This window comes from Orcinus orca, chromosome 5, assembly GCF_937001465.1.
Source record: "Orcinus orca chromosome 5, mOrcOrc1.1, whole genome shotgun sequence".
In the NCBI taxonomy this organism is placed as follows: domain Eukaryota; kingdom Metazoa; phylum Chordata; class Mammalia; order Artiodactyla; family Delphinidae; genus Orcinus; species Orcinus orca.
The window spans coordinates 19,653,274-19,797,452 of NC_064563.1; the positions used below are offsets into that span (position 1 = coordinate 19,653,274).

General features: G+C 38.0%; 1 protein-coding gene and 1 long non-coding RNA gene across 5 annotated transcripts; one reads left to right on the forward strand and one right to left on the reverse strand.

Moving 5' to 3' along the window:
* Positions 1–28,246: 28,246 nt before the first annotated feature.
* On the reverse strand, positions 28,247–79,657 carry TSC22D2 (TSC22 domain family member 2). 3 transcript variants are annotated; one of them, XM_004278178.4, is made up of 4 exons: positions 76,254–79,631; positions 62,910–62,981; positions 31,012–31,063; positions 28,247–29,986 (listed from the first exon to the last, which is right to left on the reverse strand). In XM_004278178.4, the coding sequence occupies exons 1-4, from the start codon at positions 78,200–78,202 to the stop codon at positions 29,726–29,728; spliced, it is 2,334 nt and encodes a 777-aa protein (XP_004278226.1). In that variant the 5' UTR covers positions 78,203–79,631; the 3' UTR covers positions 28,247–29,725. The 3 variants fall into 3 exon arrangements, 2 of the variants coding, with proteins under 2 accessions (XP_004278226.1, XP_012391605.1); XM_012536151.3 differs by lacking the exon at positions 62,910–62,981 and having other exon boundaries at positions 76,254–79,299; XR_007477539.1 differs by lacking the exons at positions 28,247–29,986; positions 62,910–62,981 and adding an exon at positions 51,184–51,342 and having other exon boundaries at positions 31,014–31,063; positions 76,254–79,657.
* On the forward strand, positions 78,066–99,719 carry LOC117195961 (uncharacterized). Of its 2 annotated transcripts, XR_004475895.2 has the most exons (3): positions 78,066–78,203; positions 95,607–95,933; positions 98,663–99,719. It is a non-coding gene; the product is annotated as an uncharacterized LOC117195961 (long non-coding RNA). The 2 variants fall into 2 exon arrangements; XR_007477549.1 differs by lacking the exon at positions 95,607–95,933 and having other exon boundaries at positions 78,068–78,203.
* Positions 99,720–144,179: the final 44,460 nt, after the last annotated feature.

Genomic DNA, 144,179 nt, shown 5'->3' on the forward strand with positions numbered 1-144,179 from the left:
ATCCCTATCAAACTAAAACTGGCATTTTTCACAGGACTAGAACAAAAAATTTCACAATTTGTATGGAAACACAAAAGACCCTGAATAGCCAAAGCAATCTTGAGAACAAAAAACGGAGCTGGAGGAATCAGGCTCCCTGACTTCAGACTATACTACAAAGCTACAGTAATCAAGACAGTATGGTACTGGCACAAAAACAGAAATATAGATCAATGGAACAGGATAGAAAGCCCAGAGATAAACCCACGCACATATGGTCACCTTATTTTTGATAAAGGAGGCAGGAATGTACAGTGGAGAAAGGACAGCCTCTTCAATAAGTGGTGCTGGGAAAACTGGACAGGTACATGTAAAAGTATGAGATTAGATCACTCCCTAACACCATACACAAATATAAGCTAAAAATGGATTAAAGACCTAAAGGTAAGGCCAGAAACTATCAAACTCTCAGAGGAAAACATAGGCAGAACACTCTATGACATAAATCACAGCAAGATCCTTTTTGACCCACCTCCCAGAGAAATGGAAATAAAAACAAAAATAAACAAATGGGACCTAATGAAACTTCAAAGCTTTTGCACAGCAAAGGAAACCATAAATAAGACCAAAAGACAACCCTCAGAATGGGAGAAAATATTTGCAAATGAAGCAACTGACAAAGGATTAATCTCCAAACTTTACAAGCAGCTCATGCAGCTCAATAACAAAGAAACAAACAACCCAATCCAAAACTGGTCAGAAGACCTAAATAGACATTTCTCCAAAGAAGATATACAGACTGCCAACAAACACATGAAAGAATGCTCAACATCATTAATCATTAGAGAAATGCAAATCAAAAGTAAAATGAGATATCATCTCACACCAGTCAGAATGGCCATCATCAAAAAATCTAGAAACAATAAATGCTGGAGAGGGTGTGGAGAAAAGGGAACCCTCTTGCACTGCTGGTGGGAATGTGAATTGGTTCAGCCACTATGGAGAACAGTACGGAGGTTCCTTAAAAAACTACAAATAGAACTACCATATGACCCAGCAGTCCCAATACTGGGCATATACCCTGAGAAAACCATAGTTCAAAAAGAGTCATGTACCAAAATGTTCATTGCAGCTCTATGTACAATAGCCTGGAAATGGAAACAACCTAAGTGTCCATCATCATATGAATGGATAAAGAAGATGTGGCACATATATACAATGGAATATTACTCAGCCATAAAAAGAAACAAAATTGAGCTATTTGTAATGAGGTGGATAGACCTAGAGTCTGTCATACAGAGTGAAGTAAGTCAGAAAGAGAAAGACAAATACTGTATGCTAACACATATATATGGAATTTAAGAAAAAAAAATTTCATGAAGAACCTAGGGGTAAGACAGGAATAAAGACACAGACCTACTAGAGAATGGACTTGAGGATATGGGGAGGGCGAAGGGTAACCTGTGACAAAGTGAGAGAGTGGCATGGACATATATACACTACCAAACGTAAAATAGATAGCTAGTGGGAAGCAGCCGCATAGCACAGGTAGATCAGCTCGGTGCTTTGCGACCACCTAGAGGGGTGGGATAGGGAGGGTGGGAGGGAGGGAGACGCAAGAGGGAAGAGAGATGGGAACATATGTATATGTATAACTGATTCACTTTGTTATAAAGCAGAAATTATCACACCATTGTAAAGCAATTATACTCCAATAAAGATGTAAAAAAAAAAAAAGAAATTATCGGCCATATTCATCTTGTTAAGATGTGTTTTTTTCAATTCAGCTTCTCTTTTTAAGTTTGAAATTCATCATGAATTTTAACATATTTAGGTTTTTTGATCAATGTGTACTGATATAATTATAACTTAACTGAGGAAAAAAAAGTTTAACACGTAGAACTTTATGGTCATGGGTAATGAAAATCGCTGTAGTCTGTTCAGGCTGCTATAACAAAAATAGATTAGACGGCTTACAAACAACAGAAATTTATTTCCCACAGTTCTGGAGACTGGGAAGTCCAAGATCAATGTGCTGGCAGATTCAGAATCTGCGGAAGACCCACTTCCTGGTTCACAGAGGGCCATCTTCTTGCTGTGTCCTTACATGGTGGAAGGTGCGAGGGATCTCCCTGAAGTCTCTTTTATAAGAACATGAGGCTCCACTCTCATGACCTTAATCACTTCCCAAAGCCTTCACCCCCTAATAGCATCACATCGGAAATTAGGATTTCAACATAGAAATTTTGGGGTGATTAAAAACATTCCGTCTATAGCAAAAACGTATGTTCGTTCTTTTTTTTTTTTAACAGTATTATTATTTTTAAAAATTAATTAATTAGTTTATTTTTGGCTGCGTTGGGTCTTTGTTGCTGCGCACAGGCTTTTCTCTAGTTGCGGTGAGTGGGGGCTACTCTTCGTTGTGGTGAGCGGGCTTCTCATGGCAGTGGCTTCTCTTGTTGCAGAGCAGGGGCTCTAGGCGCATGGGCTTCAGTAGTTGTGGCACGCAGGCTCAGTAGTTGTGGCTCTCAGGCTCTAGAGCACAGGCTCAGTAGTTGCAGCACATGGGCTTAGTTGCTCTGCGGCATGTGGGATCTTCCCGGACTAGGGCTCGAACCCGTGTCCCCTGCATTGGCAGGTGGATTCTCAACCACTGCATCACCAGGGAAGCCCTGTATGTTGGTTCTTATAAACATATTTTTATTGCAGTAGGTAGAATAAGGTTATAAAGGCTTTTAGGCTTAAGAATGTATTATATGGGGTCAGGGTTTCTTAACCACAATACATTATGGGGCAGTTAATTCTCTGTTGTTGGTTCGGGGAGTGCTTTCCTGTGTTCTTAAGAATAATTAGCAGCATTCCTGACTTCTACCAACTAGATACCAGTAGCACACTTCCCCCACGGCCCCAAGTTATGACAACCAAAAATGATCTAGATTTTGCCAAAAGTCTCTTGTGGCGCAAAATCACCTGCAGTTGAGAACCACTACATTAGGCTATAATTCTGTGGGGGAGTTAATAGAAAATGGAAATTCAAGGAGAAAAGGAATTGTGCAATTTCCGCTTGTTAAAGAAGAGCCTGTTCATTTTTAGTTGTAGTCACTAAGGGATTTTGATTCTACTGCTCTGTATCACCATACAAATAGAAACGAAATTTTCTTTGCCGTTATGGGTTGAATTGTGTCCCCCTCCCAAAAGATATATTGAAATTCTAGTTCCTGCCACCCCAAAATATGACACTAATTGGAAATAGAGTCATTACAGAGATTATCAAGTTAAAATGGGGGTTATTAGGGTGCATCCTAATCCAGTCTGGCTGGTGTCCTTATAAAAAGGGGGAACTTGGACACAGACACAGACATGCACAAAAGGCAGACAGCGTGGACATGGCCACGTGTTGATGAAGACAGAGATTGCACTGATGCTGCTGCAAATCAGGGAATGTCAGGGATTGCTGGTCAGCACAGGAAGCTAGGAAGAGGCAAGGAAGGATTCTATCCAGAGTCCCAGAGGGACACAGCCCTGCCAACACCTTGATTTTGGACTTTTAGCCTCCAAAACCATAAGGTAATAATTTTTTTTTAAGTCATCCAGCTTGTTATAGCACCCCTTGTAAACTAGTATTCTTGCCATAAATATAAAACCATAGAAACAAATACAGTAAAAACAAGACGATGCTCTTAAATGTTATTAAATTCCAGCTAAAGGCTTAGGAATCTACTAAAGACAGGCTTGAGCCTTATCATCTTTTTATTAAAAGGAAGAATAGTCAATGTTACACCCATGTTCACAGCAGCATTTTTGGCGATAAACAAAAGGTGGAAGCAACCTGAGTGTCCATTGATCAATGAATGAACAAACAAAATATGGTGCTAACACACAATGGAATATTATTCATACTTTAAAAGGAAGGAAATTCTGACACATGCTACAACACTGATGAACCCTGACGGCATTATGCTAAGTGAAATAAGCCAGACACAAAGAGACAAATACTGTAAATGATTTCAATTATATTATGTACTTAGAGTAGTCAAATTCATAGAGATAGACAGTAGAATGGTGGTTGCCAGGGGCTGGGGGGAAGGCAGAATGTGGACTTACTCTTCCGTGGGTATGGAGGTTTAGTCTTTCAATATGAAAAGAATTCTCTGGATGGATGGTGGCGATGGTGGCACGACAATGTGAATGTATTTAATGCAACTGAAACATACACTTAAAAAACAGTTAAAATGGCCCATTTTATAATGTGTATTTTACCACAATTAAAAAGAAAAAAAGAATAGCTAATGTTAAAAGAGGTCGCAAAGGCACAATAACACAATCACACAAATTGGACATTAATTGAAATTTGAATAACTTTCTATGTGAGTCAATATAATTTTTTTGCTGGATAAATGTCTGCCCAAGGTCATCTCACAGGGTGGGAAACTCTATCCTACAACATGTTAACTTCCCTAAAAAGATTTAAGACATACAGAGCCAGTGCCGGATCCAGGGCTTGAACTCAGCCCTTTGACTCAGTCCAGCACACTTTCCTTGTAACACAAAGGATGTTTATTTTGAAATAATAACACCTGGTCCTTGGGTGTTGGACCAGGGGATAAACTGTGAGCCTGGTGCCCTCTGTTAGGTTGGTGGTTGGCAGGGAAGCATTCTGAGGTGAAGGAGAGAGAAAGAAGAAACTCTTGGATGGCTGAGTTTCCAGGGGGAGGTCAGGGAGCTTTGAAGCAAAAGTAAAGAGCTGAGGAGAGAGAGACAGTGACCAGAAAAAATAAATACAGTCTTATTACCGTGCAATTGAGGGGAAAAAGTGAAGATCCATACTGGAAAATTGCATAATGTAGGCCTCTTGGAAAACTGCAGTTATTTGATAGTTGTCTATTTTATTTCTGTTTTGTTTGATCGTTCTGGGGAACTGCAGCATGGGTGATTCAGTGATAACTGGAGACAGAAGCTTAGAGGCGTTTAATCCAGAGTTAGAAGCAAGAAAGGTGAGAACAATTTTGTTAAGTGTGAAGGGGAATAGTGGAATATTTTCAGACCAAATATTATTTGAAACACTGTTTTTATGGGTGGATTGGAAGACATTTTAAATGTGGGTTTAAAATTAGTTTGGAAATTGTCTTTAAGCAGGGATTGCATAAGTTATTTTAAAAGCTGGGCCTCATTAAAAATGCATTAAGGAACAATCAGATACTGTGTGTCTGCCAATGTGATGCAGTCTGAGGCACAGAGCACCTCCTAGGAAGCTTCTAGCCAGTAACGAGGACTTGAGTCTAAGGAGGCCTCTGGAGGTGCACTCCTATTTGCAGGAAATGGGGGAGGGGGGAGAAAAGAAAAGGTTAAATGATAACATTTGAGCTGAGATTTGCTGTAAAATACTACAGTAAGGAAAAAAAAAGTGAAAGAAATGTGCATTAGTTTCCTGTTGCTGCTATAACAAATTATCACAAACTTGGTGGCTTTAAATAACAGAGATGATTTCTCTGTAAGTTTGGAGGCCAAAAGTCCAAAATCAAGGTGTTGGGAAAGCTGCACTCCCCCCAAAGGCTCCCGGGGAGGAGTCATTCCCTGCCCCTTCCAGCTTCCACTGACTCCAGCTTTTCCTTGGCCTTGTGGCTGCATCACTCCAATCTCGGCCTCCACGGTCATATTGCCTCCCCTTCTTCTATGTCAAAACTCCCTATATCTCTTTCTTATAAGGATACATGCAGTTGCATTTAGACCCGCCCGGATAATTCAGGATAAGTACCTCCTCTCAATATCCTTAACTTAATTACATCTTTTGCCATATAAGATAACATCCACTCCTTTGCCATGTAAGGCAATATTATCTTTTATGGCAAAAGATGTGATTAGGGCTTCCCTGGTGGCGCAGTGGGTAAGAATCTGCCTGCCAATGCAGGGGACATGAGTTCTAGCCCTGGTCCGGGAAGATCCCACATGCCGTGGAGCAACTAAGCCCGTGCGCCGCGACTACTGAGCCTGCACTCTAGAGCCTGTGAGCCACAACTACTGAGCCTGCGTGCCACAACTACTGAACCCACGTGCCACAACTACTGAAGCTCGCGTGCCTAGAGCCTGTGCTCCACAACAAGAGAAGCCACTGCAATGAGAAGCCCGCGCAACATGACGAAGAGTAGTCCCTGCTTGCCACAACTACAGAAAGTCTGCGTGCAGCAACAAAGACCCAATGCAGCCAAAAATAAATTAATTAAATAAATAAATTTAAGATGCATGCTTTTTCTTCTCTAGCTCAACAGACCAAAGACAAAGTAGTTCTCTGAAAGTAGAATCAGAGGACTTTAGAATTAGTTAAAAACAACAAAAAAAGATGTGATTAAGTTAAGGATATTAGAATGCGGGCATATCTTTTGCAGGTCCACCATTCAGCCCACAAAATCTTGACAATCACTAAAATTTATTTATTTATTTATCCAATGTTATTGAGGAAAATTTAACAAATATAATTATACATATTTAAAGTGTAGAACATGATGATTTGATATACCTGTATGTTGTGGAATCATTACAAGATCAAGAAAATGAACACATCCAATGCTTCGCATAGTTAACTTTTTCTTTTTTTTGTGGAGAGAACGCTAAAGATCTACTCTCATCAATTTTCAGGTTTTTTGTTTGTTTTTTCTGCTTTATAACAAAATGAATCAGTTATATATATACATATGTTCCCATATCTCTTCCCTCTTACGTCTCCCTCAATCCCAACGTCCCTATCCCACCCCTCCAGGCGGTCACAAAGCACCGAGCTGATCTCCCTGTGCTATGCGGCTGCTTCCCACTAGCTATCTACCTTACGTTCGGTAGTGTATCTATGTCCATGCCTCTCTCTCGCTTTGTCACAGCTTACCCTTCCCCCTCCCCATATCCTCAAGTCCATTCTCTAGTAGGTCTGTGTATTTATTCCTGTTTTACCACTAGGTTCTTCATGACATTTTTTTTTCTTAAATTCCATATATATGCGTTAGCATACGGTATTTGTCTCTCTCCTTCTGACGTACTTCACTCTGTATGACAGACTCTAGGTCTATCCACCTCATTACAAATAGCTCAATTTCATTTCTTTTTAGGGCTGCGTAATATTCTGTTGTATATATGTGCCACATCTTCTTTATCCATTCATCCGATGATGGACACTTAGGTTGTTTCCATCTCCAGGCTATTGTAAATAGAGCTGAAATGAACATTTTGGTACATGACTCTTTTTGAATTATGGTTTTCTCAGGGTATATGCCCAGTATTGGGACTGCTGGGTCATATGGTAGTTCTATTTGTAGTTTTTTAAGGAACCTCCATACTGTTCTCCATAGTGGCTGCATAAATTTACATTCCCACCAACAGTGCAAGAGGATTCCCTTTTCTCCACACCCTCTCCAGCATTTATTGTTTCTAGATTTTTTGATGATGGCCATTCTGACTGGTGTGAGATGATATCTCATTGTACTTTTGATTTGCATTTCTCTAATGATTAGTGATGTTGAACATTCTTTCATGTGTTTATTGGCAGTCTGTACATCTTCTTTGGAGAAATGTCTATTTAGGTCTTCTGACCATTTTTGGATTTGGTTGTTTGTTTTTTTGTTATTAAGCTGCATGAGCTGCTTGTAAATTTTGGAGATTAATCCTTTGTCAGTTGCTTCATTTGCAAATATTTTCTCCCATTCTGAGGGTTGTCTTTTGGTCTTATTTATGGTTTCCTTTGCTGTGCAAAAGCTTTGAAGTTTCATTAGGTCCCATTTGTTTATTTTTGTTTTTATTTCCATTTCTCTGGGAGGTGGGTCAAAAAGGATCTTGCTGTGATTTATGTCATAGAGTGTTCTGCCTATGTTTTCCTCTAAGAGTTTTATAGTGTCTGGCCTTACATTTAGGTCTTTAATCCATTTTCAGTTTATTTTTGTGTATGGTGTTAGGGAGTGATCTAATCTCATACTTTTAAATGTACCTGTCCAGTTTTCCCAGCACTACTTATTGAAGAGGCTGTCCTTTCTCCACTGTACATTCCTGCCTCCTTTATCAAAAATAAGGTGACCATATGTGCGTGGGTTTATCTCTGGGCTTTCTATCCTGTTCCATTGATCTATCTTTCTGTTTTTGTGCCAGTACCATACTGTCTTGATTACTGTAGCTTTGTAGTATAGTCTGAAGTCAGGGAGCCTGATTCCTCCAGCTCCGTTTTTTGTTCTCAAGATTGCTTTGGCTATTCAGGGTCTTTTGTGTTTCCATACAAATTATGAAATTTTTTGTTCTAGTCCTGTGAAAAATGCCAGTTTTAGTTTGATAGGGATTGCATTGAATCTGTAGATTGCTTTGGGTAGTAGGGTCATTTTCACAATGTTGATTCTTCCAATCCAAGAATATGGTATATCTCTCCATCTATTTGTATCATCTTTAATTTCTTTCATCAGTGTCTTATAATTTTCTGCATACAGGTTTTTTGTCTCCTTAGGTAGGTTTATTCCTAGATATTTTATTCTTTTTGTTGCAATGGTAAATGGGAGTGTTTTCTTGATTTCACTTTCAGATTTTTCATCATTAGTGTATAGGAATGCCAGAGATTTCTGTGCATTAATTTTGTATCCTGGTACTTTCCCGAATTCATTGATTAGCTCTAGTAGTTTTCTGGTAGCATCTTTAGGATTCTCTATGTATAGTATCATGTCATCTGCAAATAGTGACAGCTTTACTTCTTCTCTTCCGATTTGGATTCCTTTTATTTCCTTTTCTTCTCTGATTGCTGTGGCTAAAACTTCCAAAACTATGTTGAATAAGAGTGGTGAGAGTGGGCAACATTGTCTTTTTCCTGATCTTAGTGGAAATGCTTTCAGTTTTTCACCATTGAGGACGATGTTGGCTGTGGGTTTGTCATATATGGCCTTTATTATGTTGAGGAAAGTTCCCTCTATGCCTTTTTTTTAAAAATCATAAATGGGTGTTGAATTTTGTCAAAAGATTTCTCTGCATCTATTGAGATGATCATATGGTTTTTCTCCTTCAATTTGTTAATATGGTGTATCACGTTGATTGATTTGTGTATATTGAAGAAACCTTGTATTCCTGGAATAAACCTCACTTGATCATGGTGTATGATCCGTTTAATGTGCTGTTGGATTCTGTTTGCTAGTATTTTGTTGAGGATTTTTGCATCTATGTTCATCAATGATACTGGCCTGTAGTTTTCTTGCTTTGTGACATCTTTGTCTGGTTTTGGTATCAGGGTGATGGTGGCCTCGTAGAATGAGTTTGGGAGTGTTCCTCCCTCTGCTATATTTTGCAAGAGTTTGAGAAGGATAGGTGTTAACTCTTCTCTAAATGTTTGATAGAATTCGCCTGTGAAGCCATCTGGTCCTGGGCTTTTGTTTGTTGGAAGATTTTTAATCAGTTTCAATTTCAGTGCTTGTGATTGGTCTGTTCATATTTTCTATTTCTTCCTGATTCAGTCTTGGCAGGTTGTGCCTTTCTAAGAATTTGTCCATTTCTTCCAGGTTGTCCATTTTATTGGCATAGAGTTGCTTGTAGTAATCTCTCATGATCTTTTGTATTTCTGCAGTGTCAGTTGTTACCTCTTCTCTTTCATTTCTAATTCTATTGATTTGAGTCTTCTCCCTTTTTTTTTCTTGATGAGTCTGGCTAATGGTTTATCAATTTTGTTTATCTTCTCAAAGAACCAGATTTTAGTTTTATTGATCTTTGTTATCGTTTCCTTCATTTCTTTTTCATTTATTTCTGATCTGATTTTTATGATTTCTTTCCTTCTGCTAACTTTGGGTTTTTTTTGTTCTTCTTTCTCTAATTGCTTTAGGTGCAAGGCTAGGTTGTTTATTTGAGATGTTTCCTGTTTCTTAAGGTAGGATTGTATTGCTATAAACTTCCCCCTTAGAACTGCTTTTGTTGCATTCCATAGATTTTGGGTCATCGTGTCTACATTGTCATTTGTTTCTAGGTATTTTTTTATTTCCCCTTTGATTTCTTCAGTGATCACTTCGTTATTAAGTAGTGTATTGTTTAGCCTCCATGTGTTTGTATTTTTTACAGATCTTCCTGTAATTGATATCTAGTCTCATAGTGTTGTGTTCGGAAAAGATACTTGATACAATTTCAATTTTCTTAAATTTACCAAGGCTTGATTTGTGACCCAAGATATGATCTATCCTGGAAAATGTTCCATGAGCACTAGAGCAAAATGTGTATTCTGTTGTTTTTGGATGGAATGTCCTATAAATATCAATTAAGTCCATCTTGTTTAATGTATCATTTAAAGCTTGTGTTTCCTTATTTATTTTCATTTTGGATGATCTTTCCATTGGTGAAAGTGGGGTGTTAAAGTCCCCTACTATGATTCTGTTACTGTCAATTTCCCCTTTTATGGCTGTTAATATTTGCCTTATGTATTGAGGTGCTCTTATGTTGGGTGCATAAATATTTACAATTGTTATATCTTCTTGGATCAATCCCTTGATCATTATGTAGTGTCCTTCTTTGTCTCTTGTAATAGTCTTTATTTTAAAGTCTATTTTGTCTGATATGAGAATTGTTACTCCAGCTTTCTTTTGGTTTCCATTTGCATGAAATATCTTTTTCTATCCCCTTACTTTCAGTCTGTATATGTCTCTAGGTCTGAAGTGGGTCTCTTGTAGACAGCAAATATATGGGTCTTGTCTTTGTATCCATTCAGCCAATCTGTGTCTTTTGGTGGGAGCATTTAGTCCATTTACATTTAAGGTAATTATCGATATGTGTGTTCCTATTCCCATTTTCTTAATTGTTTTGGGTTCGTTATTGTAGGTCTTTTCCTTCTTTTGTGTTTCTTGCCTAGAGAAGTTCCTTTAGCAGTTGTTGTAGAGCTGGTTTGGTGGTGCTGAACTCTCTCAGCTTTTGCTTGTCTGTAAAGGTTTTAATTTATCCATAAAATCTGAATGACATCCTTGCCGGGTAGAGTAATCTTGGTTGCAGGTTTTTCTCCTTCATCACTTTAAATATGTCCTGCCAGTCCCTTCTGGCTTGCAGAGTTTCTGCTGAAAGATCAGCTGTTAACCTTATGGGGATTCCCTTTTGTGTTATTGGTTGTTTTTCCCTTGCTGCTTTTAATATGTTTTCTTTGTATTTAATTTTTGACAGTTTGATTAATATGTGTCTTGGCATATTTCTCATTGGATTTATCCTGTATGGGACTCTCTGTGCTTCCTGGACTTCCTTTCCCATATTAGGGAAGTTTTCAACTATAATCTCTTCAAATATTTTCTCAGTCCCTTTCTTTTTCTCTTCTTCTTCTGGGACCCCTATAATTCGAATGTTGGTGCATTTAATGTTGTCCCAGAGGTCTCTGAGACTGTCCTCAGTTCTTTTCATTCTTTTTTCTTTATTCTGCTCTGCAGTAGTTATTTCCACTATTTTATCTTCCAGGTCACATATCCGTTCTTCTGCCTCAGTTATTCTGCTATTGATCCCATCTAGAGTATTTTTCACTTCATTTATTGTGTTGTTCATCATTGTTTGTTTCATCTTTAGTTCTTCTAGGTCCTTGTTAAATGTTTCTTGCATTTTGTCTATTCTATTTCCAAGATTTTGGATCATCTTTACTATCATTATTCTGAATTCTTTTTCTGGTAGACTGCCTACCTATTTCCTCTTCATTTGTTAGGTCTGGTCGGTTTTTATCTTGCTCCTTCATCTGCTGTGTGTTTTTCTGTCTTCTCATTTTGCTTATCTTACTGTGTTTGGGGTGTCCTTTTTGCAGGCTGCAGGTTCATAGTTCCCGTTGTTTTTGGTGTCTGTCCCCAGTGGCTAAGGTTGGTTCAGTGGGTTGTGTAGGCTTCCTGGTGGAGGGGACTAGTGCCTGTGTTCTGGTGGATGAGGCTGGATCTTGTCTTTCTGGTGGGCAGGTCCACGTCTGGTGGTGTGTTTTGGGGTGTCTGTGGACGTAGTATGATTTGGGGCAGCCTCTCTGCTAATGGGTGGGGTTGTGTTCCTGTCTTGCTAGTTGTTTGGCATAGGATGTCCAGCACTGTAGCTTGCTGGTCGTTGAGTGAAGCTGGGTGCTGGTGTTGATATTGAGATCTCTGGGAGATTTTCGCTGTTTGATATTATGTGGAGCTGGGAGGTCTCTTGTGGTCCAGTGTCCTGAAGTTGGCTCTCCCACCTCAGAGGCACAGCACTATCTCCTGGCTGCAGCACCAAGAGCCTTTCATCCACACAGCTCAGAAGAAAAGGGAGAAAAAGTAGAAAGAAAGAATTAGTAGAAGTAGAAAGAAAGAAAGAAAGAAAGAAGGAAAGAAAGAAAGAAAGAAAGAAAGAAAGAAAGAAAGAAGGGAGGGAGGGAGGGAGGAAGGAAGGAAAAAAAGAAAGAAGATAAAGTAAAATAAAATAAAGTAAGATATAATAAAGTTATTAAAATAAAAAAATAATTATAGAGAAAAAACCCCAAAAAAACAAAAAACAATAAAACGGACGGATAGAACCCTGGGACAAATGGTGGAAGCAAAGCTATACAGACAAACTCTCACACAGAAGCATACACATACACACAAAAAGAGGAAAAGGGGAAAAAAGCATAAATCTTGCTGTCAAAGTCCACCTTCTTAATTTGGGATGATTCGTTGTCTATTCATGTATTCCACAGATGCAGGGTACATCAAGTTGATTGTGGAGTTTTAATCCGCTGCTTCTGAGGCTGCTGGGAGAGATTTCCCTTTCTCTTCTTTGTTCTCACAGCTCCCAGGGGCTCAGCTTTGGATTTGGCCCCGCCTCTGCGTGTAGGTCGCTGGAGGGCATCTGTTCTTCGCTCAGACAGGACGGGGTTAAAGGAGCCGCTGATCCGGGGCCTCTGGCTCACTCAGGCCGCGGGGGAGGGAGGGGCAAGGAGTGTAGGGCGGGCCTGCGGCGGCAGAGGCCGGCGTGACGTTGCACCAGCCTGAGGCGCGCAGTGAGCTCTCCCGGGGATGTTGTCCCTGTATCCCGGGAACCTGGCAGTGGCGGGCTGCACAGGCTCCCCGGAAGTGGGGTGTGGATAGTGACCTGTGCTCGCACACAGGCTTCTTGGTGGCGGCAGCAGCAGCCTTAGCGTCTCATGCCCGTCTCTGGGGTCCGCGCTTTTAGCCGCGGCTCGCGCCCGTCTCTGGAGCTCCTTTAAGCAGCGCTCTTAATCCCCTCTCCTCGCGCACCAGGAAACAAAGAGGGAAGAAAAAGTCTCTTGCCTCTTCCGCAGGTCCAGACTTTTCCCTGACTCCCTCCCGGCTAGCTGTGGCGCACTAACCCCCTCAGGCTGTGTTCACGCCGCCAGCCCCAGTCCTCTCCCGGTGCTCCGACCGAAGCCCAAGCCTCAACTCCCAGCCCCGCCCGCCCCGGCGGGTGAGCAGACAAGCCTCTCGGGCTGGTGAGTGCTGGTCGGCCCTGACCCTCTGTGCGGGAATCTCTCCGCTTTGCCGTCCGCACCCCTGTGGCTGCGCTCTCCCCCTCCGCCAGCCGCAGTCTCCGCCCGCGAAGGGGCTTCCTAGTGTGTGGAAACATTTCCTCCTTCACAGCCCCCTCCCACTGGTGCAGGTCCCGTCCCTATCCTTTTGTCTCTGTTTATTATTTTTTCTTTTGCCCTACCCAGGTACGTGGGGGGGTTTCTTGCCTTTTGGGAGGTCTGAGGTCTTCTGCCAGCGTTCAGTAGGTGTTCTGTACGAGTTGTTCCACATGTAGATGTATTTCTGGTGTATCTGTGCGGAGGAAGGTGATTTCCGCGTTTTACTCTTCCGCTGTCTTCCCGGAAGTCCTCTAAGATCAATTTTCAGTTTTAAGGTATATCATACTGTATTGTTAACTATAGTCACCATGCTGTACATTAGATTCTCTGAACTTATTCATCTTGACAATTGAGAAATTTGAGTAATGGGCCTATACAGATTTTTAGTTTTGGATAAACTTGTAAATTTTCAAAATTAAAAAAAATTGGATTTCTACCAATGGCAATGATGGAGTAACAGACCGGATTATGAAACAACTGTTTCCAAACACTGGACAAAAAACAATGCAAAACTGTGATCCCTGACAAAAGGAAAACAAATGAGATGAGCCCTACAGTCACCCTAGATTTCTGTATAGAGGTAATTTCTAGTTCACTGCACAGGGAGGGAAAACTCAAATAGGGCACAGTAGTGTCACTGAATTGAGAATACTGAGATGGGAGTTTGGGAAAGCCGAGGAGGTTGGAATTTACAGGGCAGAGTGCTGCAGAGGAAGGAGCTGAATGGAGACATAGCTCCAGAAAATTGCATAGGGTTCCCAGTGAGTATATTGCTCAATACCCAATTGTACATGTATGTGTAGGGCAAAATTATATGGGACTAGACAAAGAACCACCAGAGGGTTGAAAGATGGACGTCTCAGAGCTTATTTGAATTTCCATCAGCCAGAGTGTGAAATCCTCAGTGAACACCCAGGCCTTCTGTAGAGTCCACACAGGAGTCACACGTTAAAAGCAGGGGCTAAACTAGCTCCAGAGGAACAGCTACTCTTGGGCTGCCCTTTCAAAAGGTTAAAAATCAGCCTCAGAAAGATTAAGCTTATCCTCAGCTTGCTTAACTAACTGTCAGAACAAAGTCTGACACTCTTTTAAGGAAGTCAACAAAATTCAGTAATCAAGAATGTAAAATTTACAATGTCTAGCATCTAGTCAAATATTACTAGATGTGAAAAAGGAGGAAAATGTGACCCTTAATTAGGAGAAAAATAAGTAAATAGAAACAAACCCAGGGCTTCCCTGGTGGCACAGTGGTTAAGAATCCGCCTGCCAATGCAGGGGACATGAGTTCGAGCCCTGGTCCGGGAAGATCCCACTAAGCCCGAGCGCCACAACTACTGAGCCTGCGCTCTAGAGCCCACGAGCCACAACTACTGAGCCCGTGTGCCACAATTACTGAAGCCTGTGCACCTAGAGCCCATGCTCCACAAGAGAAGCCACTGCAATGAGAAGCCCGCGCACCGCAACGAAGAGTAGCCCCGCTTGCACAACTAGAGAAAGCCCGCGCGCAGCAACGAAGACCCAACACAGCCAAAACTAAATAAATTAATTAATTAAAAAAAAAGTGAATTAAAAAAAAAAAGAATCAAACCCAGAAAGGATGAACAATGGAAAATAGCAGGTAAGCACTTTAGCTATTACAAATATACACAAGGATTGCCGAGAATGTTAATATAATGAAGAGGGAAATAGAAAATATAAAGGGCTCTTTTTTTTTTTAAGAAAAAAGGACGTCTACAAAAAAAGTCACAGCTAACAATATACTTAATCATGAAAGACTGAAAGTTTCTCCCCTATGATCAGAAATAAGACAAAGATATCCTCTTCTCTTCAACATTTTACTAGATGTTCTGGTCAGTGCAATAAATAAAATAATTAATTAATGGCATTCAGACTGTAAAAGAAGAAGTAAAACTGTCTGTATTTGCAGATGACATAGGCCTGTATGTAGAAAATCCTAAGAAACCCACCCACCTCCCAAACACATGCACACACACTGCTAAAACTAATAAATGAGTTCAACAAGGTTACAAGGTATAAGATCAATAAACAAAAATTAATTATATTTCTATAATTTCTATAATTATATTTCTATAATTTCTATAATTCAGAGAGCAATCTGAAATTGATCTTGAAAAAAATTCCATTCACAAAAGCCTCAGAAAGAGTAATTAGGAATAAATTTTTCAAGAGAAGCATAAGAACTGTACACTGAGAAGTACAAAATATTGGTAAGATGAAGATTTAAATAAATGGAGAGGAATTCCATGTTCATAGATGGTATTTCTCCCTAACTTGGTCTACATGTTTAATAAAGCCCATCAAAATCTCATCAGACTTGTTTTTTGGGTAGAAATTGACAAACTGATTCTGAATTTTAAATGGAAGTGTAAAGAACTCAGAATAGCCAAAATGATTTTTTTTAAAAAAAGAAGAAATTTGAGAACTTAAATTATCCTATTTTAAAACTTGCAAACAACAAGGTCCTATTGTATAGCACAGAGAACTATATTTAATATCCTATGATAAACCATAATGGAAAAGAATATATATGTAAAAAGAATGTATACATATGCATAATTGAATCATTTTGCTATACAGAGCAATTAACACATTATAAATCAACAATACAAGGATGGCCTTTGGAAAAAAAAAACTTGCTATAAAGCTACAGAAATCGAGAGTACAGTACTTGCAAAAAGATAGACACATAGGTCGATGGAACAGAATTAAGGGTTATATTTACATTGTAAGGGTTTTACATCTATAGTCAACCAATTTTTGACTAAGATGCTGAGATTCTACAGGGAAAGGATAATGTTTTCAATTGGAATCCATATGCAAAAGGGTAAATTCAAGCTCTTACCTCTTACTATATACAAAAATTAAATCAAAATGGATCACTGACCTAAATATAAAAGCTAAATATATAAAAATTCTAGAAGAGAACAAAGGAGAAAATCTTCATGACTATGGGGTAGGCAAAGATTTCTTAGCCTAGACTGAAAGAACATGAACCATAAAAGAAAATTTTGATAAACTGTACTTCATCAAATTAAAATATTCTGCTCAAAATGAAAAGACAAGTCACAGGCTGGGAGAAAATATTTGCAATACCTATATCTAACAAAAGATTGTATACAGAATATACAAAGATATCTTACAACTTAAATGATAAGAAATCAAACAAGCTAGTAAAAATGGGCAAAAGATTTGCAGAGATACTTCACAAAAGATATATTCATGGCCAATAAACACATGAAAAGATGCTCAGCATCATTAGTTATAAGGGAAATGCAAATTAAAATCACAATGAAATACCACTACATACTTCTTTGAAGTCTAAAATTAAAGAGTGACAGTACTAAGTCCTCTCAAGGATGTGGAGAACTGGAACGCTCAGTGAGAAAGTAAAACATGTAAACACTTTGGAAAACACTTTGCCGTTTTAAAAATCAAGAGAACTATATATTCACCATATGAAACATTCCTGGGTATTTATCCAAGAGAAATGGAAACAATATATCCATACGAAGACTTGGACACAAATGTTCATGCAGCTTTATTCATAACAGCTCCAAATAGGAAGCAGCCCAATTACTCATTATCACTGAATGGATGCACTGTGTTGTATGCACTCAGTGATGCAAAGGAATGAATTACTGACAGAGCAACACATATGAATTTCCAAAAATATTGCAATGAGCAAAAGAAACCAGGTTCAAAAGATTAATTCTGCATAACTCCATTTATATGAAGTTTAACATAAGGGAAATCTAAAATTTCAAAAAACCAAAACCAAACCAAAACAACAATAAAAACAACCTTCCTAAAACCCAAACAACAAGAAACAGCTCAGGGGCAGGGGATGGGTAGGACTCAACTGCAAAGGGACAGGAAGGAATTTTTATGGTGAGAGAACCACTCTTCATCTTGACTGTGGTTGTGGTTACATGACGATGTATACTTGTCAAAACTCATCAAACGCTTTATTTAAAAGGGTGTATTTTATTGTACAGGTTACACTTCAGTATAGTTGGTTAAAAGGTGTTAAAGTTAGAACTATTTTAAATGCTTTGAGTAGTCTCCCGGGAGCACCGACATTCTCGCTATTTTTGCTTTTTTATCCACTCAGTTTTTCACCTGGAGGCAGGTGGTTGTGTAGCTAAGTGGAATAGAGGGGAAGGGGTTGAAATAAAAGAAATATAGCCTTTTGATATCTTATCATTAGAATATCAATATATTTGGAGCCTAAAGGAAATCTGGGCTTTGGTGTTAGGGAACTGAGTTTCTGTTCTAATAACACATCAAATAGCTATAGTTAATAATACTGTAATGCATATTTGCAAGTTACTAAGAGAGTAGTAGATCTTAAAAGTCATCATCACAAGAATAAAAATTTTGTAACTATGTATGGTGATGGGTGTTAACTAGACTTATTATGGTGGTAACTTTGCAATATATACAAATACTGAATCAGTGAAATATAATGTTATATATCAATTACAGCTCAATTAAAAATAAATAAATAAAAAGAATCACATAAAAAGGTATTTTATGATGTTTGACTCCCATCATAAATAAATGAAGGTGATTATTTACCATATCTGTGCTAGGTTTGATAGTTACTACTTATAAAATGCTTCTTTGTTGAAGAAGAGTATATTTAGTATGATCCCATTTATGTTTAAAAAACCCCACAAAATGTGTGTACGCATATGTAGCTTAATTATATGCAGAGAAAACTGTTAGCAAAGATTAACTCTGCAGAGTGGGGTTGAGGATGAGGAGGGAGAGGGTATTTTGACTTTTTTTTTTTTTAAAGGTAAGCTTCTTCATTGGAATTTTTTTAATGAGTATGTGCTACTTAAGAAAATTCACACTTCAAACAAATAAACAATAGTCAGTACCCCTCTGCTGCACTGAGGCTGAACAAATCAGCTATCAGTAAGCCGATTGCAGAGTGGTTGGTATTCTATGGATGGTGACTTACCTTTCTTCATCTAAGGAGGATATATCGTCATATATTGTTCATTTTACCCATCCCACGTGGCCATCTTTTGAATCACAGATGTGATCACAGAGCTGCCTCAATGAAATCAAATAGATGAATCAATGAATAGGAATAATTTGTGTAAATCTTCAACATAATTCGTTCTAGAAAAGTTTTTTCTTCCTGTGACCTCTAACTCACTTGAGTACAACGGGGAGAAAAACATGGGATATGGTTTTGCTCCAGAGCCTGGAATCTAGTTCTACCACTAACCAGATCTGAGATCTTGGGCAGATTACAAGCTCTCTGGATTCTCTAAACCTGTTTCCCTATCTGTCAAATGAGAAAAATATTTGCTTTCCCCAAACTTACAAGGATAGTTGTGAGGATCTAATGAGATAAACGGGGGAAAAGATTTTGGAGGAGATGGTTTAACTTATCTAGGTGACCTCTATTATCATAGGTGCTATTCCCAGGTCCTAAAAATCACCCAATCTTTTCCTAGAGCTGTTGGTCAAGAAGTGATGAGGAAAGACAGCATGGCCTAGGAAGAGGAAAAAATGAAAACGAGAGTAAGCATTTACTGCTTGCTCACTATGGGCCAGGTCCCAGTTAAGCAATGTGCATATTTCATCTTGTTTTATCCTCACAACACACCTATGACTTGGTATCTCAGGCTACATTTACAGATCAGAAAACTCAAGAAGAAAGAATGTGTAACCTAAGTGCGAACCCTCATTCATTCATCCATTTAGTAATAGTATTAGGTACCAGGAGTACAACTGTGGATAAAAAAGCAGAAGACCCTGCTCTCACAGATCTTACCTTTGAGGGCAACCGGGTTTGAAGGTCCCCAGCTATCAAAGGCAAAGGAGGGATTCTCATTCAGTTATATACCAGTCAGCTTCTGGCTCTAAGCAATGGTACCCTCCTGCCCCACGTTTTTTGGAGTATTTACTTTATGTCCCATATGCTGGTCCCAGAACCCTGATGTCCTTTCTCCTCCTCCCCTGAGACTCCTCCCCCTGTGCCAACATTCTTGAATATCCAGCGGTAGAAGACTCTGTTAACCAGTTTTTTTCTCCCAAGGTGTGATTATCTGAGCAGAGGAAACCTCCAGGAAAACTGCATTCCCAGATGAGTCAGCTGTCATCACAGCCATTACCTAATGCTGAACTGGATGGGTTCAGGAAGCTGCAGGCAGGGAAAAAGCCAAGACTCACAGGTTTGGAACTCAAGGCCGCTGGAAGCCAGGGGCTGGCCATGTTTCTGCAGCTGCTGCTGTTTTCACTTGTTCATTCTCTCTGGAGAGCAGGACAGGGTAGACTTCAAGAGCCCAATTTTAAAAACGGCTGATATTCCTGGGAAGAGGTTCCTTCTCAATCTTTCCCAATGAGTGTTTACCAAGGACAGTCAACAGGGGGCAAGGTGGGGTGGGGAGAGGGGAGAGGAAGGTGGGCTGAAGAAAGGTAGATGGGAGGAGTGGTTACTAGGAGGTTCTTAAGCTCATGTCTCAACACTGAAGAAGCCTTTTCTTATGTCGGGGGCAAGACCATAAAAATGATAAAGAAGCTGATCTTCGAGGAGAGTCAAGACACGGTTAACAAAGGCGATAAATAGAACACTTGGGTACCAGTGTTTTGGATCTTCATTGCCTTGCTTAGAAGTAGTGCTGCATAAGCTAAGTGTTACCCATCCCATGCTGTGTTTCTTAGGAAACTTCCTGGCTTGTTGTCAGCTTGTAAGAGGAGTATCTCCAGTCTCCATTTGGCAGAGACTAAGCACACAATAATCCATTGCTCGTTTGTGTAACTCTTTACTCCCTGGATCCTCAGGGCACCCTGACCTGCTTTTTCTGGTCGCTGTTGCTGCTTCTGAACCAGCCCCGACTCTGCCCAGATACAGGCTTCCTTCCCGCATTCCCTCAAGGTACTCTTGACTCAGAAGTTACTTCCAGACTCAGCTGTAAACAGACAAGTCTTCAGGTTGCCATTTCCCATCCTCAACTTTTTGGGGTTATTATTTCCTGGTTTCTCCCTACCAACACCTGAAATATACCATCCCAAATCAACTCACTTTATTTTCCCTTCCTTCTTCTCAGAATAAAATATCTGAGGAAGTCTTCCTCAATCACTCCTTATTTATTTTTATTCCTTTCTAGACACTCAGCTTATTATTTTGAAAACTGAGAAATAAAAGGAAAGAATTAAGTCCCTGTATTCCTTATACGAACTGTACCTCAGGGTCACTGAATAACTGAAAAGGGCAATTTTCTCTTTAGAGAAGTGTTTTGCTAATGAGTGAGAAGGAATGAGAGAATTAATAGGCTAATGGGTCTAGGTACTGCTTATCAAGGCTGCCGAAATCACAAAATAGAGACAGCCAGACTTTATGTGATGGAAGTATACACCACCACTGATGAATTAATCTTGACAAAATATGAACCCAAATCTGATTAAGCTCCTAGATCTTACTAATTTATTGGAAATACAGGGGTAGATGTCTCTACAAGAACGCAATCAGGAAAACTTGGACTTGGGGAAAGCTGCTGGACAAAAAACTCTGATTTTTAAAGAATTTCAAGAGAAAAAGAGGGGAGTGAGGAGTCTGTAGGTTAAAAGAGACTTAAAAGGCATACAAACCAATTGCAATGTATGGACATTATTTTGATTAGAATTCAAACAAATGCACTATGAAAAAATTTAAGACAAGTGGGGAAAACAGACATTAACTCTATTTTTAATGCTATTAATGAATTATTGTCAATTTTGTAGTGGGATAATACTATTATGGTTATTTCTTTTTAAAAAGAAACCTTATGTTTTAGAAATGTTATATTTTAGAAATATGTTAAGTGTTACGATATCTTGAATTTCTTTCAATATAATCCAGAGGATCATGGGGGAAATGGGTGCAAGTGTAAATAATACAAGATTAGATAACTGTTTAAGCTGGGTGATAGGTATGTAGGAATTCATTATACTCTTTACTTTTGTACATAATTGAAAATTTCCACAAAACAATGATAAAAAAATGTAAGATAAACCACCGGAAGAATGGACATAGAATGTATAACTCCCAACCATTAGAGGAGATAAAAAATGAATAAGAAAACAATCAATTAAAAGACAGGAAAAGGGAAAAAAGGAGGGGGGGGGGAATCTAAAAAGCATTTCAAGGAGAAAACACAAAACAAGATGGCAGAAATATATCCAAATGTACCAGTAATGATAATAGATGGGATCAGATAATTAATCTATTAAAAGACGGATTGGGGACTTCCCTGGTGGTCCAGTGGTTAGGACTCCACACTTCCACTGCAGGGGGCCCCGGTTTGATCCCTGGTCAGGGAACCAAGATCCTGCAAGCTGTGCAGAGCGGGCCCCACCTCCCCCGCCAAAAAAAAACCAAAAACAAAGACAGATTGGGTTAAAAAAAATTCAGCCATATATATATACAAGAGAAACCCCTACAAAAATGCAAAGGAGGAAAACAAAGAGGTAGAAAATATCTACTAGACTAAACAAGTGATAAGAAACTGAAATTAGGTCAAACAGTTCAATAAGATAAGAATGAAACGTATTGAATGGAATGACTGTAGTAGAAAAGTGACCATTGGTGACCATGACAAGAATGGTTGGGGTCACAATGGGGACCCCAACCAGATTGCATGTGACATGTGGTGAGCAGAAGAGAACGAAGTAGAAAGGCAGAAGGAACAGAAAAAGCAAGTGGAGGGGGCACATTCCCAGCCTCTGTGCGCACTGATGTGATGAAGCCAGAAGAGAGCCAAGTAGAAGGAATGGGAGAGAGTGGGATAAACAATCGTGGGGAGGAGAGAAGGCTGAAGATGATAAGATCCAGAGTACCACGGGAGACTTTAGCAGCGACAAGAAGAGAACACCTTCTATTTGATTTTATTTCTAATTTATTAATTTGTCATTACACAAACAATACATGAATGCATACTCAAAAACATCAGACATTACAGGTAAAGCTAATGCACTCCACCAAACTACTGTGAACAGTTTGGTTAGTACCCTTCCAGAGCTTCTCTGTACATTTTTATAATACACAATTAGGTACTTAAGATGTACACTATACAGTATTTGTGTATGTGAATGGATGTGGTATGTTTTTTAACATCAATGGTATCTTGTGGATTTCATGTATTGTCCTTCCATTGTCCCCTAAACTTTAAAAAAATTTAACATTGTATCTTAGAGATCATCTCATGTCAGTGCATGTAGGACTCTCCTTTTTCATTGATGCCTAGTATTTTATAACATGTACCATGCTCCGTCCCCTTGAGGCGTATTTTGGTTTTTCCAATTTTATATTATTACAACCAAAGGTACAACAGTCATCATTATACAAGCCACCTTGTGAACAAAAATGTGTAAAGTGTGTTTCATTAAAAATTGGAATTATTGGGTCACAGGGCATGTGAATTTACAATTGTAATGGATACCACTCAGCTGCCTTTAAAAGTGGCCATGCTAATTTATATGCTCACCAGCAATGTAGGATTCCTGTTTCCCCACACTCTTGATTCATATTTATCTTAAATACTTGCCAATTGGATCTGAGACAGTTTCTTGTGTTTCAATGTGCATTTCCCTTATTTTGCTAAAGTTGGGCATCTCTTCATAACCTATTTGTAAAACTTTTTGCTCACGTGCGTTTTCACAAGGATATTTCTAAAAGGAGTATGTGACCAAAAAGCATAAGGCTCACTGCTAGTCTGGCTGGAATTTAATTTTTGTGAGTTAGAGATCTAAAATTGTTTTTCCCAAGTGGTTATGTGGTCTTAATACTAGTTGTTGAATAATCCATTCTTCCCTTATTGATTTGAAATGTCACTTTCATCATTTACTCAATATATATTTGTGTTCGTTTCTGGATTCTCAGCTTTATCAGATTTAATTTTGGCATCAGGTACCTGAGTTATTCTTAACTTGGTTCATTGAATGGTAGCTGATTTTATCAGCCAAGATAATGAATGTATTCCTCATGAGACAGTCGATGATGTAATTCATAACACACAAATTCTATTCAATTAAATCAGTTCTGTTATCTACAAACAGAGTATTAAGAAATGTGTAAACTTCTCTTTAAGATTAGTTCTTTTTTTTTTAGGGGACACCTCACAGGCTAAATATAGAGATGGAATCCTTTTTACCAGCTCCCCTCTTTCTAGAAGTATTTGATGTTAAAGCTTTTTGGTGATTTAAAGTTTTTTCCTGGCAATGTCAAATGGTATCACGTGGCACGGCAATATTACTGTTCATTTATAAGAACCTTTCATTCAACAAATGATCTGAGGTCCACAAACGGTGACATATACTTTGAAAAAAACAATGTGACACTCTAGCTTTTACTTTTACATTGGACCATGAGCCCCTGGAGTGCACAAATCATGTCTCATTCATCTTTCTATCCCCAAACATCCAGTACAGGGTGCACACCCTGAACTGAAATAGAATTGAACTGCATTTCAACAATGTTTCTATAAAATAAAAAATAAAACTCAAGCTTCTCAAAAACAAAACCTTTACTTCAGGGGCATCACGAAATTATACATATTTATTTTTTTCTGCCCATCTGATTAAATTTTATATATATATATATTTTTTTCTTTTTTAAAAGTAGGAACGCTAGATTTAGACACTGACCTGATAATCCATGCCCAAGTGTGAGAAAAATGTTCCTTTGCTGTTCGTGGACTTCCTCAGGTATGATCTATGTATAGGTATGTTGCTTGCCTGTTAAATGACAGTAAGAACTGTGATCTGGAAAACATTCTGGATTGCAGTGGGCAAGCATACTTTACAGTTGTTATACAGAAATATCTCAGACATGCAAAAGAAGGAAATAAAGAAGGTAAACTTTTTTTATAGGAAAGTAGAAGTGTGACATTTGCCGCATTTTAAAATTCAGTTATTTTTATGATGTGAGTTAGCACACCTTTTCCTTCCTTCTTTCAAAGGGGTAGCTTTGGCTTTCATGGGTAATGCCTTAGCCCATAAACTTCCTGCTCTGTTTTACAGCTCAACACAAGACATTAGACTATGGGAAAATTCCCCAAACTACTTAAACTCTCAGTTCCCCTGGTGAGGAGAAGGAAAAATAAAGCTAGCTCACCACCCAAGTGTGGTGAACAAATTCTGTGACCAAGTAAATTGTGCCAGTGCAAAATACCAGCTCCTTACCTTACCATTATCAATCCTGAAAGACTGTCTTGCTTTTATTTTTGATGATTCTCTTAAAAAAAAAGGATGTCTCTGACCTTTAACTTACTTTGTATAGTGCCTCACTTAGCATTTTTATTTGTGAACACAGCACGTCAGCCTAATTGTAGACCACTAAGGAAATCGTTAAACTACACTTTACAGTAATCTCTCTACTGACGAAAGGAATACTTGCATTTAAAGAACAGATTTTACCATTAAAAATTCTGTGAACTGGTAGAGAAATATATGAAACAAGAATGCATACTGGAACTTCAAAAAGGGAAAAATAGGATGCAAATACACATCACTAAATAATACACTATTAGTATTGCTAGAAAATAAAAACATGGATTACCAGGCAGGAGGAGGTGGGAGAAAAGGTCCAGTTTTGCTTACGCAGGGGGCTTATAGGGCAGAAAGAAACCTTCTGAATTGTGTCAAAGAATGAAAGGTTAAAGCCTAGCAAAACCTGTTCTGACGGGCTGTCAATATCTGCAGCGGGGCTAGAACCCGTATTATCCTTTCTTGGGAGGAAGGGCTAGCTCTGAGGGGCAGACTTTGAATTCATGCTTCTGGGCCATTCTAATCCTAATCCACTATAAAAGGACTAAATTTGGTTTACCTTTAGGGCTGGATTTACACAGAGGCATAAAGGGACAGCTAAACCTCCTTTAGTCCCCCCTACCCCTTTGCTAAATTCTTGAAATTCCTTTAACAGGAAACAAAGGCTTTCGTTTCATAGAGATATATGGCTGTTGGAAGGAAAAGTCTTAAACTTTCTAAGACTTGGAGTTCTCTGATCTTTCCTTGGAGCAAGAAGTAACAGGTACCTGATGCTGGGAATGGAATGTTCACCGTGGAGAGAAAAATGGTACAGAAGAACTCAAGACAAACTTCCTTCATGAACCAAGATTGCCTATATAATTTTGCCTATCCATCATTTCTGTTCTGGATTGTCTCTCCTAAATTATTTCTCAGTTTCTAGTTTTAGCTCTCCAACTACCTCTCATGTGCCACTGGAATGATTAATTTTTCTGAAATGCAATTCTGATTACAATCCCATTGCTTAAAATCATTCAATAAATCATTCCTGTTTTCCGAATTGATGCCAAACTACTCAGGTGAGTGAGACAGTCATTGCCTGCGTGCCTCCTGTGGAACAGTTCTGTGGCTTCTCAAGGAGCTTTGCTTATGCTCTCCTTTAAGCCTCTGAGCACTTTTACTTTTGCGACCTTCAAGACTCACGTGTCACCTCCTTGAAGAAACCTTCCCTAACAAAGCCATCCTTGACTGTGTATAACAAGCCTTTATTATTGCATCATATCTATTCGTTTGTCTATATCCTTAATTAAACTCTGAAACTTGAGGGCTGGGCTTTGTCCTTTTAAAGGATTATTGAAGAGAATTGAGTCATGTCACTAAATGCCTGCCACTGAGCTATAAAGCTTCCTTTAAAATATGTGACTTCAGACCATCTTAGAAATTGGTTTCCAGAAAATTAGGTGATATTTTATTTCTGGCTCTACAAGGATGAATTCTCATGAACAGGTATTTTGGTTACCTTAATTGGAAGGATACTGCGCCCACCCTCCCCACTTCCCGTTTTTTTAAACGTCCAGAAGTGACTATGGTTTGGAACTTGGAGAAATACCCTAATCTCTGATCTGTGACAATTCTTTGTGAATAATCGAAGTTTTAATTACCCACCGCTGAGGGCTTGATGGTAAAGCATTCCTGTTTTTATACTTATTTATGCTTAGCTCAGAACATCGGAAATATCCAGCTATTTCTGAACAAAAAATTATGAGAGAAACCATATATTTAATATCTCACAATCGCTCTATTTCTTGGGGGGAGGGAGGTGTATATCAAGCTATAAAATCACATTGTAGCTACTTGAAATGATTTTTCTTTGGGGAAAATTAGGTTTGTACTGAAGACACATTGCCGCATCAGAAATATTTTCTACCTATGATCTTGTGGTTGGTTGAAGTAAACCAACAGAACACTTATGTGGCACCTTGGTCTATGAGCATTTCACTGAGAAAATTACAGATGGCATTCATACAAGACTGTGCTCCCAAATTGGCATCTCAATAAATTAATATTCCAGCTAACTAGAGACCCTAAATATCTGAGGAAAAACTGAAATTTACTTAAGATCCTAAACTAATCATTTGGAGGAATGCTTGATGTTGTTTTCAAATATACAGTATATCTGATGCTGAAAAGCACATAGCTTTCCCACCCTTAAGTTTGTTCCTGACTTTGGATTGGGGGCATGCCTCATGAGAGTAGGTTTGGATGTACAGGCTTCCTTTCACAGCTATTTTTGGGGTTGTATGGTGGGGGATGGGTCATACAAGAGAAGCGGGTGGAGGGGGGGGAGTTGGGAAAGCAGAGGACAGGCACTACTATAGTTTTGCATTTTTTGAACATGGCACCAGTAGTTGAGTATCTTCTCATGTCATTAAGTTGAAAAGTTTTTTAAGGCTCGATACATTTTGCCATCTTACTTTCTAGAAGTTCACAGGAAAGCTTGCCTTTCTACATTAGGTCCTGCTATTTAAAGGACAAATAATTTGTTAAATGTGAACTTGTATTTCTTAGGTTACTAGAGGGTGAAGCTTTAGAAACTGCCGTTTATTTCTTCTGTGAACTATTCATGTTTTCTCTTCTATTGTGATTTTTTAAAATGTAGAAGTAGTAATAATTGCTTTTAATTACCATTTAAAGCATATTAATCACTTCCTTTGTGACTATTACTTTAGCATTTATGTTTTTCTACCCCCAACACCAAAATTTATATTTTCACATAAACCCCAACCTTTTCTAATACATTTTTTTCCACCTGTATTATATATCACACTGTTCGCACTTGAGGGGTGCACCCGGTGAGCCTTTTGGTTAATATTCCAACGTGGAAGTTTCACTTCCTAGCTCACCTGGGATGGCTCTATTAAAAAATCTTACTTCATATCTTTAGGTTGCTTCTTCAAGCCTAAGTACTTAGTTCCTTTAGTTAGTTCTATTAACATTAAAATTGTGTTTTTAGTGAATATATCCTGCAGCATAACTAGAATATAAAATAACTGGAAATCCCATGTACACGCTGATTTTATGCATTTAGTTTGTGACTTAAGTTTTAATTTTAGATAGATAAAGAACACTTATTTATCTTCTTTTAATGCAAAGACCTAACTATTGATTCTTATTAACTCCTGATTAGCTAGTTGGCTATAGATACAGAGCATGTTAATTTCTACAGGCACCTTTCTGAATTCAAGTAAAAGTTCTGGTAGACAAGGATTTCCTACTTAAATGTCATTGACATAATATGAATATTGAGTACAAATATTGCTCACCATTCTTGCATTCTTTAAATTATTTTACTTGGAAAATTTAAGAACCATCATTAAGTCATTAATAACATAGGTTTTCATTGAAGGAATATTTGGAACTCTGAAAATACAAATCTAATCAAATTAAATTTTGAACACATATGAGAGCCAAATATTTCAACAAAACTGCAGTTTAATTTCAGAAAATGTGTTAAAATATATATTTATACATCAATTTCTGACATATACTTAATGTGTTAGTATACACAAAATGATGCTTTCTCTTGAAACTGTATTTATGAAATGTACATTTTAATTTAAATACTCAGTATACACTGCACTTAATCTGCATGTTGCATTTATTAAATACATTAAAATCTGCAATGTAACAAAACGTTTTCTGCATACGAAATTCAAAACACCATTTTAAATGAACAAAAAGATGGCTCACTTCATTATTTTTTTTTTTTTTTTTTTTTTTACAACTAGTGTATAGTACACTAGCTCAGCTCCACCATACTACCTGTTCGTTCTTTTTTATTTGACATTGTTCACAGACTAGTACATATTACAATAAGAGTGCTGGATAAAAACATGAGGTACGAAAGTGGTTCAAAGATTATAGGTCATGCAGATCATGCTAGACAGCAAAGAAAATTGTGACCGAGAGAACACTAAATAAAAATACATAAAGAATGTGCATTATAAAAAAAAAAACAAACAAAAAAAAACAAAACTCCATTACACAGCTTTGCTTCTTTGGTTACAAAGTAGGTTGAACAATTTCACAGCTTTTTATTCCCACCCGAAAAAAAAGTCATACGAAATGTCAAAAAGCAGAGGAATCGTGGCAATTTCTCTATTAGAAAGTAGAAACAAATGAACAAAGTTTTCTTCATCAAAATAGCCCAATTATTTATTATATCACAATAACTGGTGACTACCTGTACAGTTGCACTATGTTCTTCATACTTACACTATACAAAATTTACATTCAAGCTGGGTCTTTACTACTGAAAATAAATACCGAAGGTAAATTGCCATTAGTGTTAGAAATATGCCAGGATTCTTTTGTTCAATTATTGCCTAAACGTTTCATCTATTAAATGCAATCCTGCCTTTCAATTCCTTTACTGATACTTATAATTATTCAAAAAAATTAAAAAAGTTCTGTGACATTGTTCATGTACATTATGAAAATAGCAGCCCTGTAATAAATAAAACACAAATAAATGAAAACTTATGTAGGCAAATGTTACTGATATTGAAAGAAAAGTGGCTCTTTAGATGAACTGTTATTTATAATGCGATAGGAAGGCTCAGGGTAAATCCATGGATAATAGGAAACATGGGAGAGCCACCAAAGCTCTTAAAAGACCCCACTCGTGCGCACCAGGTAAAATGCTAACTTTGCTCTCTTTAATACACCCCATCTATTATTCTCCTTGTGTACTGATGACATAAACTGGACATCAACAGCACTGCATGACATCTCAAAGAGAGGAAAAGCTCTTGTAGAATGATTGTCTAATACTGAAAAGGCCAAACACACAACTGAAGCATGGCTACTTGCTTTCGTATAAAGTGGAAAGAACACCAGTGGCACACAAGGATAGATTGCTTTCAGTTTTTTTCTTAATGAGGCAAGAAAGCTTTATGCTGAGGACACATTCGGCTGCTGCGGAGGCTGCGTTGGCTGCGGAGGCTGTGCTATCACTGCTTGCTGTTGAGAAGTGCTACCAGCATTGGCCTGTTGGGCTGGGAGTTGGGATAACTGATCATTGTTTGAAAGAGATTTTAACAGTGCATTTTCTCGTTCAAGTAAAGAGTTTCTTTCAACTAATTCTTTTATTTGTTCCTTTAGAACTTCCACTTCTTCTCTTACTGCATACATCAAATGGCTTTTCACCAGATCCTGTGAAGAACAAAATTAGGAATGTCAAAAAGAGTGAAACGGAAAGAAGTTGCTATTTGGTTCTAGCCTACCTGGTGCCTTATAAACATTAGGCAGTTTTATATTTACATAGTTTTATATATTTATATTTATACTATAAATATAGTTTATTTAAACTACATTTATATAGTTTTCCTGCTCTTGCTTTTAATGTTTCTACTGTTTCTTGATTGACACTAAGGAAGATGGGGTGGAAAAAATCTAGCTCCCAACTAGGGCAGCAAGCCCAGGATTTTATTTTCAAAGTTTGGAGTGATTTCAAAAAATACCAGCTCCTTAAATTGTCAATTAATATAAGATTAGAATTTAAAAAAAGGTTTAAAATCATATATTTAGAGGTCAGACAAAGAGAACAAAGGATATTAAACTGTCTGATAATAAACTAGTTATAGTACTGCTTTAAGAGATGAAGTGACCTGCAATTTCCAACTTTAAAACCTCAGGATTAAAAAACAAAATAGTTTGAGACCAATGGCCTTTATTTATAATCTATCTATGGTTTTAATAACTTGAATCAAAATATTTTAAATAATATGAGTAGAATATCTTTAAGAAAACCAAAAAATTGACAGTAATAGCAGAAATCAGAATCAGAATCAACAGAAACAAGTCTATTTATTAAAGCTGAGTAAAAGAGTCACTGTAAATAACCAAAGGATGGAAAAGATTTCCAGCTGAAGTTTTCATTTTATTAGTCTTTTGTCTCTAAATTATTTTTGATGCTGAGATATTTAGGGGATCAAATGCATGTTGATTATGTATATTCCCCAAAATGGCATGAAACGTAACATGTTCAAGTTGGGGAAATATCTATTCCACTGGTATTTATAGACTAAAAATTCTCAACATTCTAGCATTTTCAACCAAATCTCATTATCAAAAAATACACTTTGGTCATCTTGGTTTAAAGAAATTAGGTATTTGTTTTTTGTAACTGATGAAACCCAACAATCTCTGAAATGAGAGGACTATAAATTTTTACTTACCATTGCTTGTTCTATTTTGTTGTCAATGGCTACACCACCTCCCCCAGATGCACTGGAAAAAATTAGAATATTTCATTAAATTATTCTAAAAAATGTAAGCTCCCTTCCAACTCTTAAAATAATTGTGTTTTACTTAAAACCAAAAATAGTAATTTAAAATAGATTATTAGTCTATTCTCAGAATTTCATAGTCAGAGCTCTCATTTTGAAAATGATCTCAATAAACAGATGGCTTGTAAAAATCTTTGTAGTTTCAATACTTCTAATTTGCCAATGACATATATATGCTACTTTAAAAAGTAACTCCCAATTCTATCCAGGAGTTCTCAATTCAGTGAACTTAAGATACATTTTGAATGAACAGTACCCCCTCCACATCTCTTCATTTACCAACTATATATTCTAATTGCCTTTCATGTAGAAATTCCAGTGGTTACTTATTGCATTAAATTCAGATGATGATTTTTCTACTATAGATTTTATATTTTAATGTCTGGTTTTTAAATTTTAAAAACTGGCTTGTAAAAATGATTCAGAGGGCTTTTGGGCAAGCAGTACTTGCAGGGTTGGTTAACAAGGAACTCAACATTCTGGCAGACCTGTATGCTTTGACTGTAGTTTACTAGCTGGCAAAAATCACCTACTAAGGTATGTGGTTTAGACCAATTTTTCCTAGAAATAATTGGAAATAGTCTAGCTGGTAAGTACATCCCAAGTTTAAATATCACCTTATCATTTCTGTGATAATGACACAGGAGGTTGAATAATTGTCCTCTTTGGCAGTTTATATTTTCCCATGTATGTAGTGAGGATCTATATCCTTTTCTTGGTGTTTTTGTAAACTTTAAAGAATAGTTATTAGATTTTCTTGTAAATATAAATCGGATATGTTAATCTACTGTATCAATACAAAAAGAGGTCTTTAAACCACTTTTATACAAAACTTTTACTACATACTCTTCATTTAGTGTGTAGTGCTAAATTTAGGTGCTAATATATCTGAAGACTATTTTGCTTTAGATGATGTGGACCCTCAATGTTCTATCAGACTGAGCCTCAGAAATATCCTGTCTGATGTAGTGGTGCCTTTTTTTATTATAATCTAAGTAGATCTGGTTATAATCCTGGTTCTGCTACTCACTACCTATATGACCATCAGTAATCAACTATTTAACTTCCCTGGACCTCAGTTTCCTCATCTGTAAAATGAAGGGGCTGGTGTCAATGCCTCAGTGGACTTTGAACTTTTAAATCCTGAGTCAATGCGTGGAAAACACTAAGCTTGTTTATCTGTGCATTAAGCACATTAATTACAGCATACTACTTCACTTCTTGCTGCTGTTGCTAAGATGAAAAGGGGCTTCTGTATACCTAATAAATGGAAAGGATATATAGATCATTAATAAATACTTATATATGTTAGGCTTTAACTGCTTGTAGACAGCAAAGTATGGCTTCATGTAACTAAAAACTACAGAACTATATAAACTTTAATGTAAAGTTCAATTCAGACACCACATAGATAAATTCACCAAACACTGGTCATGATTTGGCAAAAAAGATAGTGATAGGCATTTAGATTAGAATTTGCCTGAGAATCCTAGATTATACTTTATTTTTTACTTCTATGTCAAGGAAAAAATGAAATAGTTTTAGTCATTTCATGACTTAAATACATTCAATTCTTTTAACACATCAGTTTTAAATAGGATATCTTAAATGCTAACTTTAACACCAGTTTTACATATTAATGAGCAAACAAAACAAAAAACCCAAATAAATCTCAAAAACCTTTAAAAAAGGTTTACTTCTTCTTTTTTGATAATTAAAACAAAACCTAGTCAGTTTCCAAACCATTCCCTCAGCTAAGGAACAATAATTAGCATCCTATTCTTTGCTGATATAATAACCTCTAGTCCTGACTCAGATCTCTTTTACTGCTACGGAGGAACAGGTTTGCAAAGTATAAATGGATCATGTTGAAGATATGTTTCCCTTAAAAGGTATTACTATTCCAATTTTGTTAAACACTGTTCTTTAACAGAATCAAATCAGTCACAGATACAATTAGTATCACTATAGTCACCTTCGGCCACTCTGAAGGCTGTTATCAAGAATCCTACAACCTACTGCAGAGGTTCTCAAACTTTAGCATGTACCAGAGTCATCTAGATGTTTTATTAAAACGCAGATTGCTGGGCTCCACCTTTCAGATTCAGTAGGTCTGGGGTCAGGCCCAGGAACCTGAATTTCTAACAAGTTTCCAGGTGATGCCAATTCTGCTGCCAGACAAATCATACTTTGAGAACCACTGGCTTAGAGATGAAAATTAGAAGAGTAATAATAAAAAAACCCTAACTCTACTTAAAAAATTTCTTAGCCTTGTATACAAAACCCTTTACGACCTTGACCTCAGCTTTCTATGGTCTCCTTTCCTCTCATACCCCATGTGATATATTGTGTTATGGTCTTACATAGCTATTTGCAGTCTGTGGAACATATGTTCTCTCAGGTTTCCATGGCTTTGCAGAAACTGCTCCCTCAGCTGGAAATGCTCACAGTTCCAATTCATCTGGCTATCTTTAACTTGTTCCTTAAGATGCTCAGTGCCACCTCTTCTGCAACACCTTCTGATTTCCTAAGGTAGAACCAAATATTCCATCCCTTTTGTGGCCCACTAAAATCATCACAAACTTTTTATAGTGCATAATCAGGAAATTCTGGCTCCTCCATGTAATCGCTGTGAATTCTAGGAAATTATTTTACCTTTCTAGACCTCATTTTATTTTTTTTAACCTAAAATAAGGATTATATACCCCAATCCACAAAACTCCTGTGAGGATTAAGTGAGTCTAAATAATACTACCACTGTTAACTCTATTAGACTGAGCTCCTTGAGGGAGGTGGCTTATCTTCTTCACCTCTGTGAAGAAGTGAACAGTGCTTGGCACATAGGAGCTCAAATGCATACTGAAAGAGTCAATATGATAGTAATTGGATTAGAAACAATTACTGGTTCATGTTAGGAAGCCACTACATTTTTCTGAGTTTGAATAAATCAGTAGCTCTCCATGTGTGGTCCCTGGACCAGGAGCCATCATCAGCATCATCTGGGTACCTGTTAGAAATGTAAATATTCAGGTCCACTCAGACCTACTGAATTAGATACTTTTGAGGTGGGACCCAAGAAATCTATTTTAATAACTCCTCCAGGTGATTTGAAAGAAACTAAAGTTTGAGAACCACTGCCTTAAATAGCCTGATTTTTAATAAAGATACCAATATGGTAGTTTTAAATATAACCAAATAAGAGTGTATTCTATTTCAAGATCCCAGAACATGGTTTAAGAATATTGTTTCAATGAGGGAACCAAATTTTCCGTTGTGTTCAAAGTCAACATAGTGGTTTGGGCTTTATGCTCTTTTAAAATGAGAATGATCAGCTGAAGCAGAATGAATAATTTCCTTTCATTTGTTTCCCTGACCTAATGTTATAGTATTAGGCCTTGTTTTCTTTCTTATTATTGTATTCACCACACTATAACCAGTTTCTGAACTTAAGTTCCTTAAGGGAAGGCTTCCTAAGACTTTGTAACTATTCTGTTAAACTACAGAGTGCTATATAAAAAGGGATAATTCTGTTACTATGGGTCTCTCTTTTAGAATAAAATCGTAACTGGATTAGCATTTACTAGATGAATAAAAAACTGTGGGTATGGAGGGAACGGACAGAAATACAGAACTATGGGAAAAAAAGAATGACTAAATGACTTTTTATATAATGAATTTTCATTTACCGGAACTGCGGCTCCCAAAAGAACCAAATGAGCTTGAATTTAGTGTTTAAATAAAGTAAATTACAATCATATTCATAAGAAAAGTAAACCTTAAAAGTATCAATGGCACACCAAGCTAGATTGGATTTCCATGCTGTTCATCTTTTAGTTCATCCCAACTGGCTCCCCACCACAGCTTTTCTTCCCAGGCCTGCTTACTCTTATCACAATAGATTACTTGCAACCTCACTGAGAAGACAAGAGGCCAGATAGGAACCTCTGCTGCGGCATCACAAGTTTCTTACATTTGCAGCCTTTTTTTTTTTTTTTTTTTTTTTTTTTTTTTGCGGTACGCGGGCCTCTCACTGTTGTGGCCTCTCCCGTTGCGGAGCACAGGCTTCGGATGAGCAGGCTCAGCGGCCATGGCTTACGGGCCCAGCCGCTCCGCGGCATGTGGGATCTTCCCGGACCAGGGCACGAACCCATGTCCCCTGCATCGGCAGGCGGACTCTCAACCACTGCGCCACCAGGGAAGCCCGCATCCTTCTTAATAGGCTAACTGTTTCATCCATGCTCTCAGCTCAGTGACTCTGCAAATCATCCCGTCTTGCCTCTCTAAAAATTAAAACCAGTGACACAGTTAGGCTAACTTGATCTCACATTTAAGAAAATTTTTTTATGAGAAATCAACTTTTTTCTTTATTAATGTGGACAGAGACATCATGGCTACTGTTTAAGATAAAAATAGTGCAAATTTCTTCTCTATTACATTTTGGCTACGCTGTCTTTCTTCTCCTTTCTCAATACAAATGCTTATTTAAAATTTTTTTTAAAAATTTATTTATTGGCCACAACCACACAGCATGTGGGATCTTAGTTCCCTGACCAGGGATCCAACCTGTGCCCCCTGCAGTGGAAGCACTGAGTCTTAACCACTGGACCGCCAGGGAAATCCCACAAATGCTTATTAACAAAGCAACAGGGTAGAGGAAAAGAACACAAATGACTGCCCACTTCATGGCAGCACACGCTGTTTAAGTGAGTCCTTACTACAAGCCTGAGCAACACTCTCACTTTACAGCTGGGGAAACTGAAGCCAAGTAAGTTATTCAGACACAACCCTAGGGAGAGGATTAAAACCTAACCTAATTAATGTCAAAACATATGCTTTTCCTATCATAACAGTCAGATTGTGAAACGAAGAAAGCAACTATCTATAATGACCTAAAAGAAATCCAGCATTGTGTACATTGTGAAAAGTGCTTTAACCAAGTACCACATGTTAGTTGTCAAACCATAAGTGTGGATCCAAAGATTAAACTATGTCCATAATATGCCATTTATCTTATCTAGCATATTCCTAGGAGAGGTTCAGCTCTGAAAACAAGGGAGGTCACTTCTTAGAAAAGGGACTTGCTCAGTGATCTTTAGACAGCCAGTATAGTTCACCTATTTGCTAAGGACTAAAACGTTCTTTTGGTTCGTTAGAAAGATGAAGATATCTTAAGATTATATGGATCTATATGCAGAATATTATAAAAAAAATTTACCTTGCTTTACTCCAAGACCCTCCTAACTTTCTCTGTTGAATCACAACACAATTAAAAATCCACTACAGGAATTCCCCAAATTACAAAATAAAATGTTTTGTGATGAGAACTTATTTGAGTTGGCAAATCTCGTATATCAATACTTATGTTAAAGCCCCCTTACCCAAACCAGGTAAAATCAATTCTTCTTAAACTTACAAGTTGAAGCTACAATCTTTCTTGGAGGCCAGTCCTCAGGAATCAGGTACTGTTTCCAGTAAATCACCTACAACCTTAATCCCCTTGTCCCACTGCAATAAGCTCTATAACATCATTAGTGCTAAAAATGCTTTAATTCTAATCTGGGCAACATTTTGCCTCTTCTCTAAGAAAGGTATGTTTTGCTTTTTAGAAAGAAACTGTTAAGTCACTGATTGCAAAAAAATAAATCTAATGAATCTACAGCTCAGCAAGCCTATCAAGGTTAAAAAGAAAAAAACCCCATCACCCTTCTGTAAGACGAATTTAAAGAACATTACACTCTAACACAATTTAAGGGCAAATAACAATCCTCCTTCCAAAAAAGAGCCTAAATAGATAAAATTCATGTAGACAATCTCTGGCCAAATGCAAACCTCTGTGGTTAAGAATAAAACTATTAGACAAAGTTAACAGTAAATTAAGCAAAGAACTCAAAACTGCACATATTCTAATTATTAACCATAAGTTCTACCAATGTAAAAACAACCTGTTTAATTTCATGATTTAAAAAACTCACAAAAAGGCCCCATGGAGATTTTTATTATCAGTAACACAAAATAAGTGATTTTTGTGGATGATAAAAGCTATTATTCATGCTAAACAAGCAGGGAAAATGGCTACTCACAAAACTAAATGTTATTATTTTCTCAAGTAACCAATCTTACTGTGAAAAAAAGCTTTTACCAACGAACTACTAAAAACTGAGCTAAAGGGCTTCCCTGGTGGTGCAGTGGTTGAGAGTCCGCCTGCTGATGCAGGGGACACGGGTTCGTGCCCTGGTCCGGGAAGATCCCACATGCCACGGATCGGCTAGGCCCATGAGCCATGGCCGCTGAGCCTGCGCGTCCGGAGCGTGTGCTCCGCAACAGGAGAGGCCACAACAGTGAGAGGCCCGCGTACCGCAAAAACAAACAAAAAAACCCCAAAAAACAAAAAACTGAGCTAAATACTTATATGAAGATTGATATTTGTTTTTATCATCTATAAAATCTTTGCTCACCAATGCCCTCAGCATATTTCACATTCATTTAATTAATTTCAGGTCAAAATCCTGACCAGAAAAGAATATTTAAAAAGAGGAAAAAAGGATTATACCTGTGGATTATACCAATGTCAATTTCCTGGCTTCAGGTATTATACTATAGCCATGCAAGATGTTATCACTGGGGGAGAACTGGGTAAAGGGGTACCTGAGACCTCCCTGCACTTTTTTTTTTTGCAACTTATTAATCTATAATTACTCAAAATAAAAGTTTTTAAAAATACACATATACATGGTAAAGAATAAATTCAGAGAGTATACACAAAAAAGTATACCATCAATACAAAGTCCCTCTCCTACCTCAGACCCCCTTTGTCCAGAGTCAACCATAACATCTGTATTAATGACCTTAAAAAGGCCTATTTAGGAAATTTCTTTACTATTTTGGAGAGGAGTAGGAGAGGACTTTCTAACTATATGCCTCAAAATATAGTTTTTTTAAAGCTTCTTTAATAATTTCCCTAAAATATAAAGTACTTCTAGGAATCTGTAAGACAAGAAGCCCAAATAGAAACATGGGTAGAATTCACACGAACATTCACAAGACATGAAAAAATACTCAACATCTCATTCATAATAAAAATAGAGATTAAAACTATAATGTGATATTATTTCCCTAACAGACTGGCAAATATACTAAAATATAATACACAGTCAGTGAGGCTGTGGGAAAATGGGCCTTCTCTTACAGTGCTGGTACAAAGTGGTATAATGGTATAACCCGTATAGAGAGCAATTTGGTTATATCTAATAAATTTTATACACAACACACTCTTTGAGCCAGCAATCCTACAAGTTTCCTATGTATGCAAAAATACATGTATACAGTTTCCTATGTATACATTTCCTATGTATGCAAAAATATCTATAGTAATTTATCCTATAGATATTTTTGCATACATAGGAAATAATGTATTTACAAAACTACTCATTACAATACTTTATAACAGCAGGCTTTTGATTAGCAATAGGGAAGGGGTTAAATAAATCACAGTATAGTCATCCATTCAATTTAATATTAGCCATTTATTAAAAAAAACCACAAGGATGCTTTTCTGTGTACTGAGATGGAAGCAATGTATCTTGAAGATCCTTAAAGGTAAAGGTACAGATGTGTGTATATTATCATTTGTGTGAAGAGGGAGATAATACACATTGTATTTGCTTGTGTATACAATAAAGAGACTAGAAGGACACACACACACTAAGAAAGTGCTTATCTGTTTAGGTAAGTGCTTATCTGGAAGGCAGGCAGAAGGGGAACAGGGATAGAAGACTACTTTCTCTACACTGTGAAGAATACTGAAAAACACATTCCAAAATGAAAATGACTCACGAAGGAGTTATTTCCCTGTACAGTGTGAACTCAAGACATGAACAAATGGCAGACAGGAAACAAGAAAGGAAGAAAGGGAAGAGGACCAACAGCTCCACTTGTATTTGGAACTATTTCCTTCTGAAAGATTAGGTACTATGTTTAACATACAAAAAAACAATCAATATAAATAACATTTCTGATTTGTAAAATTTACTTCCTTGGCTTAGGGTGAATTAAAATCACTTAAAAATATAGTATAAATAATGTTTATAACTCCCAGTACATAGTTATTTTTGTTCAAAGTGATGCTAGTAAGTAAATAGTAAAAGTCTCTCCAATAAATATCTAAGATACAATAGGCTACATAACCTTACACAATGTTGCATTAAAAATGAATTCCAAAGAAGGTACAGGTAGGATTAATACTAACTTTACCTTCTTCTTCCAGATCTCTTTACACTTCAAAGTTATGATATTTTGGCAGAATTATTTTAGTATTTGGTAGTAAAATTCTGATATAATTATTATTAATTTTTTTCTTGAAGAGCTACTCCAAGGAAACAACTTAAAAACTAGCCAAACTAAACATTTTTTTTCTGTTAAAACAGTCAAGATGGAAGATGTAAAAATTTAGTCTGGAAAGACTGGAGACTTATACAAAAGTAAAATAGCAGCAATTTTACCACTACAGGCCAAACAGTCCAATAAACTAAGGAAGTTTGTTTAATACTCTATTATCTCAAGTTAAATACTTAAATGGAATAAGAACATGGAATCATATCTACTGAAGATAAATGAGCTTATACACTAGTTAGTTATTTCTTATTAGACCAACATTAGACAAGGTTTGACACAATGAAAGTTATTTCCTTCTTCTGAGTCAGACTGCAAAAGAAAACGGTGTGAGAAAGGGGTAGGAGGAGGGTGGCATTTTCCCCAATGTTGGAGTGCTTACATTTAGAGCAGACTCTCTTGAAAGAGATTTCATTTTACTGTTTACATAGCAGCAACAGGTAATTTGATGATAGCATAATTATGGGGGAGTGAAGGATACATAACCAAGGGGCTTAAGTCCAAATTAAAAATTTGACACTATAGTCTTGGCTACTTTAATTTACTTCCTGGAGACTGGGAAAACAGTATTATGATTGACAATTATCTAGACTGAGATGTACACTGGTACCTGAGATTAAAAAAAAAGGAGAGGGATTAGAAAGGAATTTTGCCAACTGATGTCTAGTTCAGAATAACTGATGAAATCCTAAATAACATAGTTATACTGAAAAGTAATATAGTGGATGTATTGATAGTTTCATATATTCATTCTAGATATTCTAAAACCACTCCTTTAGTCTGCTGGGATAGAAGCTGATGGTTAACCAACTTCTAAAAACATCAGAATTTATGGGACCTCCCTGATTGTACAGTGGTTAAGACTCCACCCTTCCAATGCAGGGGGCGAGAACTCACATGCCACGTGGCACAGCCATAAAATAAAATTAAAAGTAAATAAATAAAACATCAGAATTTAGTGATTAAAGTACTGTATACTTTAGTAAAAGATCTATGGTTTTCAATACTGATTTTAAGGACTATCTGTCCTACAAAGTACAAAAGTTTAATAAAAGAGAAAAATTCAATGAAAATCCTTAATGTGAATGAAGACATTAAAAACACATGAGTTCAAATTTCTCCAGCTGTGTTAGGAAAAGGATAAAGATTAAGAAAAAGCCTTCCAGGGAAAGGACTATGTTTAACAGCCATTTTGTAGTTAAGATCAGTTGTCCTTTAAAAGGTTAACAATATAGTATTCTTTCCCTTTGACTATGAGGAAATCACAGCACTTTCACCACCTAAGGAAATGTTCATGGTGTAAGTATATGAAAATGAACAAAACTGGAGAAAGAACATAATAAAAAAGAATGTCAAAGGACACCAAGGGGGGAAAGCAGCAGGCGGTGGTGGTGGTGGTGGGATGAATTGGGCGACTGGGATTGACATGTATACAGTGATGTGTATAAAATGGATGACTAATAAGAACCTGCTGTATAAAAAAATAAGTAAAATAAAATTCAAAAAGAAAAAAAAAGAATGTCAAGGGAAATAAAAACAAAAACGTAAAGCTCTTAAGATTTGCATTTCATTTCAGAGACCAACAAGCACTGAATAAATTTTCACTTGGCAGTGGGCCTATTATAAAAACAACCTACGTAGCTAAATTCATCTAACATTTCTAAAGTAACTCAGAATTCTTCAGCAATGACATACAAATGGGGCAAAGGGGGGAAAAATCAGGAACTAGTTTAGTATAAATTTCTAATGCTAACCTTTACATTATCCCACCCCACTTCCTCCCAGTTCCAAATGCCTGCTCAACTTTTGAACTGGATAGCCTAAACTCCTTTAAGACCCTCCATGGTTTACTTTTACTCTCCTTGTTCATACTGTTTCTCACTCTCTAAGTACTGTAGAAACTCTACCATTCTTTTATAGATTTCAGCTCAAATATTTTCTCTTCTGTAAAGGCTTCTCTAACCCTTCCAGAAGTAGTATAGTAAGCCATGTTCCACACTACACTTATGGCACTAACCACACAGGCTATGTTTTAACGGTTGCATCTATCTCCTACCAGACAAAGCGCTACTGGCCGTACAAACATCTATCATGAGGCTGGCAGCCATTTAATAAAGAATGCCACAGATACTTGGACTCAAAAACTGTATACTTGGAATCTGAGTCCTAAATATATCACTCGCTACTCTGGGGCCCCTTTTTAAAAAAAATTTTTTTTTTAGCTATAACATGAGGTAGCTATATTAGATCAAAGCCACTTCCTACACTTACTGGCAAAACTGACTTTTTCCAAGCACTCCTTGGTATTTAATAAACATGGGTAATGCTATTATTTTAACTAAACTCAATAAATAATTGGGGAAACATTCCTTAATCTCATTCTTCATTTTCAGTCTGAAACTACACTTGCCATATGTTCTTGCTGCCTAATATTAACATCTAATCCGTATACCGAGGTAATCCAAATTCCTTTGGAGGTAACAGGTCATAAATCCTAAACAAACTTTTGCTTCTTATTTCCTAATAGCCAAATCTCAGTAACATTTACCTTTCTAGGTGACACTTTTGTTAAAAAAAAAAAGTTCCAATCTGTCGCCTCTGCACATGCCCAATACTCAACAAATACTGGGTGGAAGAACATGAAGTTAGATAGTGTCCACCAGTGGGAAGATCACTAGATGTGGAATTAGCAAATACACATTGCAACTTGGCCTCACCTCAGATTTGCTGTGTCCGGAGGTAAGTTATTCTCATTGGGCTTTTTTTCTTTCATCATTAGTTTTAGAGACTTTTTATGAAACTTACTGTAACCACTCAAATGTGGTGTTTTGTGTATGTGTGTGTGTGTGTGGGGGGGCAGGGTTAGTGAGAAGGAAGGATAGTAACGCTCAAGACAGGTCTTAAAAAAGTTACCTAAGCAAGCAAAGGGGAATAAGGGATAGCAGGACACTGCCAAATGCTTGGTCACAGGGATTAAGCAAGGGAAAATGAAAGTTTTTATAACTGAAGCACAGAGTCTGTGAGAAATCAGAGGGATGATAACTGAAAGAGACACATCTATAACAAAGAAAATGCCAAGGATGACTGCAATTTTTAGCATGGAGCAACTAAGGAATGGGGAAATAGTTAATGTGTCACAGGAAGATGGTTAGATTTTTTTGAGGGATGGGGAGTGAGTGGCAGAGAAACCTGAGATGAAAATGAGAAATTTGAAGTTACATTTGGGACTTTTGAATTTTGAGACATCTGGGATATAGATCATGGTGGAGAAATAAAGAAAGAAGGTTGAGAAATAAGGAAAGGTTGCTAGAAATAGGCATCTAGAACTCTAGAGTAATCTCTGGTGACGAGTCTAAATTTGAGAGTTATCAGAATGTGGTAGGTAGCTCAAATTGTGAGAGATGAGTTTGGTTAAACAGTGAAGACAAATAAGGGCCAAAGCACTAGAGGAGACTAGCAGGTAAAGAGTTGTAGAAGATGGGATGGGAAGAAACTGCCCTTCTTGAGAAAGCTAATTATTTCTTTTGCTGAATGGCCTCACATTTGCCTCTTCTTTCTCAAGCATTCCACGTACTATTTTTTTCCAACTCAGGAGGTATTCTTGAATAAATCCTCTCAATCCCATTTCCACGATGAGGCCTAACCAAATGAGTCAAAATGAGACTATCCCCTTGAATATTAAATGCCAAATACCAGTGAAGAGCACAGAGATAATTTTTCCTCATGTTATAGCTAATCTCTTCATTTATGTCCATTTCTTGAAGATGCAGAGATATTATTTAAAATAGCTTTACAGAAAAAACATAATTCTATGGACAATATATTTGACAAAGCAAAATTAGCCACTAGAGTTATCTGACTAAAACCCAGCTTTTGTTCCTAGGTTAATAATTAATCTTTCTTTGCCACCTTATGTCCCTTCCTAATCTGTCCCCAAAGTCCCCCAAAGGATAGTAATAAATGAAAATGGAGGTTATCAAGGAACTGTTTCAAAATAGGGATAAACCCAGAAGAATAAAAGTATCATGAGGTTTTTTAAAGAGATAGTTGCTTCATTAAGGGATAGCACCAAAGCACGGTCATTACCCCTCAATAAAATGAAGAGAATAGGGACTTCCCTGGTGGTTCAGTGGTAAAGAATCCGCCTTCCAATGTAGGGGACTCGGGTTCGATCCCTGGTCAGGGAACTAAGATCCCACATGCCATGGGGCAACTAGGCCTGCGTGCACGCCACAACTGGAGAGAAGAACTAGAGAGAAGCCCACATGCCACAGTGAAAGATCCTGCATGCCGCAACTAAGACCCTATGCGGCCAAAAATAAAAAATAAATAAAATATTTTTTAAAAAATGAAGAGAATATTCTAACAGGGAAAAAGTCTGGTCTATTTTACTTTTAATAAATCAATGAATGTTTTGCATTTGCGATGTTTTAAAAATTTAGGTCAGTTTGGGTTTGAGCAAAGAATTAAATTGCTGATCTTCAACAAATACAAGAAAAGTACTGTGAAGAAATGCCCTAAAGACTTAAAACTGTCTAGGTTATCACTTTACTACCACTTGGCCTAACTCTCTTTTGCTCTCCACTTCACTGTGGGGGTGAGACAGCTTACCTCTCAGCAGCTGCCGAAACAAAACGCTGAATTCTCAAAGAGTAATAAAGTGGTTTAAGAATACAGGCTTTAGAATTAGACAAGCTGGTTTTAAAATCCCGACTCCACTACTTACTAATGAGGTGATCCTACCAAGTTAACATACTGAAACCAGTTTCCTCATCTGTAAAATGGGGTCATGGTTGTACTACCTTAAAGGATTACTGTGAGGATTATATGAGACTTTTTACAATAGTAGACACTTAAAAAATTTTTGTTCCTTCAATTGTTTGGATCAATTTGGATTTTGACACTATATAAGGTCTACTATTCCAGTGTATCTTGGATTACAAATGAAGCAGTGACGTACAAATAAAAATTATGATTAGTATTAGGAAACAACCTTTGTATTTATGTCTCACCCAAATAAAGAAATAATCCTAGTTATGCTTTAAATTTACTTGATTTCTTTGTACTCAATCAAATGTTAAAGGTTCAATGCAGTCACAAAATATATGCTAATAAAAATTGACTTGAGATTTAAACTTACATCGATATTTATTAAGCACAGCATTATGTGGATTGAACATTAGTAAAATTCTTATTGATCCTCGATAGAATCTCAAAATTTCATTGTTCAGAATATAAATAATCTTAACTTACTGGGGGAAATTTTTCCAAAGGCCACTGAGATATAACTGAATTGGTTTAATTCAACATAAAACTTCCAAAAAACTGTTTAGCTAAAACTATCTCATGCCTTTCTTTAGTGTTACATGACATTACAACAATAAATATTACTAAAAACAACTCATAGGAGAGAGATAAAGTGTTGTTTTGCTTCTAAACCACATTTACTCTAGTTGAGAATCACTGCTTTAGAATTACCTAAGTCAAAAAGGAATTCTGGTATAGGACAATAAAGAAAAGTATAAAGTAGCAGTATTATAAAATCTAAAGGGTTATAAGGTTTTTTTACTCAAGGAGAACTATACTCAGATATGTACATTTTCAGTGGCAAAAAGTTTTTAACAGCTAACTACTTTTTCTCACTTCTTTCTTTATTTTTTTTTTGGGCCGCTCGGCTTGAGGGATCTTAGTTCCCTAACCAGGGATTGAACCCGGGCCCCCCGGCAGTGAAAGCACCAAGTCCTAACTACCGGACCACCAAGGAATTCCCTACTTCTTCTCATTTCAATCTAGATCCACATCCTGGAATTATTCCAGGCAATAACAATTCTGTAAGATAGACGTGGTTAATGGCAGAACTTTACAATAGTCTGTAGGCATCAATTTATGTAAAAATTTTATGATGATTTCTAGACTTACATCATGACTTGAAATTTGTTAAATCAATTTAGATTCTAGAGATAAGAATGAAATGAAATGGGATGCTTTACCAACATAATCTTTGCTGTCTTCATTTCTTGCCGGTAGGCCCCATCCCTCTGACTCTTCCATAAATAATTCTGTTTTTGTTGTTTTCACTGAATGTTCTTCTCCCTTGAATTAAACCTTAAAGGCAGGAATTGTGTCCATCTCAAGGGTCTACTTATTGCAACACTCTGCATATAATTGATACTGAACATTTAATTGAAGAAAAAGATGGAATAAAACATACAGTATTTAATATATTATCTAATTATATTTTGTAAATTCAACATGAACTTATGTCAAGTTGAGCTTACTGTGCCAGGAAAAAGAGTTCAGAAATTAACCGGCTACTTAAACTATTAGAAACTAATTAAGGGTATCACTGGAACACAGTGAAAATGGGAAGACCTCCTGAGAATTTTTTTTCCTCTCCCTGACAAACTCAGCTTAAATAAAAAGCCAATAAGCCTTTTTATGATGAAAGCATCTGATTGACTGTTTCTCACTGAGAAGGAAGAAAGTATAACATTTTTTTATATAATATAGGCAACTGAAGTAAGTAGAGAAACTGTCTAAGTTTGAGGAAAAGAAAAGTCAGAGCTCTATGGATTTTCAGGTTACTTCTGACAAAATTATGCCACTGAAACTTAGCAGTTCCATGTATGGAACATGGTGATGACAAAGTCATAGTAGACTTTGTGGAAAATAAAGCGGACTTTAAAAACTCAATGATCTTTTGGATAAAAATCTTGACAAACGTCTTTTTACATTAGAATCATGGATTCAGGGGAAAATCTTTTTGTAAATCTAGTGAAGGCTTAATTATATAATCACACTTCATAAATATCCATCTATGGGGTATTCCCCAATATCATTCTCTATAGACAGACAGAACTGAATCTAGGGAAAAAGTAAAAGAAACCAACAGCTATCCTGAAAGTGGAAAGAGGAGACCAAAGACTTGCCGGTTTGGTCAAGTCAGAGAAAGAAGACAACTCAAACTGTCATGCCTTTGAGTATGTGTCATGAACAAGTAAAAGTTCTAAGTGAACTAGATCCAGGATTCTGAAGAAATTCAGAAGTACTTCACTCTTTTTACACTGGTGGATCAAAGCACATATAAAGGAGTCCCATGAAACTCTTACATCATCACTAGAATCAATAATTTCGAAGAGGGGAAACATCCTTGCGATCTCTAAGATGTTAAGCAATGTCTCCTTATCCATTTTGAAAAAGAGCTTTAGAACTAAAACCGATGACTTAAGGCCATGAACTAGAACCCATATTCTTGATTATAGCAGATATGAAAACTAACAGAATAACTAGAGAATATGCTCGGTTCAATGTTTCCATAGACTGTACTGCAGCTTACATTTTTACATGAACCTAATCTCTTTCCTAAATCTTTAAGTGATGGCAAGATATTTTTCTGCTTCACATTTTAGATTCTCTGCTGTACAGGAAGGGTTTATAAAAGGTTTAAACATGAAATGGAAAAAGAAAGAAGACCAGGATGCTAAGATAAACATCACTGGAGGTGTTCAAAGGCTAGATGAAAACTTGGAAGGTGTGTTGCAGACATGATTCAAGTATGAGACAAGTGGTTGGAATAAATGACCATTAAATTCCCCTCGAACTCAGATTTATAATTCTAGACTCAGAGGATAAACTCGGAGGTGGTATCAAATAAAAGGGCTTTGGCTCTGGAGTCATACCCAGGTTTGAATCCCAACTCCATCATTTTTACGATATGACCTCACACAAGTTATTTAGCCTCTTCAAAGGATAATAATAGGACCAGATGCTAGGATTCAGTGAGATAACACATGAATGTCTGGCACATGGTAAGCACTTAATACGTTAACTATGTAATCTGTATTAGTTAGGTATAGCGGCCTAAATCTGAATGTCATAAAACACTCAAAGAATATTGACTTAGGAGTTAGGTGACTTACTTTTTACAGCTGACTCTTGCTTTTTAAGGAATACACTATCAAATAAACATAATCCCAGAGTTTACAATTTAATGAAAGAGACAGACAAGTCAGAGATGTGATAAATGCTCAGACAGGGCAAGACTATAGAGGGTGTTTTGGGAGCATATAATCAAGATCTAGGGTCAAGGAAAAATGTTTAGTAGAGGAAGTGCCACAGTTGGGTGGAGAAGAAAAGGATACACACACACAAATGTTCCAAGTAAAAAGAACAGCTGGAAAACTCAAATAATGAACACCAGTTAGAAGTTTGTTGCAATTCCAATTAATAAAGGACTGTGCCCTGAATAGATGATGAGAGAGATGAATATGCTGAAGAAATACGCAGGAGGTAGACATGGCAGCACTTTGTCATTAACTGGTTATGAAAGATCAGATAGCTATGAAAGTTGGCTGTGAAAAATCAGGGAAATTTGAACGTAAGGACAGATGCACAGGTAATGAGTTTGAGTGCCAGGTGCATATACATGGCTTCCTACAGCATACAGAGGACATCCAAAGCCATCTATATGCTCTTAGCATGATAAAGAATGTGAAGAGTGGGTCTGGACACCATCCTGAGTACACCAATAATACTTGAAAGGACAAAAAGAAAGGAAAAGTCTGCCAAGGGGACTGAGAAGAAACAACCAGAGAGGTAGGAAGAAAAACTGGAAAGGACGGTTTCACAGTTGTCGAAATATCAGTCCAAAATTCAAAACTTATATATATCAGTATAAGCTTTGTACAAATGGACAAATATCTGGAACACTAAAAACTATTTAAAAGCTACTTAACCATGATTGCAACTATTAATATCCATGCATATGTGCTCAAAATCTGGAAGGGAATATGTAAACACTGAGACAGCAATTGTGCTAAAACATGGATTAGGTGTAACTGTTCTTATTCTATTTCCCAAACTTCCATAGCTTAATTTTGAAAGGGTACATATATTACTACTAAAAAAGCTGGGGTACAAATATATTATCTGAAAGGGGACTTTTAATACAGGATTCTCATATTCTGATGACCTATTATGTTGTTTGTATATTTTCAATCAAGTTTATACTTGACCTGCAGTCTACTTCAATTTAACTGAAGAAAAAAAATTCTTATAGTTTTACTTGTTTTTGTTTTAAGCAGTACTTTTATTGTAGATTTACCTTTAAGCCATATTTAGACTCAGGAACTTTATTATAAACACTTAAAAACAGGGAAAAGGTTATAAGGTTTGGAGCTCATCTGAGGATAAAATTAAACCAATGAAAAGGATTTGCACAAAGTAGGTGCTCAATAAAATCCATCCCCCCCCCCAAATAAATTTTGCTGCAAAAATGTTTTAAAAGTAGACATAAAAGAGGTTTCTTTATAGAATTATTCACAACTAAGGGCAAATGTGATGTGGTTTAGTAGGGGGTTTTTCATGTGATTCATGTCCCTATCCCAAGAAACATTCGCGGCTTGAAGTAGCTTTTTAAACTGCTTCCAGTGTTTGCTATTTATAAATCCTAAATATTAAAGGGTGAATTCCTTAATGGTTACAGTTAGTACAATACTATTCTAGTAAGTACTAAAACTTTCCTAATACATATATACTTGCTTATAATTATAAGCATTAAATTTGAATGGGTTATTTTACAATACAATAAATGATTTTAGACAGTAAGCAACTTACCAAATTTATTTTTTGGCAAGTGCTTTAAAAGATGGTTTTATAATGAGGATGACCCATTGCTATTAATACTTAAGTTCAAAGGAAATCAAATTTATGTATTCACATCTTCATACAACATGAAATTTTCCCTTATCTTATCCTTCAAGTTTTCCAGGGTTACTCTCTATACCTGCATATCAATTGAGAGCCCAGGCTCCACTTAGAAAGCTAGATTTGAATCCTAGTTCTACCACTTAATGGCTATGTGACCCGAAAAAGTTACTTAATCTCTCCAGGCTTTCAATTTTCTTCTCTATAAACTGAGGCTATTGATAGTATCTATACAACTGCTGTGAACATTAAATGAGATAACATGTCAAAAATACTTACTATGGTATCATGCTAAGTATTTCTACTTAGCAGTCCCTGACACACAGTAACCACTAAGTAGCAAAAAAAGCAACTACTCTGTGGAGAAATCCAATCAACACTTGAGCACAGAGACGGACAGAATGCAAGTTCTAAACTAAAAGCAATTAGGCTCTGATTTGTTCTATCAGTCTAATGGTCACTTATAATAAACTAGCCTTGGAAAAATATCAGTAGGAGTTAACAGATCAGTGTATTCATTAAAAACTTTCTTCATAAGTCACATACTTGGGTGTCTAACAAGGCTTGTCCTTTAGACACAAACATTCACTAGCAATGTTACTCAACTGTTTTTGAAAACCTGGCAAATACTCTGAACTTTCCACTGAAAACATACATAAAGTTCTATCCAAAATTCCACAGGCTTCAGGATCCCCTGAAGGCCACCCACTGACTACTAAATATGGATATCCTACTAAAGAAATCAGAACGTATTTTCCTAACTACCAAAGTTTTACAGATATATTGTACAAAATAAAAAAATAAAAATGAAAAATATATATAGAATAAGGGACAACAGTTTTGTTGTATTTCCTTCCAAAATACCATTGATTGTTATTACTGGTTTAAGAACCTTAAGTTTATATACAGAATATGATCAACACGAAGTCATGGAATACTATTATCTGAAACAATTTAGAATATTATTCAAAAGACAGAACGGGTATGTGTGTGTATAAGAGAATAACATATCTCTGGTTAAGAATAAGGTCAGAAATAGATATTGTAGCCTATTTAGATGATACTTTCAAATAACTTTGATAGACTTGTAGGATATGTGCACCATATTTTAATGAAAATATTAATTCTAATATTTTCTGTGTAACCTTGGAAGTATAACTTAACCCAGATTCTTTTTCTTCATACACAAAATATGATGATCAGGTTGAAGATTATGATATCCTAATCTAAACAGTATTATCCTAATCTAAACTGTATTATTTTGAGAGTCCCCCTACAAAATACAGCTGTGTAAAACAAAGCAAAATAAGAAGGTATACAAAACAAATTTGAAAATTTTTGCTTTCTAAGCAGAATACAGTTCTGAAAGGAAATGTTTTTTCAGGGCACACAAAAAATGTATATTGACTTCAAATATATCATTTTCATTTGATATTGTCATCTTAGGTGTTCTCAACTAGGAATTGAGAAAATTTCTTTGGCTTTTATTTTTAGAGACAGCAGGAAAAATGCCTTTTATTGAGAAAAATAAAATCCCACAAGTAATAAAACTATTTAAATTATATTTCATGGAGAAAATGGATGAAAATTTTTTTATAAAAATAAAAGATTAATATATTATTTCTCTAATATCTCTTGGGATATTAACTAGAAGGTATATGGGGCCCCTAACTATACTGTAAGCATCTACAGCAGATGCAATAGCAATATTTAAATAATCTTACTATAATATAGGATGTCACTTTATTTTTTAAACTGATTATTAAACACCACTGCAAAGACAGGGTCTTGAGCCTCATGAGACTCTGAAAGAATTACATACTCCAAGTATTTAAAACTCCAAGTTTTAACTTATATATTTAATACTATACTCTTAAGTTATACAATGTGCTCAGTTTGCTCATAAATATTCATCTCAATACAATAACATCAGGTATAATACATAAAATCTAATCCATTAAGTCTTACCAATTTATGACCTGATGAGACACTCTTGTGGACAACATTCAGTCCTTAGAAGCTAGAATAACCCTCCAACCATGTGAGGGCATCACAACTTTTAAACTTTCGGCTTTCGATCATTATTATGTCACATTCCTCCTCCGATGCTGAATTCTAAAAAAAATTCTAGCAAAGAGTTTAAGTAAATAAGTGTTTTAATCAAATAGCCTTTAGAAATCTTTTATAGCAAAGTTGTATGTTTTACCATGATTACACAACTGATATTTTGTACTTAAGTATTTTAATGTAAAATAATTTCATATTTGATATGGATACTTCAAACTTTAAATAACATGGACTTTGAGGCCATCAGAATACTTGTTAGTAAAGAGTCAAGTAGAAATGGAACCAATCAAAGGTTTAAGATCATGATCCAGAAATTATGATTTAACACCATAACTTGGTATAGACAGCTTTGTAGTCCTGCAGAATGGCACTTGAGTTCTACTGTTTGGTCCACATCCATATATGAATTTCTAGACTTATACAGCACACGTGGCTGGATCAGTAATAATCTATATCATTCATTTAAATGCTCAAGACAGCATTCAATTTTTATACCTAAATCCTAGTCTATCTCTATCATCCCCAATTTTAAAATCAGAGAACATGATGGAAAGAATGAAATTTTATTATGTGTTTTATATAATAGATATAACAATGTATCCTATTCAGGAGTAATCCTACTGCTCATCTGCGTATGGGCAGGGAAGAAAACTGGGGGTAGGAGGATTTAATAATGGTAAAACTTACTTCCTTAAGAATATAATCTTACATTTATTAAATTTTTTTTACAAAGCTTTCAATTGGGCACCTATTTTAATCGCTGGAAGGTAATATTAATAACATTTTCTGTTTGATAAGAATGCTGATTTATATTTTTAGTTGCCAGTAATCCACAGAAAAGGCAACCCTCATTTATGGGCATATTTTTACCTACATTAACCCCCTAAATAAAATGGCATAATGGGGTAAGGGGGAAGGGGAAAGGAGGAGGCCCTTATTCAAGAAGACTAATATGTGCAAACCGATAGAAACTCAAAGACAGCATTGTAAAGGAAACTCTGCAGCCATCTCTCCAGAGATATTTGACCCAAATACAGGAGGATGGAGTTACGTTGTTATACATTTTAACTTTTAATGGAAATTTTCTATTAAACACACACGGTCATTTAAAAGTCTTCTATACAATCCGAAGATCTATTAGAATTTTTCCAATTTACAAATATAATCTTTCCAAATGTAATCTCACATTTGACTTCAATAAAACCACACAACTACATTATAAGGCTGGGCTATGAAAAGACAATAATCACCTGGTGAAGGCAAAAATCCATATTTATTTGGATAAATAATAGTTTAAGGTTGTGGTGATTTCATCAACATTATTACCAAAATGTTTTTAGAAAGTTGTTATGCAACTCTTGTCTCCTATCAACCAAAATACTACCATAATTTAAAAAAACAAAAGAAGACACTTTAATGATTTACTCTTTTGAGGGACAAGTCTCATGAGAAGATACAATACTTATTTAGCAAAGTAAATGCTTCCTGAGATATATCTATCAGTAATGCTGGTAATTTGCTTGTCTGTAAGGCTTTGATGAAACTAGTCATTTAAAGGGCAGACTACTTGGTCCTTTGTTAAAGGACCAGCCAACAACAAGCACTGTTATGATAAATGCCTGGAAAAAAAAATCTTTGGAAGATAGAATTAAACCAGCCATATAAAGCAGACTTAGTTATTTTACTGTGATGCTTATAAAAAAGATAATTTTAAGGGTGTGTGCACCATAAAAATGTATAGGAAATTTAGGACGTAAGAGCTGTATACACTGAAAGTACGTAAAACTTCTGTATTAAATTTTTCCCGAGCATGCATTTTCAAAATTAGCTGTTACCGAGTAAAAGGCTCACAACTGAAGAGTTTCAATCACTAAATTCCAACATGTAGGAAATCCTTATTAAAAATCTGAAATAAAACTGAGTAACTGAAGTGCTTGTGGATGAGTAACAGAGTTAAGATTAATTAGATATCCTTTAAAATTTAACTTAAAATTAGAATTCTCCTAAAAATGAATATTTATTTAGAAAGCTGTTCTAATATATCAATCATAATCTTGAATCTCTGGCAAGATTGCTATCAAAAACAAATCTTGAACATTTCCTATAGATATCATTTCATTCTTCTTTAATTGCTGAGGAAAAAAAATCCCATTTAACTGAGAATGTGCTATTGAAAGTTCTTATAGTATAGTCCAGCAATAACTAGGCTTAAGTTTACCATTATTTAGCTTATTTTATGGCAAACTTATATTAATAGAACAAAAGAGTGAGCACAGGGGCAAAGAGGTAGATGACTTGCAATTTCCAAGTCATTATTTGAAAACAGATATGTGAAATCAGACAAACCTATACCTAAGAGTTCCTAAAGGAACTTGCTATTTGAATGAATGTGCTTAGCTTCTTTTGGTACAAAATTTCACTTTCAAAGCATAAAACACATTTCTTTAATAAGTTTACTACACTGTTTTGAGAATTCTTAGACATCATATAGATCAATGCTTGCTTCTGTAAAAGTCAGAAAAACTTATTGTTTAATGGTGAAAAGGGGAAAATGGGGCAACCCTGCATGCCCCTGATAATTACATATAGTCTTTCCATATGTATTGGAGAAATGAGGCTAGAAATATCAAAGATAAACTTATGGGAAAAAATTAGCCCAAACGTACCTAACAGAATAAGAACACTGACACAGTGTTCCAAGAAACTCACATATAAAAAGACATACACAATTATAGGAAACTTGTACCTGTGGTTGAGCCAAGATATAATTTAAGACAATGATCAGTTATGTTAAAAACTTAAAAAAAAAGATGTTTAGCATTTTATGTATTGTATCAAATGCACCTACTGGTGAAAGATAGGCAAGAATTTCATTAATGCAGCTTTGAAAAAGAGCTCTAACAAGATAGTGATAGATATTTTTTAACAGATCATGTTTATTCACAAATGATTCATACTCTTCTTTCTTTCAAAAGGAGTAGAAACAGCTTATAGAGAGGAGACCAAAAAAAAGAAGAAAAAAAAGGAAATTGAAATTGGGGGTGGGAGAAGATAAAAATGGAAAAACAAAGTAAGCAGAAGCAAGTTGTGTGTTACTCAAATATATGCAATAAGGTCCTGCAGGCTTTGTTAATAACACAGAGCTATATATTTGACTTCGAGCTCTTGTTATAACAACAGTTAACATAAAAGAAATGTAACTGTTCTTAAAATTTTAGATATCAACACGTGTTACGCCTAAGAGTTAACGTCTAATTTCTTGAAACAAACTACGCTATGACCATCCCAGACATACATTTAGCAGCATTTTCTGGACTAAGTTAGCAATATCTAAGAAACAGCTGCTGTAAATAAAGACAGAAATTTTCTGAAGATTAATGGTTAATAGTCACTGTGAACATGAGTGGGATTAGTCAGACACAACAACTCTTTTTCCCTTCCTGTTCTCCTTCTAATAGTGTGTAGGTCTAGAAAGAGAATACCTTCTTTATCTTGATATTACCACTAGTAGACATGTATTAATAGAAAGATGTTTTTGGCTTCCAGGATACAGGTTACAGCACCACTATTTCTGGGCCAAATATCACAATTAAAAACCGAAAAAAGGGCTTCCCTGGTGGCGCAGTGGTTGAGAGTCCGCCTGCCGATGCAGGGGACACGGGTTCGTGCCCTGGTCCGGGAAGATCCCACATGCTGGGGAGCGGCTGTGCTCCGCAGCGGGAGAGGCCACAACAGTGAGAGGCCCATATACCGCAAAAAAAAACAAAAAACAAAAACAAAAAAAACCCGAAAAAAATACAATGAGCACCTTCCAAATTTTTTAGTATTTATCACCGAGGATCTTCAAACTTTGACAATAACCAGGAAACAAAACAGCATAAAAACGTTATTTCTTGAGGATATTTATCAATGAATACACATTCTAAATTATTACCACCTATTTAAATTTACTTGTCAAATGTGGAAAAAATTTTAGAAGTTGTCAAGTGAAGCCTAAACACAGAAGCTAATTTCTGGTAAGCAAATGCATTTAAATGCTCTATATCCATCACAAAAATCTAATACATTTCCTGATTTGCGTGATTTAGAATATTAGTACAAGTGCACACACACACACAAAGAATGTCAGCTAGAATACAGTCAGTCATTTCTCTCATCTACCTACCTATCAACCCAAATCTTAATGAAAACAAAATATTAAAATAATTCCACTTAATATTTCTTTCTTCTCAATAGGCTGCCAAAACTATCTGCAGGTTTAAATACATAGAAGAGGTATGAGTTCATACTTTTAAATTGTTGAAGAACTAGAATGGAAAAAAACCCCAAACAGATGTTATATGTTTGTTCTGGTTCAATAATTTCAGGCTATATTTAAATTTCCTTCTCATCTGAACAAGTTCAGTAAGAGTCTTCTCTTAAAAAGCTTTGCTAGAGTTCTAGATTCTTCAGGAAAAAAATAAGATGGGTTTAGCAAATTATACACACACGTTTCTGTTCTGTTCAAAGGCTTGGTTTACTTAAAACCCATCTGGTGAAAAGTTAAAATACAACAATAACAAAGAGACCTTATTTCCGAGTTTTTTAATTGTTTCTCAAATTTCATCCTGAAAATAATTATCAAGACCTCTCAGAGTAGGTAGGCTGTGGTGACTTATGTAGAGAAAATTTACTAACTAAAGAAGAAGGTGGTAAGCACATGAACAGAAGCATGTAACAGTGGATGAGCAGTTAATAATTTCTCATCACCAATTCTGAAGCCCAGTCATGTGCTGAAAATAATATCAGCATGTCAGGTGTCCCATTTCAGCTAGCCACAGAAAAGCTAAGAGGAGAAGAAATGCTTAGGATCCACTGAAACACCACTTCAAACAATGAGATACAGATCTATGGTTAGAAATCTGGCAGCAGACAATCCACCTTAGGCAACTATCACAATAAAACTAGGGAGGATACAACAAACCATAAAGGATAGCAGTCACATACTTTGTGAACCCAAGTGGTGAGTAAAAATGTCTTTAAGTTATACTACTTTTTCTCAACTCAAGATAATTAAAATCCCAATTTAATACATATGTATAAAAATCACAGTACAGAAAAAACTAGTACAAGAATATACCTCAATTTCTGTTCTAAGGGATATACTCACATTAATATCCACATGTTCTTCTCTTGCCACCCCCCTACTAAACTTTGAGAAATAAAAGACTCCTCTTAAAAACTTCTCTAATCCCAGTAGTTGTTTTAGCTGGATTTTAGGCAGTACTTCCTTTCCTCTCTCTTCTCCCCAGCCCCTATAATACAGACTAGTTAAGCAGATGCATTTTTTTCCCAGTATTTCATCCAGAACATTAGCACTTCCTTTATTGGTGAATATTTAAACAACCTTAAAGGAGGCTAATAGAAGTGAAGTACTTATTTATTTATATAAGACAGGAGGAAAAAAGATAGGTGTTTCATAATTAAATGTAATCTGTGATCTTGTTTAGGCTCTTGGATCAGGTAAAAAATGGTCATGAATGACATTATTGGGACAACTGGCAAAAATGTGAATATGAACTGTATGTTACATATTAGATAATAGTCTAACAAATCTGAATTTGGTAATTATACTACTTTTTACGTGATAGGAAACATATGCTAAAGTATTTTGGGGTTAATAGACATGCTATCTGAAGTTACTCTTAAATGGTTCCTAAATAATGTTAGGATGATAAAGCAAGTATGACTAAATGTTAACAAATGTTGAACTTGGTAAGATTATTGAAAATTAAAAATTTTTTCAAAACAGAGATTCAAAGATTTTCCCTTCTTTTTGGTTAGGAAATAATATTCTTAGAATCTTCTAGTCTCTAAGACCACTTATCTTCTTCAAAGTTTCTGCTGTTCTCTAAATGTAGGTAGTGCTGCCCAAGGTCCTGGCTTGACCCTTTTTCCCTACTCTGTTCCTAGGAAATGTTAGCCTTTCCTAAAGCTTGAACTCTAAAATAAAATAATATAAACAAACAAACAAATAATTAAAAGATTCCTCAATCTCTTCTAGCTTTAACTTCTCTACCAAGCTGCAAGTCTGCAGCTAAAGCTGTACCCTGAGTATTTACTTCCACCTTGACTTTCCACTGGCTCTTCGACTCAAAACAAAATCTCATCACTATTTTCTCCTTCCCAAACCAACTATTTCACTAATACTTCCTAATGGTACCACCATTCCCTCAATTAGGTCTGACACATTGGAGTCAAATTTGACTGCTTCTCTATCATATCCAATCACGTTGGAGTCAAATTTGACTGCTTCCCTATCATATCCAATCAGTAGCAAAATTCTTTAATTCTAACCTTCTGATAACCATTCTTTCCTTATCTCCATTGCCTAATTCAGGCCTTCATTACCCTTCTAATATCTTTGATCTCTACCCAATCCACCATTTCTTCTCTGTTGTCTTCAAATGTTTTATGCACCAATCAAATTTAACCATCCTTATCACATATGCCCTGTACTTCCACAGTAGTTCACACTATTTCCTCTGACTGGAAGGTGCCTTTTCCTTGGTCCTTTCACTCCGCACGACCAAATTCTACCCAACCATTGGTTTCCCAATTTGTGGCCACCACTTAATTGTCTCTGACATGGGAATTCTTCCCTAATAGAGAATAGTTTGTTAGCCTTCCATTCCTTAAGCAAATTCACAGCTCTTTGAGGTTTTCTTAAAATCATGGGCAACAAAGACAAAACAGAAGTAAAGTAGATCAATTTCAAAACTTTTCTTACCTCTTTTCTTTTTTCCTTTAGAATTAAGTGGTGGGGCAATAAAACTCCACACAGAGGGATTTTGAAAGTAATTGGCTCTATACCTCAAAGTCAAACATTCCTGATTAATAGGATGACAGCTTTATTATTTCTAGTGATTGGCAAGACTATTTCCCTGGGGGCCCATCTCCTTTCAGAAAGTAAGCTCAAGCCTGTCTCTTGAAACACCCACCTGGCTGTCCAGGTGGAATATAAAGAAAGTAGATTTTCTAGTTAGCTTTGTATTTAGAGTAACTATCCTATAGAAATGGAGTACAATAGGTCTGTCACCATCTTTTCCTATTCATTTTAGTTAGATAAATATTGCCTCAAATTACATTAGCTTTTGTAGCAGGCTTGTCACTTGCTAACCAATTACTGTAAAATGCAGCCAACCAGTATCTAGGTACTTTTTACTCTACCTATTCAACTTAAGTTTCAACCTCCCTGAATTTACATACACGTTCTTTCACTTTCTCAATTGCTGCACATACTTTAGACTGTTAAATTCACAAATGCTTTCATCCAATAATAGCTATGACTTCCTGCTTTAACGTCATCTGAACATTTTATAAGCATGTTCTTAGGTTTTCATCTAAATCTGAGATCCAGTCCTAAAAAGATGACAGGCCATTAAAAACTTTTCCTCTAATTTTTAGCATCTGATTACCCTCTACTAGATACCCTTAACTGAAATTGGTCAAAATATAATCAGATAATAAATTATGTAAGTACTAGGTACAAATTGTTAGGAAATATATTTGGTGTGGTTACATAACAGTTTGGGCTTATATCCTCAAGGTACTTAGAGTATAATTATTAGGAGACAACATTTAACCAGTAAAAATCTCTAACAAGTAACCCACCATGGTGATTCTTAAAATTATGTAGTTCAGATCCACTATGCAGAAACATATAGATGAACCTCAAACATAATACTGGATAAAAGAGGATAGACACAAAATACATAGTGTATGATTCCACTTACTGCAAATTAAGAGAGGAGGGAAATAATAGGAAGGGGGCACGAAGGGGTCATGAAGAGCTTATACTACTGTATCTTGATCTGGGTGCTAGTCACACGGATGTGTTCAGTTTGAGCTGTACAATTATGAATGGTGGACTTTTCTGATACAAAATATACTTCAATAAAAAGATTTTTAAAAAGTCATTAGCACCGAGCATTCAAAAACTAGATTATCCAAATTCTGAAACCTGAGTTTTTACAATTTGGGTTAACAAGTGGGTGTTAATGATATATCCAAGCTTCGGAGTATGAGCGAAACAAAACAAATCGTGTCATAGGAGTAGTTTAGTTCTGATTTACTCCTAACTTCAAAAATGAAATCTCACAATGACAGGAAATATTGGATGCCTTTTCTAACACAAAATACTTGAGGTTATTTAACAAGAACGTTTTAATGCAACAACTGTGAAACTAGATGTAAACAGATGTAAGTAATCACTATAAAGACTTAATTTAACTGAAATCATCAAGTATCTAGAAAAAGACATAAACTTACTCAGACATTCATTTTAAGTTAATAATTCATGTATACTACTTTCCTTATTCATTTCTCTTTAAATATTGGTGCTATCATGAGGAAGGACAAGCTGACTCAAGGAGATGGTGCACCTAGCAACTGTTACTCTCATTTGTTAACTACATTTAAGTATTTTCTTCATTGAGGCAGAAACACTTTTAAGTGTTTATCAATAAGGGTAAATCCTTACGAGCTACCTGATTTCTTCCTTTAGGCTACCTGAGGTAAAGTTTCTTCCCTCTAGTACTCCTTTACCTTACTGACCTGATATTTACAAGAGGGTAAAGTTGTTTGCTATAAATTCTTACCCTTAGCTTTTACAGACAAAGGACTCCCAACGAGAGCCTGCTCCCCAGTGATCATCAGGATAGGTTTCTAAACTAATTCTGTCGATTTAACAAAGTAATGCCAATAATGATTAAGTCTGGGAAGCTGTTTTTTAAAGAAGAAAAAACAGGAAGTCAAATTTTCAAGTTACTATTCTGAAATGCCAATAGGCTAGGCTATCACTAAAAATTGGCACAGGGCTTAAAAGCTTTCTGGAGAGTAAGGTAATCTCCAGAAAGCTACATTATTCATTTTAATAAACAGTCAATGCAAATAGTCTGGGCTCCCTGTATTATTTTAGCTATCAGTATCTATGGTGATGATTTCAGCCTACTGATTCCCTGATGACAATGCAGAAGACAGAAAATGATGGCACCTACAGGAAAAGGGAAAGGAAGGCTTGACAGGAGCTTCGACTTTAGTATAATAACTGAATAAAACATTGGGTATCAATGGAAAGAGAGAATATCTAAATATAGGCAGAAGCAGACTGAGGGAAAGCTTCTCAACTTGCTAACTCTAATTTAAATAGTGGAGAAAACAAACGGGCCATTAGAGAGCTCTAAGTCAATGTGAGGAAGGTATACGTTACTTATATTTTGATTAAAAGATAGTCTGCTGAAAGAATTCTGGGGAAAAAAATATACCAGTCTTTCAAGTAAGGCAAAAACCAAGAATCTTCAGATATCTAGGGCAGGTTTAATAAAAATTGGCACAGAGCTTAAAAGCTGCCCCTACTGAAAATGATTTCTAAGATTTCATAAACAGGAGCCTGAAATATGGTATATATCCACATTGACAGGCAAATTTATACCTCTTAAGTAGATAATGTAAGGAATTTATAGTCCCTTAAATCTCTGAATGGTTCTATTTAATAGAATCATCCTTGAAAAATACTGATAATTGCCAAATTATTAATAATATTAAAAAGTCTTAAATTTATAATAGTCAAAAATGAACAAGGCAGCTTGGTGAGATATTTTTCAAAGCTTAACACACATTAATCTTCAACCCCTGTCTGCGAAGAAAACGAATAAACAGTCCCACAATACTTTATTAGCTCATAGCCTATTAAAAAGTTTGCAGATACCTGCCAACTGAAGTTGTAGATGGTTAGAACTAATAAGGCCAGACACTACTGCTCTTCTCAACTGAAAATTAATTAAGCTAGTTGAAAAGCTAAAAGGAAGCCACTAGTCAGTTTCTACTGCGTTAGGCTTGTCACCTTGGTACCAACATGCCAACTTACAGTGAAGAATGGCTGATATAGAATATAAGTTTTGATTATATTTTGGCACTAACACACTATAGACAAGTATCCAAGTATCTCTTAAAATTCTTTGGTTCTGGACAAGAGGCTCCAAGAAGAAGAGAAAATATTTTCAACCCATGAGCAACTATAGATAAAGCAGCCTGCCTGATTTCTGATACCTTAAATGTTTCTGGTATCTAAAAAAGAAAACAAGGAGTATTTAGCTGTAACAAATGATGAGCAGGCAACTTCTACAGCTGCTTTATAATGAAAAGAAATCTTTTAATTAGATCCAAATTATAAAAGATAAAGCTCGAAACTTTCTACATTGTATTGATGAAAATAATAGGTATTATTCATATTGATGTCACGGTAGCTCATGAAAGTTAGCTATTGGAAATAAATTACCATATATCTAAAAACTATTTTATAACATTTCTAAAGAGTACTATTTTTCCTTTTTCTAAGGGAAAAGTATAAAGTACGCCCCAAAGTACTCACCCTGGCTACGTCTGGTAAGCCATTTGAATGATTAAAACTTCATGCTTGTTTCATGCCACAATTTACATTTATGTCTCAATTTATATTGCTACAGCTATACAATTTAAAAATTGAATTTATAAACATAGCACTATACATTTTAAAACTTCTTGTTCTACAAGTAACCATTTAAAAACATTTTTAAGTTAAGTAAGGAACACATCACCAAAAAGACAGTTTGTTAGAAAATTTCTTGAGTGATACGGTAAATCAAGCCTAAGAATTAAGACACTGTTATCATTTCTGAGCAATGTAGACCATGTCTTCACATGACATGTACATGCACATAGCAATACTCTATTCTAATGAAAGAGATGCAGTTGAGTCTAGGAGTGTTATCCAAAATATGCCAAAGGACACAAATGCACTGCCAAGCAGAGTTAAAAGAATCTAACAAAGCTTTGTGTGAGTTTTAAAAACATTGTTTGCACTCAACTTCTATTAATTAGACACAGAATGATGGAGTGCTAATAAATATTCAGCAAAATAAGTGAACAGAGCATATACTACTTAAAATGTGTATTAAGCAGAAAGATAAACCAAAGTATCTGCTGCCATACATGAACTCCAAGACTTCAGTCTATATTTTAAAAAGTTAAAAATAAAATTTATACAACATTTCTGTGAGAAAACAAACTGTTTTAGCGGTTTATAAAACAGTAATGCAGATCTGGTGAATTCTAGCAAACAAGCTTAAGGTTAAATTTTCTTGCCGAGAATTAAACAATGACTACTACTTTGATACCTTAGTCTTTTCCTTCCTCCAATTTCTTAATATGAAATAACATTTTGCTTTGAGTTACTAAGGCTTTTACAGAGAAATCATATAAAATGGCACAAAATTAAAATAACTGTAGGTAGTTTATTTTATAAAATATGTTTTTACATTAAATACACATGGGTAAGGGGATATTTCATGTAATAAAATCCAATAGAAAAAGCCCTTCAAAAAATACACTTTTAAGTGCAGTAAAAAGGAAAGTATGTCTATATTCTATTTAAAATATAGTTTGTCCTTTTGGTTTATTTTGCTGCTTTGTCCCATGCTAGATACCACGTGATTTTCCCCCCTCCTAAAATAATAAACATCAGTTTTAATGATGAGAAACCATTACAGTACAAAGCAGTTCATGCATACACTTTTGCATGTATGCATTCCATATGAAAGTATTCATACCTATCCCAGAGGTTCTTTGATTCCTGAATCGTGTTCAAATGGAACGCTTGGAAGAAAGCAGTTGAAGGATTCCTGTGAGATCCAAGAATCAAATGGAAATGAAGTTGAGAAAGTACAGTAAAATCACTTACTTTTCAAAAAAAGATGGAAAACTAATGAGAACCTACTGTATAGCACAGGGAACTCTACTCAATGCTCTGTGGTGACCTAAACGGGAAGGAAATCCAAAAGAGGGGATATATGTATACGTATAGCTGATTCACTTTGCTGTACAGTAGAAACTAACACAACATTGTAAAGCAAATATACTCCAATAAAAATTAAAAAAATAAAATAAACTCATTTCCCAAAAAATTAAAAAAAACGATTTTAGATTTCTAATACCATGCAACTGCTTTAATAAAAAGAAAAACCCACATAAGCTTGATTAAAAACATTTCGAAAGAAATTTTAAAACTGGACAAAATCCAGCGGACCCTAACAATTCAGGATCACAGTTCTAAAAAAAAAGGCGTAATACAGATAAAATGAAATACTAACTAGCACCCAGTTGTGTGTGTATATATTTACATACATATGAATGTGACCAGTTCATAGCCAAAATCAACAACTACTCTGTATCAGATGCCTTTATAAATCCCTACACATTTAACAGTTTAACAAAGCTGTTCTCAGGTACAGTATTCATGTAAAATTAGTTAAACAATAGCTTCATGATATGAAAATTCTTCATAGGACCTATTTGACAGGATTTGATGGTGACCAATGAGTCCTTTTCTGGGTTGGACTTGACACAATTTCTACCTTCAGAATTCATTTATTTATGGGTGGTTTCTCTGGGTTAAGGCAAAAAATGGTGCTGCAATTGGAGGGCAGCCTTCTAACTTCCTGCCTTTGTACAGTGCCCCTTTAAGGGGTAAGAACTTATACACCATTATCACCATCCATTTCTACTATTCCCTGGAGACACATTCCCTAGGGCTATAACTATAGAATCTTAATGGGGCAAGCTCTCAGCATGCTGGTTTCACCTCACATCTCAGAAGTTCTCAGGAGACTAACCTTTGACAAACCTGCTCTCTAACAGTTCTGTCTCCACCTCAGCATATTTCTATGGTCTCCACCACTCCCAACCCATACAATAGGGAGCCAACAAAAACTTGCCACATCACTTCTAAAATTCCTGACCGGTGCTGTAGCAGAATAACAGTAGCAAGCTAAGAATACTGTATACCAGACACTATTCTAAGTGCTTTACATTTATTAACTCAATACTACAACAGCCCTAAGAGCTAGGTGCTGTTATTATTCCCATCTCACAGGTAAGGAAACTGGGTCAGACAGAAGTAACTTGCCGAATGTCACAGAGCTAGTTAAATGGCAATCTGGTCCCAGGGTTTATGCTCTTAAACCACTATGCTAAACATATAACAGAGTTAAATTTTAACCTCTCTAGGTCTGTCTCCATCAGTTAAATGGTGGTATTACCATCTAGCCTTGCAGGGTAATAGGTAACTAGTGCTCCTGGCATTTAGTCAATGCTCAATAAATGACAGTTATTATCTTTATCGTCAAAATGAGGTTCAGATACAACATGGCAATTCTGAGACCCTAACTAGTGCCTTAGGAGAATCTGCAGTATTATTAGTACAATAAGAAAACTATTTCCAACTTCTACTGGAATAGCAATCAAGTATCAATGATCATCAAATAAAATACTCAATAGAATTCCATGACTTCAAAACTCACAGGACATCAAGACATATATTATCACATATATACACTAACAAACGTAAGGTAGATAGCTAGTGGGAAGCAGCCACATGGCACAGGGATATCGGCTCGGTGCTTTGTGACCACCTGGAGGGGTGGGATAGGGAGGGTGGGAGGGAGGGAGAGGCAAGAGGGAAGAGATATGTGAACATATGTATATGTATAACTGATTCACTTTGTTATAAAGCAGAAACTACACACCATTGTAAAGCAATTATACCCCAATAAAGATGTTAAAAAAAAAAAGACATATATTATCAGGACTTCCCTGGTGGCACAGTGCTTCAGAATCCGCCTGTCAATGCAGGGGACACGGGTTCGAGCCCTGGTCCTGGAAGATCCCACATGCCGCGGAGCAACTAAGCCCGTGCGCCACAACTACTGAGCCTGTGCTCTAGAGCCCACGAGCCACAACTACTGAGCCCGAGTTCAACTACTGAAGCCCACATGCCTAGAGACCATGCTCAGCAACAAGAGAAGACACTGCAATAAGGCCATGCACTGCAATGAAGAGTAGCCCTGGCTCTCCACAACCAGACAAAGCCCGCCCACAGGAATGAAGACACAACACAGCCAAAACTAAATAAATACATAAACAAACAAACAAAACAAAACTTAAAAGACACATACTAGGGACTTCCCTGGTGGTGCAGTGGTTAAGAATCTGCCTGCCAATGCAGGGGACACGGGTTCGAGCCCTGGTCTGGGAAGATCCCACATGCCATGGAGCAACTAAGCCCGTGCACCATAACTACTGAAGCCTGTGTGCCTAGAGCCCATGCTCCGCAACAAAGAGTAGCCCCCGCTCGCCACAACTAGAGAAAGCCTGTATGGAGCAATGAAGACCCAACGCAACCAAAAATAAATAAAATTTTAAGAAGACATATATTAATCTACTGAATTGTAAAAAAAAAAAATATTTTCTAGAAGGCATTTTAAATTTTAATCAGTAGGGTATCTTTTAGATGATCCAAATCTGGGAAAGGCAGATAGACACTAGATGCCAGTGTGTCACCAAAGCAACTGTTTGATTAACTAGGAGACTCCAGTGTGTGTACTTCTTTTTGCTTCCCCTACTTCAACTCCTTTCTGTTCTTTTAACTGTTTCTCTACTTTTCTCCTGACTAGGTCTAAGGCAATTAAAGGCACTGATTGGACCTACTAATATCAAGAAAGAATTAAGAGGTTGCTGACTACTGTTTATTTAACAGCTTGTATCCTCTCAAGATATATTTGCCAGGCCCCTTTCTTTCACTGTACTTAGAAAATCAGTCTGCCAAATTAAATGAAAGCCAACTGAAAACTCAATTTGGCTTTTTTACCAGCTCACCCAAGACCATATGGGAATAAGTCTGCTATTCACACAGGTCTGTTTGGAGACTTTGGGTTTAAAATAAACAGAGTGACACAAAGAGGAAGGTAGTAAATACAAGAAAATAACAAAGAGTAAACTTGGAAGTTATTCTGCAAGTTTGGAATTCAAAATTCATTAAAGAACATTTACTATATATATATATATATATATATATATATATCTTTTTTTTTTTTTTTTTTTTTTTTTTTGCGGTATGCAGGCCTCTCACTGTTGTGGCCTCTCACTGTTGCGGAGCATAGGCTCCGGACGCGCAGGCTCAGCGGCCATGGCTCACGGGCCCAGCCGCTCTGCATCATGTGGGGTCTTCCCGGACCGGGGCACGAACCCGTGTCCCCTGCATCGGCAGGCGGACTCTCAACCACTGTGCCACCAGGGAAGCCCTACATTTTTTTTTTTTTTTTTTTTTTTTTTTGCGGTACACGGGCCTCCGCAGCATGTGGGATCCTCCCAGACCGGGGCACGAACCTGTGTCCCCTGCATCGGCAGGCGGACTCTCAACCACTGCGCCACCAGGGAAGCCCCCTACAGTATATTTTTAAGGGAGATATTCTTTAGAAGAACTTCAGATCCCCTGATTTTGGAAAAATATATACATATATATTTAATTTGAATCAAGTTCAAATGCCAAATAAATTGGTTTTAAATAAAGTCACATGACTTTAGTTATGAAATTCCAGTATTTTTACAGCATAGATACTAATAACGAAATGTTTCTCATAGGTCAAATGTAGAAGTGAAAAGAGAACATATCTGCAGTTAGTCGTGTATCTTGGGGGCGAGAAAAATAACTGTGAAATAAAATACAGCACTATAAATGGACTTAAAAGTCTTTAGAACATGTCAACAAATACACTTAGGTTGCAAAAGCTGGCAGTTAACAATTCCTTTTTACATATATATTCAAAATGAATAAGCCATATGGAGTTATACAATCTATGTAGTGTAAAAAATTTTAAATGCTTGAGATTCCAAGGATAAACATTTAGTCTTACTATAAAATATGAAATTTCTGGTTTCTGGAATACTTAAGCTGGGATATTATCTATAAACTGATTTTTCGCAAATAGCAACAATTAGTCTCAAAACATTGATTAGCAGCACAGATTAAAGGAGTCATGTCTGTGAAACATAGTTGATCAAGAACTTCAAAAGAGCCATCTATAAGTACTGAAGGGCCTGATCATCAAAGACTTCTGTTTTGGAATGGCATAAAATTGAGGAAATTAAGAGTTCATGGAAAACACTGTTAATGGGGATCATTTCAAGTTTACAGTCTATGAAATCTGAAGGCACCAAGAGGCAAATGATATTAAAAATGTGTTAGAAATATTGAATTTTATGCAGCTTTGGTCACAAATTCTCTTCTGCTCAAGAAATAAAATTTGAAAACAGTTCTCTAACAACATATTTGATGTCAACGTAAGCTACTGAACTCAATATAAAGCCAATCAAGCACTTCTTAGGAAGACTCACCTAAAACACCGTTTTCCTATTTGTAGAAAATTTTCCAAACCAACGAACAAAATACTTCTTGACTTTATATACTGAACAGTCTGTCATGATAATCACCAAGTACATAAAGTAGTACATGAGAAAGTAACTTAAATGTGACATATGTCTACCTGCTAAACTAAGATACTATCTTTGTAGGGTAACTAACATAATAGCGAGGAGAAACATCCGTATATATTCTACCTCAAAACTAAGCTAAAAAACTCTTGACGCTTAAGGAATGAGGTACATGAGCCCTCTCCTCAGCAAATACCTTCTCCTTCTCTTATGTCAAAGCTCAACTTCAGAAATCTCTAAATAGAAACCAGGGAAATACAGTAAGCCGAGGAACAAGGGCCATCTCCAACGTTATCATCTAGGGATTTTAAATGATTTAAAAAATATCCTTTAGGTAAAGGGTTACAACACAACAGATCAGGGCAACAGAAGCTTTTCCTTAATCCTATCTTACAGTCAGTAAAGTAATAAAACAAAACTAACTCCGGGAATATCCAAGAGCACTGGCTTTGGAGTCAGAAGGCCTGAATCTGACCTTATGCCTTGTGTGACTTAATAGCTGTGTGACTCAAATCCTCAGTGACTCAGTTTCCGTAATCCATAAAAAAGGGGAGAAAAACACTCATTACAGTTACTGAAAAGATAAAATGAGATTATGTATACATACGGTCTGAAACAATTAAGCCTGGTCTATGTTTAACATAGGGTTATGATTTCCAAATATGCTGTATAAAGATCAACTTTTGGTACAGTATCTTAACATATACCAAATATTTCATCATTATTAAGGTACTACTGAGGCAAACAGAACACTTAAGGCAAACAGAATTCATAAACTTAGAGCCAGGTATACCAAGCTATTTAGTACATTCCATTGGAGAATTCCACCTCTAGGATTCAGAGCTCCCCCAGGATTTCCTTATACACAACTTTACCACAAGATTTTAATTAAAAATACAATAATCACTAAAAAGCGTATTGAAATGGTTCCAAGATGCATACTTCTTTAACAATAAAAGCTTCAAGAAACACCTTAACAGCAACCATAGACTTAAACGATAAAAATTTCCATTTCTCTCCATGACATTTAAACCCTTCACTCTGATTACTGTCAAATTAATCACATCATGTTCCAAATCTGACATATTCTCACTCTTCCATATTGTTACACAAAACTGCCTTCTACTTGGAAAATCATCTGCTTCTCTCATCAGTGACCTAATCTGAATGACTCTTAAGATTCAACTCTAGAGTTAGCTTCAGAAGAAAGCAAAAGTAATAATGGGTTGCTTCTGAGGACAGAAATTGGGTGGCTGGAAGACAGAAGTAGCAGAATGGCTTTCAATTTATAGTCATATATTTTGAATTTTGAACTGTATAAATGTATTGCCTATGCAGAGAATAAGTTGATTTTAAACAGAAATCAGTCTAACTACTTCATCCCCACACAAATTTGACTTGATGTCCTAAATTGTTCCCATTAATAACTTAAATTTACTCCATCACAGCCTATAACGTATATCAAAGTATGCAACTTCAAATCGTAATTATTTTCACATAGCCTGAGATCTTGGAGGGCAGGATAGTTTTATTTCTGTATCCCAGTACTTACTACTCAGAAACCACAAAGAAAGTTGAATAATTCACATATTGCCACTTTAAATGTTTTCCTGGGCATTCAACCTACTTAACGAGTATCTGCAAACTTCATTTTTTGTCACATAATAGTCTGGGGGCATGAAAAGGGTTTGACCAAGAGGAAGGTTTAAGTTGGCAGCTCTCTCATGAAACATGTCTATGTATGGACTCATACTCAGGGAATCTTAAAATCTGACCAAAGGCTCAAATTCTAATTTTACCAATGAGGAAAACCAAGAAAGTTAAATGACTTGACCAAAGAAATCAGCTAAATGGTGGAAGAGCCGGGATTAGAACACAATTTGCTGTACCACTTAACTACATCATGAGTTTTCTGGCCTGAAACAATGTCTCCTTTTCTCTGATTATATCCATGCCATCCAATTACATTTTTGGATCAAAACTAAACATTCTTGGTATTGTTTGTAGCATGTCAAGAGTTGATCTGGAAAAACAGTGTAGACACTGAAACATTGATGTTTCTGTGATGTATGTTTGCCACACATACTGTTTTAGGTTATGCATGATTGTTCACAAATCACTTGCATACCTCATTTAATCCTCTCAAACTCTCCAAGGTAGGTATTATCCCCATTTTTCATATGGGAAAACAAGGCTTAGAGGGCTAAATAACTAGCTCAACGTCAAATGTCTCAAGTATGCGGCACAGTTGAATTTCAGCCCAGGCATGCCTGACTCCATTGGCTATAATGGTTACTCATATGATACGCTATAGTACATAATTAAACACACTATTGATTTATTTGATCAGGAGCCCCCTCTCCTTTTTTTGCTTTTGTTTTGTTTTCAAAAGTTAGGTAGACCATATAACATGGATTTGTTTTGGTTTAACTTACAAAACCTGTTAGTAAAACTGAATTCTAATTCTACTTAAGAAATTAGTCAGCCTTAAACTTTGTTTTGGGTATCCTTCATGCACAGATTAAACAATTTACTTGTGTAATAATGAAGATGGATAGCCTAAACCTTTACAAAGAACATTTAAAACACACCAGCATTATTTATAATAATTGACACATTAATCGTAGTTTCTCTTCTATATGTCAATACTCTTTAGTCAAATTACAGTGAGAGCTTATAGGAAAGGAGGCTTTAAGTAATTTAACATTCAGACTTCACTTATTTGTCTTGCCTACTCTGATGAGTATAAATCATCAAGACATTTACTAATCGTATATGTCCGAGGTGAACACTATTAAAATTATTAACTCAATCATCTACAGAATTTTCACATACCTGTCATATACAAATGTACAACTTAAAGAATGTGAGTTCATTCTTTTTAACAAAGGGTAGCTTGAGTACAAAGATATAAAACGAAATACTTTTATCTGATTTGGGGCTTTAAATTTGAGAGATAAGCAATCCAGAGTAGCATATATGAAATTTAATTTACCTGATTTAAAAGTAGAACTTATGCACATACTTTTTAGAGGTAAAGCAGATAATCAATATACCTTTAATATTACCAGCCAAATTTGAAGTGTATAAATGTATAGGAATGATACAAATTGGTTACTGTTCCTAAATCTTTACGGAGGAGTCCCAATTTTTACCCTAAGCAATGCCAGATTAAGAATATAACAAATAGAGTAATCTCAATCTGGTATGTTCAAGAATTGCTGTGGGAGGGCTTCCCTGGTGGTGCAGTGGTTCGGAGTCCGCCTGCCAATGCTGGGGACGTGGGTTCGAGCCCTGGTCTGGGAGGATTGCACATGCCACGGAGCAGCTGGGCTCCTGCGCCACAGCTGCTGAGCCTGCGCTCTGGAGCCCTCAGGCCACAGCTACTGAGTCTGTGTGTCGTAACTGCTGAGGCCCGCGCACCTGGAGCTCGTGCTCCTTGACGGGAGAGGCCGCGCCAGGGCACCGTGGTGAGGAGTGGCCTCTGCTCGAAGCAGCTGGAGAGGGCCCCAGAGCAGCAACGAAGACCCAATGCAGCCAAAAAAAAACCCACAAAAAAACAACAAAAAAAACAACAACAGAATTGCTGTGGGAAAGGCCTAAATTATACCAATGATTCAGGCATGCATATTCTTTGTGATGCGGTAATTCGTATTACACCATTTAAAAGAACAGGTTCAAATCACAAGTCTACTGGTTTAGTATAAAGAAAAAACAAACTTAAAGGATTTATTCCAATTCAGGAAATTCGCTACACAGACCCCTTAAATATTGTCATCAATTAAGATTTCTTATTAAAAATCTGCTCTTCCCATTAATAAAAAATTACTTAGAAACATCATGGTTCAGGCTACATTTAACCAGACACACCTGTTTTTGTAAAGCCTCTCTTGTATTTCGAGAGTAATGCAATTAAGAAATAAATGTATCTGTTTGGAAGAGGAAATACATACTGGTCTAAAACAATTATTAAAAGAAGGAATTAGACCACTACTCCTCACTATTAACATGTGTTCCTATTCCTTCTGAGACCATATTTCATGTCATTTCACTACCTTTACTTCTGTGTTGGTTACCTGCCATTACTTCCTACTTCCACAACGCCCCAGCTTCTACCATTTCAGGAGAGAAAAGTCAAGATCCTTTTATACTCCCCTATCAACCATTCCTCAGGGAAGAGATTCACTGGTTTCTTTACCATCTGATTGGTGGGGCTGCTCTTTGTTACTAGAGGACTCTATAGAGCATGACTGCTTCCAACCTATTTTGGTGCTGAGAAAGACTAAACTCTATTCTAAATTACCAAGTACCAGATCCATAAATCCAGTATCATGTTTTATCATTTCCAAATTAGTGCTATCAGAATTCTCAAAGAACAAATAGATTGGTATTACATTTATTCTCATAAAGGAGAAAGCATATATCCCACTACCAGTACTGTGAAAAAACAAAAATGACTTCTCATAAAGGCAATTTAGTTCAAGATACCCTCCCCATCCCTTACAAGAAAAAGACAGTGTTAATAAATTAGTTACTTGGAGTGTGTCTTCTCCACACACATAAAAATCCTTATATTTTCTAAAAAGTTAACCAACGTTCAGCCTATACAATTTAGTTCACACAAAATTTTAAACAATGGTGTATCACTGTGAATAAAAAAGGCCATGCTCCCACTTATACAACTCTTGGTTTTAGGAATTTCAGGCACTTTTGGATCATCGGCCTTTCTGGAAATCTATGATAATTTCCTTAACTTAGAGCCACGTTTATGACTAAAGCATATCAACATGGCACTCTGATGAATGCATCAGTATCATTTTTCTACTAAATAATGATGTCACTCATACACAGGAGATACTACACTTTGATTACAAAATCCTTACTTACTTAGATAGGCCTAAGATGGTACCTGGCATGTGATTTAAACATCAACTGTAAAGCTGCAAGACAAAAGTACCTCCACACTTCAATACTGATAAAGAACCAGAAGCTCCCAAAGAAACACAGATTCAAGTTAAGGAGCTTTCATTTTTAAAGACTAAATGCACTAAGACTTTTTCAGAGTTCTAAAAAGTTCCCTATAGATTTTTGAAACAAAGTAAGAGTGACAGTTCTGCCTCCTCATATACATTTACATAATCCTCTCTTAAATGTCACGTTAAAAAAAAAAAAAACTCCATTAAAAGAAGTGTGTATATATGTATATCTCATACATACATCTATATAGATATATATGAAGTGTACAACCAAAATCTGTATTTATAGCACATACCAGGACACACTATTTAACACTCAGAATTTATAATATTTTATCAGCAGTCATTAGCAAACTACACAAATAAAACTATTAACAAGATATAAAGATATTTGCCACTAGAGGATCCTTACAATCAGGTTTTCAACAGTCTTTTGGTTGCAGTTGACAGTTCACAATTGCAGCCATTCATAAGAGTTCCTGGCATGTGGCCTACAGAGTTCACATTGGTCAGCTATCTATGGAAAATGATCTGTACCGTGTTCCTTTTCCAAAAGGGCCAGTAATATTTTGCACCTCCCCCTATTTACCAAATAGGAGTCTGTTAAGCATGTAGGTAGTTTAAACAAATTTTGTAACGTTCACTGTAAAAGTGTCTATGCATTTTTTTATGAACTATATTTTCAACCATTATTATAGCCTCCAGTTTACACAAAATCAATTTGAAGAATCTCAACAACTGACCATAAACTAGAATGATATATAAACTTCATGCTAATTAATACCACATGGTCAATCGGCAATGTTAACTCACAAATTTAACACTTTTCTTATTTTGTATATACAACCATCAGCTCTTTTAAAGGTATGATAGTATATAAGGTCTGATTCTTTAAAATAAATGGTCTCAGAATGAGCCAATACAGATCCTTGTATTAAGTAATGCAAACAAAATCACAAGACAGAGTGCTTAATATATCAACTTAAACCACCTGATCTTTTTGTTAATCTTCCATTTTCCTTCCTTTTCTCAACGAAATAGACTGTGTTTACTAACGTCTTAATGGTTTTTAAAAAGGCAAACATCTTTTTTTACAAATATTTTCTAAGGATCTGAAATTTGTCAACCTATTAATAATTACTCAAGACCTCTCACTCCAATATGTTTTACTTTACATCTGAATGACTGCAAATAAAATTGTACAAAGATTTTAATTTAAGAAGGCAACCGAAAATCACATTAAAATCACGATTTTGTTAGTACTATCTCCTCAAAAGTAGTCATCTCAGTAATTTAAACATACGCCTGGAAAAACTGTGTTACTTAATTTCAAGGATACAACTTTAAAAATGCCCTCTCTTTTACAAAGGCTTTCCATTAAAAAACAAATTTAAAAAGACCCCCAAACTATTTCTACTTAATGGATTTATTCCTTCACCAGGTGTGTTGGTCCAGTGACAAAAACAGTCAAATGTGTAAGATTACATCTTGGAAACTGGCATGTTAAATTAGAAACCAATGAAAAGGCTATAACAAAAATTAGAAATGCACATTTGATAAGCAGTGAAGATTTTAAAAGATTGGGTGGGGGAGGGAAGCGCCACATTTAAAATAGGACTATACACAAATGAAAACCCCTGCACTGGATTAACTGTTACAATTGATAAGAACACTAATACAGTCATATCTGTAGTTCAAATAGTCACAAGTTAGGAAATGAGATTCTTGAAATTCAACTTTTTTAATAAAGTAAGAGAAGAAATAAATGCATCGTTGTGGTCATACCCTAAAGAATACATCCCAGAGTTTCCATTTATCAACAGATCTTTCTGCTTCATACCATATCGTCACCAAAAACTTCTGGGGAATGTAATTACAAATGCTGTAAACTGAGAGGTGTGAAGAGGAGAGAAAACACATTTTTCATTCATAGGTGTGCATGTGTTTTTGGGGTAGTGAGGGGTTGAGAAAACCAGTCATCATTTCTTGAAGAGATACAGTGTACAACAGGAACAGAGAGGTAGTAAGCAAATGGTTATTTACCAACCCATCACAAAAAAACTGGCTTCTGGCAGCTAGAAAAGGGAAGATGCCTGTTGACTATTACCAAAGGTGAACAAATAAACTCAAGTGGCATTTCAGGTGTGCCCCTACGTGTGAAAAGTGAAACATGGCAGAAAATGTAAAGAGGGGTATTTGAGTGGCTTGTGGAATCAGTGTCTTTACTTGGTAGTCCCATCCATATAAAATCTCTCCATGACTAGCTAGCTGAGCTCACTCATGGACACGTGGTACTCTCTAAGAGTTCTTAAATGGAAGAAAGACTCCCCACAAGCAAGTCACCTACAAAAAAAAGATGAACTTTGAATTATAAAAGGCAAAGAAGATGAATTTCAGTGAGCATTTTTCAAACGAAAAGAAGTATATAACAAAAATACAAAGCTAATTCGAAATGAAAAAGAAAAGAATGTGAAGGAACTCAGAAGAAAATAGGAAGAAAAAGCTTTAACAGCTCTCATTGTAGTCTACATACCAATTATTCAAGAAATCTATAAAAATAGTTCTGCTCTTTCAACGCATCTAAAATTAACCTCTCTCAAAACAAAAACCTCAGAAAATAAATTTCCAACTGTAAAGTACCTGAAACTTTCTCTGTAATTTTTAAATGTAATATCTGGTAATAAGTCAGTTTTTAAACATTTGCATTATACACACTACATCAAATTTTCATGTGACATTTCCTCAAAACCACTTAAAATCCTCATTAAACCATAACCAAACATCAATTGTAGTAGAATTGGTATAGTAATACACCAATTTTCCCTTAAACTATTTAAAAGCATCCCCCCTAAATACAGGGAGCCAATTGTTAACGTTTATACTTTTACTATAAAATTACTCTAATTTCAAGAACTACAGCTTTCACTACTGTCAAGAGTCTCCCACCTCCCTTGACTGTAGTAAAAAGATTGATGGAAGATAAGAACATCTTTCCAATACACTTTTTGCGTTAAAAAAAAAAAAAGCATCTTAAAGAAGTCACTGGGAAGCCTCCAGACCTTCTATCCTCTTTTATTAAAGGGCTGAAGAAGATATGATCTTCAAAGCAGGATTTGACATTTCACCATTATCTCTCCAGCCTTTCCAGATACACTGGAGGAGATACCTTACATGGCTCTTTCTCTACTAGAGGGCTTTGTGTTTTTCCAGAATGGGAAATGTTTAACTAATTTTATCTCTGTCTCAAAACTCACACTGACAAAACACTCTGCCATTAAGTGTTCAAGTGTGATTGATACCTAATAAAGGGACAAACCTACACGGCATAACCTACTAGCCACCACTTCTAAACTGAGAGGATTAAACTAAAATCCGCCCTTCTGAATGAACAATGTTGCATTCCTATCCAATTTAGTGCTTCTGAACAACTGTGACACCAATGCTCTCCTTACACATCTTTTTTAGCATCAGTAATCTAAAATTAATGTCTTTTCAAGAACCGATGAATCAATTTTACTAAACACAAACTAATTTTTATATTTAGAAACATTAAGGGCCTCAAATTGAGAAAAGAACCTCCCACAGTTGCATCCTAAACTACAATGTGTGGTCAAGCATTCCCATCAAATATTTCAAATAAGATTTCCATACCTGTCTTCATCACCATCAACAGGAATAGCTATGCTGAATACAGAGGTGGAGAGACTGTTCATAGGTGTTAACTGAAGGGGGTTTGCCAGGGCATCTGCAACAGGAGGCTTCACAACAGGCTTAATTTCAGCAATGAGAGAAAGTGGTGGTTGAGGTAGGGGTTCGGATTTTCTTCTAGTATCGTCAACTTGCCCGACTAAAGGCTGGATCTGAGTCTGAAACTGGCTTAGGTCAGACTGCGGTAGACTCGTCGGTGCACTGGCCGTGCCTGGCGCTAAGGGCAGCCCCACGTGCTGGATGATGCTGCCGCTCCTGCTGACCGGAGGATGGCTGCCCAGCTGCTGCGCCTGGGCCAAGGGCGCGGGTACATTTGGCATAGTAACAGAAGTGGTAGACACACTAGGCACGCTGGGAGCGGGCGCGGCTGCAGGCACGTTCGGAACTCCGGGCACCACGGCGTGAGGGCCGCCGGGCACTGCCGATGGCGCGCCGCTGCCACCCATCTGCGGCGGAGGCGCGGGCTGCGGCTGCCCGGCCCCGGCGGGAACCAGGCCCGACGGCGCCGCGCCTCCCACGGCAGCCGGGGGCACTCCGGCCGGCTGACCGGGCGCGGCCGGTCCGCCCTGCGCGGGGCCCGGCCCCGGGGCCACGGCTTCGCCAGGCAGGGAGGCCGCGCCCATCATCTGCGCGCCCGTGGAGGAGGCGTTCTGGCCGGGGCCCGCTCCGGCGCCCGCGGACGAGGGCTGCGCCGGGCTGGGCGGCTGCAGGCCGGCCACGTGCGGCTGCAGGTACTCACTCTGGCCGGCAGGCTGGACGGGCAGCAGATGGCCCGGCGGAATCTGAGCCTGGGGATACGCGAACTGCTGGGGCGGCGGCGCGGCAGAAGCGCCCACGGCCGGGCCGGGCTGCGGAGGCAGGGCCAGGCCGGGCTGCGCCAGGGTTACATTCGTCAGCGGCAGCCCCTGTCCGTTGGGCCCCGGGGGGACGGAGCCAGGCGCGGCGCCCTGGGGCTGGCTGGGCGGCGGGGCTGCCATCATCTGCGGCGGCCCGGCCGCAGCTCCCGGGAACGGCGGCAGCGGAGCCGAGCTCGGAGCCACAGCCCCACCTACGGGCGGCGGCTGCGGCTGCGGCTGCCCAACGCCAAAACTCTGCGGCGGGGCCGGGGCGGGCTGGCTCATTTTCTCCGACGGGGGTAGCTGTGACACAGCAGTCAAGGAACTGTCAGTTCCCGAGTCGGGCCCGTGCGCCCCCGGCATGGAGGCCACCACCACCACCACGGACCCTCCGGTGGCGCCCAGGCCGCTGTCCCGATCCGCAGTCTGATCAAAAGTATTGCTGTGCCTAATGCAATCCCCGGACCGGGTCAGGACGCTGCTGTCGGAATCCCGCTCATAGTATTCCATGCACGTCCATCGGCCGCGTCTATACGGCTCCCCGCTGCCGTGGTCCAGCTTGATCACGCGGAAACGGGAACTACAAGTGGTGGGGGGCTGCGAGGGGGCGGCAGTCCCTGGCCCGGCGGAGGGGCCCGCGACCGGGGGGGCTCCGGAGGCCCCTGAGGAGGGGGCCGAGGGGGCGGCCGCCGCTAGGGTACTGGCCAGCGCCCCAGCCACGCTGCGGGCCGAAGCGGCTCCTCCTCCGTTGGCGGGAGTGGCCGCCGCGGCCGCCAGCTGCCCGTCCAGGACGAGGTTGGGGGAGACGGTACCGGGAGTCTCCGCATCCCCAACATTGTTGAGCGTCTCTTCGGAGGAGCTGCGCTCGCAGACCTCCTCGGGGCCGTAGTCCGTGGCCCGAGAAACGTCGAATATCTCGGAGGAGACGTCCTCTGTGCGTGACTCGTCCGGATCGTCCAGGCTCTCGGTGTCCTCGGTGATGCTAGTGGCCACCTGGGCTGTGGTGACACTGGTGATCTGGAAGCAGCTCTTCTTCTTGGCCGGCATCTTGGACATGGTGAGGAAGGCTGGAGGGCAGAGAGGCACGCCGCCTCCTCTGCGATCTTGCCGGAAACCAGGAAGGGCAGAGCAGGGCCCCCAAAGACAAAGTCCGCGTCCGCGCTGGGGTCTGAGGCCCGCCGCTGTAAGAGTCACGGGTTGATCCGTGCGTCGGTCGCTCCGCGAGACATCCTCCTCCCGTTTCCTTCTCCGTGTCGGTCTCTTCGGCTCTGCCCCCGTCTCACTCGCGCGCCGGCTCCTCCTTCCTTCTCGCCTCCCGCAGTCGCGGTGCCTCAATTCAATACCCCCAGTGGCGGCGAAAGCGCGATCCCAGGGGCGGGCCGGCTGCTTCCTCCTCGCGTCTCCGGGCCGCCGTGGTCAGTCCAGCTCGGCGCCCCGCGCGGTCAGCAGGCCTAGGCTGGGGGTGGGAGTGGGAGGGCGAAGGGGAGGAGGCGGCGGCGGCGTGAGGGGCGGTGCTGTCCCGCTCCTCGAGCCAGTGCCGGCGTCAGCTCCGGGCTCTCGGACGCCGAGAGGGAAGAAGGAGGAGTGGCGAGTCCGGAGCCGGGGATTCCTGATTCAGCCAGGAGCCGCGGGCGGGCGGCGGAGCTTCGGTGCGGCCGGGCGGCCCTCCCTCCCCGGCTCTAGCCGGAGCTCAGCCCCAGGGACATGTCGACTGTCTCTGGCGGAAACCCGCTCCGGGGGAGGGGAAAGCCGGCTCGGTCCTCCCCTTACAGGGGGAGCCACCCCCGCGGGCGGGCGGGCGGCGGCGGCGGTCTCGGCCTCCCCTCGCGGCTCTTGAGAGAATCAGGGGCGGCGGCCGGCGGGCCGGCAAGCGGCGGCGCTCTGGCTGTGTGAGGTAGCGGCGGTAGCTTCTTCGGCTCCTCCTCGGTGCGACCGGTTTGCAGGCTCTGGAGAAACTGAAATTCAAACTGCTGAAGCGGCGGCTGCAGCTCCCTCCCCTCAGCCAAGATGGGGCTGAAATGGCCGCGCCAGGGATGCTGGGAGGAGCAGCAGCCCGGCTACCGCCGCCGCTGCTGACTAAAATGCCGCCGCTGCCGCAGCCGTCGCCAGCGCCGCAGCCGCCGCCGTTCCGTGACGCACCGGCGTCGTGACGTCACCGTCCCGCCCCCTCCGGTTTCCTGCAGTTTTCGCGTGGAGGCTGGGGGGGCGATGGGCGGGGCTAAAGGTTAAAAAAGGGGAGCGGTTTTTTTTTTAATTTAAAAATATTTTAAATTTAAATTTTGCGCTATAGGTCTTTAAGAGTTGAAGAACTAAAGGCTCTTAAATTCCAAGCCTAGAAAAACTTACAGCCGCGCCAATCGAATGTTTTTATATCGGTTTATTCCGAGACACTGGAAGACTGGAGGTCATGTGCTTGCTGTGTCTAATGTTTAGCAAAATCTTAGTGAAACAAGGCGATAGGAATGGGGGTTGGGGGGGGTTAGCTAGGATAAGGAGGGAGACGGCTGGAGGAACCGAATCACTTAAAAAAGTCTTTCCTGATAATAAATGTTATCCACTATAGTCAGAGGAGAGAAACGTTTTGAGAAATGGAGATGATTAACCAAGAATAGCAAGCCAGATTGAGTCAGAAAAAGGATCTTATAGCCAGAAATTCTGTCTCCAACAATGGCATCAGGAGATGGTTTCTTGCCCAGGGTGAGGTCAGTTTAAAAAAAGATTGGAGGTTACCAACATATTCCTAATTTTCCTGAGTTTGTTGTGATTCCAGCATCGAAGAGTTCATTTAAACATCTTGAGATTGTTTTTACTTTCAGCGTGAAATCAGCTTATGGGCTCCATAAATGTAGAACCTACTGCGTTAAATAGTTGTAGCTCTTTCTTTTGTTTATTCTAAAACTCCTAGTTGGAGCCAGAGTGTTAGATGTTTTGGATTGGGCCATGAACAATCAGAACAAGTTAGAAAGCACCCTTTCCTGTCCAGAAAGCAGCTATGAAAGTACTGGAGAATTTATCATTTAGTTGCCTTCTGGTGAAAGAAGATGGTAAGGCCATTCTTTTAAACAGTTTAAAAAAAAAAAAAAGAGGAAGGCGGTTCTTGAACTTTGACATACTAATACATCATTTCGGTAAAATCTAAAATGTCTTGATGGAATTCAAAATTTCGTATCTATTACAGCTTTAGCAGTCATACCATGATGGGTGACATAAATCAGTTAATCACTGTACTCAGTTCTCTAATCTTTGAAAAATAGAAATACTTTTTATCCCAAAGGATGTTTTGGTAATTAAAATTTACAGAGAATTTTTTAGGTCCTTAGTTGTAAATAATATACAGAGATTTGTCGTTTAACTTTAGTAGAACCCATGTCCTCCATACCCAAGTGACTGAGGTCAGGATGTAAAATAAGACCACATAATAACATCCCTGTTTCTTAAGGGGGTGGGAGAGAGTAAAGTAACAAAGTGTAACATTATGCTGCTATTGTGGCAGAGATAGCTAATGGAATGTTTCAGTTCTAAATCTGTAATTTCAGTAATTGTTAGAGACAGTTTTCCATCAGTAAGGTAGATCAACTGGTTACATCCAATATGAATTTATAAAAACTTAGTTTCATTTTGGATTAATTTCCCAGATTGTTAAAAGGGGTGACCATTGGGTGATGTTGACTGTGTGGCTTTTGGAAAAATAAGTATCGTATGCCTGCTTGTCCCATTACATTATTTTATAACATCAACTTCTTGATTACTTGTTATGATACTCTTAAATCGCACATTTAAAGGAATCATCTTAAAGTAATCTGTAAGACCGTTTCTCCTTAAAGAACATGTAAAGAATTTATTATGAAATGAAAATGATGACAAAGATAATTTAGAAGACATCAGTAATGGGCTATATTTCTGGTAAGGATGGGGTTAAAGATGTTAAAAGACATCTAGCAAAAAGATAAGATTTATAAAGTTAAAATGTTTTATTTATCTGTTTAAGGATTTGTGTGTGTTTAAACGAATAAAATAGTTCTCTTGAAAGTAAGTTTTCCAAAAGCTTTAAAGGCCCTAGCTTCTTTTATACATTTGCTCTTTAAAAATGTAAGGAACTTATTGCATAAAACTTCTATTAAGAAATGATAAGAATTCTGGTTGTTGCAAATAAGTGTGAAATCATTTTATAGAGAGCAAAAAATCATATAACTGCAAAAAGCTATGTAATTTCTGGTTGTTCCACAAAAAATTAAAAGCTGTCACGTAACTAATTAAAATGATAGAAAACAGGATGTACATGCAAGTATGTGTGTGTGGAGAGTTCATAATAAGTAACTCGTAGCTCTGTAGTCTAACACACTGGAACTGGGGAGATCCCTGGAGTTCCATACCTCAAGACTAGTGGTCTTACTGCAACTATCCTGGCTTCCTGTCTGCACCCAGAAACTTTAGGTGGAAACTGTGGGAATCCTTGGTTACTGCTCAAGGACCTCCAACTTGACTGTTCTACACTTTCTTCTTCCCTCAAAGATTTAATTTGAAGCAATGTATGAGAAACATATTTAGGAAGAACAATGCAGGGGGGAAAATGACTTAGAAACTAAGGACTGTTTCCGCTGATTGGAAAAAGACAAAACAAAACAAAGCAAGAAACAACTATGGCAGCAAGATCTTTTCATCATTTGAGAGAATCCTATCCCCAAATTCTGCTAGGTTATCATCTAACCATATCAGTTACCAGATGGAAAACTGTTTCATTGTCACAACATCCTGGAATGTAAACTACAGAAATACTCAAGAAAACCTGACTTTTTATTTTTCCAATGAATGTGTATCATATTTAAATTAGAAATGGTACATTAATCCAAACACTCTGGGATAGAGTAAAGAAAATCGTATTTTCAGTAGAAATGAAGCAACTGTCTAGGTTAAGAGAAGTAACCTTTAGAATTAGTACTGTCAGTCAGACGGTGACATTTATTGAGCGCTCCCTTGTGTGCATTAGGAATTGGATAGCTTGTATCCCAGCCAACAAATTTTTCTGGGATTTAGAAATAACATATTTATTTTCTATATTTTTATCACTAAATTGTTAGAGAAATACAAAGTGGAGGACTAGTTTTCAGGTTCCAAAAAGCATTTGCTGGAAATAAATATCAGTTGTCTGAACAAGTAGTACTGGACTTATTACTATGTTTTACCTGGGGTTCCATTTCTGGAACAATATCTTATTAATACCCCCCTGCAGTGAAGCCGTTGTGTAATATTATCCAAAAAGGGGGAAAAAAAGGTAACAAAAGAGGACAAAGGCTAATGAAATTCCATGAATACTCTTATAAAGAAAAACATAATCTGATTGAGATGTACAAACTTTGAGAATGAAGTGTGTAAAGTTTTCACATGTATGAAAAATTCTATTAGCTACTCTTCTAGAGTTCAATATGCTATCAAACAATGATGTCTTTTTTTAATAGTGAAGATTTCCTTGAGTTCCAAAGACCTTTGAAGTTCAGGCAAAATAGAGCAATTTGGTGGAAGAAAAGGGTGAATTTTGAACTAATAATAAATACAATGTCCTATTAAAGCTTTTTTTCTTTTATTATGGAACTTAACTTAGAATCTAAAACATTAGTTCTGTGGTTTTGAAATCTAGCTTAAATGCTGCAGTGTAGGGCAACTTCAATAGAAAATCTATTAATGACTATATTCTTTTTTTTTTTTTTAACATTATATGTTACCATTTGGGATAAAAGAAATCTGTGTTGCCTAACTGGAGAGAACTTGAGATCAAGAGTAAGCTCCAGTTTTGCTATGGACTTGTTTTCTGACTGGTGACAAGTCTATATTAATCCCTCAGTTTCCCCATTACTAAAAAGAAGCAACATTGTGGTAAAGAGGCGTTAAACCACCAACCCCAGAGAAAGAATGGATCGAAAAAAATAACATGTGGCAGTGTTTTGGCATCTTTGGAAAGATAGAACTCAATGTGATGCTATTGGCAGTAATGTTTTCAATACAATTTGTTAATTAAAAAGAAAGTTACAAAGTGTACATGATTTTAGGAAGAAGCCATATTCTGTCATAGATGAACTAGTTATTTACAGACATTTAATGGCCTATCATTGGTAATGTGAAATCATCACCATCTATTCTGTCCTTGTGTATATGAATTTGGTATATGCACAGATGTGATTATGTATCATTTCAAGTGATGACATACCTTTACTTTTAAGTTGTAACTTTAACACTCACAGAAGAGCATTGAAAGACATTGCCAATTTCTAGACTTCTGGGTTATAGTTCCCTATGTATGTTACTATTATCATCTTACAAAGTTTTTAAAAAGTGTGTTTGAGTGTAGAAACTTGTATAAGCTTTATATGGACACGAAGGTGGTCTAAGTGTTGTTGACTGATAATCTGTTGGTCATTCTAACCTGGCTAATTGGACTACTTTTAATTCATAGGAACAAAGGGTTGAAAGGCACAGATAGAATCTTGACTACTTTGTATTTGAAGTTACATTTTAATTCAAAACTAGTTCTTTCATCACTGGAAACAAAACACTTTTAGCATTTAACTTTAGAATACTTGAAATCCTACTTTGACAGCATTCATTCTCATTAAAATCTCAACTCATGATCCATGTTTGCACAAGGATTTGGGTATTACTTAAGATGTCCGTGTAATGAGCTGCTTCTCTGCAAATTAATACTCACTTCCCTTCCCCATCTGTTGCCTGGGATCTTTGGAAAAGAAGGGAAATAAAGGAAAAATGCAAAATCAAGGTGAAATGTTAACCATAGGGTCGTTCCAGTTGCTGCCATGAAATCCCTAATGAATAATCATAATAGTATTACTATGACATCCATTTTGTGGCACATACCTATTTTTAACCTAAATTGACTAGATACAAATATATTTTCGTCTTCAAATATTTAGAATATTTTCTCCATCTTCACCCTGTTTTTTCTGGATTTTGATACTAATTTTTCTTTTTTTGCATACTCCAAATGTTTATTCACTGACTGATCTAATTCTAGATTTTTTGTTTATAAAAATTTCATTCTTACTTGCTGTATAGGTACTCCATCAATACAATGGTTCTACCCTCGAAGGAAAAAATATTCAACCCTTTCCACAGAAATGCATATTTTCAAGAAAGAAATTATGTGGTAATGATTCATTCACATTATCCAAATATTCTCTACTGAATTTCTTTCATCTTAACTACTGTGTTTAAAATAATTTTGCTTTTTAATATTTCATTTGAAATATTATATTTTGGTGAAAGAAAAAAATCTCCTAGTAGCACCAGCCTTATATTTTGAACAAACAGCTTTAAATATCTACTTGTTCCTTCATTCAAAACATATTTAGAAGCCCACTATATGTTGGCTTCTTTGCTAGACTTGGGGAAAACACTTACACCCTTGTTCTAATAGGTCTTATGTTTTAGTAGGGAAACAGACACCAAATAAAAAAGTTGTAATTTCACATATTCATAAGTGTTAAGAAGAAACAAAGCAGTCATGGAAGATGGGAGCCAGGGCACCTTAGGTGTGTGCCAGGTGGGCCCTAGGAAACGCTCTTTGAGCCAAGGGCAAGCTCATTGTCAATAGCCAGCATTTAAGGAGGAGAGACAGGTGCAGACAATGACCCTGAGGTAGAAACCAATGTGTGGTGGGGAGGGAGCTGGAGGCATCTGGAGGGAGCAGGGCCAAGTGAAAAAACCTGTATTTTATTTTAAGTATAATGGGAAGCCACAGGAGGGTTATAAGGAGAGGATTAACATGATCTGATTTACATTTAAAAAGAACCCTTTTTGTTTTCTTAGTCTCTCATAGTTTAGACTATGTTGTGTGTTATGTTTAGACAGATCTAAACTTCTCATTATATAGTCAAAGATAAGTTTATAGGGCTATAATTTTGTCATACCAAAGTGGTAGAAATATCTAAGAGTCTACATGACAGTTCTTACATAGACATTTAATAACTTTATAGCAAAACAAAAGCTTAATACCTGTAAGAGAGAAATCTTTTTCTCAATGAAACCCTAAACTAAGTTAATGGCAGTGATTTTGATTACTCAAGAAGAACGTGAAATGCCCCATTTAAAAAGAAAAAGAAAGAAAAAACAGCTCTGAACAACAGCAAAAAAAGAAACCGTTTTGCTTAAATGTAATTATTAGATAAGTGTGATAGAACCACCTGACAAGAAGAACTTCTAACAAGTAGAGCTAATTTTAGGGAGGCTCAGAGCTGAGCCTCATTTTCCCAGTGAGATAAAAATATACATAGATAAATCTAGGGACACTTGGAAGCATTCAGTGAGTCGTAAAAGAGCCACAGAGGAGGAACCTTTATGGAAGAGGTAGGAGGCAAGGCCATACATTTTGGTATTGGTGGGTGAACTTTGTTTTAGAGATTACTACTTCGTATTTCCCTTTAAGGGAATTTTACTCGGTTTCATGGGCTATTTCTCTGTTAGCAAGAGAATGCTAAGATAGCATTATTTAATTGAGGCTATACCCTGGTGGACCGGTGGTGACAACTGGCCACTGGTGACCTGGCCACTTTCTTCACCCCTTCCTTTATCTTCTCCCAATTCCAGGCCGTTGTATATGAAGGTTAAATTAGTTCTTACCGTGGTAAACTCCAAAGCAGGGCCATCAAGTCTGATAGCTTCAGCAGAGATAGACGCATAGGCCATTACTACTTTCTCTGGAGCACATAAAGTTCATTTATCTTCCTAGTTGAACATGGGAGAAGAAACACCTAGATGTTTTGTACCATAGGACTTTATGTAAATGTGAACTGACTGGTATAAGTTCCAAACAAAAAGGAAAAGGTTTGCTTACCTTATCCAATACTTTTGAAATATATTGTTTATTATTTGATGGCAGTTTTTGTTTTGTTTTGTTTTTTAAATTTAAGGTGTAGAGCATAACGATTTGACTTACATACATCATGAAATGATTACCACAATAAGTTTTGTGATCATCCATCATCTCATATAGAATTTGGTGGGGTTTTTAAAATTTTATTAATTATTTTAATTTAATTAAAATAAAAAATTTTAATTAAATTAAAATTATTTTAAATTAATTATTTTAATTAATTTATTTTTGTCTGCATTGGGTCTTCTTTGCCGTGTGCGGGCTTTCTCTAGTTGTGCCGAGTGGGGGCTACTCTTCGTTGCGGTGTGCGGACTTCTCATTGCGGTGGCTTCTCTTGTTGCAGAGCACGGGCTCTAGGCACGTGGGCTCAGTAGTTGTGGCTCGTGGGCTTAGTTGCTCCGTGGCATGTGGGATCTCCCTGCACCAGGTTTTAAGATTTTATAAATCTAGATTTCCAAAGGACAAGATTGGAGTCCTGGTTTTGTGTGCACCAGCCAACATATAAATGGGTCCACAAAATGTTTTAGCTTTAGCTTTGGTAAGACTCAAATATGCTAGTGGTTGCCTGATTCCCCCGAGGAACCCTCCTGCCTCAGGACCTTTGCACTTACTGTACATGCTGCTCATTCCCTGAGATATTTGCATGCCTAATTCTCTCACCTTCAAATCTTTGCTCAAATGTCACCTTTTCAATGTGACTACCCTGACTACACTATTTAAAACTACAAGCTCCTCCCACACTCATCCCTCTTTCCTGCTTTGTTTTTCTCTATCACACTTATTACCTTTTAATATATTATGTCTTTACTTCTTTTATCTATCTATTTATTTATTTATTTATTTTGTGATACGCGGGCCTCTTACTGTTGTGGCCTCTCCCATTGCGAAGCACAGGCTCTAGATGCGCAGGCTCAGCGGCCATGGCTCACGGGCCCAGCCGCTTCGCGGCCTGTGGGATCTTCCCGGACCGGGGCACGATCCCGTGTCCCCTGCATCGGCAGGCGGACTCTCAACCACTGCGCCACCAGGGAAGCCCTATTTGCTTCTCTTATTTGTTGTCTACCTTCCCACACTAAAATGGATTGTTCCAAAGAGGTCAAGGGCTTTTTACCTGTCTTGTTCATTCTTGTATTTCCAAGATCTGTAATAGAGCCTGGCATATTAGATTCTCAATAGATATTGTATAAATAAATGAGTTTTCCATTTTTTACAACATCTTACATTTTCATTCAATATTATGAAAGAAAAACAATGAATATGCCTAAAATCGTGGAACAGTGGGAAATTCCCTGCAAAAACATATATCTATAAAAGGAAAAAGGGGGCTTCCCTGGTGGCGCAGTGGTTGGGAGTCCGCCTGCCGATTCAGGGGACACGGGTTCGCACCCTGGTCCGGGAGGATCCCACGTGCTGCGGAGCGGCTGGGCCCGTGAGCCACGGCCGCTGGGCCTGCGCATCCGGAGCCTGTGCTCCACAACGGGAGAGGCCACAGCAGTGAGAGACCCGCGTACCACAAAAAAAAAAAAAGGAAAAAGAAAATATTTAAATTATTAGACAAAGATTTTAAAAACATTTTTATTGAAGCGATTTTATTTTTTGCAGAAATTTCAGAAAATATGCAAGATGTATATTGGATCATACGCAAAAATCCTTGAAAATACAGTATCTTTAGTATTCTGTAGAAACCATAAGATTGAAATTTTGATTAAGAATACACACTCTTTGACACTAGCCATTCTTAATCATATTTAATTCAAGGCACATTGAAATATTTTTAATATTTTGTATAATAGTCTAGTTTAAATAACACTTCCTTTACACAGGAAAATTTAATAAATAGAGCCACTCTAGGGGTTAAAAAGTCCTTATCATTTGTTTTTTTTAAATGTAGGTCTTATAATATGTCACTATAGTAACAAACTTTGGAGAAAAGGCTCTGTTTTGAATTCACAGAGTCTAAGTGCTATGGATTAATGAATACCTAGGCTGAAAAATGTCTTTTATAGACTCCTTGGGCTTTGTTTTCTTCATGTTTGGTTTGGCTGCTCTCATTTACATACTTGTTCTCATTAGGGTTTGAATTTCAGAGCTGGCCTCACTCTGCAATGGGAACAAATGTCTTGCCATGTGATACCAACTTTCCATTACATCCTGAAGCACTTGCAGTCCCAGAGGCAAAGAATTTATGGTTGGTACATGAGAGATGGGACCATCACATAAAAGAAGCCAAATTTGAAAACATATTTTTTTCTTGGTGCCAATGTAGTTTCAAGATGATAAGAATTCAGAATAATCATCTAATGACTAAAAATTAATCATTGTTAAAACACTGTTTTTGGCATAAAATAGCTAATGTTTCTAGTTGGCTGATAATTTTCATAGCAACCATGGTATTTGGCATGTCCTAAACACCTTTCATTAGAAGTTTTCGGACCCCTTTGAAGCAGCTCATTATACTCTGAAACAGTTCTGAGAATAAGGGAGAATAATATACAAGTTCTGCTGATATTCTGTAGCTGTGTAGAGAGCATCGTGTAGCAAATACTGAAAATGCACTACAAGATTTCTCAGTAATTCTCTAGTCAATTAGGAACTTGAGTAGATGCAGCAAGAGACATTCAGAAGTACTGAAAGTCAAGCCCCAAGTTAGAATTTGGTCAGAATTCCAAACTTAATTGTTTTATTCTTTTTTAAAAAAATTGAAGTATATTAATTGTTTTATTCTTAAAAAATAAATAGATGAATCATGGAGGCTATTTCAATAGCAGGGTCACTATTAATATCCACAAAAATAACATGGCACCCTATTTCCACGGAGTTCTGTATACTTCCCTGTTTCTCCTTATTCCTCACTATGTTTTAGAGATTTTTTGGTGGCAGGTATTATTTTAGTTTTGGCTAGAAAATCAAGGGAAAGGAGTATTGAGAATGGCAGTCAATAACTGTAAGAACTCATTATGAATCTGTTCATATCTCTGATCATAACTTGCATTCATGTAACACTTTATGGTTGTCAAACTCTTGCCATGTGTCATATCATTTGACCCTTATAACCCTATATCTGTGTGACCCTGGACAAGTCACTCAGCCCATGGCCATGGTTCCTATTTGGTAAACTGCATTTAATAGATGCCCTTAACTAAGTCTACAGGAATGTTCCAGAATTAAAAATAGAGTAGTCCTATGCATTATGAACTCTTTAAAAGAAAGGTATTATTATAAATGTAAGGTATTATTATTTATCTAACTTGGGAAACTGAAATTTAGAGAGAACAAGTGAGTTGACCCTAAGTATTTAACCACATTGTTCCCAAGAAACACATAGAACCATGGATTAAAATGTTTATATTTTATAGCTTAGATAAAAAGCATGAGCTTTTATCACAAAGGGTAAAATATTGCCTCTTAAGTGGAGAATAGTACTTTCCAAAAAATAAAAACAAATATTTCTTCTGAACCATGAACCCACTAATTTTATTTAAATGTATCAAACTGAATATGATTTTATCAGTTATTGATCAACATTCAGGCTACATACATATGACAACTAATGGCAAAACCAATTTGTTTGAAAAGATACCCAATTTGGGGGTAATTAATCCCATAATTATTCTGAATTACATAAACTGAAAGGAAAAATAGGTAATATATATATTTTTTAATTAATTTATTTATTTTTGGGTGTGTTGGGTCTTCATTTCTGTGTGAGGGCTTTCTCTAGTTGCGGCCAGTGGGGCCACTCTTCATCGCGGTGCACGGGCCTCTCACTATCGCGGCCTCTCTTGTTGGGGAGACGCGCAGGCTCAGTAGTTGTGGCTCATGGGCCCAGCTGCTCCACGGCATGTGGGATCTTCCCAGACCAGGGCCCAAACCCATGTCCCCTGCATTGGCAGGCAGATTCTCAACCACTGCGCCACCAGGGAAGCCCTGGTAATATTTTTGATAAAAATATTTTCCAAATATGTATACACATAATCAGAATAATATTTCATACGTAATAGTTAACTTGGTTGGCTAATATAGCCTTACCATATAGCTTATATATTAGAATGAAACCTCCTTAAGAACATTGGATATTTTATAAGATGTCTCAGTTTGAATGACATGATATTCTCTAGCTTCTACATTATTGTTCTTTTTAAAATGTATTATTACCCAAATGTACATGACTGAAAGAGTATTTGTATTTACTAACATTGCTAACCTCCAAAAAAGATCATTTTAAATTATTTTATTAAAAACTTTTTTATAATGGAAAATTCCAATATACATAAAAGTAGAAAGAATTGTATAACGAATGACAATACTTGCATATTCAGCGGGGTTCCTTGAAAATGGAGAAGTGAGCAACAGAGAGAGATTGAAAAGAATGAGTGTTTAACATGTGCCAGGCTGTGTGGTAGACGCTTAAATGTGTCTTCATTGAATCACCTCTAGTTTGGAGATGAAGACAGTGAACCTGAGAGAGACTGAGGACTTCCTGAAGAGATTAGAATCAGAACCATGTTAGAACTGGATCTGAGTACTCCCCAGGTCCATGTTCCCGCCATGACTCCGTCTGATAATTTATGAACCACCAAGATTAGATGTTCCCAAACTCGTGAAGAGTAACTACTTTCTGGGTTTTTGTTTTGTTTTGAGATCTCATGACAGTGGAAGGAGAGGCCAAGAGAAAGGGGTTAAACCTGTTATGAATGAATTTGAGGAGAAGGGTTGCTGTTAGTGAGGTTCTTGAGTGGGGAAGAAAGCTGGCAGGAGGTAGTTCCTTGCCACGTGAAAGCAGCAATGGACCAGCGCAGGCTTTGGGTTACGCCAGTCAATTAGGCCGATATGTTGAGAACCTCTGCTGTGGTTGAATAAGGCTCCCTGGAGGACTTTCTGTGTGCTTATATTAAGGAGTAGAGCGTTTATGATACGAGATAGAGAATTTTATTTTTCTATTCTTAAACAAAACAACTGGAAGTGTTGGGTCTGTCATTCTATTTCAATTAAAATGAAGATGCATCTTTAGCTGGAATGTATGTGTAACTGTCTTGGAATTAGACTCTCCAGGGTCAAACTATCTCCACACAGCAGACAAGAAAATTCCCGGGATACCAGGCAATGTTTTCAGCAGGCTGCTGCTACTTCCTGTGCCAGAGAAGAGGGGACTTTGGTTCTAATCCCAGCTGTGCAACTGGCAAATCATCTTACCTCTCTGGGCCTCTGTTTTTCCTCCTCTGAAAAATAAGTAGGCTGAACCGGACAATTCCTAGACCCCCTTCCAGCCCTTCCACTGTGTGGTTCCATGAGAAGAACAGAAATCACAGTTTATCCCTTAGGCCTTTTGGGGGAATAAAGCCAATATGGAAGGAATTACCTTCCATGGTAAAACTCTCTGTCTGCTATACAAATTTTAGTATCCAAAGATTTAAAGTCCATTGATCCTGAAGACTTGCTGGGAAGCAGGTCAGTTGACATTTCCATACACTTATTTGAATGTGTTTTAGTTCAGTTAAAAATTTTTTCTGTAAGCTGAAACTTTGCTTGAGAGTCAAATTAAAAAAATTTTTTTTAGTATTTCATTTTGAAATTTAAAGTAATTGACTTGTTTTGAGTGTCCTATTTAGGTACTTTTAAAATCTCAAATAATTTTGTCAAACACCCCCGAAATTGCACTCCACCCTCAGAAATTATTTTAGGAAAAATTGCTTGCTATATGAAATGGAATAGATGAAAATTTAAATGTTACATTATTTCAGTTATTCAAACATATATACATTAATGATGAATACATGCTAAGTGGAAACATTTTACTATAAAATTACATTGTGCTTTTGAACTACATAAAGTTCATTAGTTCACAAACGGGTGGATAACCTTGGTGAGAAAATGAAAAGACCTGTAATTGCGTGAAAATATAGATTCATCTTCTTTCGGAGTTGTCGTTTGCTCTGTACATGTGTTGAGTTCCTGCTAACTTGACAAGCGCTGCCTACTTGCTGAGGTTACAAAGATGAGTAAGATATGCTCCCTGCGCCTAGGAAATCATAGCTAGTAGATGTTTGTAGTTTGTCTGGAAAAAAAGAGAGCTAATAAAGTTTTTCTATTGCATTACCTCATTTGAACTGATGAGGTGGTACTATTATTTTCTTTATTTTACTCACGAGGAAACTGAGCCTCATAGAGGTTAAGTTATTGTAATGGTCAACTTGTTATTATTTGCTCAGTATCTGTGGTTCTATTTAGCAAAGGCTGGGATCATGTCTGTCCTTTTCACTCTGTAGCCCCAGTGCCTACCACAGTACCTGAACCTAATGGGTGTTCAATACACATTTGATGGATTAATAGATATTGGATTATTAGTACATCCAACAAATATTGGATCATAAAAAAACACTAGTAACATTAGTCCTCTCACTCTTCAGGTAAGTGCTCTTTTACTATGCCTTGCTGCCTCTTTCATTATATCTGTTTAGTATTAACAGAATGAATGCTTCAGGTCTGGAAAAAGAATTATGTACCACCTAGTTTTTTAAATAAGGGAAGAGATTGCCTTTGAAAAGCAGAAGCTGAACACCATTGCAAAAATACCAGGATAAGTCCCCCAGATTTAAAACTCAACCATCAAAAAAAAACAAAAACAAAAACAAACTCAACCATCAAAGTATTCTTTTCTTTATGAAGAAACAATTATGTCATATGTATCAAGCTTTGCCATTGTTTAATGGTTTGGAATCTTTTGGAATTAGCCATTAGAAGAGAAGGCAGCAAGTCTGAGGGTCTAGAAGTACCGTGTGTACTTTATTAGTAATTTGAATGGTATTTATGAAGCTCAGTTTATGGCTGACGCTAAGTATCAGGGTTATTAACACTTCAGAATATAAGAATGGAATTCAAAATGACCTTGGCAAAATTGAGAGTTGATAATCCTAAATAGGAACACATGTAGGCAGGAAGGACAAATGTATGATAACTGCAATGTGCAACTGTGGCAGAAAGGAATTTAGAGTACAAATTCAGGAATCAGAGAGTAATTCTTGCATTACATTCTCCAGACTGTTACTGGAATACTCCTGTCAGTCTTGGGCCTACCAGTTGAAGAGATTTTTAACAAAGTGGATGAGATTCAGAGGATCTAGAAAATAATTAAAGGTTAGAAATTTGGGAATGTAAAAACAGAAAACAAGTTGAATTTTAGTCAACTTGTAAGTTCCAAAAAATGTTTACCACTCTTACACCCTTTCTCCGAAGCTACTCCAAACGTGCTCCACCAAAATGAGAGGACGGAGCAAGATAGGATAAGACAATGGATCCAGCATCCAGGCAAAGGGAGTTCCAGGAGATAGGGAAGGGACAACCTGGGTGGCCAGTGTGCACCTGGTCCAGGACCATCCATCTCGCTGATGCAGGTTACAAGATTCAAGGGGAGTCTTCTTTAAGAAGGTGAAAATCAAATTTCTAATGCATTTGAACATTTTCAGAAAAAAGGCTCAACAAATTGATGGAGAGTTTGAGGTTCAGTTTATGATAGTACACAGAATTTTTGACAAAACAAACAAAAACCAACTGCAAGGAAACAAGTTGGAGCCAAAAAGAAAGGAAGAAGAGTTATAGTATATAAATGGTATAGAACTTACCAATAAATAACCCTTATATACCGACTCTAACATAAACGGTAAGTATTAATCTAACTAAAATTATGATCTGGTGATATGGAATGATGAAGAGACGAGGAGGGGGAAGTGTGTGATGGGAAGGGAGAGGGTGGTGGAAGAAAGCTATGTATTATATTCCACAGTGAGAAGTCTTAGCATATGCCTGTACTTCAAAAAATCAAATTAGCAATATAGGCAAATATAGCATACTTAAAGTTCTGGGAGTAAACATCAAAAACAGCAACCGGGCTTCCCTGGTGGCGCAGTGGTTGAGAGTCCGCCTGCCGGTGCCGGGGACACGGGTTCGTGCCCCGGTCTGGGGGGATCTCACATGCCGCGGAGTGGCTGGGCCCGTGGGCCATGGCCGCTGAGCCTGCGCGTCCGGAGCCTGCGCTCCGCAACGCGGAGAGGCCACAACAGTGAGAGGCACGCATACCGCAAAAAAAAAAAAAAAAAAAAAAAAAAAAAACAGCAACCAACCAACTAATCAAATGAATAAAATAAAATAGCTAAAAACACTGAACATGGGTGCCTTTGATGTAGGGAGAAAGGTGCTGATGGGAGGCACAAGGGGCTGCTATTTGTTGCAGCAAACTGTATAAATTGGCTTGTTCAAACTATGTGCATGTATCACTTTGATTAAAAGGAGCAAACAAAAAAGAAATCAAATTAACTATCAATACATAAAAATATAGTTAGGAGGTCACCTAATAATATCCAAACGTGGGGAAATTTGTCTTTTCTTAATAGTGATAACTAACTGCTTGTTGTATTTGTGAAGTCAGGATTTTGGCTAATGCTGTGTTCTAGTAAAGGTTGATCTAAAGGAGCTTCTAAACAAACGAGGTGTTTCCTTTCCGGGAGCTGCGTGGGACTAACAGTCCACACTCAACAGTCTGGCATGGCTTCTATGCAGTGATGGAGTAAGGCCTGAGTTGCATTGCCCTGGCTCATCTTCTGGGTTCCTTAGAACTCTGTGGGCCCCTGGCAGAGGTGTGGTGTGAAGGACAGAGCAATAATAATTCGAAACATATTACGATGACACCTATTCAACTCTACTACAATCAAGTATAGAATTTAAAAATATACATATATATATATATATATATGTACACACAAATATTCAAATTATTATTCCTCTGCACCTGTGAGGAGATTACTACCTCTGAGGGGAAGGAACTGACATGTTTTGAGTATCTGCCAAGTGCTTCACAAACATAATTTCATTTAGTCACTCAGTACTGCTATGAGGTGGGTATCACATAGCCCCATTTTACAGATGAGAAATTACAGTTCAGAGAGGTTAGGTAACTTTTCTGAGGTCACATAAGTAGCCTATGATTGAGCTGGAGTTGACCTTAGGTCTGTGTGTCCACAAAGCCAGTGCTTTGCCCTTCATACTGCACCTCTGCCAGAGACCCATAGAGCAATAAGGAACCCAGAAGATGAGCCAGGGCAATGCAACTCGGGCCTTACTCCATCACTGCATATAAGCCATGCCAGACGGTTGAGTGTGGATTGTTAGTCCCATGTACACACACACACACACACACACACACACACACACACACACATGCTTGTTTTACCTTTAAAATGATGCAGAACAACCAGTTCTCCCATTCTACATGGATATGCTTTGAAAATAACTGATTTGCTCAAATTATATAGCTATTTTGATGTCTTGTAGATACAACTTGAGTGTGTATGTGTTACATGTGATCTGGTACCATGAGAAGACTTCAGAAATGCTCAAGGCCTGTAGGTGATGGAATAGTCAAAACTTGTCCCATCCAACCAATCTCCCAAACTGCTACATAACCCCTGGAGAATCTGTGAATCATAGTTTATAAACAACCATTCATAGATACAGGTATTTCCCTGACGGTATTATTTATGTGAGGCAGCTAAAGAGCAACTTTCTTTTTTTTTTTGCCTTGTTAAGTATTAACTCTAGCACCTGCCTCGCAAGGGCAGCAGGGTGGAATGGTGGAGAAGAACCCACTTGTGAAGAGAAGCTGAAGAAGCCCCTTATAGAGAGAGGATGGCAAAGAAAAGTCAGCCTTTGAAGAAAAGTCTTCCTGAGGAATGAGGACCACATGGTCCTGTGGTCCTCCTAATCCAGATGCCAAGAATAAATGATCCTGGGTGATGAAGAGCCACTTGCCGCTTCCTCAGCTTTGTGATTCTGCCTGAAATGGATTTCCAGTTGAAAGATTAAACAACAACAACAGCAATAACAACAACCATCTCTCAAATATGCTCTTAACAGGTATTAACAGTTCATTATGACAGTAGTGCCTATTTTCACACTGTGATTCTTTCAGTCAATAAAAATATTTTCATCTTATATACATTTTAAAAAAAGCAGCCAGTAAGCATTTTAATCTTTCCAGAATTGGTTCACAGTAAAGTAGGTTTCTCACCTTTGAGCTAGGTGAAAGAGCATTGAGTTTCTCCTTTGTATTATTCCATTTGTCTCTACTTCAAACAGGAACAAAAATCCTTTCAATAATTTATCAACTAGATTCATTGGTTCCTTGAATTGAGAACCTGCTGCAATCTGAGGACACCCAATGACTGTGACAGGGTAGCTGGCCTGGAGGATCTCATTTTCTATTTAGGGATGATGGTGGAGGCAGAGGAACCTAGATTTGGAAATAGACAATGATGATAAGATGACAATAAAACAGTGTACAAAGGTTAAGACAGCACAAAAACGAGTAAGACTAACCCTGGGGCTCTTCAGAAAGGTTCCCACAGACGAGGTGAAGCTTTGGCTTGGTCTTGAAAGTCTTGTGAGAGTTTTCCAGTCAGACAAAGGGGACCTTGAAGACATTTGTGAGGGATGACAGAAGAAAGGTATATGGTAAAGGAACAGAGTTAAGAACCAAAGTGTGTTCGGGGAATGGCATGAGGCTCCATGTGGCTAGGGTAAGGAGTAAAAATGGGAGGGTGGTGGAGATAAGAAACAAGAGGTAGGACATCCTATAGGTAAGTAACATGACTGACAGGCTCCAAGATGGATTGTCAAGAAAACACTGATGACAATGAGAATGGGCTAGAGTGAGGTGCGAGAATAGGTAGTAGTCCAAGAGAGAGCTATGGAGTTCTTTAACTGTGGCAATAAGCATTTCAAGGAGGGGATGGTAAGGAATCAGAAGTCATTTAAAAATGTAAAGCACTATATCATATTATATAAAGATATTAATTATTGGAATGATTATCTGTCATAACTTGGGGTGTGTTGTGACAAGCTATCCCTAGTTAAATGAAGATTCCCCGTGGCCAGTCTAATGCACAATACCATCTACAGTAGGTATGTGCTACCATCAGACGGTCCTCTCGCGACTCCCCAGAATTGATCGTGTCAGCAATTTGTGGAACCAGCTCGTTTTAATCTCTTTAAACATCATAAGATAAACTTAGATTGCCCATTTGATTTTAAGTATCCTGCAGACGACAATTAACTTTACTTCTAGCGTGTACAATCATGTCTACATAACTTTTGTGGAATTGGTAAAATGGTGACATTTAAGGATGCGAAAATTAAGGCCTGTGATTTTGCAGGCTTTTCACTCAGATGAATGAATTGATAGCTTTGTCACAGCATTTCAGCATTCCAGGCTTGTGATAAAATGGAATCCAGTTCAAGTTTCTTTTAAGCTTCATTTTAAGGAACCAAGTGGCCCTTGTGATTAGATATATAAACATTGGTAAATATGCATGTTTGGATTTGACCATGATTTAACATTTTGACCAAACACCTATGCTAAATCCATCAATGAGACAGCTGAGGAAATAATTTCTGGAAGAATTTTTACTGTTCTTCAGTGTTCCTCAGGCAGGAAGCCACAGGAAATAATGTATTGTGGGACGTATTTTCCTGCAGGATTTGGTGTGTCATTCATTGTACACAATTTTGCTTTCCAGCTGCCTGTAGTTCACATTTTTGTACTTGCTTTTCCCTTCAGGATAATCTGATGAAGTCAGTTCCTCAGAGATAGAAAATGTCTTTTTATTTTTTTAAGGTCAGGTTTTTTTTTTTTTCCTTCCCAATTGAGAGATAAATTTGATTAAACAGAAAAGATTTAAGTAGCCTGAATTAATTATTTTGACATATGAAATAACCATGATTGCAATTTGAAATAGTCATCAGATAATTGTATTAATCTAATAGGATGAGTGTTCTGGGTTAAATGAAAATAAGGTCTGTCAAAATTGGAGCAGTTTAAGATGTAATAAATTAGAATCTGGGATATGGAAATGGAAACCACCCTTTTCTGAGAGAACCTCACTATTATTTTATTAGGTATGCTTTTTTACTTAAAAGTTTCTCTGCATTTCTTTTCTTCCCACTATCCTGTACCCTTTCTTTAATGTACAGTAAAATATTTTCCCCACTCTTAAATGGGAAGTAGTGAATAGAATGCTTTAAAATCAGAGCTAATATCTCACATTAAGCAACCATTTTTTTTTAAAACACCTATAGCATTGGTTTTTCCAACTCTGCCTATGCATTAGAATCACCTGGAGTACTTAAAAACCAAAAAAACCCAAAACAAACAAACGAAAAAAACCAAGCAAACCAACCTACAAACAAAAAACACAGACTGCACTCCAGAATTACTGATTTGCTTGGTATGGGGTTGGGCCTGGTTGTCCACCTTTCTTAAAGTCTCCCAGGCTCGCTCTAATGTACCGCAGGGTTGAGACCACTGACCTCTACTGTTCTCTGTACAGGTATCCCCAGGGTCATTTTCAATCTGCTAACCTTGACTTCCCTATCACCCACTCAAGGACTGCTCTTGGGAAAACTGACAGCCAAGTGCAGTGGTCTAAAAGGGAGAGGCCTAAGATGATTTGTTAGGCTATGGGAAAAATAGGAGAACATCTATCTTTATTTTTGAATCTCATCCTCTAACGATATCTGTTTTTAAAATATCTTATGGTGTACATGCTATTTTAATACAATAGACTTTTTTTTTTTTTTTTTTTTAGGTTGGGGATGCATCATCAAAATCTTCACAACCTTTGAGATAGGCAGAACAGAAAATACCCTTTTTCCCATTACTTCGGTCTCTTGATTCTTTATGGTCAACAAAACAGCTCAAATGTTGGCTTTTCATTTCTACTGATTTGCTGCAGAGTTTTCTAGAGCGATGTATGAAGTCCTGCAACATGTTTGTCTCCCATTTCACAGCCCCAGAAAGAGCAGTATTATATGAAAAACCATCAAATACAGTCTCTTTTGCTGGGTCTTTGCTGTTCCCAGGGTTCCTGCTACAGCTTCATCTCCTGGCCCCTTCTCTTGGTAAAATTTGTTCTCACTCTTCTAAGCTCTTCTGAAATGCACAAGTGCTTTTGCGTACAGCAACAGGAGAGAAGACTTTAATGTAGAAATGCCTTAGAAATATCTTCTGGTATTGGGACTTCCTTGGTGGCGCAGTGGTTAATAATCCGCCTGCCAGTGCAGGTGATGTGGATGGGTTCCAGCCCTGGCCCGGGAAGATCCCACATGCCACGGAGCAACTAAGCCCGTGTGCCACAACTACTGAAGCCCGCGCGCCTAGAGCTCATGCTCCGCAACAAGAGAAGCCAGCGCAACGAGAAGTCCGCACACCACAACGAAGAGTAGCCCCCGCATGCTGCAAGTAGGGAAAGCCTGAGCACAGCAGTGAAGACCCAATGCAGCCAAAAATAAATTAAAAAAAAAAAGAGAGAAAAAGGAAACATCTCCTGGTATTAAGAAATTGTTTTTAAGGTATAATGTTGATATTGTGGTTATTTTAAAAGAATAAAAGGAATCCTTGTGTTTTAGGGATACATAATGTAATATTTGTGGAATGTGCTTTAAACTAATATGACAGTATATTTAACCACAATAATTAAAAAAAAACCTATGTGAAGGGGGAAAATGGTTGGAAGTAGATGAGGCACGACTGGCCGGGATTTGGTAGTTATTGATTCAGAGTAATGGGCACATGAAAGTCATTACTACATTCTGCTTGCTTTTTTCGCATGTTCAATTTTCTATAATAAAAAGTTTACAAAAATCCTTTGGGTCATTTCTGGTTCATTTATTTAAAAAGAAAACTCTCTGCCCAGTATAACAAGGGCATCTCAAACCACAGCTCTTGGGCCTGAACAATTTCAGATACGGACCTCAGATTGTGTTCTGCAGTGAATTCTGTTCCTTCTGGGGAGGTTTTCCTCCTTCCCCTCTATCCTTCCACTCTTTTCCTTTACCCCTCAAAGTCTGTCTCTCAACCTGTTGACCGTCACCCCCCTGCAGTTGGCATCCTCTCTTCCACCTTGTCATTTTCATCTGCCTCCATGGTTTTCCTATCAAATTGTTTCGTTCTCTGCCTCACACCAAACCCCCCTCAGACATGAAATGCTTGGCCACAGCACAATCCTGGTCTACTGAGTTTCTGTTCTGGGGGGCTGGGGTGCCAGCAGAGCCAAAAAAGCAGCTCTCCTTGCTTCTTTTGTGAGCAGATTCTTGATCTCCTGGCTCTGGCCTGAAGTCTCATCCTGTGAGCTCTGCGTCTTCTAGCCTCATATCACAATCCTGAGTGGGGGGATTTCAGGTATTTGCAGATTGAGAGGAGGCGACCTTTCTGTTCCTTTCTCTGAGGCGCAGTGGAAACCACCGTACCTCCTTGTCTCTGTGAAATGGAAAGTCTAGGTGCAGTTTTCAGAGTTTCTGTTGGGGGAATTTCTGGGATGCCTATTTATTTTCCTGAGTTTTTACACTCTTTTTAAATATATGAGTTGCTCTGAAAGTCCCTAAAGCATTTATCTTCATCATTGTAATGAATCCCTGATATTTGGAGAATTTCAGGGTTTTCAGATAACTTAGATATATGTAATCTCACTTGTACAAGCATTTATTGTTTTTCTTTTTTTCTTTTTATAACCGTGCAGGGCACCTGCTTTTGCACCTTCTGTTGCTATAGTGGGAAGGGCCACTCTCAGCCACTTGGGTACAAGCTCCATCCCACTGCCTGCATCTTGTTTTCTTCTTAACTTTCTAGACCCCCACCCCTAGCATGGCCATTAGATATTGCATCACCACTTCCCTTTCCCCTACTGCTCTGTGACCTACCACGTGAAAAGTGTTGGGCCGTGTGAACAGCTAGCATCTCAGCGCTAGCAGCTGCATTCATCTCACCCTATAGCAGGGCCTGGGTTGGGGAACTGAGGGGGAGGGGCTGGAGCTGGGAGAAGGGGAAGAAACCGATAATTGTTCACTTTCTCTTATCTCTTTGCACTTCCAATTTTAGAGCGACAGAGGCAAATCTCTCACTCAGCTGGTGTTTCAAGGACACTAGGAGAACTAAGCTTAGGACCCGTCAGTCCCATTTGCATCCACAGGACTGAGACCAAACTGGGCAAGGGAGGAAACAGAGGAGGCACCAGGGCAGAGCAAAGCAGTCCTAGGAGGATGAGAGCAGAGGGAGGGAGCCGTGAGAGAAGAGACAGCAGAGGGGGAGGAGGAAGACCGTGAGGAGGGGGAAACATTTACTTTTTCATCGAGTTCTTCTGTTAAAAGGCAGCTGGATTATCCTGTGCCTTTTTGCAATAAAAATGCATTTCACTGGACCTCTGGTGAGATATTTGAAATGCCCAAATGGTAGGGGAGCTATTGATGTGCTAGGATTTTATGGGCAAAATGAGGCAATTTTTCAGATACTTCCTAAAGAGAGAAGTTCCTGACGTTGAAGAGACAGTCATTTCTTGACCATGTATATCCAAGTTTACTTCCCAGCTTCTCAATAATATATTTCATATAATACATATTTCCCATCAGGTTGATGTTTTGGCTCAATTTTCCAGGCCATTAATGGCAGTTGCTTAAAACTCCTGCTTTCGTCTATATAGATAAAGCCTATGTGTCGATAAATTTGGCTTATTCTTTTTGTATAAATCCTGGCAGGAGTGTACAGAGAACACTTATTTTTTTTAATTGCAATGGTGATATGTTCACTTAAGGAAATCCAGAAAAAGTACCAAAAATAAAAATAAGAGGACCAACGCTTAGAGAGAATTGCTCTTAATATTTGGTGCTCATCCAGCCACTGTCCACGCATGCATTTTCTTCCTTTCTCTTTCGCCCCCAACAGGGACCATAGTGTTATTCTACTCTGCACCCTTCTTTTTATTTAACATTATGCCATGGACCCATTCCTATGTACACAACAGGATTTTTAAAGTATACATTTTGTTGCAATATAGCATCCAGAAAATGCACAAATTCTAAGTGTGCAGCTTGATGAATGTTCATGAAGTGAACACACCCATGTAACCAAGAAAACACAACAGGCGCCCCAGAAACAAAACATACCAGCACCCCAAAGCCTCCCTCTTGCCCCCCTCCAAGTACTGTGCTCCATCTCAAGTGTTACCACTATCCTGACTTCTAAACCATAGATTCCTCTCTCACCCCAGCCCAGTTTTGAACTTTATACAAATGGTATATTTATAAAATATATGGTATTTATGAAAACTGCAGTATGTAGTTTTTTTTGGTTTTCATCTAGCTTTTCTCATCATTATGACTGTGAAATTCATTCCATTTTTGTGTATGGCTGTAGTTTGCTCATTTGAATTGTTGTGTAGTATTCCATTGTATGCCTATACCACAATTTATTGAACCATTCAATTTTTGATGGGCATTTGTGTCATTTGCCCCTCCCAAGCTGTTATAAATAGTGCTGCTTTGAACATCTTTGTACATATCTGTTGGTTGACATATGCCTCTTTTCTCTCCAAAAAATGGATCGTCGGGTTATAGGCGAGACATATGTTTAGCTTTACTAGATAATGCCAAGAGTTTTCCAAAGTGGCTCTTCCAATTTTACTCTCTCACCAGTAAAGTCTAAGAGGTCCACTTGTTTCATATCCTTGCTAATACTTGGTATTTTCATGTAAAAATTCCAGGCCATTGAATGTAATTTCTGGAGACTCTTCTTTTACCTAGACAGATAAGGCCCATGTATTTGTTCTTTTTGTATAAATTCTCCAGAAGCACATGCATAATAAGTATCTTTTTTTTTTTTTTTAATTACAATGGCGATATGTTCACTTAAAATAAATCCAAGAAAATTTTGGTCACTTGGATGGGAGGATAGTAATATCATATTGTGGTTTTAATTTTCATTTCATATGTTTACCAGCCATTTGAATATTCTGTTTTATGAAATGATTATTCCAGTCTTTTGCCTATTTTTCTCTTGAGTTGTCTGTTTTTTCATACTGACTTGTAGGAGTTCCTTATATCTTTGGAAGTGTCCTTTGTTGGATATGTCCTACAAATATCTTCTCCTTCTCTGTGACTTACCTTTTCATTCTTAATGGTGACTTTTTATGGAACAGAAGTTCTTATTTTTAATGTAATCCAATTTATCAATATTTTCTTTTGTGGTTAGTGCTTTCTGTGTTCTGTTTGAGAAATCTTGGCCTATTTTAAGGTCATGAAGATATTCTCATATTTTCTTCTAAAAGTCGTATTATTATACCTTTCACATTTAGATCTATAATACATCTAAAGTTGATTTTTATGTGTAGTTTTAGGTGGAGGAACAAGACTATTTTTTCATTTTTTATCTATGTTTCTAATCGACCCAGTGTCATTTATTGAAGATACCATTCCTTCCCTAAACAATGTGAGTTTTACATGGGTTCACGCAGGCCATATGTAGATATGCTATTTAACCAGTTGAGAGAGCATTTTAATTGAGCATTTTCTTACATATTCTTCCTTGCCTGAGTCACTTCCAAAAAAAATTACTGGAATAAGTGCTAAAGTACTTTATTCTATAAAGAATAAATATCAAGATGCTGAAAACAGCCAAGCATTTGTTAAAATACGGTTTAAAAAAACCCTCTTAGTTCTAATTCTGAATTGACTATTACCAACCAAATAAAAGGTAGACTTTAGAAAGTGAATTTTGACTGGAAGCTTGTATAAATCAATATTTCAGGGGCCTTGGGTTAATTCTAGCTAACAATGTACTGATCTTATTAGATTAAATGTATTTTAATCAGCTGAATAATTAAGCTTCTCTTTTATATTTTGAAGACCAGTTTTGAGAATGCAACAACTTATTTGATATTTACCAGAGGAAACTTTGTTTCAGAATAAATTATACTACTAATGTTTATTGTTATTACACTATTAGCATTCATTCCCTCAGTGACTTATTTTGACATGGAGACTTTTTATTTGAGATGACTCATAATTTTAAAAGTATTAGAAAATGGAAACTTATGAAGAGCTATTTGACAAAGATAGTGATAATAGTTAGGAAGTGGGTTCTGTATATTCTGATGATATATAGGTGAACTTTATGATTGAAATTTAACATTTTCAGATGTTTGGAACAACCATTTTGCACAATTAGATTTACTAGAAAAAAATCTAATCATGAAACAAATTCAGTTTCCCAAATGGACTTTAAATATCTTATAATACAGCCTGATATTGGAGGAACTTGCTTTTAGTCTTATTTTTAGCTACTGGGAGAGTGTCAGCATTGTTAATTAGCTTATGACATCAATTTCTTCCCTCTATTAAGTATCTATATTATTATGAAGTCTAATGTATTTGATTTTTAAAAATTAATCTTAAAGTGCTTAATAATTCTGCCATTTAAAATGGTTGTAATCAAAATAAGCAAGATGGGTTTGTGATGAGTAGACTTAATTTGTTTTGCACTTGGCTGAGCAGAAATTCATTTTAATTTAAAAAGTCTAACTAAGCTGCAGTGCATAAAAAAGCATTCAAACTGGATTTTAACCTTTAGTAATTAAACTTCCTATTCTACGTAGAACATATATTAGTATATATTACACGTATTTATCCTTACAAGTAATAACCATTTTTAAATTCTGTTGAAATTATTTTAAGGTGACTAAATGTAGTGAAATTTAAATTTACTGAGACTCTCATATTCTTTACTTTCACACTTGCAAACAAACTATCTATTGTATCTTTTCAAAAATCATATCCCCTTATTTATTTACTGCTTCCACTGCACAAAATGGAACTGGAAGCTAGAAATTACCACAGCAAGGCTTGTGGGTTGTGGAGAGTGATTTCGACTAGAGCGTCCCAAAATGTGTTTTACAAAAAAATGGTCTGCAGGATTTAAGTAGTATTGTGTTAAAACAAAACAAAACAATTTTGTTTCTCAAAAACAATTTGAGAAATAAAAGTTAACCAGATTTTCCAAATGTTGAGTTATTCAGAGCCTTTAATATGCTAACGTACATTGTGAGTGCCCAGGTGGTGGGGACGTAGGGGGTGGGGAGAAGCAGTGTAAGAGAAGTGCTTACCAAACTGAGACTTCAGAGTGACTCTAGGGGGACTCCAGGGTCTAGTCCAATGTTTCTGGAACATTCTTCAGGAAATGTTGGTTTATAGAAACCTACTTCACCCTAAGGTCACCAGTTCAGCCAGCTCCTGACCACTCCTCCCTTACCCCCAAAAAAACCCCAAGTCTAAGATGGATCTGATAATTTTGGTGCTTTTGTCTGCCTTTTATTCCTCTACTGAAAAGTTAGTATATCCTGGTTTCTATACGGGAGGAGTTTGAGTACCCTTTACATCCTTGAACTTGATCTCAACCAATCCCTTCTTTCCTTCTACAAACATTGACAAGCTCTTACTCTTCCCTCAGCCTGGAACAATCTTACCTTTAATATACCCAGGGATGATTAGCTCCTCATTAGTTTTTTGCTCAAATGCCACGATTAGACCACTTTATCGTATGCTGTCTTTCCCCTCCCTTCTCACTCTGTAGCACATTATGCCATTTTATTATCTTCATAGCACCTGTCACTATCTGAAAATATTTATGTATTTGTGGTTTATTATTTTTTTCTTTTCTTGGCCATGCTGCACCGCTTGTGGGATCTTAGTTCCCTGAGCAGGGATCGAGCCTGTGTCCTTGGCAGTGAAAGTATGGAGTCCTAACCACTGGACCGCCAGAGAATTCCTTATGTATTTGTTAATTGTCTGATTTACCCCACTGAACTATGAACCCCAAGATATTGGGAACTTTCCCTCTCTTGTTCTTTGTAGTTCCAGTTCCTACAATGGTGCCTGACACACAGTGGGCTCTCCAAAGGGCCTAGCCTCTGTGGTCAGGGAACGTGCATTCTGAAGAGAAAGAAAAACAAATATAAAATCCCACGTGCTACCAGCTGTGCTTGACGTAAACATAGGCTGCTCTGGGATCTCCAGAAAGGAACTCTGCTCTTGGACGGCAGTGGTGAGGGTGGGCAAAGGATGTCATAGAAGACTTCCTACAGGCAACCTCTGAACTGAATCTTAAAGGCCGAGTAGGACATATAATGTTTGGGGCCAAGGAAATAGCCCATGCAAAGGGCTGAAGGTGAATCAGATGATTCAGATAAATGCAAGTGATTGAGGGAAGGCAGTTGGCAGAGTGGAGGAATTGAGGCTGGCAAAGATGGCAGGAAGAGATGGTGACGGGACTGGAAAGCTGGGCTAAGGAGTTGGGTCTTTATTCTGAATTTGACGTACAGCGGTAAAATTGGAAGGATTATAATCAAGTTCAAATTAGTATTTTATTTCTGGCAGCAGCAAGGTTGATGGATAGGAAGGCATGAAACTATAGGTGGGAGGTCAATTTGAAGCCTTTGAAACCAAATAGAATTAATTAGTGTTTGAGACCTTACCCTTTCCCTCCTTTGCTCAGAGTTGTTGCTTTGGTGGAAAACATCTTTTCTTTCATCTCTCTCTAATGCTACCTTCTGTTTAATGCCCACCTTGAATGAATGAATATGGGCATGGTGGGCCAAAGAGAACAAAATATATAGCCCTGCATTTGTTTTTGAGGGCACATGGCAGGAGATTATCCTGATCATTCATGCATTTGTTCTGAGCATTCAGCACTATCTAGAACCATTCAATGTTTCATTGTTTCCTATATGCCAGATAATGTGTGAAATGCTATATTTATAAAGATTATCTATTTAATCCTCACAACTACCTGTACACTAGGTATTATGATTAGCTTTACATTATGGATTAATCAATTGAAACACAGTTTGTAAATAAGGTGTCCAAAGTCACACCACTATTAGTCAAGATTAAAAATGGAATCTTGGCACTAGAAACATAATAATTATCTTGTAAAGAGCATTGGACTAAAAGTCAATAGAGCAGGATTATAGTTGATAATTAATAACTACCATATATCCAGCTCAACAATCCAGTAAAACAAGTGTTATCATCCCCATGTTAATAGTAAGGATACTGTGGATTAGAGGGTTTAAATTAATTGTACAAGGCCACGTGGCTTGGGATTTGAACCCAGATCCATATGATTCCAAAGTCAACAATTTTTTTTTAAAGTTTTATTTATTTATTTATTTATTTACATCTTTATTGGAGTATAATTGCTTTACAATGGTGTGTTAGTTTCTGCTTTATAACAAAGTGAATCAGTTATACACATACATATGTTCCCATATCTCTTCTCTCTTGCGTCTCCCTCCCTCCCACCCTCCCTATCCCACTCCTCCACCTCCCACCCTCCCTATCCCACCCCTCCAGCGGTCACATAGCACTGAGCTGATCTCCCTGTGCTATGTGGCTGCTTCCCACTAGCTATCTATTGTACGTTTTGTAGTGTATATATGTCCGTGCCACTCTCTCGCTTTGTCACAACTCACCCTTCCCCCTCCCCATATCCTCAAGTCCATTCTCTAGTAGGTCTGTGTCTTTATTCCTGTCTTACCCCTAGGTTCTTCATGACATTTTTTTTTCTTAAATTCCATATATATGTGTTAGCATACGGTATTTGTCTTTCTCTTTCTGACTTACTTCACTCTGTATGACAGACTCTAGGTCCATCCACCTCATTACAAATAGCTCAATTTCGTTTCTTTTTATGGCTGAGTAATATTCCATTGTATATATGTGCCACATCTTCTTTATCCATTCATCTGATGATGGACACTTAGGTTGGTTCCATCTCCGGGCTATTGTAAATAGAGCTGCAATGAACATTTTATATGACTCTTTTTGAATTATGGTTTTCTCAGGGTATATGCCCAGTAGTGGGATTGCTGGGTCGTATGGTAGTTTTGTATTTGTATTTGTATTTGTAGTTTTTTAAGGAAACTCTATACTGTTCTCCATAGTGGCTGTACCAATTCACATTCCCACCAGCAGTGCAAGAGGGTTCCCTTTTCTCCACACCCTCTCCAGCATTTATTGTTTCTAGATTTTTTGATGATGGCCATTCTGACTGGTGTGAGATGATATCTCATTGTAGTTTTGATTTGCATTTCTCTAATGGTTAATGATGTTGAGCATTCTTTCATGTGTTTGTTGGCAGTCTGTATATCCAAAGTCAACAATTTTATACACTTGGAAATGCTCTTCCTGGCAGCTCTCGTACTGATTCATTTGAATGATCTGTGACTTTAAACTCTGAGATCCCAGCCCTATCATGTGTTAAATGGCAGAATTGCACTAGATGGCAACTAGAATCGCTTCAACTCTATGATCTGTGATCTAAGAGCATCCTCGGGCCCCCTACGGATTTCTTCCCGTTTCCTCACTTTTCCTGTTTTGAGTTGGATTTACTCTTTTGAGTAGTGAGGGAAATATGAATAAAGATGACCTGGATAGGTAGCTTGCAAGGTGAGCATGGCGTAGAGAGCACGAGGTAGTTTCCCAACGAACTGGAAACTAAAAATGGAATTGAGGAGATGAAAACCTGGAGCCAAGCTCTGTACAGGCACAATATTGGAGGAGAATGCTGGAGAAATGGCTACGAAATTTCAAGGTTACTCAGAGGCCCTGTGAAAATCATGAGGGAATAACACAAGGTACATTAACAACCAGTGTATGTGGCAGGTGTGGTGTAGGGAGAGAGGTGAGAATGGAATTCAGTGGAGAAAAACCAGGACTTAGTGGATAGTCTGTTGAGACAACATTGTGTCGAGAATAAAGGTGGAGAAAAGCAGGTCAGTTGGGTGACACCTGATCAAGGCAGCTTGTCTAAAATGGAAAGATCACATGCCATCTGGGGACATTTCCTAGGATATGTGTTTGGAGAAAATCCGAGCTTTAGGAGATAAATTGCTGGGAAAGCTTTCAGGAGAGAAGATGCAGGTCATGTTTGTGTGGCTAATTGCATTTATTTGGGGTTTTTGAGGGATACAATTAGCAATTTGCCTTCTTAGAGTTTTCATGTCAGGGAAACAAAAGCGTAAAAGATGAGAAAGGGTGAGGTTTTAAGGGAGTAAAGAAAAAAAAAAGGCTTCATTGGCACATGATACAGAAAAAAAGTAGGAAAATAGAAACCTTTGTTGTGCAAGCACTGTGTAATACAACTGCGATAGATCATTAGGAAGGAGGCCCCATTCCCAAGTCTTGCAGGCCTCTCTACAATTGCTTAACTGTCTGTCTGAAATATTGAAGCAAAGTTATAAAGAGAACAAGTTGTCATAGACCCAGAAACATTCTGGAATGCTTTTCTGCATTATAAATTTGATGAGATTCAGTTCTTTTTAGAAGGGTCAAGCTAGTCAAACTTTCAATACTAAGGCCTGATGATTAGAGATACCCATTTCACTATCTCTCTGTCTAATTTTCTCCATATAGAATCAGGTTCATTTAAGTAAGTCATGCTTAACATATATTCGAAGAACTGATTATAACAGATTAATGTAAAAAATAAAAATTGGAGACATTTTGACATGTAGGTGAAGTGATGGAAAAATGTAACTTACATTTCTAGGGTCCTAAATGCTACGGAATGAAGTTCTGAAAATGTGACCTGTGATAATGACATGACCAACCAAAGTTCTGTGTCACAACTAGAAGTCTGGAAGATAAAAGTAGGAATAAAGAGGCTATTTTAGGGTGAATGATGATATAATGGATGATAGTTCTCAAGCGGCAAATGCATTAATAATAAGGTAGAAACTTGAGACTTCACAGATGTTTAAGCGTTTAGGAAAATATGGAGCCTTCCTTAAGCAAAGTAACATAGACAACGTGGTGTCTGATACTCAGTAGATCCTCAGTAAGTCTTCCTTTTTCTCCTTTTCTCTGCTCTTAACTAGTGAACACGGTAAAAGAGAGACTTCCTTACTCTTCCAACACTTTTATTGAAGTGAAACCAGGTTCACGTGAAACCACCGCAGAGAAGAGAACTAGTGTCTGTAGACCCAGGACAAATTCTCTGAGGGATGAGGCAAGCAAATTAGCATATAGTATTTGTTGAGCACCTATTTTGTTCCAGGCACTTTACTATGTGCAAGTGATTTCATTTTGTGCTCACAACAGTCCATTCTCCATTTTGAAGATGAGGAACCAGAGAATCAAAAGTGTGAAAATTTGCTCCAAATCACATAGCTGCTTATGAAGCAAAGTTGAGGATTGTCGCCAACCCAAACTGCACTCTTTCTTAAACTATCTCATCCTTAAAATCATCATGTAATTCCTTAAAGAGTAACTTTAATGATGCAAGAGGTAGATGTTGGTACAGGAAAGTGGTCCTGGCTGATGTGCTTTAGCGATGAGTAGAGACATCCCTTGCTGTCCCACTACATGTCCTTAAGTAAAGCAACAACAGTTTTTTGTTTGTTTTTTTTCTACTTGCAAAGATAATACAAGTTATTCACACCTACGGACAAGTAAAAAGAAGAAAATAAAAGTCACCCAAATCCTGCCACCCAGAGATAAATAGGGTTAATATTTTTATTTTATCTCTCCAATGTTTTTTCGTATGCTTATGTACAGTTGATCCTTGAACAACTCAGGGGTTAGGGGTCCGTTCCTCTGAGCAGTTGAAAATCCACCTATAACTTTATAGTCCACCCTCCATAGGGAAGGTTCTGCATCTGTGGATTCAACCAACTTGGGATTGTGTAGTACTGTAGTATTTACTATTGAAAAAACTCTGCACATAAGTGGGCCAGCACAGTTCAAACTTGTGCTGTTCAAGAGTCAACTGAATTTATAAATATTATGTTTATACAAATATATATTTTACAAAAGGTGATCATAATGTACATACTTGATTTGCAACCTGATTTTTGCTCTTTCAACGGATGGCACATGAAAGAAGTTTCTTTACCTTAAAATTTTTAGGACGGATTATTATAACAATATTTTGATCAACAATTCCATTTGCGTTAATGAAAGTGCTACATTTATTAAATTTATTAAGAGTGCCAGAGGAGAAGGAAAACGAATGAGTGTTAACGCTATTTATATCCTCTAAAATGACATTCATTATGTGAAGCATAATAGCCTAATCTCACAAAAATTTGATGTCTAATGCTAATAACAGTGCTGAAAGTTCTGGGTACACAAAATCTAACTGTATTTCCTTTGAAACTGGAATTTTTATGTACCCTCAATCAGCAATAAAGAACAGCAGAGTTAACTTCTTTTCAGACATTATGAGACCTCAAATTATATTATTACATGAGTCTGGCTGAGAAAGATAATATTCAGAGAACACTAAGTAATATACTATTCATCTTCTCTAAGGATACTCAAAGTTCTATCCTTGGATCCAATTACGTTTTTAGGCTATAATGTGTTTATATATCTTGAAACCCTTCACTGACTTTAATGAGGATTCTTATAAGAAGCCTGTATGTGAAATCCAGTCCTATATTTGCTGTAGAAATGCTGTTGAGTATTGAGTACAGTCTATCACCCCACTTGATGCCCCCAATATTAAACTCCTTGAGAGAATTTGTTTTAAATTTCAGCTCCAGGAAAAAATGTCTTGCTGAGCAACTCATATACTTCTTCCTTCCTCATAATAACAGCACTTTGAATGATTGTAATTCCTAACCTCCCCATGACTAACCAGGAAGCTTAGAGCCAAATTTGATGCCAAATCAAATAATTATGTTAATAATGTCAACATGTTTGCATTTTCCTCTTTTGTGGTATTGTTTTTTATTTCTATTTTATGACCCTCATTGTTATATTTGTATTTAAAGGACAATCCTTTATTTTTTTTCTCTCTTTAGCTCAGGGAGCTAAAGCAAATATCTTTTTGTTAAAGGAATATAATATAAATATTGTGTTTTGCCACCTTACTAGTTTATTTTGTTCATTTCAATTTGCTGTGTGTGTGTAGTCTCATCGGATTTTTCTCTCCTGATCCTTGGATTTAGAAAGAATAACAGGATGTAGCTAAGTGTGGTTCTCTTTTCAATAATCTTACCTGGCTATTAGTGAACCCTCTTGACCTAAAGACTAAAACCTCTTTTACCCTAGAGAAATTTTCTTCTCTTATTTCTTTGCTGATTGCTTCCCCTTCATCTAATCTATTCTCTCATGAAGCTAACTTTTTCTTGGAATTAAACACTTGTAAGGTGGCCAATTCATCCTGGTTTGCCTGGGACTTTGCCAGGTTTAGTGCAAACCAGGACAGTTGGTTACCCTATACTTAGCTAAGCTACTGTGTCCCTGGGGACAGTAGTTTTCAAACTATTTATAGTGACAGAGGAGATTTACATTTTTAATTTCTAATCTATTGTGGACTGATTTTTAAAAAAAAATAAAAATAAATACAACAAAAGTGAAATAAAAAACACATGCAAAATACAGGACCAATTTAAAAAATTATTATTGGATTAAAAGGTATACAATGACTGTCAAATTGCTCCAAAAGTTTCACATGCCATCTTTCAGTTTCTGTAGGTAGCTTGTAAGATCTGGTGTCACTTTGTGGACCATACTTTGAGTCACCCTGCTCTAGGGTTTCTCTAATCTGCTCTGATAATCCCTTCCATCACCCCCACTCCACATTCCGTTCTCTCCAGCGTACACTAAATGTCTCTTTTGTGTTCAGGTACCCCATTACAGTAAGCTGTGTGCTTCTTAAGGGAGAGGGATTGAATCTTATTTATCTTTCTACATCCAGCACCTACCACACTGCCAGGCAAGGAGTTTGTTAGGCTGTTGTATTCATCCTTTACTGAGACTGGAAGAAATGTATAGAGTCTTAGTTATGGCTGTTTTGGGGAGGGTGAGATTGTGGGGCCTTTTCTTCTTTTTTTGTACTTTTCAGTATTTCCTCAACTTTTTCTAACATGCATCTATTACTGTTTGAATGGGAAAATTTAAGCATTATTTCAACTGAATTATGAATAAGTGAATAATTTCAACTGAATTATGCAATAAGTGATACCTACCTTGCGGCTTGCGGTCAATAAAAAGTCCCTTTTCACAGCGTAGCTGGATTGTAGGACAGAAGCCAACTTGTGTTAGAACAGAAAACAACACTATATAATTCCTGTCATCATTGAGGAACAAGATCCTATTCTCATCCTATTTGGATTAGGGAAATCAAGAGATTGAAATGACTAATTTAGGGTACAGTCAAGGAGATATTGTACAAATTTTCCCCTAAATATAGGGGATAGAAAGTGTTTCCTTTTTACATTGTGTTCCTTTTTAAGTGGCCTCTGATGTTGTGAAGTTTGATAACCACCTCATTTGCATTATTCAGACACTGGAATAACTGGATGTGATCATTTAAACTATGAGTGATGGGGCCCTGACTTCCCTCATTAAACAATGGTGCTGTTTGAACGGGCAGTTAATCACAGTTTAAAAGTGACTTATCGGTAATATACAATATGACTAATTTAGTAGCTAAGCAGTTTCATTGTGATCTTGGTGTCAGTGGAATTCCTGTCACCTCTCCAACAGTTAAGTCATATTGCATAATTGTTGAGTGACATCACCGGCCTACAAGATTACTGGCTGAAGAAACGAAATAAAAGTTTCCTGGACTGTCAGCCTTTCCGGTATCTGAACGAACAACTTGTACTGTGACTGCAGTACAGTCAGAGAGCGAAGTAAAAATGTGAGTTGAAGTGGCTGGCTTTTGGTGTGTCTTTGAAAATCAGTCTGTAGCACATGAGGAGATTCTCCAACTAGGCTAACTCTGGGGTCTTGTCCGTTTATGTGTACCAGTCATGACGGAGTGCAGTGAGAGAGCTGAGACCGTGGCACTCTTTTGTAATGGGGGCATTTAATTCTTCTGAGAACTTTACAGTCTTCTCTTTGGAAGGAATAGTTTAAAAAATGCAGCTCACCATCTGCTAGACACATAGACACTGAAGAGATGGTCAGCTGGGACCCAGCTGAAAACCTTTTATGGTTAAAAGCCTGGCTTATTTCCAAGGGAACTAGTAGTTCAGGTTAATCACCGCAGAATACATAAACTTTTAAGTTTATTTAACTGTACAAAATATCGAGCTTTGCAATTACCCACAGGCATGCATAAAAACTGGAGCTAAGGCTGATTGGAATTTATGCTAACAATGGCTCACGTTTATTGTTTACTATGCACAAGCACTACGTACTTTGCATATAGGAATTTATTTCATCTTATGAACTATTATTATTCCCAATTTACAGATGAGGGAATGAAGACTCTGGGATCACGCAGCTGGTAGAGAGTAGAATGAGGATCTGAACCCAGGTCGGTCAGCACTAGAGTACACAGTCTTAACTGTGGCCCACCACTGCATCTTTTATAATAATAACAACAACAAAAACAACCACCACTACTACTTCCATCTACGGAATGCTTTTTATGTGATAGGCACTATATTATAACCATCATTTCCTTTCATCAACTATGTGAGGTAGAAACTATACTATTATTATCCCCATTTGATAGATTTGGCAACTGAGGCACAGAGAAAACAAATCACACTGAGAATAGGTAATGAAACAAGAATTCAAACCCAGATGGTCTAGATCCAGACTCTTTGCTTTTAACAACTGGGCTGCACTGCTTTTCACAGCTGTTACTTATTGAGTACCTACTAATGTGTAAGTTTCACAACAATCCTGTGATACCTGTGATATCTGTGATCCACAGTGATACCTGCATTGTAGGTAGTACTATTCCCAATTTATAGATGAGGAAATGGAGGATTCAAGAGATTGGATAACCTGTCAGCTTCTAAGTAGCAGAGCTAGGAGTTTTTCAAGTCCATCGGACTCCATCATACCACACTACCCCTCAAAAACCCGAAGCTACACGTCTGATGCAGAGTGACAGATCACATGTCAGGGAAAGGGCTGGAATTTCAGGAGTCACTGTGTGTGAGGAGCCACAGCTTGGTCTGAGCATCCTCAAAGGGTGGGAGCTGGTAAAGAGATGCCAGAAGGGGCCTGGAAGTCAGCAGTGCTCTGAGTAAGAGGTACCCTTCCTTCAATGCACTCTCTCCATTTGGGGGTTCTGGGGGAAATCTCCCAAATGTGGCCAAACTCCCCTCTCTCCCTTAAATTCCCTTTCTCTTTCCATTACCCGCCCCCCCCCCCCCCCCCCGGTATTTCCAACACTGTACTTCTCTGCCCTCCTTCCCTTAGTGCAGAGCTTTGCACATGCTCAGTTCTCTTGCCTTGTAAGTGTTTCCTCCCTACCCCCAGCCTCCTTTCGTTTTGCAGCACATATTCAGTTCTCTGGAATGCGGCCACCCATAGGCATGACACATATTTTCAAAGGGCTTTAGAAATGAATGTGATTAGTGAGTTTAATTTTGTTAAAGGAGAAGCGTACCGACACTGCACATGTATAATCTGTCCTGCCTTCAAGAGTCTAATAACTTCAAAAAATCTGAAATAACAACAAAAAGCAAAAATAAACAATCTAAAAAACAACAGAAGATTGAAAAAGAGTTTGAATATTACAAAAATATTTACCTTAGAGTTTTCAAGAGTAAAGAGATTTTAAAAAATGTTATTCTATTAAAGGAAATCAAATGTATCTATTTATTTACTTAAATAATAATGTGTGGGGGAACTAGAGATTAAAAGCATGTATGACATGTCCTGCACGTACCTAAATACTTACAAAACAAACTCAAGTGCCAGCCATAGAGTGAAACAAATTGTGAGATAGGGTTGGTACAATAAGGAAGTGAACTCTCTGGATGAGAATAATCAGGGAAACTTCTTGAAGGAGCAGAGACTTGGCTGGAACTAGAACCGGTAGAATTACAATAGGTTGATATGAGAAGTTAAAGAAAGGACAGTCCATATAGGGAGCTAGCGTGACACAAAAAGCCAAGGTGAAGGTATAAGTTCATGAATCCTTCTTTAGGGTACACAGCTATTAGGTAATGTGAGAATCTTCTATAAAAATCTGCAGGGATGGCAGATTTTATACCAGAGATTAGGATTTAGTGGGAAAGTGTGTCTTATACCAAAATTAGAAAAGGAAGAATTTTAACATATTGATGTGCTATGAGTTGGCCATTTCTTGGACCCATGAATCACCTTTTACTGAAAATAGGAGAACACTCATCATTCTAAACAACTGGACAGCACCCAGAAGGTGTGATCATCTAAAACTCACGCTGGTCATTCTTAGTAGACAGGGAGTCTATTCCTGGGTCGCCTGACCTTCGCAGCGACCTCAGGTCAATCACCGCATCCTTCCTGGTCTGAGTTCATTTTCCTGAAAAATGACAAGGTCTTTCTATTCAGAGAGGGGGTGAATTATACATGGGAACCTCTCTCAAGTGCTGTTTGTGGTCCTAGTCAGTACCTGGAGATGACTTTATTATAGCCAAGACTGCCTTAAGATAAATGAGTTCATTTTGCTTCTTCGATTACTAAGTGCTTTGGGATATGGTCCCAGAGGAGGTCACTTCATTCATTCATTTATCTCCTTAGACTGAGTAAGTACTACTGCGGCTGTCAGCCTCTAAGAGGGAACCCAATGATCCCTGCCTCCTGGTATGCATGCCACGTGTAGTACTCTTCTACATTTACCAATGTTGTTCTCTGTGACCAACAGAATGCAGCAACAGTGATGGTAGGTCACTTCTGAGATAGATTATGAAAAATATTGTGATATCGGCCTTCCTTTCTCTCTTGGGCTACTTTCTCTGGAGGAAGGCTGCTGCCATGTTATGAGGATAGTAAGTGGCCTGTGGAGAGGCCCATGTGATGAGGAATTGAGGCCTTTTGTCAACAGTTTGGTGAGTAGGCTATCTTGGAAGCAGATTCAACAGCTTCAGTCAAGTCTTTGGATGACTGCAGCCCTGCCTGACCCCCTGATTTTAGCCTTGTGAGATCCTAAGCCTGAATCCACCCACCTAAGCTGCTCTTGGGCTTCTGACCCTTGGAAACTGTACGATAATAATAATGAAACTGTTGCTTTAAGATGCTAATTTTTAGAGTAATTTTTTACATAGCAGTAAACAACTAATAAGCCTACCATTTGTTTGTTTCTGTGCCAGGTGCTGGGAATGAATATAGCTTAGATTTTTGCCCTCTAGAAGCTAATAGTACTCAGAAAAACAGCACAGCAATGCCAATAGCAACAACAGATGCATAAACATCTACTTACAACACAATGCAACATGCTGCAAAGGAGATCCCTTACAAAGTGCCATAGGGGACAGGAGATATAACATTTACCTCTATTTGGAGAGAAAAAGAGTCCAAAAAAGCTTTCCAAACAGATATTTGGAGATTAATATACAAGAAAAAACAGGACTTTTCTAGCAAAGAAGAGGGAATAACATACGCAAAGACCTGGAGGTGGGAGACCCTTGGCATGTCTTAGAGAGTGTGTTCAATTCCATATAGTTATGGCCAAAGATTTGTGTGAGGATTCCCTGCTAGGAAAGATGGATTTATTCTAAGATATGAGAAGCCATTGACAGGGTTTAAGCAGAAAATTGACATGATCGGATATGTGTTTTAGAAAGGCAGCTGTTGTGGATTTCATCAGGAGGGCATTGTAAGACTAGAAACAGGGAGAGATAGAGGCCATATAGAAAATGACTAGTTCTTTTCAGTAGCTACTACTGTTAAAGATGAGTGAGCTTCTGATGGACAATATCACTTATATTGTTTTTCACTGATCCTTTAATTATATATATATTTGTTGTAATAATTTTTAATTTTTGTTTTCATTTTGAAAGTATTTCAGATTTACCAAAAAGTTGCAAAATGAATACAAGGGATTCTTATATACTCTTCATCCAGCTTCCACAATTGTTACCATTTTATACAGCCACAGTACAATTATTAAAATCAGGACATTAACACTGACCTAATACTTTTCACTAGTCTACCAACTTTATTCAAATTTCACCAATTGTCTGATTAGTGTATTTTTCTTTTCTGGTTCAAAAATCACACCTTGCTTTTTGTTGTTATGTTTCCTTAGTTTCCTTTAATCTGGGGCAGTTTTTCAGCCCTTCTTTGTCTTTCATGACCTTGATACTATTGAAGAATACTATCCAGTTATTTTTGTAGAATGTTTGCCAACTTGGGTTTAGCTTATCTGATGTTCCCTCATGATTAAATTTAAGTTATGCATTTTTGGCAAGAATACCACTGAAAGTGCATCATATTGGAAGTCACATGATATGTCTCCTTATTGATGATGTTAAAGTTGATAACTTGGTCAAGGTCGCGTTTGCTAAGTCTTTCCACTGTAAAGTTATTATCATTTCCTTTGTAATTATTAAGTTGTCTTGTGAGAAGATACTTTGAAACTACACACATTTCTTGTTTGTTTGTTTGTTTGTTTTTTGCTGCACATCAAGGCTAACAGTATCTCAGTTCCCCAACCAGGGATTGAACCCCGGCCACGGCAGTGAAAACGCCAGATCCTAAACCACTTGACCACCAGAAAACTCCCTCTTGTTTGTTTTTTAAATCAAACTTTTACTCGGTTACTTTAACATTCATTGATGCCTGAAATAACAATTACTTTGGTACTTGCCAAATGGTGAAAGTCAAGAGATTTTAAATTGTGTTGTGTGGTGGTTTTAAAACATGTCCACAAGTTCTTTGGTATTTCATCCTTTACGAAATGGAGCCTGCTTCCCCTCTCCTTGTATATAGGCTATTCTTAGTGTCTCTCTTCTAATGAATACAAAGTGGCAGAAGTGACTTCAAGACCATTTCATAAAAGGCATTGTGATTTCCTCTTTGCTCTTCCTCTCTCAGATCACTCACTTTGGGGGAAGTGAGCTGCCATGTTATGGACACTCGAGCAGCCCTATGGAGGCTCATGTGGAGAGGAACTGAGGTCCTCTGCTAATGGGCTTCATAACTTGCAAGGAATATGAGTGAGCACCTTAGAAGTGAGTCCTCCAGTCCCAGATAAGCCTTCAGATGACTGCAGCCCTGGTAGACACCTTGACTGCAACCACAGGAGAGACCCTAAGCCAGAGCCACCCAGCTAAGGCACTCCTGGATTCCTGAGCTACACAAGTGAGTGTGCGAGATAAAGTTTATTGTTTTAAGCCACTAATTTTGGGTATAATTTGCTACACAGGAACAGATAATGAATTCATGCTAGTAGATAGGAAAGAAATCATCAGAAAATGCTAAGGAAGAGCAAATACTAGGAAAGAAAATGTACCCCCCAAATGCGGTAGGAATGCATATTAAAATGATGGTGAGAACCTACTTCTCTCCAGATCAGCTAAAATTTTAAAGTCTGACAATACCAGGCATTGGGAATTCTTTGCATTTTGTAAGGTCCAGCTGTCATTACTGGAGTGAGGTAGGCCATGAGGTATCCTTCGAACTCATGTACAGTGGGAAAGAGAGGAAACCAGTTCTGTAGCAGGAGACCTGGTCCAGCAGTAGGAGTAGGGCTGGCCCTTGAAGGGGTGTAACTTGTAATCCAATATTGAATATCCAAAGGGCATTGACTGGAGCTGGTGTCAGTATTCAAGAGTTTCTAAGCTGTGTCAGTATTCAAGAGTTTCTAAGCTCAGAGGTCAAACACTCTTGGTCAGAAAGCAAATTGATAGTCATTTCAGAAGGTAGTTTGATATTACCTAATAAAGACATATGTGCAACAGATATAGGTGCACATGGACACTGAAAGACACGTACATGAATGTTCATAGCAGTATTACTCATAATAGCCTGAAACTGGAAACAAACCAAGTATCCATCCACAGTAGAATATATAAACAAATTATGGAGCATTCAATCACTAGAATACTACATTTAAATAAAAATCAAAAACTATAGCTACAGGCAATAATGTGAATGAATCCTAAAAACAATGTCAAGTGGAAGAGATCCCTCACAAAGTAACATATATTATATGATTCTCTTTATGGAGCATTCAAAAGCAGATAAAATTAAACTCCTTTTAAGAGATGTATATTTAAGTGATAAATCCATTAAGAAAAGCAAGAAAAGTGAATACCATAAAAGCCAGAATAATGGTTTCTTTAGGGAAGAATGTAAGAGTTGTGATTAGAAAGGGACTATGGGTGGGGACTTTCTGAGGTGTCTACAATATATTATTTCATTTTGTTTTTCCTTTAAACATCATTCTTATTGAGGTTTAACTCATATTTAATAAAATTAATGTAACACTTTACATATGCATAATGTATATATATATGTATGTAATGTATAATGTAAAACGTATGTTACCTATGCAGATGTTGACTTTATAATAACCCATTAAACTGTACATTTGTGTTCTATGCAAAAACTGTGCTATATTTTACAGTTTAAAAAGGTAAAAATAGAGTTGGAGTACAGCAGAGGATCTTGGGAATCAGGCTGCATCAAAGGTGAACATGAACTAGCAATTAGGGCTCTGTTAAAAACAATGAACACATGTAGGAAAATAAAAGTGAAGTAGACAAGAAATTTTTCCAGCTTATGTGTGGCAACATCACTGGGTGGGCCAGTGGTCAGATCCCCAATTGCCAAGGCAGATCCTAAACTTGGGCATTATGACACATGAGCTTTTCCCCTTGAGAGCAGAAAGCAGATGAGCCCAAGAGAAGGTAGGCTTGACTCCAACAAAACTACGAAGAAGATGAAGCCTTAAACACTTTATCCCATGTGTGCTTGTCCCCTGCTTGTGCTCTGCTTCTCCACAACTTCTTTGGACACTCAGCAGCCTGTGTACTTATTCCCCTTCCTGTCATATACCCATATCCAAAGTCAAGGCAGGTCTAAAGACCAGCTTTGTTGACTCCTGGTGAGTCAATTGTGTTTCTATCATATCACAGTGACCAAAGTTATTTGTACCTTAACATTTATCTCTGATTATCAATGAAAGGTTTTGTACCTTAACATTTATCTCTGATTATGAATGAAAGGTTTTGTATCCTATGAAAGAAATTTCTGTCACTAGTGACTGGTTGTATGAGGTGTATTTTGGGTGGAGTGGGCCTTCCTGCCCCTGAAATAGCACACTGTAAGCTCTGATAGAGAAGCAGCTCTGGAGAGAAGGTATCAGGTAACTTCAAAAAAATCACCCCAGGTGATTCAGATATGACAACCTGTATCCTGTATGACAACATGCCTTCTCTCCACACCCCAGCCCTTGCTGAGAACCACCCACTTCCAGGAAGGCCACTCACTGGGCAGATATAATATCTATCCATGCATTCATTCATTCATTCATTCAACAACTATTTCTTAAGCTCTAACATGTGTCTGGCCCTGGGCTAGCACTGATGATTCAGGGTTGAATGAAAACAGGCATGGACCCTGCCTTCTTGGAATGGTTTAGTGCAAGACACACATTAATGAAATCAAGCAGATAAATGTAAACTCACCAGTCAGGTAAGTGTTGTAAAGCTAGATTTACTCATCAAGAAGAGAGGTGAACTGAGAAGTAGCTTAATAATTATAATTTTCAAATATAAGCTGAGGAAATTATTGGAGATTGGCTAGCTAATTTACGTAAGAAAATACATAAAAATGATGTTAAAAAGGAGGTTTTATGTAGCATAAAGAATTTAATGTAATAACTATCATTATCAGAGGGCCTGCTCTATGCCTGGCATGGTGTTAAGTGATGTATAGATAAATATATGCATATATATAAATGTATATATACATATTACTTAAAATAGTGATTATATATGTATATGTATGCATAACTATGAGTGATTATATATCAATATTTATTAAACTCATATATATATTAATAACAGAACCCTACAGAACCCTACGGAGATAAGAAATTAAGACTCAGAGATTAGGACTTCCCTGTTGGTCTAGTGGCTAAGACTCCACGCTCCCAATGCCAGGGGCTCGTGTTCGATCCCTGGTCAGGGAACTAGATCCCACATGCCACAACTAAGAGTTCGCATGCCTCAACTAAAAGATCCCACAAGCTGCAACTAAGACCCGGCACAGCCAAATAAATAAATAAATATTAAAAAAAAAAAACACCTCAGAGGTTATATCACCTAAGGTCATACAGCTAATATATATAGTTTAATAACACTTTATTGATATATAATTCACAAAGGATAAAATTCACATTTTTAAAGTGCACAATTCAGTAGTTTTTAGTATATTTGCAGAGTCACAAACTCCTACTATCTAATTTTAGATCCTTTTCATCACCCCAGAAAGAAACCCTGTATACATTAGCTTTCACTCCTTATTCCTCCTCGTTCCAGCCAATCTGTACTTTCTTTCCATATAGATTTGCCTATTCTGGATGTTTCATATAAATGGGATCATACAGTATGCAGCCTTTTTGTGTCTGGCTTCTTTGCATATTATTTTCAAGAGCTATTCATTATAGCATATATCAGTACTTCATTTCTTTTTATTGTGAAAAAATATTCCTTTATATGGATATACCACATTTTAGTTAAACATTTATCAGTTTGACAGTCCAGTTGATGGACATTTGGGTTGTTTCCACCTTTTGGCTATTGTGAATAATGCTGCTATGAGCATTTGTGTACAAGTTTTGTGTGGACATATGTTTTGATTTCTCTTGAGTACAGCTTAGAGGTGGAATTTCTGGGTCATATGACAACTCTACTTCAACCCTTTAAGGAAGTGTTAGACTATTTTCTACAGTGGATGTACCACTGTACCTTCCCACCAGCAGCATATAAGGGTTCTAACTTCTCTGCATCCATAATAGTATGTACTACTTTTGGTGATAGCCACTCTTCTGAGTGTGAAGTGGTATTTCACTGTGATTTTGATTTGCATTTTCTTAATGGCTAATGTTGCTGAATACCTTTTCACGTGCCTATTGACAGAATACTATGTATGATATGATAGATTTTTTAAAATGTAAGATACCAACACTCATAAACAATTACATAAAAAGCACAAGACAACTGTGCACCAAACTTTTAGTGTGGGTATAGCTGAAGAATAGGATCATGGGAGATGTTCACTTCTTAAGTTCTATATTCTACATTGTTAATTTTTATAGCAACAGACATAGATTTCTTTTATAATTAGAACAAAACACAGTTACTAAACAAACAAACAAATAAACAGCACACAGAGAGAGATAGACCACCTCTAACCCTGAGGTGCCAGAAACAATTCTCAGCCACTATGCTCCTTTCTTCTTGTGTTCAAAAGTGCAAGAAAGTGGGGAGGGAGGATGGTTAAAAGATTTCCTGAGCTGTGTTTTGGAATTCATTTCCTGTGGTAACAATGTTATAAATCATGGTGAATTTCCAAGGCTAGCCTATTCTGTTGTAGGTTAGATATAGGCTTCTGAGGCTATCTTGTATACCTACCTACCAAATTTAGTATTGATCCCAAGACTGTGTGTATATATGTATGTTTGTGTATATATATATATATATATTCCAGGGTCCAAATGCCCAGCTTTGGGGATGCATCCTTCCAATCAGTAGAGAACTGCCTAGACAAGTAAATCTTGAATAGATACAAGATTTTGACTGTGAATGTGGCATGTTATGGCAATATGGTCAATGTTTTTCATTTTCTTTCACCATAGAATGTTTCTTTGATTTCTCACTTGCTACCAGTGTAGCTCAAGAAGGCAATTATATTTCCATTTTAGTATCATGAGAAAATTGATAACAGAATGCATAAACCTTCTGAATGTATAATACTTTCTTTTTTTCGGTACGCGGGCCTCTCACTGTTGTGGCCTCTCCTGTTGCGGAGCACAGGCTCCGGACGCGCAGGCTCAGCGGCCATGGCTCACGGGCCCAGCCGCTCCGCGGCATGTGGGATCTTCCCGGACCGGGGCACAAACCCGTGTTCTGCATCGGCAGGCGGACTCTCAACCACTGCGCCACCAGGGAAGCCCCTACTTTCTTATTTTTGTACACATCCATTTTTTAGAATATGAAGAAAATAAACAGTTGTTTTGCGAATGGACTTTTTTTCCCCAAGGTGTTTATCCTGAAGTGAGTATTTATGGTCTAGATAGAATCCCTTGAAAATAGAAATGTTGTCACATTCTTGTTTATATGTGACACTTTTTTAAAATTACAAATGGCAGGAAATGCTAATTTAAAACTAACTCTGAAACATAAGTTCAGAGAAGCTTAGTTTAGAATTTATTTATAGCTTGAAAACTTTGAGGGAATATTTCGGTCCATTTATTATTCACTGAGACTGTTGAAAATTTATATGATGATTATTTTGATTCCATCTCTAGGCAGAAGTTTACTTTGAATGGAAAAAAACCCCAACAATATCTAAGGTTATTAAAATGCCATGCATATAAGCATCCAGGCTCCATTTGCAATTTGCATATGTATATGGGGTATGATGTATGTGCATGTACACACACACACACACACACTCCTTATAATTACACGCATTAGGGGCTTCCCTGGTGGCGCAGTGGTTGAGAGTCCGCCTGCCGATGCAGGGGACACAGGTTTGTGCCCCGGTCCGGGAAGATCCCACATGCCGTGGAGCGGCTAGGCCGGTGAGCCGTGGCCGCTGAGCTTGCACGTCCGGAGCCTGTGCTCCGCAATGGGAGAGGCCACAACAGTGAGAGGCCCGTGTACCGCAAAAAAAAAAAAAAAAAAAAAAATTACACGGATTATTTACAAATAATATCTTTCCCTTCCATGTTAGTGAAGTAATATTAGTCAGTTAGATGGTCGTTCTGTGAGACTCTGCAAGCATCTTGCTAATGACTAGTTTTATATCCTGACTCCACTGTTTGGGGCCCACAGCAGTTCGCCCACATTCAGACAGTGAGCTAGTGACAGGCTCTATGGAGAACAGAGTAGCTCTCTGTCCGAAGAATTCCGGCACCAGGAAGAACACATATGCACTGTATACTTCGAGTATTTTTCTATGACTCAGTATAAATGTGTACATTCATAGCCTCATGAGCACATGTCTGTAAATAGGAGGTTCTCAATAGCCTCATGCATTTTGCTCACTAGCCAGTGAGTTCTCTGGTATATTTTACAAATCCTCTACTATTCCTGGATAGGAAGTGCTAAATTTCTGAGGTTTTGAAAAATATCATGTTTCATTTAAACAGTGTAGGAATTATCCCAGTGTTACGTATATTATTTTTTAAGGTTTTTGATTTTAACTTTTATTATTAAAAAAAATGACATAAGTAATGCATGCTCATAGTGAAAACATAAAATACAAGTAAGTAAAAAGAAAAAAATATCACACCTGATCCCAGCACCTGGAGATGATAACGACCATAATAAATTTGATGTATACGTCTTTGGATTTTTTATGTACCTCTGTATACATATGTAATTTTTGACAAAAATAGAGTATCAGGCAGATGTCTTAAAATATTCAAACCCTGCTTTTAAAATTTAATATACCATAGATACCTTTCCATTTCCAACATAATATTTAATGACAGTGAGCCAGGGGGATTCTAGTTACATGGGACTGGGGATTCCTGGCCCCAAAGACCTCAGCTCACTCCAGGGCCTGATCTCCTGAGGGGAATGGGCTGCACCACTGTGGCATCGAAAGGTAGCCAAGGGCCAGTTGTTTCAGGTGGCTGGATGTCCACATGAATGTGTGTGTGTGTGACTTCATAGTGTGAAACTGAGCTGGGGGCAGAAAGAAGTACAGACTACAGGCCAGGGACCAGGGACCAAGGGTCAGGGTCTGGGGTTGGATATCTGCACACTACCATTGGCAGTTCTGAATGCAATCCTGTTTTCCAGATAACTTTGAAGCTACCTTTTTCAAGGTAGAAAGGTAGAATATATTTAATTTAATATTTGTTTGTTTGATTGCTTTTGTAACATCAAAATATTTTGTACATGGTAGGTATGTGGTCTTCCATTTGTACTCAAGGTGGGCCCCAAATCTGTTAACAGCAGGCATGAATATGCATACTCTATGACTTCTAAGTTTCTAGAATGTATATTTTGTTTTGTTTAACAATTTACCTTTTCCTTATGAATGAAAGGTAGTAGTACCTATAAGTGCGTATTTATTGACTACTTAAGTTTCAACTTAATATGATATTTGTTAAAGCATTACCATATTCTACACTCCACTGGGTACAGGGACAAGAGATAAGAATACATAGCCAGACCCTTGTAGCGCTCACAATCTCCTGGGATCTCAGACATGATGACGTGTGTGTGGACTCGGGCACAGAAGCCACAGAGAGAAAGAAGGAAAACCCTGCAGATCAGGGTCCTGGGATCAGTTGATTAACCTGGGCAACTATAACCCACAGAAATCTTCAAAAGCGTAGAAACCATTCCATCCAAGATAAATTGTTGTAAACTTTCTAAATAGTTTAGATTTTTTGATAAATTTGGGTAATTGGTCCCTCGAAAAAGTAATCATTCAGGAATTCCCTTTCAGCAAATGATTTTTAACTAGCTGGCTCACTTCCTTGAGGGGAGGCTCTGTTCAGGCTGAGATATAAAGAATGCATAGGAGTTTGAAAGGGAAGGAACGCGGAGAATTGATGAAAAAAGATATTCTGTGAAGAGGGAACAGCACATGGGTCATCTTGGAGGTATGGAGTGGAAAGGCGTCTTCTGAGAATGATAAGTATTTAGAAGTGCTAAAACAAAAAGAGTGAGGTGGGGAAGCAAAAGTAGACAAAGCTGGAGAGAGAGAGCTGCTGTCTGGAGGGCTTTGTGGCCCTAGGTCCCGTGGAGACTTATCCTATAGAAAATGGAAGCCGTTGAAGGGTTTGATGCCAGGAATGAGAACATTAGATTTGAATTTTGGATAGATCATTATGGCAACACAGGAAGAACTGATGGTGAGTAGTCTGGAAGGAGGGAGTTCACTGCTGAGAAGGTAGAATACATTAGGGTCATGAGGAGGGCAAGTTCTGAATTCAGACTGCTGGGATTCAGCACCTACTTCTCTGTCTCAGCAGCTGTGTGTTTGGGCAAGCCTTTTAAGCCCTCTGTTGACCTGGTTTCCTCATCTGTAGAATGCAAATCATAATAGCTGTGAAGTTTAAAGGAAACAACACCTATAAAGCACTCTGAGCAGAGCCTGCCATACAGAAAGCTCTCAATACATGCTAGCTATTATTAAAATATAACAATGATTATCTTTCAGTAGCTTATAAGAAAGATAAAGATGGTCTGAACCAAGGTACAGGCAGTGGAAATTGTGAGGAGGGGGATGTAGATGAGAAAGATAAAGAGTGGATTTGACAGTTTAATTAAGAAAGGAGGAGTGTATAACCAGCTTGAATGACTTAGTGGAGGGTGTTGGTAACAAAAATGTAGGGGAAGGTAGGAGCAGGGACAAGTTGGGTGGTGGAAGATAATGAAATGTGTTTCGGTAATGTTGAGTTTTAGATACTTGTGGGTCATGAAGGTGGAGATGTCTAGAAGGTGGATGGACATGCAGGTCTGGAGCTCAAAGGAGAGGTAAAAGCCACATGAGCTGATTGCTAGGGTAACAGACTCATTGACCAGAAATAGCTGCACTGATGTACAAGAGTTATTTCATCTATTTGGCCCTTGATGCATGATTTCTTAGTGCCCAGAAGGGAGGGCACCTTAATAGTTATGTCAGGTACAACTTCCTTCATAAAGTCTTTGCTGATCAACCCATTGGGTAGGGTCTCTTTACTCTAAGACCCTTTGTTATAGACTGGATATTTATGTCCCCTCCAAATTCATATTTTGAAGTCCTAACCCCTAATGTGATGGTATTACAGATGGGGCCTTTGAGAGGTAATTAGAATTAGATGAGATCTTGAAGCTGGGGTGCTGGTCTGATGGGATCAGTGTCCTTATAAGAAGAGACACCAGGGAGCTTGCTCTCTCTCCATGTGTACTCAGGAAAGGCTATGTGAGTCCCCAGTAAGAAGGCAGCTATCTATAAACCAAGAAGAGAGCTCTCACCAGAAACCAACACTGCTGGACCCCGATCTGGGACTTCTAGCTTCCAGAACTGTGAGAAAGTAAATTTTTGATGTTTAAACCGCCCAGTCTACTTTGTTACAGCAGCCTGAGCTGACTAAAACATTCTTGTATAAAGGAATCTTTGTATTTCCGTTACGGGTCGGCCCTTCTTTTCCTCTAATAATGTATGTTTTCTAGTACTTTTAGTTATAGGCAGCTTGAGGGCAAGTCCTTTGTCATACTTATGTTCCCTGCAGTGCCCTGTACAAGGTTTTGCTCCTGGTAGATGTTCAATAAACATCTGATGACCTGAGGTCAGCTCGGAAAGACTCAAGGTCAGACAGCAATTTGTGTGAAGAGGATCACAGAGAATGTGCTTGGGGCAGGGTAGTAGGCAGAATTCTGGGGCAAAATTCAAGACTGGAGTTTAGGTGGAAACTAAAGTTTCAATACGAAATTTGGAAATAAGAAAGAAAAGATTAGAGTTTCCCAAAGATCAGTGGGAAGAGCTAAATGGCCATCGTGTCCACATAATGCATATTTTTTCTTGAGCATTTTGCACTATGCAAGCCATTATATAATATTACATTTTGGCTTGGATGTTTGAAATTGACTTTGAAAAATCCTTACAGTTTTTGAGTTAGGACTTGTCTAAAGCAAATGTGTTTCAAGTTTAAAATCAACAATGGTTTAGGTCCCTCATAATATATATTAGGAAACAACCAACTAACCAAAGAAAAATCCAACAATAATTTCCCTGCAAAGTGATAAAACGAGAAAAGAAAACCAAAACAGATTCTGTTTACTGCACTTCAACTTCTCATCAACTCTAGTGGGAGTCATTTAAAGTTGACTGAATGTTCTTTTTTTTTTTAAAACTACCTTATTCTTTTATTATTTAAATTTATTTATTTATCGGCTGCGATGGGTCTTCGTTGCTGTGCGCGTGCTTTCTCTAGTTGTCACTAGCGGGGGCTACTCTTCTTTGCGGTGCGTGGGCTTCTCACTGCTGTGGCTTCTCTTGTTGTGGAGCTCTAGAGCTCAGGCTCAGTAGTTGTAGTGCACGGGCTTAGTTGCTCCGCGGCATGTGGGATCTTCCTGGACCAGGGTTTGAACCCGTGTTCCCTGCATTGGCAGGTGGATTCTTAACCACTGCGCCACCAGGGAAGTCCTGACTGCATGTTCTTAAATGGAGACTTGTGGGGGTAACACTGTGAGTTTGTGTGCTTTCTGTGGGATGTCATGATTCTGGAGATCATGGTAGAAAACACAGGGAACTTGCCCCCAAATGTCTCAAGACACCCCTCTGTGAGGATAGGAGAAGTGGGGAAGATTTATTTATTTTTTTCTGGAGCATTTTCCACTACCATCATGTCACTCTTCTGCTACCAGAAACAGGACTTTCTAGCGTCATCCTCTCTCAAGCCCAAGAGTACAGAGGATAAATGTAGAATATATTTGTGTTGACCTATAACCTAAGAGAAACCAAAGTTACATGGATCAGCGGACATTACTTACAACCTGGAGCTGCAGGAGCTCTTAGACTTGAACTCTCCAGTATGGGAGCCACTTGCCACACGTAGCTGATGAGCACTTGAACCTTGGCTAGTCTGAATTGAGGTGTGTTGTGAGTACAAAACACACACCAGATTTCAGTGGCTTAGTTAAAAAAAAAAAAAAGAGAAGAATGTAAAAGAACTCATTAGTACTTGCTTACATGGATTGCAGGTTGAAATGATGTTTTGGATATATTAGGCTAAATCAAATAGATTATTAAAATTATTTTTATGTGTTTTTAATTTGGCAATGAGAAAACCTAAGATTACATATGTGGGTCACATTATATTTCTGCTGGACAGAGTCTAAGCCCTACACCATCAAGGGGTAGATATGCATCCTGGCCTTGACAGGATGTAGCGCTTACAGGAATTTGTCTTTTCTCACGTGAATCACGCCCAGCTATGTATAGATGCAGTTTTATTGTTTGTGTAATAGCCCTCTGTACATCCAGAGAATCTTTCATCTGAGGATCTCAAGCATTAATTAATTTTCATTGAATGGCTGGGGACGACTGGTATTCTTAGTTCTATTTTACAGATGAGAAAACTGAGGCATGGGGAGATTTAAATGATTTGCCCAGGGCTACCCAGGGTAGAGTGGCAGAGCTCAGAATAGAAGTGTGAGTCATAATTAATCACACATCTAGCTAGCAAACAATATTTTTTTCTTCCTGATTAGGTAAAATTCTTCAAGGTAGAGGCTATGCTTTTAAAATGCTATTTCTTAGTGACATTTGCAGCAACATGGATGGACATGGAGATTATCATACTAAGTGAAGTCAGACAGAGAAAGACAAATACCACATCATATGACGTAGTTGTGATATCTAAAATATGATACAAATGAGCTTATTTACAAGACAGACTCACAGACATAGAAAACCAACTTATGGTTATCAAAGGGGAAAGGGAAGGATAAATTAGGAGTTTGGGATTGGCAGATACAAACTACTATATATAAAATAAACAACAAGGACCTACTGTATGGCACAGGGAACTATACTCAATATCCTGTAATAAACCATAATGGGAAAAAGAAAAAAATATATATCTGAGTCACTTTGCTGTATATAAGAAACTAACGCAACATTATAAATCAACTATACTTCAGTTAAAAACATTCTATTTCCAGCTAGTAAAACACTGAATGCTCAGTGAACATCACACAACAGCAGTAGTCATTGCTACCAGATTTAACAAGTTGTGGCATTAACAATTAAGTAAAGTACAAAAGAAGTAAATAAATGTCCTTTTAAAATTGTTTGCAATGTTTCATACTCTGGGGGAAGGAACGGTTGTTACCCCTTACTCTGGAGGCAGATAAACAAATCTCACCTTTGATTAGATCATTCGTTTTTAAAACTAGGTTTCCTGTGTCTCACTTTGATATTTTGAAGAGAAGACACTTCAAGCAAGTGCATGTTGGTCTACATTTGGATTCCAGATGGGCAGAGGAGGGAAGAAGCTTTGGAACCCTTGGTGCTCCTACTAACTTTCTTCTATCATCTTCCACCTGTGATATGTTCTCCTTTTACAAAGCTTAGGCATCAGAGCTCTGGAGAGTGAGTTTTCTCAAAAGAGTGTACCTTTGGGCTTCCCTGGTGGCGCAGTGGTTGAGAGTCCGCCTGCCGATGCAAGGGGACACGGGTTCGTGCCCCGGTCTGGGAAAATCCTACATGCCGCGGAGCGGCTGGGTCCGTGAGCCATGGCTGCTGAGCCTGCGCGTCCGAAGCCTGTGCTCCGCAACAGGAGAGGCCACAACAGTGAGAGGCATGCGTACCGCAAAAAAAAAAAAAAAAAAAAGTGTACCTTTAACAAACTTATTTTGGAGGGAAGACCGTCCAAAAGAGGCATCAGGCTATTCAGGCAAAAACCTCATGAAGTGAACAGTATTTTTCCTAGTCTTCATATTAATTTTTCTTTGCTAAGTAGGAGGGAAAAAAGAGAATAAAATCTATTACCACCTTGTGATTACATTCCCTTTGACGGAGAGTGATTTTCAAAGTCATTCTAAAATAATGCACCACTAGGGGCTTCCCTGATGGCGCAGTGGTTGAGAGTCCACCTGCTAATGCAGGGGACACGGGTTCGTGCCCCGGTCCCGCAACGGGAGAGGCCACAGAGGTGAGAGGCCTGCGTACCGCAAAACAAAACAAAACAAAAAAAGTAATGCACCACTAAAGTACATGAGTTTAAGAGTAAAATTAGAATTACAGAAATGATTGGTTCATTTGTTCAATAATACATACCCTCTATTATGTATTTCAAAAATATTTATTGTGAGTGCATGAATGAAAGGTTTCTACATCCCCAATTCTGTTCCTTGTAAAAATTATTTGAATAAAATGTAATATTTTTCAAGAATGGTTGAAGGACGTTCATTTTTGCTGATACATATATACGTGGACAAGGGTATGTTCATACAATGACCCCTCTACTTTCACTGCCTAAAGAGTTAAGCCCGATCAGTTCTCAGTGTGTCATCTTGCCCTACTGACAGGAAATATGACTGGAGTGCTGCAAGGTTTTTAATTATACTCGCAGTTGCCTCAAATAATGATAGCCTACTTGTGGGCACATGTCTTAGAGGAGAATCATAGTCTGTGCTTTGTGCTTCAGACAGATTCCTTCATTTCCTTTGCCTTTTGTTTGAACCAGAAAAATGGCTTAGAGAAATTCATGCACACTTCCTTGCCGTCCCTACCCACGATGGTGAGGCTAAGTCAGTGAGAGAAGAGTTTTAAGACCTTTGGTGTCTTTGGTACTCCAAGCTCAGGATGGAAGGGGAGTGAGTGGGAGAAGTGGAGTGGAAAATGCTGCAGACTCCATCCTAGATGATCCTTTTGCACTTGGTGTTTCTCACTCCTTCAAAGCTGATGTATTCCACTTTGAGGGGATGAGGGTTAGAGGGAGGGGGACAGGTGAGGTAGAGGAGATGAAATGTGTATGTTGAATCCTTTACAAATTTTTCCCCAAAATGGCCTTTGCCAATCTCCCTGGTCACCATGTCCTGCCATTCAATTTGCCCAGATGTTCTCCTTTTTTTTTTTTTATTGTTACAAAGCCATTCGGTACCTCGTTACCAGAACAGTGTGATGCCGATTCTAGCACATCTCTGTTGGAAGAGAAATCAAGACGACTTTTAAAAACAGTGATCATTTAACTTTTCAGTATAATGGATGGTTCTGTAGACCTTCCTAGTTCACTCCGACGTTGAGGTCTTTTATACAAATCTAGTTGTTATGCGTTCATGCCAGTGAGAAAGCATGGGGAGGTGGGATTCCAATACCTGAAGGAAAGAGGGACTCCTTTCATGGACTGATGCCTCAGAACCCTCAAGTCTGGAAAAAAGTCTATAAAAAACAGAGTATCTTTATTCTTCCAGCAACTGGGCTAAAATCTATAGTAACTAACCCGCCAGGGAGTATTGTTTGAATGACAATCCAACAGACAATGGGAAGAATTGTTTGCAACTTAGATCTTTATCTGATAAAGCTTTATGCAAAAATGAATTTTCAAGTGATGATAAATGGAAGTGAGAATATAATCATACCGAAGTGGGGTTGATGCCCTGATGCTGTTTTGCAACAGGGGAAATAGGGAAGGCGGGGGGAAATAATAGACGAATGGAATTGGAGGGGGTTTTGAAGTCAGAAAACAAATGTTTTCCCCTTCTGATGGGCCCTCTCCAGACAATTCTTGGAACATGGCCCACCAAAGTTCTGCACAGTGGCAGCCCCCTCCGCTCCCCTGCAGCAGCAAGGCACGGTCGGGGTAAGAGCGAGCGTGGCGCTTTCGGCCCAGGCTCTAATTCATGCCTGCAGAATAACAATCTGCTCTTGGTGCACCAAGCACAATGAAGGCCCTCTAAGCTGCCACTCATTCGGGGCCGGCTAACACTCTGGGCCCTTGTTTCTGATTCTTGGCATTGTCAGGGCAGGGAGTGTGGGGAGAGCCACACACTTCCATGCTGGGAAAGGCAGGGCCCCTGGCGGCCCCAACCAGTCATCAGATGGCCTGGATGACAGCAGAGGCCAGACTAGCTAGAAGAGAGCTTACACCCGCTGGCAAACTTGCCAAACGTTCAGGAATCTGGGATTGTGGTTTCAAAAAGTCTAGTCTCTGCTCTCTCATCCCCCAACTCCAAAAAACGTCCCAAAACAAAACCCTCATTAAAAATTCTCTTGGCATGGCAGACGGCTAGGAAGTCTGATCCAGCGCAGGCATTTTTCTAACACCCTTCAAACAGCAGGGCTGACAAATTTCCAACAGTACTGGGGCAGCCATCAGACTATATAATCTTTTTTTTTTTTTTTTTTGCTGACTCCATCTTCCAAACTATATAATCTTGGCATGGCTGAATAAAAAGTGATGGTAGAAAAGGTGATTGGGGATTATGCTAGGCAGACGGATAACATGGGGAGTTATTGGAACTAGTAAGCTTATTGCTAATCTCTACAACTTTAGGCAAAAGAAGCGACAGGTCAAAAAACATCATGCATAGCATATATTCATTATAGGAGGGAGCAAAACATCCTTCAACTCCCAGTGGAGGTGGACATCAGAGGTAAGCCTCAAAGCCTGTCTCATAGCAAAGACTGGTATTGGTTCCCAGTCAGTTTAAGGGGTGAAAGGGGCCATGAGACTATTTGAGGATAAAAATAATAGCTACTACTTTTTGAGCACTACGTCCCAGGGATTTTAAACACATTAGCTAATTTAGACCTAATGGAAGTTTATCAGATACATATCGTCTGTCAGTTTGTATAAAACTGAGGATTCTGGAGCCCAGGGCGATTAAGAAAGTTCTGCTTGACCCCAAAGCCAGTGCTTTTGGATTCACTGTATTAAAATGCCTCTCTGGGGCTAAAAGGAGACAAAACTTCATGAAACAAATGGTTTTTTTCCTAAAGAATTCCAGTTTTCCTTGAACTTGGATTAGAGCTTTATCTTAAAGAAATAACCATAGTTGCTCATTGCAGACAAGAGAAGAAACATCTAATATTGAGAGAAGCAGTGAGCATTTCCATTTCTGCTGAATGAATCAAAATGGGACCAGTAAAGTCTAGTCTTTATGACAGTTCTTTGTCTCCTTCTTGGCCAAGAATGTCTGGACACACTGAGTCAGTCAGGGTGTCAGCATCCTTTTGACCTGGCACACAACTTACCATGAGTCAGTAGAAGGATTCAAAACTCAGGGCTAGGAAAAGCCACTGCCATTAAGTTGGTACAGCTAAAAATATTCAGGTGTCAACCTTGGATTGTAGCTTGTTCATTCATCTATTTGTTTATTCATTTAATAAATATCTATCCTAATCTACTCTATTAAATACAAAACCCAAGGTAAAAATTTCAATTAGTATAAACTAATAAACAGTGACAAGAAAGTTTCTCATCCCCAGTCTCCCAGTTCCTTTGCTTAGGGACCATCACTGTTACCAGTTTCTTAGGGATCCTTCTAGGGATATGCTAGGCATAAATGTACCTTTCTCTTGGTTTTCATAATTGTTATTGAATCCCTGCTACAGCTTGGGCACTGGTTTATATAAGCTTATGGCCAAGACTTGGCCCCTACCCCTGGGGCTGAAGTAGACACAGAAACCAATTGTTACCATATATATGATTGATAAGTGCCCAGTTGGAGGTACTTGTGGGAGGGGTGGTAGGCTGAGTGGATCAGGGCTGAAATATCTATGGGCCTGATTAGCCATCACAAGTAAATTGTTGTTACTAATAGTGAAGTGCTACTGTTTGCAAATTATTTTTAAGAATAGATTAGAGCTTATTCCTGTGACAATTACCCTCATTTGCATTCTAATTTGCCTTTGGGAGTGAAAGCAAAGGTGTGGAGATCATGCTGGTTCACTGAGAATTGTGTGTGACCCTGGGCACATTCAGAGTGTGTCCTTTTGTGAATGTAATCTGGTGCACGTTCTGGGGAATTGAAAATTTCAGACATCCAGGAGGAAAGGGGGGCATTATTTCCTCATTTTTTTGGAGACCACTAGAAATCTTTCCCCGAACAGTATATGCATCCCATTCAGTCGGGATATTGGTCTCCTAGATGCCTGGTTTCAAAATCTTCATACTTGTAATAGAAGGGAAGTCAGGAAGTAGTAAAGTCACCCATCTGGATTGAATACACTTCGGGACAGTAGTTTTGTGCACTGTGAGGCAGATGACGTTTTGCAGGTTTAAGAGACAGCTGAATATGACGCATGTGGATGCAAGCTACTGGTGGAAGGCTTGGAGCGAATCCTTTCAACGCAGCTTGGATTTATGGGAACTACTCCGGAGCTTGTAGGCTTTGAAGAAGGGTGTACAGCGGTGATTTGGTTCACAAAGAGCCCATGTTTACTTTGGTTCACCTGGCTTCTCACCCCATATTGAATTTTACTTCCAGTATGATTGTAACCAGCTCCAGATTCAGATGCAACCTCTGCTCCCTGTCCAAAAGGGAGTTAAAGAGAGAAAATAAAAAATGGCATAAATAAGTTTCACATGATTTCCAATCAGAGCAATGAGTTGGCTCTGTTTCACTCAATCAGCCCGCGGCAGAGAGGATTTTGCAAACTTCAATGACCCTTTCAGAAAGCTTTGTCTACATCCTGCCTTCAGGAGAAAACCCAGAACCAGTCAAATGTGTCCTGTTTCATTTTCTATGGCAGCCTGCCTTGTAGCTGTCCTAGGAGAGAATGTGGCCTAAGTACATTCTCCTCTTGATCTTCCAAAAGTGCCACTCCAAGGGGCAAGAAGATTAGCTGGTTATTACAACACATGAGGCAGAAATGCATGTTGAAATGAAGCACAGCTGAATTGCTGAGGGCAGGACTCTAAAATACCTTTCCAAGGATTTCCTTCCTTGTGAGCTCAAATGGCAGCTCAGCTCGACAGCAGGATCTCCATGCTGACTTAAGTTTTCAAATCATGTCAGAAAACTCTAATTATATACAATTCTCCTCACTAAAGAAACCCATAACCCAAATTTGTACAATTAGTCAAATGTTAGTTGCAAAAATACTGAGATATGTTATTACCCTTTTAAAAGTCCACTGTGAATACTGTAATACAGGGTATAGGTTTTTTTTTCCCTTTCCTCCCCTTTTTCCTTCCTTTCCTCCTTCCTCCCTTCCTCCCTTTCTTCTTCTCTTCCTTCCTTCCCTCATTCCTAAAAGTAACAGGAAGCAGAGCTAGATCTGAGTGGAATCTTGCCTTTTCACTCAGTCTTTTCCCCCCTAGCTGAGTTAAATAAAGCACAACAAGAGTGCATTTTCCAAGTACCTTATGGGATCCTGTCAACCTATTTCTTCCCCTTGCTTTGAAAGTGACCCACAAAGAGATAAAATTACTTGCATTGATTCTTACAGACAAGCGGCCAAGGTTTTATTAAAAACACTGCCCTTCGTATTCTTGCATATTTTCTTTCCCTCTTTAATACGGGAGGATATCAAATATAAAAGCAATACAAACGTAAAACACTGCTCCTTTCATCTTTGTTCACTTTCCCAAATCTTCCAATACATCACTTATTTTTCTTCATTAAACTTTAGAGTGGAGAAAGCGGAATGCTGCATTTGAATTTTGAGGGCACGAGGGACTTGGGATGGGCTATCTGCATCGTGTCATTCATTAGATTCTAATAAGATCTTCTTACCCTGAGGATGTGGAGAAAAGGGAATCCTTGTTACACTGTTGGTGGGAATTTAAAGTGGTGCAGGCATTGTGGAAAACAGTATGGAGTTTCCTCAAAAAACTGAAAATAGAACTGCCATATGGCCCAGCAATTCCACCCCTGGGTATATATCTGAAGAAAACAAAAACACTAATTTGAAAAGATACATGCACCCCAATGTTCATCACAGCATTATTTACAATAGCCAAGATACGGAACCAACCTGAGTGTCCATCAACAGATGAATGGATAAAGATGTGGTATGATATACACACACATGCACACACACACACGCACAATGGAATACTACTCAGCCATAAAAAAATGAAATTTTGCCATTTGCAACAGCATGGATGGACTTGGAGGGCATTATGCTCAGTGAAATAAGTCAGGCAGAGAAAGACAAGTACTCTATGATATCACTTATATGCGGAATCTAAAAGATACAACTAGTAAATATAACAAAAAAGAAACAGACTCACAGGCATAGAGAACAAACTAGTGGTTACCAGTGGGGGGAAAGGGAAGTGGGAAGGGGCAAGATAGGGGTAGGGGATTAAGAGGTACTATGTATAAAATAAGCTACAAGGATGTATTGTACAACACAGGGAATATAGCCAATAGTTTATAATAACTATAAATGGAGCATAACCTTTAAAAATTGTGACTCACTATGTTATACATCTGAAACTTATGTTGTAAGTCAACTATACCTTAATAAAAAAAATTGGGACTGGCTAAACATTTTTATCCCTTGGGAAACACATTCAAACTAACTAGTTTCCTATAGAACTCAGAATTCTGGGAGTTCACCCTCCTTGATGTCACTGGATTCTTTAATTTCTAAGAAAAAAGATAAAAAAGTGCCATTGATACCTGGTTGAATAAATAAACTTTAAAACAAATTCAGGATTTCCCTTCAAATGTATACAATGTACTATCAAATATTGCTTGGAACTGCAATACTTTGAAATGCACATGAAAAATAATTTGATGATGAACTGTAATGATGAAAAATAATGTAATGAAAAACGTGGGATGACCTGGATTTCTTTCTTTTCTTTTTTTGTAATTCCTAGGCTAAGTTTGTTCACTAAAACCTGTCCTTGTCAAAAGCCACCTCTATAAAACCTATGGTTATAAATGAAGCCAACTCTGTAGCAAAATGGGGGCAAAACACTTGTGATAACAGGTTAAATGAAAAAAAAAAAGAATTCAAAGTGTTGTTTTTTTAAAAAACATACCAAAAGAATAGCCTAGAATAATTTGTTATATTTTTCTTCTGTTTTTGTTCTTTCTGTAATTTGGGAAATTACTTTTCTAACAACAACAATAACAAAAAGTTCAACCATAATGCTTGTGTTTTTTAGTGAGTCTGATTTATCCTGGACCACCTTGTACTTGCAGATGTAGAACTGTGACTTTTAAAAAATATGTACTTTAAACTCTGAAGAGCTCATCAGAAACTGTAATGGTGCCTGATAAAATCTCAACTCTAAAAAGGAAAAGTACTGGAGTAGTACAGTACGTGCTGGGATAAACATTTTGAAAGCAAGTGAATAATGAGACTACTAACTTGGTGATGAGCACACCTGAGTTTTGATAAGCATGACACCCTCGCACGTGGCGAAACCCTCAATCCACAGAGAGTGTCTCATCTTTACTGAACTCAGTGCAATGAACATTTAGTCCCTATAAAGCAATGTGCAATTAATCAGGGGAAAGCTGCAGAGCCTGTCAGACCTGCTTGCATTCCTTTCCTCTCAGTGATTCCTTAGTTCAAGAGGGTTCATCCTTTGGGAATGTTTTAACACCCTTTTAGAAGCAATGCCAAAATCCAGGGCTTTGACAGCTTGAGAAAACCTTATTTTATCCTGAGATAGAGAAAAACCTGACTCTGGGCAGGGCTAAATTATCAAAGGCAGTACCATGTAGTGGCAGTAAGTTAACTGGCAGATCCTGGGGAGCTGAGAGCGCCTTTGAACTTGCTGGGAAGTTTAACAGCAAGAGCGCAGAGTCCTGGGAGAGAATCTGTTACTAAAAGAAGATGAACTAGTAAGTAGCTTTCCAGCTGAACAAAAAAGCAAGAGACAGAATCCATCAGCTCCAGAATCCATGTTCAATTCTCACAATAGCGGAAGAGGTATATGCAGAGAAATTTATGAGATGGTGTTGAAAATAGATGTCAAACCAAGAAGTTGGGCAGATTCATTTTCCTTTGGTATTATGGATGAGAATTAAAAATATCAGTTTGAACAGGGTATTCACTGGACTTGGTGGAATGACAAGTCAGGAGTCATCAGGGAATCTGGTAATTTACTGATGCCAAGGCCAGTTCCCTTCCTGGGGACTCTCTTTGAAGTCAAGCGATGTTGGGAACATGGGGCAAAGAGGGGAATGGGAATTAGGGTGAGAACTGGTTTTCTAGGGTGAGAACTGGCTTTGTAGTTGTATCATTTTCCCCCAATATTTATTGCTTTTCCCTTCCTCATTCATTCAGCAAATACTTCATGACCTCTCGGTGCCTGGCATTTTACTGGGCATTTGGGATTTGAAGATGAATACAGGAAAATTCCTGCTCTTAAGGAGTCTGGAGATATTTTCAAATTCTGGCCAACGACCCGTCCCCATTCTCATTAGGAGGAGCAGCTCTGAAGGAGGGATGCACTGCCCCATATTTCTATAACCTTACGTCTCTAATTTAAAGGCATTGCTCATTTCACAGCATTTTACTCTTTTAAATAAAGGTAATTCATTAAATTTATAAAAGTGGGTTTAATTTTTATGTTATTTATAAGGCTTTTTCACCTACATAAATTAACTCATTAGAAAAGAAAATCCCAAGTCAGACAGCCCTTCCATTCTGATTGTTGTTTTTTTAACAATATGGTTTCTCTGTTGATATCATGAGCCTCCTTTCCTACGTGTTGGAATCCATGGACAGTATTAGACATTTGATCTGATGAGGGAGATGGATTATTTTTTATCGGTTAGACATCTAACCAGTCTCAAAACAACCACTATAGGGTTTTTATTTTATTGGTTTTGCCTATGAAAATATTAACTGACAGCCATACAACCAAAAAAATTTTTTTTGAAAAAAAAATCTCTGTTTTGTCCTACCCAATCTTCTCTGAAGGGAGGGGGGAAAACCTTCTGTAACCCTCCAGGAAGTGAAAACCAATGAACATTTTAAAAAGTCACATTACTCTTATTACCAGCAATACAGTAAGTTTTTAGAAGAACCATTTCTTTTTTTTGTTTTTTTGTTTTTTTAATAGAATTTATTTACGTGTATGTTAATATAATTTAATTTTTCTTTTTTTAACATCTTTATTGGCATATAATTGCTTTACAATGGTGTGTTAGTTTCTGCTTTATAACAAAGTGAATCAGTTATACATATACATATATTCCCATATCTCTTCCCTCTTGCATCTCCCTCCCTCCCACCCTCCCTATCCCACCCCTCTAGGTGGTCACAAAGCACGGAGCTGATCTCCCTGTGCTATGCGGCTGCTTCCCACTAGCTATCTATTTTACATTGGTAAAATAGATTCCATATATATGTGTTAGCATATGGTATTTGTTTTTCTCTTTCTGACTTAACTTCACTCTGTATGACAGACTCTAGGTCCATCCACCTCACTACAAATAACTCAATTTTGTTTCTTTTTATGGTTGAGTAATATTCCATTGTATATATGTACCACATCTTCTTTATCCATTCATCTGTCGATGGACACTTAGGTTGCTGCCATGTCCTGGCTATTGTAAATAGAGCTGCAATGAACATTTTGGTACATGACTCTTTTTGAATTATCGTTTTCTCAGGGTATATGCCCAGTAGTGGGATTGCTGGGTCGTACGGTACTTCTATTTGTAGTTTTTTAAGGAACCTCCATACTGTTCTCCACAGTGGCTGTATCAATTTACATTCCCACCAACAGTGCGGGAGAGTTCCCTTTTCTCCACACCCTCTCCAGCATTTATTGTTTCTAGATGTTTTGATGATGGCCATTCTGACTGGTGTGAGGTGATACCTCATTGTAGTTTTGATTTACATTTCTCTAATGATTAATGATGTTGAGCATTCTTTCATGTGTTTGTTGGTAATCTGTATATCTAGAAGAGCCATTTCTGATCAGACAGAATATAAAATTGGATTCAAGTACCTTTTTCCCTGATAAGCTTAAACTACTTTGACTAACAGTCTTGATATTTCTCACTGTATTGAACATTTTTAGTTTCTCAGGGATACCATGGGGAGGGGACAAATGTCCCCCAGTGTTCCCTGCCTCCGGGTATTTATGTCCTGTGTAGTCCCCTCCTATGCTGTATCAGGATTGGTCTGTGTGACAAAAGAATCTGGCAGAGGGCTTCCCTGGTGGTGCAGTGGTTAAGAATCTGCCTGCCAATGCAGGGAACACGGGTTCAAGCCCTGGTCCGGGAAGATCCCACATGATGTGGAACAACTAAGCCCTTTTGCCATAACTACTGAGCCTGCGCTTTAGAGCCTGCGAGTCACAACTACTGAGCCTGTGAGCCACAACTACTGAGCCCGTGTGCCCGCACAAGAAGCCCGCACACCTAGAGCCCGTGCTCTGCAACAAGAGAAGCCACCACAATAAGAAGCCTGTGCACCACAACGAAAAGTAGCCCCTGCTCGCTGCAACTAGAGAAAGCCCACATGCAGCAACGAAGACCCAATGCAGCCAAAAATAAATAAATAAAAAAAAAAAGAATCTGGCAGAAGTGATGGTATGTCCTTCCCTGGGCTAGATCATAAAGACATTCTGGCTTCTGCCTTTCAATCTCTCTCTGATCATTCCCTCTGAGGGACACCAGCTGTTGTGTTGGGAGGACACTCAGGCAGCCCTGTGAATCATCATGTGGCAAGATACTGAGGCCTCCTACCTACAGCCATATGAATGAGCCATCTTGGAAGCAGATCTTCTGGCCCTCATAAGCCTCAGATGACTGCAGGCACTGTCAACAGCTTGACTGCAACCTCGTGACAGAACCTGAGCCAGAACCACTCAGCTGAGTCATACCCAGATTCCTAACCCATAGAAAGTGAGTGAAATAATAAATGTTCGTTGGGTTAAGCTGCTAAGTTTTGGGGTACTTTGTTATACAGCAATAGATGACTAATACAAGGTTCCTTTCAAACCTGGGATTCGTTGATTCTCTGATTCTCATATCACACTGGTAATATCTGCCATGGGAAATATTCTTACTGGGTGTCTTGGGAAGTTTTAAATCTCCTTAGTTCCCTGCACATTGCATGCATTAATTAATATAAATATCCATGTATATGCATATATAGACAAAGTTAATGCATTTTTTTCTAAACACTTTTTGAAGTTCATTTTCTATTTTAAAGACACTACATGCTTATTAAAGAAAATGTGGAGGGGAAAGTTAAAAAAAATTACCACTAGTTTTAACACCCAAAGAGAACTATTGTTAACATTTGAGTGTATTTCCCGCTGTCTTTCTTTCAGAGTATTTAAAAGCAGTTGTGACCATATGCTCTATGCCATGCTTTTGACAAACCAAATTCATTTTCCTTAATAAAATCCAATGACATGCCTTGTTCATTTTTGTCATTCAGCTCCCTGCTCGGGGTGACAATTTCTCAAGGAAATCAGATGTGACTGTGCCCTGAGTGTGCAGAAGAGTGTCCTGTGGTTGGAACCAGGCCCTGACAGGCAGTGATCAGTGACTGGGGGTGCCAGAGGCATGGAAGGTGATTTATACCAACCAGCAGTTGTCTCTGTGAGTATTCTTTTTATTTCCAGTACTCACGCGTGTAAAGTGTCACTCCCTGCCCTCAACTCATATTTATATCCACCAACTTCCTAAGGGAATCTATACCCCTTTATTTTCTCTTCCTTTTCAAAGAAGGCTGCTTAGAGACGTGGATTTACTGGGATGCTGAGGAAGCATAAGCAACAGGATGCTTTCGAAGGCCCGGGAGAGCGATGCTAGCAATGTGTTCACATGGTCATACATTTTTACAAGCTTTGCAAAAGTAAGAAACTTTAATCACAATTGGCAAAGACTGCCATCTCCTTCCACTCTGCCCCCGCCCAGCAACACAAATACTTTCCTTCACGCAGGGTGGTGTCGACTGATCGTGGGCATTTTATTTTTCATACATTTTGTATTCTTTTTTTTGATGGCCCCCCAAATTATGTAGGTTTCAGGACCTGAAATGTTGGATATATCTCTTGGTTTCTGAGTTGCAAAACATATACAGTTAAACAGTTTTTAAAAATTGCTTTGTACTCATATAATATTGTACATCAACTACACTTCAATAAAAAAATAAAATAAAACAATTGCTTTGTACCGTGAACCTAATTTATTTATTATGCGTTAGTCTTATCTGTTAAGTCATTGGGAAACTCAGAGCTGTGAAAGTTACAGAATTAGAGGGTGTCCAGTGGCTCAATCTGTTCCACATAGTTGTATAGAATTTCCGGGGCTATTTCATCACAATCCATAGGTTCTCAAGAGGCTCTCCTTTTTGTGCTCAGGAACACTATTCCTTAACTTATGGACACTTTTTGGAGAAGACGACTGGCTCTCCAGCATCTACCCTGACCCCTCAATTAAGAGAGAATCAAATAAATTTAGTCTATTCAACACAACACTTTTGGGCAAAAAAGGAATGCAAAATCTATAGTACCAATCAGGTGGGTGATAGGCTCTATAAAGGACTGTGCTACTCTCTGAATGTTTATTCATTTCACCTGTTGATCAGAGGCATTTATCCTTCTCTTAAAAGACTTTTTGAAATTTAAAAATCAAATCAGGGCTTCCCTGGTGGCGCAGTGGTTGAGAGTCCGCCTCCCGATGCAGGGGACACGAGTTCGTGCCCCGGTCCGGGAGGATCCCACATGCCGCGGAGCGGCTGGGCCCATGAGCCACGGCCGCTGAGCCTGCGCGTCTGGAGTCTGTGCTCCGCAACGGGAGGGGCCACAACAGTGAGAGGCCCGCGTACCAAAAAAAAAAAAAGTCAAATCAATGCCTGCTGTGGGGACCTAGCAGAGTGACAAGCCCAGCTGCCACAAGTTTGGAACCATTGCATCACTCAGGCCGAGCCCCAGCCCCCTGGGCAGACAATGACTAAACGCTGCTGAGGTAC

Excerpts from the sequence above, each read along its gene's own strand:
- TSC22D2 (XM_004278178.4), bottom strand. The coding sequence starts at position 78,202 with ATGTCCAAGATGCCGGCCAAGAAGAAGAGCTGCTTCCAGATCACCAGT. Across the intron at positions 31,064-62,909 it reads TCAAAGAACCTCTGGGATAG|TGCATCTGGGGGAGGTGGTG; the intron begins GTATGAATACTT and ends AATTTTTTCCAG. Across the intron at positions 29,987-31,011 it reads ACAAAATAGAACAAGCAATG|GATCTGGTGAAAAGCCATTT; the intron begins GTAAGTAAAAAT and ends TGTTCTTCACAG.